This window comes from Mustela erminea, chromosome X (assembly GCF_009829155.1).
Source record: "Mustela erminea isolate mMusErm1 chromosome X, mMusErm1.Pri, whole genome shotgun sequence".
In the NCBI taxonomy this organism is placed as follows: Eukaryota; Metazoa; Chordata; class Mammalia; order Carnivora; family Mustelidae; genus Mustela; species Mustela erminea.
In genome coordinates, this window is record NC_045635.1 from 109,579,384 (window position 1) to 109,712,771 (window position 133,388).

The window sequence follows — 133,388 nt, forward strand, 5'->3', positions numbered from 1 at the left end:
CTGATAACAACACCTTACAAAGCTTGGCCATAGTACCGCATTTTGTTCTCCTGTTTTAGGCTACTAGGTACTAAGCTTTCCGGATTCTCTGGCTATATTCCACTTCCATTCTTTCCATGAGGTCCAAGCCAGAACACCTGGCTTTCCAGATTTGGAATGCACTTCCGTCTTTTGCAAATTACTGGCACTTTCCCACCCAGCCCCTTTTTCTAGAAGTAATCATTCCTTGCTTTCTTTCCCCGTACCGTTTTTATATTGTGCAATTCTATTCCTCGATGCTGTATCAGGGGATGCGGTACTTTCTTACTATTATGGCTTCTGTGCGTGAGAGCAAGGATGCTGGCAAATAGAATTTGTCCTTTGCAGAGAAATTCTAAGCAGGACTTTTGAGTTGTGGGAGGAGTAGGGTGAGGGGCTGAGTGTAAATAGGTGTTCTGACTCTTCCAAATGTAAGGTAAGTCGGAAATAATTTTTTTTACTCTTTTCAAAGCATAAACATAGGCCTTTTTCAAAGTTTGGGGTTACATATTCATTTAGCAGGTATTTAATGAGTTCTTGCCACTTGTACTATACTATGAAAGGGTCTTTGGGGCATGTGGAAAGTATAGGAAGTGGCTACTAGTTGGGGAGATGACACATATTAACATTTAAACAATACGGAGGGTTTCCTAAAGTGCCAGAGCAAGAGAAAGTGTATAGGATGGAGTAGCTAAGGAAAGACTTCATGCAAGTGTTGCTTGAGCTGTGTCTGGAGGGATGTATAGTAAAATTCAAATGGACAGTGGAGGAGGAGCAATGACATTTCAGATGGTGAATATATTGGGACCAAAGGTAATATTTTTAGTGGTTAAGCACCCCTTGACATTGGATCCAGTCTTGCCCAGGTTGAATCCTGGCTATTACCTGGGCAGGTCACTTAACTGTGCCTCACATTCCTCATCTACCAATCTCCTAGGGTTGTTATGAAAATTAAATGAGCTAATATTTGTCAAGTATTTTAGAGGAAGCACCATGCTGTTTAAAAGGCTTAGAGGTATAAAACAAAGAAGCCCCAGCACATTTTGGGGGGATAATGGCAGAGAATACATACTAGGAAGTAGTTAAGTACAAGTTAATATTCTGGGGCCAGAGCCGACCTGGCAAGAGAATTTGGTCCTAATCTTGTAGGTGATGAAGTTACTATTTTTTTTTCTAGTGGAATAGGGATAGAGAATGAAATCACAAGACCTCATTTTAGGAAGTTCAACTCAGGAAACAGTCTTATTTGGATGAAAAAGATCAGGGTTCTCTTAATGTTCACAAGTGCAGGTAATGGGTGACTTTTTACCTAGGGCTGCTTTGGGGGATAAATATTGAAAACATCAATTTCACAATAAGGTAAAATTATTAATATTAATATATTAAAGGCCTCATGGACATTGATATTTCTTGCTATTTCTAAAAGCAATAACAACAATAAACATGGAATACAAAATTAATCATATCTGTTGGTGAAAGAGGCTTTGGAAAACCCTGTCAAAATCATGATGATCAGGTGCCTATGAAAACGGCTGGGTATATTTGAAAGACAATTATTTAGTAATGCACAATTAACACAAAGAAAAGGTGCTGTATAGCACATTTATTTTTGCAATAGGTGCAATGAAGCACTTAAAAAATCTCTTTAAAAAAGCTCTTTAATGGGCGCCCGGGTGGCTCAGTGGGTTAAGCCGCTGCCTTCGGCTCAGGTCATGATCTCAGAGTCCTGGGATCGAGTCCCGCATCGGGCTCTCTGCTGCAGAGAGCCTGCTTCCCTCTCTCCCTCTCTGCCTGCCTCTCCATCTACTTGTGATTTCTCTCTGTCAAATAAATAAATAAAATCTTTAAAAAAAAAAGCTCTTTAATAAAAAACTATAGTTCCTCTCTTTTTTTGCAAGAACAATACACACACAACAAACTAACTCCAGAAATATAAGTGAAATGTCCCCAAAATCTCACCCCACAGAAGTAACAAGCTATTTTTATTATAAGGTCATGGTGTCATTTTGAGATACCATACTTCCAGAAATCAGTGTTTCTACCTTAGAGCTATAATATAAACTCTCAGACTCAGTAACAAGTTTTTGCTGGAAGTGCACATCTGATTCACATCAGATGAGATTCAATAATCTCATGTGGATGTAACATTTTTTGTATCTCTCAGAAAGTTAGCATTGATTCTGGCTATGAGTTGGCAAAGCTTCTTTCCATTCTGCCTAGTGGGTATGCCTAATTAATAGTTACCCCCCACCTTTTATAACTATTCTTCTGTAGATAATGATCACCAGGAGCATTACAAATACAGAGGAGAATGATGCAGCAAACTGTATTTAGATATCAGCCAATCAAAAAAATGAAATACTATACAATGAGATTGCTATTCACACTGTACAATAATAATTGGTGTTCATAATGATGACCTTGGATTACCCACTTAAGATTAAATCCTTCTTGAGATGGTTTTATTTTATTTTAAGATTTTATTTACTTATTTGACAGAGAGATCACAAGTAGGCAGAGAGAGAGAGGGAGAGGCAGGCTGCCAGCTGTGGGGCTCAATTCCAGGACGCTGAGATCATGACCTGAGCTGAAGGCAGCGGCTTAATCCACTGAGCCACCCAGGCGCCCCAAGATGGTTTTAATATTGAGTAGTATAATCTAGGGTTTTAGAAATGAGTGACTCACATATATTGGGAAAGATCTGTAAATATGTCTGCTAACTCAGCTAAACAGCTTATTAACTAGAAGACCCCAGGTTTTCTCAGCCATTCCGAGTAAGTTCAACTTGGCTGAGCAGTCACATTCCAATTTGCTTACAGATATATGACCGAGTCACTAAATGGCTTTTCTCATAGTGGGAAGGTACTTGGTCGCGTTTGTCTCTTTGGCCGCTCAGCCTCACACACAAATAAGATGGCAGCTCATGTGCACCGCTGGAATCCCTGACTTCTGCTGGCATTAGTAAATAACCCATATGTCGGTGCTACTGACATATGTCAATATTGCCTATGAAATGTGTGAGAGGAGGGATAAAGTCTTAAAAGCTAAAAATGGGTGCATTTTATTGTATGTTAATTGTACCTCAGTAAAGTTGATTTCAAACAAGTAAATTCTGAACCTGAATCACCCTCAAGAGAAGGAATGCAGGTCTGCACCAAGACGTGTGATGCTTAGTAAGCTTTGGGAAGCTGCCCCCTAATATCGTAAGAAAGTTCTGTTCATTTATCATCTTCCAAGCATAATCCAGGCTTCTGGCAAATTAGACCCAACCACTTTGCTCTACACTCAGTTGCAGAGGGGTGAACCCTCCTAGGGGTTTCCAATTCTTTTAGAAACTCCACCATTCTGGAAAGACTTATGATTATACGGACATTATATCCTATGGGAGACACTGTGAGGTTTATGCCATGTCCCAAGATCCCTCCACCTGGGTCTGTAACGGTTAGCCCCGGAAACAAGGTTCCCTTTGGCTGGCGCTGCCACCACCAGCTTCCCCCCTTCTCTTACCCCGCGTATGGCCGTCTCCGGCAGCGGGACTTCCCTATTGGCCAGCCAAACACAACCGACTGCGACAGCCAATGGAAGCCGCTCTCCTGAACATTCAGAGGATGGGTGCTCGTGGTGTGATGAGGGGAGGTTGGCGCCTGGCACGCGCCCCCCTACATCTGGCAAGTCGGTGACAGAGACAGTAACTCCCCCTACACACGCACACCCCGTGCCCCCAGCTCTGTCAGCTGGCGGGCCCCCACGGCCCACTGCGCGTCTTGGCAGCGCCCTCCCTGGCTCCTAGGGCGCGCGAGTGCACCTGCTTACTCAATAAGACAGAGCATCCCTTTATCCCAGGGCTTGGGAGGGGGCCGAGGAGGCGCGGGAGGTGAAAGAGGTATCTCTGCCCCTCCCCAGCCCGCGCCGAGTCGTGCCGCTTCGGGGCCGAAGTGCTCCAGAGATGCCTTAGGGTGCAGCTCTCTTTGTCTTCTCCAGCTGTGCTCCCTGCCCACTGACCCCGCGCGCTCCGAGACGTGGGGGCGGGGAGCCCGCAACCTATAAAATAAATGGGGGCAAGGAGAAAGGAAGACCTTCCCGGGGCGGCGTGTGCCGCTCTCCTCACCCCCTCCCTTCCCTCCTTAGGCTTCCTCCCTCCGGTGTGTCCCTGGGGTCCAGGCAGGGGAGGGTCTAGGCAAAGGCGCGGCGGCCGCGGCGGCGGGCGCTTGGGGAGCGCCAAAGGACCGCCCGCCCGAGCGTCCGGTCGAAGGGCGCAGGCAGGAGGAGGAGGCTCGCGGCCGGCCCACTCTCCTCCATCTCTCTCCCGCTCGCCGGCTTTTGTGAGCCGCAAGGAGGGTGCGCTGACGGAGGAGGGGGGCCTGGGGAGAGAGGCACCCCCTTCACGCGCGCGCGCGCACACGTTGCCGGCGCACGCACACACGCGCGGACATACAGTCACAGACACGCACACACACACGCACAAAGCTCGCTCGCCTCGAGCGCACTAACGTGGCCGTTTTCTTTGTGTGGAGCCCTCGAGGGGGGTTGGGGCCCGGGTCCGGTCCGGGGGAGATGGCGCAGCCCATCCTGGGCCATGGGAGCCTGCAGCCCGCCTCGTCCACTGGCCTGGCGTCCCTGGAGCTCGACTCGTCGCTGGACCAGTACGTGCAAATTCGCATCTTCAAAATCATCGTGATTGGGGACTCCAACGTGGGCAAGACCTGCCTGACCTTCCGCTTCTGCGGGGGGACCTTCCCGGACAAGACTGAGGCCACCATTGGTGTGGACTTCAGGGAGAAGACAGTGGAAATCGAGGGCGAGAAGATCAAGGTGATCCAGACGGTCAGGTCCGGGAAGGGAGGGATCTGGGAGGGGGCCTCGGCTGAGGCATCGCTCTGGTGGTTGTAAACGTCCAGCGCGTGGTTGTGTCGCGGCTGGCTGAGCCCAAGACCCTGGCAGCTCCTCAGATCCCCTTTCCCCTCTCTCAGTGGCCTGGTTCCCACCTCACCCGTTTTGGATTTTTTGTGGGTTTGTTGGGTTTGTTTGTTTTTGGTTTTTTTTTTAGGGCTGGCGGGAGTGGTTACACTCCTGCCCTTTGCCCCTGCCTGACATCTGCCACAGAAATATCTTGTCTGATACCATCCTCGACCCTGAGCCAGGAGCAGTGGCACCTGTGGGCAGAGGGAGACATGAGGCATCTCTTGGTTCTGGTCTGTGGGATGGATCCCAAAGCACTTTACACATCCTGAGGTCTCTTCTACCTCTTGGGTGCGAATGGGCTGTGAGAACCTACTTGGGCTTAGCCCTGAGGCATTAGAGAGGGGGAAAAGACAGAAATCCATAGTGAATGAGAACCCTTTATTTCAAAATAGAGCCCTGCGTAACACCACCAGCCCTGCATAACAAACTTGTTCTCTTGGAGCAGTCTCTCGCCAATGATATCTTCATTTGTCTGTGATACCTAATGAATGAACTGCTTCATTACTCATTCTGTTGGTATTGTCTTCAGCAGGCCTTTGTAAAAATGCAGAGCAACTTATCTGGAGGCCAAGGAAAAGTGTCTTGCTCCTCCCCCCTCATTAGTTTATTTATCAAGTAGGCTAAGTACATATATTCTTGTCTGACCATTTATGCTCACTTTAGTTCAGAAAAGGTAGAAACCCGATAGGACAGAAATAGTTCAATATGTAGAAATATTTCTATGTGCAGAAGGAGGACATGGCAAGGGCAGCTTCCTGTGACAGGAGAGCACAGGGGGCAGGATGATGGGCAGGAATGTACCTCAAAAGGCATTGGGTACTAAAGGCCAACTCCCCTAGGCCCACAGCTGGGCTTTTCTCAAGGCTATGGTCTGACCCTTTCAGGTGAAGTTCAGCATCCCTCCTGCTGGTCAAAGAGCCCAAATGACCCCAAGGCCCCTCTTCTGGGTGATGTGGAGAGAAGGGCTGAGTAGTATTAGGGAGAAGAATGAAGCCCTCTGAACTGTACATAGCTCTGGATTCCTTGATTATTAAAATGAATAATGTTTTATTTTATTATTATTATTTCTTGAATGAATGTGTTTTAAAATGGCTTCAGAGACTGGGCCAAGGCACTAGACGTCAAGAAGATGGGCAGCTCAGTCCTGGTAAGGGAGAGCTCTGGAGAACAAGTGAGTCCTAGGGTCAGGAAGATAGGGCACTGTTTTGAAATAGTGACCTTTTTGTCCCTTGCATTTTGAGGGGAATTGCTACATTTCCTAAGTCAAAAATAGCTATCTGTCTCTATCCTTTCCTAGGGCTCTTCTGTTGAGGTTTACTTCGTTTGGACTTTTTGTGGTGTGTCTAACTTCTTTCATGCAAGGTTGTGAGATTCTGGAATTTCTAAAACATGCCTTTTTAAAAAATCCAAAGTGGGAATATACTTACGGATGTGCTCTTAAACCCTCGAAGACCTTTACACTTAATGCTATTGCTTGCTTAAAATCAAGTGTCCCATTGAGGCAAAGAGTTTTCTGGATTTAAAAGAGAGGAAATAAAAAAAAAAAAGAGGGGAAATAAATCTACCTGAAATTCATATGGCAGAAAAAGGAAGTGTTCGGGAGTTTGGGGGAGGGAGGGAGGAGAGGAAATGGGAGGGAAAAACAAGTGGAAGAGGGCCACTGCCCAGTGGCCTTGGAGAGATTTTTAAGACTCCTTCCCTTCTAACACCCCAGTACTTAGCGAAACTGGATTTCACAGTCTTGGCCAAAGATCCCAGGCTTTTTCCCAGAGGGCAGAGCCTGTGACGGTGTGACTCACCAGAAACAGAGCTCAGCACAACACCATGTGCCGATAAGTGCTTAATACAGGCTTTTTTGGGAAGATGATATTTTCAAGAGGGCAGAGCCTTGTGACACTGCTCACAGAGGGGCCCTCCGAGTGCAGATTCTGAAGAAGCTCAGGGTACGGGTGGGGGCGGGGACGGGGTGACCCTGTCCCCTGTGAAGCTGTTGCAGCCGGGGCCCAAGGCAGCCGGGGAGAGCAGCATGTCCGTGGGAAGATGGCAGAGCGCAGCAGCTAGCACATGATCTAGAAAGGAGGAGATTTTGCCCCATACTCTGGCTGGCTTGGAGTTTTTCAGGGAACAAATGCTAAACCCCTGCTAGGAGGTGACTGTTAAAGCCTTTCCCATTTGGGGGGAGGGAGAGAAGTGCAGTGTGACAGGCTGACGTTGCCCGAGACCATAGCCAGAGATAGCCACAGGCCAAGGTGGAGAGGTCTCTGCTGGCTCTTCTTCGGCCCAGAGTGGGGTGTGGCCTCTACTGGGCTGCCTCCCCAGGTCCCAGCCTGTGCAGGGGGATGGGTGACTGAGTTATCGGATTAGGGGCTGCTCTCTTAATTACCAGAGCCATTTTTTAGGGCTTCAAATCCCCATTTGGTGTCTCCAGTCCATGGATCCCCACCCCCTTCTGATCACAATATTTATAATCCAGTGTTTCCTGGTTAACATGAACATCCAGGAAAGCTTCCAATGAGTACATAATAATACTACTAATAATAATAACAACAACTGCTATTTATTGACTAAACCAAGAGCCCCCGGCTAGGCGCTTTGCATGAACTGTCTAATTTGATCTTCACACCTGCCTTATGCAAATCAGACTTTTATTATCATTCCTATTTTATAGATGCGGAGACCAAAGGTAGGTTAAATACCTTGCCTAAAACGCACCTGGATCGGAGCTCCAGTCTTTGACCGCTGAGCCCAAGCACTTCTCTGTCTCACTACCGTGCTTTCCCTGGGACAGGGTCAGGATTTCTACATGGATTCAGAGCCCGTGCTCTTTACTGCTGCCCTCTGCTCTGGGGGGCGATCTCTGGCCCAGGGCGGTGTGCTCAGCTGGGGGTGGCAGGCGGGGCAACCAGCCTTGTGGGCTCCTGTAGGCCAGGGGCCCAGGGTTCTAGCCCTAGAACTGAGGAGCCTTCAAAACGTCTCCTTCAGCGCCACCCCAGATACCGAATTGAGTGCCTGGGTTTTACTTTCTGCACCTTGACTGTCTCCCTTTGTGGAGAATCAGAGAATGTCCAGAGATGGAAGAGACCTTAAAGAATCTCTAATCCGGGGCACCTGGGTGGCTCAGTGGGTTAAAGCCTCTACCTTCGGCTCAGGTCATGATCTCAGGGTCCTGGGATCGAGCCCCGCATCGGGCTCTCTGCTCAGCGGGGAGCCTGCTTCTCCCTTTCCCTCTGCCTTTCTGCCTGCTTGTGATCTCTCTCTCTGTCAAATAAATAAACAAAATCTTTAAAAAAAAAGAATTTCTAATCCAATGTCCTCAATTAACAGATAGGAAACGGAGGCTCAGAGAGGGAAAGTGACTTGCCCAAGATCACACAGGGACAGGCCTACTACTCAGGTCTCCCCATTCCCTGGCCAGTGCTCTTCTCTCGCAATGTGGGCTAGTCCCATGGTGTGCCCAACCCATGCAGTTACCTGTGACAGGAACACAGAGGGGCATGATGTAGGAAAGATCACAGCTCTTCCTGACATCAGCCTAGGAAGTGTGGAGGTGTTCCTCGACCCCTAAGGAAGAGTGGAGCTTCCTTTAATGACAGGATGTGTCCATCTCCTACAGGTTTAGCTCAATCATGCTGAGCTTGCCTCAGCTTAAAAGCACTGGAAAATGCCAAATAGGAGTGTGTGGGGGCTGGAATGGGGAGATAAGAGAGGGGAGGCTCACAACTAATTTTGGAGCCATTCTTTGTAAATTCTCATGGAATTTACCCATGCTTCTGGCTAGTTTGGTCTCCCCCCCCACTGCAACAGCTGGGCACCCCCTCTGCCCTAGCCCTCCAGATCAGGCAAACTGCAGGTAGCCATGGCCGTGGGCAGGTGCTGCCCAGGACTGCGGAGTCTCTTCCTCTGCTGAGCACTTGGACCAACACCTTCCCGTGTAACATTACTGAGTGGACGAAGGCTGAGCTAAGTGTTCCCTCCGAAGCTGCCTGCAGTCAGAATGACATCATGTCTTCCTTAGGGCTTCTGAACTTCCATCTTCTGCCAGTTCACTTAATGGCTAATTATCTATCAGTGTGTGTTTTTCTGTCTGCCTTGCTGCCTCTCCTGTGCGTGAGTTTCTCTTTGTCTCTCTCCTCCTTTGCCATTCTCTGCGGCACTCTCTTGTGTGAATGGGTGTGTATCTTAGATGCAGATGGGACAGTCCAGCTAGTTCAAAAAAGATTTGTTTTAGACTTTTCCCATCATCCACTCGGGCATCCTCCAAAGGTTACAGATGTATTTGTCTCCCTTTTTCTACTTCTACCCTCCCCCACTGGCCTCCAACAAAAGGACATTCATGCCTCATCTATAGAAAGATGCCAGATATGTTCCCCAGGGAAAAGAAATACCCATGTCAGCTACGAGAACGTGCAGGGGTGGGGGACTTGCTGAAACTTGCTCAGGCAGCGATAGCCCCAGGAAAATGGTTTAAAAGACTAGATTTATCTTTGGCAGCTCCCCACACTGCGCCCCTCGACCCTCCTCCAACACCGCTGTCACTTGGGGCCTGTCCCCAGCCACCCTTGGCATGTTGCTAGCATTACTCTCTTCTCCCCCTCCCAAGTGGCTGCCTTTGCTTTGGCTCTAGCCAGTCATCAAGAAACCAAACTTACTGTGCTTTCCAGGAGGAGAACAGTGGATCCAAGGACTGGTGCCACTAGGATGGCCAGTGGTCTTCTGAGACAATGGCAACAACTGGCACTTGCAGAACGCTTGTATTTTGCAAACGCTCTTTCTTGTGTGTTAATTTGCCTAGTCATTTACTCCACTACTAAGTAAAGGAGGTGGAAGCCAGGTCTCTCAATTCCAAGGCTACTGCTGCTGCATTTCCCATAGCACCTGCTCAATTAGTTGTCAGACCAGACTTGGTTTCGGGCCAGGGAGGAAGGGAGAATGTGTATCAGGCATTGTGTCTTGTACTTACAAGCAACACTAATCCTTACAGCATCTCCACAAGACTGCTGAGGTTATCCTTAGTTTGCAAGGGAGGACACTGAAGATAGAGTAACTTGGCTAAGGACACTTGACTAGTAATAGCATGTGACTGTGCTGAGGTTTGTACCCAAGTTGGTTTGCCTCCACTACGCCCCCACTAGACCTTGGAGAGGACAGAAGATGGGGAGCAGTGTGTGGCTAAGGGGCAGTCAGCACCCCTGGCTACTGTGCAGACACAGTGCCCACAGGAAAGGAAGAATGGACGAGAGGAGTACCCCCTGGGAAGCATAAGGAGATGCTTTCACTGTCTGGCAGGGATGGGAGGTTTGGGAGGATGCTAAGAATGGGGACACCAAATCCCCAAACAAAATGAGGTCATTTGTGTGCAGCCGTCCGGCTGCTGTGCTCTCTCTCTGTGATTGATGGTTCTGAGGCCACACCATCCATTCCGAATTTCTGCTGGGAGCAGCCTGCTAACTGGCTCACTGCTGGCCATAGACAGGGGTGCAGAGAACTTTAGGGTGGGGTTTACAAGGAGGTGGAGGGGGAGCAGTGCTCTAGTTTAAATTCTGAGCCTCCAAACGAAAGCTTCAGGGCTCCCCATGGCATTGGAAAGGTGAGGGAGGTCTATAGCAGAAAGGGTCTTCCCCGCAGCTCCGGCAGTTCGGATGGGGTATACAATTCTGGAGCCAAAGAAAAGCCAAACAGCCAACCTACTCAGCCCCAAACACCTCACACACGCCCACCCGTGTTCCTGCTAGTGGCAGGTATTTTTAGAGTTCTGAGCTCATGGTGTTAAAGCATCTGCCACATGCCTGAGGGCTGGTGGGGATTCAGCCTTACTCAGAGGCAGGAGTTAGGACTACTGGAGGGTGGGGGTGGGGCTCGGGAGCCAAGTGGTAATGATATTCTTGTGCTATACCCGCTCTCTTCCCACTGACCTCTAGTCCTTTCCTGGCCCGCTCTCCCTTTCTCCCTGCTCAGAGCACTGGCAAGGTGGAAGAAATGAAATCTTTTCTGTCTCTGCTTTCTGACGCAAATCAGTGTTCAAGGACCTGTTTTTCTGCTTAACCAAAGTCGAATGTTCTCTCTGAAATCACCTTGGCAGATATGTGGTTTTGGTGGCTCAGGCCAGTACTGCTTTTTGATGATGATTATGATGAGGACGACGATGATGATGATGGTGATGGCAACAATGGTGACAAGTGATCTGATGCAGAAAAACAAGTTTGGGTGCAGAAATGCCAAGAGCACTGATGAAATAACTAGAGAACAAATAATATATTCTAAGTGGTGTGTTACCGGGGTGCCAGGGTGGCTCAGTCGGTTAAGCATCAGCCTTTGGCTCAGGTTATGATCTTGGGGTCCTGGGACTGAGGCCTGTGTCAGGCTCCCTGTTCAGCAGAGAGCCTGCTTCTCCCCCCACCCCGCTGCTTGTTCTCTCCCCACCCCCAGTAAATAAATAAAATCTTTTAAAAAAATAAATGGTGTGGTACAGACTCAAAGTGCAATAGAAAGTTTTAAGAAAAGAAAATTAAAGTTGGAGAAAAGTGGAGTTTTAGGAAGAAGGCAGATGTGAGCTAAGCCTTGAAGGATGAGTGAGATGCAGGGCAATGAGGTGGTGCCCAGTTTCTGTTGGGGAAGGACAGACTAGCACGAGGGAATGAACTGGGTGTAGCCCAACAGTCCGAAACCAGGCTGGATGGGGCCAAATTATGATGGAGATTTTTCCAATTGATGCCTCGTGCAGAAGAGGGCTGTCATGGTTTCCTGAAGAGGGGGATGCCATGCTTATAGGAGCAGGGTTTTAGGAAGGCTAGTTTGGAAGCAGTATGTAAGCAGCACTGGAGTGGAGACTTCTAGACCCCAAAAGACTCTGCCGCAGACCAGCAGTGAGGAAAGGAGGGTCTGGCCTAGGGACATGAAAATCAAAATAAAATGAGAGAATTTGACAATCATGCCAAAGGAATGTGGCAGTCATGTCCCTAGAGATGAAGGGGAGCCTGGACAATGAAAACTGGTGTTCAAAATGATGAGGACTCTGGGGCCCTGCAAGATCTTCATTCAGCAAAGAGATTCAATTATATTTACCAGATACTGACTGACTGACTGCTAACTCCAAATAAAGGCTATCCTTGGTTTTAAGAGCTGTAGTAGTCAATTAGTGACCACAACCCAATTCTCTTTAATAACTGAGAATTATATAGGGCCTTGGGACCACCATTCTGAGTATGAAGTTCTCTTGTCCAAGACTTTGGATGTACAAGGGAAATAGATGGGGCTGAATGTGTGTCGATTCGAGGGTATCCCTTGGGAGCTGCATCTTTGGAAACTTCATTACTGATATAAGCATTTTTCCTTCATAATTTGGCCTTCATCCCAAAAGCTGAGAGGCAGAAGAAAAATCCAGTGAACTAAATTACCTTTTATATACCAAACAATAAGCTAAAATAAGCTAAGAGGTGAGATTTTTAACACTAACTTTAAAAAGTCATGCAAAAAATGCAAGACAAAGTGATATACGTTTTTAGTAGAAAATTTGGAAAATACAAAAAAAATACCATTTATCGCCGATGGCCCATAAATACCCATTAATCTCCTGGTAAGTACACTTCCAGTCTTTCCTAGGCATATGTCTATATTTAATATTTTTTCTGAAAAACTGGAACCATAGTAAATGGAAACTTCGTATCCTGCTTTTTTCATTCCTGATATTTTATGAGAATTTCCACCATTTATTCCTTGAAAACATAATTTTTAATGTCTGCATAATGGTCCATTGTATAGATATGTACATACACTTTAGCTATTCTCTTACTGAGCTTTTAGGTTATTTCCTGTTTTTTATTTTTTATTTTTATTTTTTTTTAAAGATTTTTTTTTTATTTATTTGACAGAGAGAGATCACAAGTAGGCAGAGAGGCAGGCAGAGAGAGAGAGGAGGAAGCAGGCTCCCTGCTGAGCAGAGAGCCCGATGCAGGACTCGATCCCAGGACCCTGAGATCATGATCTGAGCCGAAGGCAGCGGCTTTACCCACTGAGCCACCCAGGTGCCCCTATTTCCTGTTTTTTAAAAAGTATAAATAATACTGCAGTTAAGACTTTTGTACAGAATTTTGACCACATCTCTGCTATTTCATATAGATATCTGGAAGTGAGATTATAGGCTTGAAGAATTTTGAGTATTTTTAAGGTTCTGGATAATATGGCCAAGTTGCCCTCCAGAAAAGTTCACCAATTTACACTCATTTTTTCAAATAAAAGCCTTAAGATTTAACAAAAAAATTATTTATTTATTTATTTATTTGACACACACAGAGAGAATACAAGCTGGGGGAGAAGCAGGGTCCCACTGAGCAAGGAGCCTGACATGGGGCTCAATCCCAGGACCCTGGGATCATAACCTGAGTCAAAGACAGATGCTTAAACAACAGATACTTAACCGACTGAGCCACCCAGGTGCCCTAAGATTTTTTGACTCAAGATTTTCAACCAGAACTATTTATTTATTTATTTATTTATTTGATAGAAAGATCACAAGTAGGCAGAGAGGCAGGCAGAGAGGGGGGGGGGGAAGAAGACTCCCTGCTGAGCAGAGAACCTGATGTGGGGCTTGATCCCAGAATCCTGGGATCATGACCTGAGCTGAAGGCAGAGGCTTTAACCCACTGAGCCACCCAGGCGCCCCTCAACTAGAACTTTTTTTTTTTTTTAAAGATTTTATTTATTTATTTGACAGACAGAGATCACAAGTAGGTAGAGAGGCAGCCAGAGAGAGAGAGAGGAGGAAGCAGGCTTTCTGCAGAGCAGACAGCCCGACGTGGGGCTCGATCCCAGGACACTGGGATTCTGACCTGAGCCGAAGGCAGAGGCTTTAACCCACTGAGCCACCCAGGCGCCCCTCAACTAGAACTTTTAAGAAAAATTTTATAAACCCTGAGAGAAACTTCTCTCTACACTTTGATATGTCCACTCTGCCAGTCTGTGTCAGGGCTTCTCACCACATTTTTGTTTTTTAAAGATTTTTATTTGTCAGAGAGAGAGAGAGAACGAGCAAGTGCACCAAGCAGGGGAAGCAGCACGCAGAGGGAGAAGCAGACTCCCTCCTGAGCAAGAAGCCGAACTCCAGATTCATCCCAGGACTCTGGGATCATGACCCGAGCTGAAGGCAGACACTTAACTGACTGAGCCACCCAGGCGTCCCTCTTACCAGGTTTAAGATAACAGAATCGGGGGCACCTGGGTGGCTCAGTTGGTTAAAGCCTCTGCCTTCAGCTCAGGTCATGATCCTGGGGTCCTGGGATCGAGCCCCGCATCGGGCTCTCTGCTCTGCAAGCAGCCTGTTTCTTCCTCTCTCTCTGCCTGCCTCTCTGCCTACTTGGGATCTCTGTCTGTCAAATAAATAAATAAAATCTTAAAAAAATAAAAAGATAACAGAATCGAGTTTTCTTCTATGTATTCTTGTTTTCTTTACTGACTCCACATATGGGTTTTGTATCTTCCAGGTTCAGGTGTGGGACACAGCAGGTCAGGAACGCTTCCGCAAAAGCATGGTCGAGCATTACTACCGCAATGTGCATGCAGTGGTCTTCGTCTATGACGTCACCAAGATGACATCCTTCACCAACCTCAAGATGTGGATCCAAGAATGCAATGGGCATGCTGTGCCCCCACTAGTCCCCAAAGTGCTTGTGGGAAACAAGTGTGACTTGAGGGAACAGATCCAGGTGCCCTCCAACTTAGCCCTGAAATTTGCCGATGCCCACAACATGCTCTTGTTTGAGACTTCAGCCAAGGACCCCAAAGAGAGCCAGAATGTGGAGTCAATTTTCATGTGCCTGGCTTGCCGATTAAAGGCTCAGAAATCCCTGCTCTATCGTGATGCTGAGAGGCAGCAGGGGAAGGTGCAGAAACTGGAGTTCCCACAGGAAGCTAACAGTAAGACTTCCTGTCCCTGTTGAAACCAAATGGTGTAAATACAAGATCCATCATTACTGGAGATTTTTCTTTCCCTTTTTTTCCGTGCCCACATAACGCTGACACCTGCTTGTTTCCATACAAATTGATATTAAAATAAAATTTGTATAGATTATCACATGCCTTCATGTCTTGCTTTCCTCCAGGAAGACATTTTTGACTGTGCTGAGTAGAAGAGCAGCCCGCCCTCCTAGATAAATAAATATTTCCTAGGTTGCCTGGATGTCGAGAGTAGGTGGCTCTCTCCTTATCTCCCAAAGCTTAAAAATAAAAAGTATAGATTTCCCAAGGGGCTCAGTTGCTTCCAAAGTAGTTAAATCCTGCTTCTCATATTTTACCACACAGTCTCTGACACCCGGAGTGGTATTTCTTGAAGAGGGCAGGGCTCAAGCCAACAATCTGTTATGCCCCCAGATCCGTGCTGGGCGCTATGGAGGAAACAACAAGAAAAGGATTTGTCCCTATGTTCAAAAACCCTCTGATCTTGTGGGAAAAGACACGAACTACTTGTGAACAAAAATTAGACAATGACCTCACCAAGTTCGAGTCTGTGCTCTGGGAATTGAGAGCGTTATGTATTCAGCATTAGGAAGGAGTCACTGAAAAATAACTGACCTTATTTTGTATATTGAGTAAAATGTTGCATTTGGATTGGTAAAGAGGAGGGGACTGGGACAAAGTAGGGAGGCCAGAATGACCTTGGGGGTTGAGTGAAAGGACAAGAGCTGAGCACCCTTAGTGGGGAGCTAAGGGTGAGGAAGCCTACACAAGATTCAGGACAGTTTGTTGCTCTTTGAGTCACTGGGAGTTTTTGGTGGCTTTCCAGCAGGAGTCCTGTAGGTTATTTCCAGAATGTCGGGTCCTATGGATGTGAAAGCCCCTTGTCCAATTGTTAAAGCAACTAAGAGTGGCTATGAAGGCATAGCTACCATAGCCCCAGGTAGATTTTGTTGTTTCAGGGGTGCTCCGTAAGGCTCCTCTCTTGTCAGAAGCCCACAGAAAAGAGGGTCCGAGGCTGACAGCCCCCAAGCACTTTCCTCTGGTAGGTGAATTCAGATCTGTCTCCCGTCCGCCTTCCCGTCAGCCCAGTGAAAGTTAATACATACCAGATGCACTTCCCACCCAAATAAGTAGGCTGCCTCATCTTGCCTAGTTGTCGCTACAATGCTCTTCCTCCAGAGGTGGCTAAATCCCCACCCCATCTCCATCCCAGTCCCCACCTGGCCTGAGGCTAAGCCCCCAGTCTAGTTTTCATCACTTGGCTTCTGCCTGGATCCATCTTTGGAGCCTGCCTTGTACCCTGGTTAGGGCTGTGTTTTCTTACTAGTTGTCCCTACCCAATGCCCTACCCTGGAATCTCACCCAAGGGGCTGGGAGCCTGTTGTCTGTTGGCGAACTGCCTGCTGAAAACCCTGTTGCTATGCTTCTCCCCAACAGAATAGCCTTGGGTCTTGTCTCAGACTTCGGATACTGGCTCCTTACCCAGGACTGCTCTTGTGGTGTCTTTTGGCTCCTGACTTGGCTGCAGGGCTGGGCCATCTCTCAGTGGCCGCAGGTACACTTGTCCATTCTAGTGGGTTGACATTTCAGTCTGGGTCCTGACCTGTGTTGGTCAAGGACCTTCTTTGCTGTAACAGGGACAAATAACATTCCAAGTCCTCTAACCAGGATTGCCTCTTCTAGACCTGAATTGCCTCTGACACCTTTTAGGCATTCAACAAACATGTATTGAGCATCTACTATAAGCCAGCGTGCTAAGCCCTTGGGATATGTAGATGAACAATATAAAATCCTGCTCTCGGGCACCTGGGTGGCTCAGTGGGTTAAGCCTCTGCCTTTGGCTCTGGTCATGATCTCAGGGTCCTGGGATCGAGTCCCGCATCGGGCTCTCTGCTCAGCAGGGAGCCTGCTTCCCTTCCTCTCTCTCTGCCTACTTGTGATCTTTCTCTATCAAATAAATAAATAAAATCTTAAAAAAAAACCTGCTCTCATAAAGGAGGTAGATCCTAAAAAAGAAATGAGATCCATAATGAGAGAATTTGAGAGTAATAAGGAGTCTGAGGGCCATAAAATAGGGTAAGTGGACAGAAAGTGAGGAAGGGGGCGGGAGGGCAATGCATTAGACAAAGTGAACACAAAAGATACCTTTGCGGTGATAACGTTTGAGCGGAGACCCAAATGAAGAAAAGCAACCAGGAATGAGGTCAGAAAGAGAACCCTAAGCAGAGGAAAGAGCAAATGCCGAGGCCCTGAGGCAGAAGTGAGGTTGGCATGTTTGAGGAACAGCAAAGAGGCTAGTGTGAGCAAGGGGGAAAATACGGGAGGTGAGGTTGAGAAGTAGGTAAGGCCAGATCTATTGGCTGGGATTTTATTTCAGTGCAGTGGGAAGCCAGTGGAAAGTTTTAGCATAATCTAGACCCAGTAACCTTTGGAAAGATTCAGCAGGCTTGCTGGCCAGCAAGAAAGAGGGAAAAGCCTCTACTTTTCTGGGCCCCTCTGAGAGGAATAGACACCCTTCATAACTCCTGACTGTGCGCCTCAAGGGCTGTCATTTCCATGCTGGCTGGCCCCCCTCTTAAAAAACCAGACTCTGAACTTTCCCGAGACTATCATCTTTTGGTCCTGCCAAGGCTCTGGTAATTTAGCTGGAGGCACTCACTGATCCAACCTGGCTCTGTCCTCTGAGCCTCACCTACATGATCCTGCCCTTTCCTGCAGTAATGACTGTGCTCTCCCCCAGGTACCTGGGAACAGAGAATCCTGAGAATCTCCAGGCTTCACCCAGTCTCCTAGCCCTAGAATTTTCTGCTGGCATCAGCAGGGTGCACAATGGTGCTCAGGCCTCCATCAGATTGAGCAAAAGGATTTGGGGATGGGCTGTTCTCAGAATGCAACCAGAGGGAGGGGACTCAGGAGGCCAGAGAACCGTGACACCCTTGTTGTTGTGAGGGTGATGAGGAGCAGAGAGAATCAAGTAAAGTGAGGTGCTTCCAGGCCTCGCATCCAGCCTCATTATGTCTCTGGAATGATCCATGACGGCCAGGATGTCTCCTGTACAGCTCTTCTTTACTTTTCGGAGCTATGCCCTTGAGTCTTCACCTGTGTAACAGAGACAGGACCCAGAGTAATAACTACCAACATTTGAATGCCTATTGTATGCTGGGCCCTGTGCTAAAACACTACGTTCCTTCACTAGCTCATTTAATGCTCCCTCGACCCTATGAGGTGGGGATAATTATTTCCTTTTTACATATATGAATATAGATGTGCTGACAGATGTAGTGACTTGTCCAATATAGTAAGAGTGGCAAAGCGAGATCTGTCTTAAGTATAGGTTCTTTCTATGATATTATACTCTTTCTAGCCAGTTCCAAGCTCCAGAATCCTTGCAGAGATTGCGGGTTCACTCTAGCTGGTCCCACTGACCCATGGGGGTTTGGCAAGCAGGTCATTCAATATCTAAGAGGGAACATTCCTCCTTGAATGGGATGTGCCGACCAGGTCTCTGCAAGAAGCCCAAGTGGCTGGTGGAATTGTCAGCTCTGAGCCAAAGAAGTCCCAAGATAGCCCTGCCTTGGACAAGAGCTGGGAACCACACGGCAGCTGGATTCTGCTGCTCAGTCTTTGGGGCTGCAGGGTATTGTCACTGGTCCCCTACCCCCAGAACTATCCCTCTCCCAGTATCTGTGCATTTGCTCAGGCCCCCAGATTCAGCCTGATGACTTGCTTTGGCCAAGTTCAATGAAGTTGAGGACTATCTCAGTGGGATCCTTTAGTCAGGGGGCCCAAGAGAAGATGCTGCTCTGAGCACCACCACCTAGAGCAGTGGCCAGGAGGGATACCCAGCCCAGAATAGCTGGAGAAGCCCAACCTGCGTGTGGGGTGCGGATGGAGGGTACAGAGATGTGCTGAGAGCTCCCTGGATCACAAGGCTTAGCTTCTCTAGCAACTTCAAGTGGCAGGTGCAGAAAGAGGTCAGTGATTATCCTCTTTTAACACCTGAGGGGACAGTTACTGCTTTAACTTACAGGCTCTCCTCCACTCACCATCCCTCATGCCCACACTGGGAGAGGCCTTGTTTTCTCTGGAAGGTCTGGCCTAGACTGCACTAGTTTCAGATCTTCTTCTGACTCCAAGTCCCCTTGAATATCCATGACCCTAACAACTGGTGCTGGGGCAGCAGGACCGAGATAAGGGTCCCAGAAATTCCCTTACATTAGCAACTCCCAAATACAGGCTCATAGCTAACTGCATGAACACACTTGGCAAATTGTTAAAATGCAGATTCCCGGGATACTAGCTACAGACACTTTGATCTACTGGATCTCAGGGCAGGGCTCAGGAATGTCCATGATTGCTTCTCATGGGCCTCCTAGGTCTCTTCTTTCTGGCCCATATTCTCTCTCTGTGGGTATCTGGGTGTCCCCAAGGTTTCCTGATGAATTCTCAAATCAGAAACTGCCTTTCCCAAGCCAGAACTTCAAAACTAGTCATCTGGGCTACCACAGAACCCAGCCGCTCTGAGGACCACTCCATACAAGACACAGATTGATAATTCAATAGAAACTGCACGTCTGCTGTGTGCCCTCTGCTGGTTAAAATTCATGAAGCTTGAAAAGTGTATACCAGTAGGAGCTTTTCTGACTGGTACTGACCATTTCTTTGGTTGGAAGCCCATACAGAAGGAGCTAATCCTGGTCCCAGTCTGGGCACTTAGACACCTGAAACTAGAAGGGTTACTAATTAAAAAAAATAGCTTTATTGAGGTATAAGTGATATATAAAAAAACTGAACTTAATTTATACATTGTAATGAGTCTGAGCATAGGCATACCCATAAAATCATTACCACAACCAAGGTAATAAACATATCCATCACCTCCAAGTTTCTTTGTGCCCTTATTTTTTGTGTGTGTGGTAAGAATGCCTAAAATTTGTTAGGAGGGGAGATCTCATGTTAAGGGTTACTCTACAAAATAAGCTACCTCTACCGAAACTAGGGCTCACCTCTCCCAAGGGAAATCTGCAGACCCTGGTAGGAACTACTAGCATGGCAGCAAGGAGGAAGAAGAGACATTGCAAAGCACCTCACCTTCCCAGGGAGCTAGATTTTAAAGCTGGGTGGTTAAGGAACCCTGAGAGTCGTAGAAGATACCATTGAGGGCACAAGAATATTCCTCTACACCAGCTGAAATGCACCTCAGGACCTGAGCTGACTCTATAGCTGGTACTTAATCCCTTTCCTAGTGATAAAGTAAGTACTGTGACTCTTTGCATTTAATTTTAAAGTACTGGAGGAAGCTTCAGGTAAAAGAATGGATAAGAAATGTGGCCCACCTGATCCTTACCCACCAATCCCAGATGGAAATCCCAATGCTTCAGATAAAGAGGATGCACCCCAGGTATTGTGATTTTGCCTATCCTTCCAGGGAGGTCATTAGATGGGAAGAATATCAGACCTAGCCTAGTTTCCAACCTCTATTCCTCCAACTGAAATAACAGAATTATAAATGGCAGCTAATCTTTTTTAAAAAAGATTTTATTCATTTATTTGATGGAAAGAGAGATCACAAGTAGGCAGAGAGGCAGGCAGAGAGAGAGGAGGAAGCAGGCTCCCCGCTGAGCAGAGAGCCTGACACGGGGCACGATCCCAGGACCCTGAGATCATGACCTGAGCCAAAAGCAGGGGCTGAACCCACTGAGCCACCCAGGTGCCCCATGGCAACTAACTTTTTAAAAAAAGATTTTATTTGAGACTGTGAGAGAGACAGATCATGAGGAGAGGGGAGGGGCAGAGGGAGAAAGAAACTCCCCACTGAGCAGGGAACCCAATGTGGGACTCGATCCCAGGACCCTGGGATCATGACCTCAGCCAAAGACAGATGCTTAACTGACTGAGCCACCCTGGTGCCCAACATTGTTTACTATACACCAAGTACTCAGTTATGTGCTTAACATGGACTATCATATGTAATCCTCACAATAAGCTGTGAAGCATGGGATGATCAAAGTAGCTTGCCCAGGGTCACAATGCTGCCCATGGTTAGAGCAGGGTATGACCAAGATCTGTCTAACTGCAGAGCTAGTCACAATGCTAACTTCTCTTATTCTTTTCTATTTCTCTCAAGCTCAAGAGGAGGGTGTGTTCCTAAGCCTGGGACTAAGGGCTTCACCCCTGCTCCATTTAGGACTAAGTAGATGAGTTGGGAGTTGATGTTAGATGCCAGGTCTTGAACTGGTTTAATCACTATTTGCTCAGGTAAAGGCCCGGAACCTGGGGACAGGGACTAAGTAGGTAACCAAGGACCAAACTCTCCTCCTAGGATGGAAGGGCAGGATAGGGAGAAGAAAAGATTAGGAATGGGCTGGCTCTAACAATTGCAACTGTTTTCGTTCAAAAGAGGTATTTTAGAAGAGCTTCCTGCACCATTTGAAATGGGAAGAAACGACCCCTAAGATGCTTTCCAGTTTTCCATTCCTGTGAACAACAGTGTGATCACGCATTAACTTTTTTTCAACGTCCACATGTATCTTAAGCCACCTATGAAAATAATGCAGTTTTAGGCCTCCGAATAAGGATTGCCTATCTGTCCACAGATCAGAAGTCAGCTTTGAAATCGTGCATATCTTTTGTTAATGAAAATGCTCAGATTTGACTAAACTGGGGCAGGGAGGATCGTGTTTCTGTGATATGAACAAGTCAGTACTTCCTGATACTATTTTCAGAATGACAACTTTTAAAATCACTTCACACTGTGGTCTTTAGGACATTTGATTTAATCAATAAAACAACTGATTAAATAGCCTAGTTTTCTGAGCTTGAGACATTTACTGATTCACTCAAAAATTCTTATGCTACAGGGGTGCTTGGGTGGCTCAGTTGGCTGGGCATCCCACTCTTGGTTTCAGCTCAGGTCACGACCTGGGGGTTGTGGGACTGAGCCTGGCATCAGGCTTCATGCTCAGCAAGGAGTCGGCCTGTGCGTCTCCCTCTCCCTCCTCTGCCCCTCCCCTCCACTTGCATGTATGTGCACTCTCGCTCTCAAATAAATAAATAAACCTTAAAATAATTCGTATGCTCCAAGGCTCTGAAGATTTGCTAGATACAATTATCCCACTCTATTCTCAAAAATTTTATGAAGAAAAGAAGCCTGTACAACTTAAATGTTCCTTCTACATTATAATTAATTTAGTCAGGTAGATATACTGGAGAAGATGGAAAGTGGGAAGGAGATAAGGGGCAAACAGGGCAATTGCAAGACTGAGTAACAGTATCTTTAACCTCTGAAAAAAAGGAAACTTCTTAATCATTTCAAAGTCCTACCAAAAAAAAGGCCACTTTTCTGTTGGTATCTACAATTACACTTTCCCGCAGAATTAATAGTATTGGACAAGTAGCCGAGATTCCTGGAAATGAATTCCTGGTAATGATTACTAAAAAGCCTCCCATAAGGAAAGGATTCTCTAATCCCAAAAGAAAGCAGACTGGACTCTAAACTAGTTCTCAACAAGGCACTGTCACTTCATAGCCTTTATGCAGAACTACACTCATTTCCAAGGTTGGAGAATGATACCACTTGTAACTGAGGTGCTGTGATAGAACAGCCTCCACCCAGCAGCTCAGGGAAATGACTGCAAGACCTGGGTACAGAACACAAAGTTCCAGATAACCACAGTGCGGATGGACTGCCAGGAAAACGGTCAAGATTTCACTGACGAGTCGCTTCCAGGGTCTACTCTCAGCAGAGGTAATAGCAGTAACAGCAACGAAGGCAGGAAGAGCCGCAGGAAGAGCACGAACATGAGTGGAAGTGGTGGCAGCAGCAGCATTTATCAAATGCCTACTTTTTGTCAAGCCAGTGCCAAATCCTACGCACACATACACACACTCTAATTGTTATAGCAAACTTGTGAGGAAGTCGTCATTACAGACCTTTTGCTGATGAGAAAGCTGAGGCTCGAGGTTATTTGAGGCTACACGACTGGTTAGACATAAAATCGGGATTTAAACCCAAGACTGTCTTATTTCAAGGCTTAGCTCTATGTACACGAGAATACATCACAGCAGTATGGATAAATTGGCATTTTTAGTGTGAAGGATTACAAACAATAGAAGAGATACACCTTAGCCTCTCTCAGTTTGTTGAGGACAGCAAGCTTTTTGGGGGTGGGGGCAGGGAGTCAAAAAATAAAGTGACAGGAGGCTGCAGAAGGACCTCAAAATCAGAGAAGTGAGGTGTATGAGTGTGAGGCAAACCATGATGTGGTCAAGGAAAAGGCAGGATAATTTAGGGAAATTACCTTAATACTATTTAAAAAGGCAGTTATGACTCAAGCGAACCTAGGAGCATTCATAGACATTTCATAAAAATGGAATTCTGGTGAGCTTGAGACATGACAAATCTAATGGTATGCCGACCTGTAGTACGATGTGCTTCACCAATGACTCTCCAGAAAGACACCGTGGGTCAAGGAAAGGAAGATTACCAGAAATGACTGTAGAAATGTCATAATGAAAATCAGGGTGGCGGTGTCTGGGTGGCTCACTTGGTTAAACATCTGACTCTTGATTTCAGCTGGGGTTGTGGTCTCAGGGTTGTTAAGATTGAGCCCTGCCTCCAGCTCCATATTCGCAGTGTGTGTGCTTGGGATCCCCTCTCCTTCTCCCTCCCCCTGCTCTTGCACACTTGCTCTCTCTATAAATTAAATGAATGAATGAATGAATAAAAGAAAAATAGGGTGAATAGACCTATTCTATCTGAATAAAATGAAAACAAAAATAAAATCAGGAAGGGTGGTAATGAACTAACAGCAATAGTTTAACCACGGTGATGATTCCTACGTGCCAATCACCATTCCAACTGCTAAACACACACTATGAAATCATTTAATTCCCTCAGCCCTATGAGTAGGCGCTGTCATTTGCATTTTTACAAATGAGACACAGAGCTCAAAGTCACATGCATTTAGTCATTGGTAGGGTAGGAACCCCACGCACCTAGGCAGTCTGCTGCAGAGCCTGGACTCATAGCTCCCCCCAACCACACTGCCCCTTGAAGGTATAGGGAGGGTTTACTCTGAAGTCCAGTATTGAAGCTCAAAATCTTAGTATCAAGGAAGATCTTTTGAAGCAGTTTAAGCAGCAAGTAAACTTTACAGAGTAAGAAACTCCTTAATAATAGGCTGAAGATAGTAATGGTTTCAAGAAAAGTAGGCGAGTAGGTGGATAGATAAGCTAAACATAAGTTGTAGAGAGAAGCTAGACATTATTACGGTAAGAGTCTGAAGCTTCTGGAGTTTAAAATGATGTAAGATGACAATGCCCTCCAACACAAATTACTGGTCTGTTCCAGTTACGTATTTCTGAGGTCTTACAGACATAAAAATGAGCACATGATTTTTTTCCTGATATGATTTCTAAGACTATGAAAATGGATATTACTAGCCTCCAGCTACATATGCCACCTTACAAATGACTCATGAACATGAATGAAATGTCTAGAAGTTCATCTTAGTCAACGCCCTCATTCAACTATTTTTTGTTTTTCAATTCAGAAAATCAGACAATAATTAATCTAGGTCAGCATTCTCTACATTCTATCTTCTGGAGATGAAGGCTTAGAAGTTATTAAGTGACGGGGGTGGGGGTGGGAATTCCAGGATCCAGTAAGTGCTCACTAAATTCTCCTAGAGAACCAAAGACCACATGTAGCTTGAACAATCCCATAATAAAGAATCTATGCAACTGTAATCCAGTATTTCCTACATTTATTTGGCCATGGCACCTTTATACTGCAGACTATTTACAAATTATGGACATTCATTCCAGATCTAGATACTTTCTTTTGGACAAATAGAAGAGTGTTACTTTTATAAGAGTCCAGGAGGGGAGTTAACCATGGCTAGGAGTAATTGGGATATTTTGTTCTCTCAATGTTGAAAGAGTCCCTGTTTCTGCTCTTGGGGATAGTCGTATGTGGCACTCTGAATTCATTTTCTCCTAACAATTTATACCAGCCACTCCTTAGTCTCCTCTCCTGATTTCCTCTCATTTCTCTAACCTCTTATTGTTAGCATGACCTGGAGCTCGGTCTGTGAAGCTCGGTCTTTTGTCTATCCCTGTTCTATTCCTTGGTGATCTCATAGTCCTGTGACTCTTTAATAAATTTAAAGGTTACTGACAGCCTGGACTTCTCTAAACTCCAAACTCACACATCAGGATGTCTGGGACATTCCCACTAGGATATCTGTCAGGCAACCCAAATGCTAACGTGTCCCAAATCAAAGTCCTCGTTTTTCCTCCCAAATCTACTCTTCCTTTAGTCTTCTCCATTTCAGTTAATAACATCACCTTTCCAGTTGCTAAGGCTAATGACTGTGCCGTCCACAACACTTTTTCTCCAATACTTCATATCCAAACCATCAGCAAATTCTATTGGCTCAACCTTCAAGATATACCCTCAATTGAACCACTTATCACCTACACTTTCATCATCCTAATTAAACCTCTATTAACTCCCAAATGGATTATTACAATAGCTTCCCAGCTCATCTCCCTGGCTCTGCCCTTGGTCCCCTGTAGCTTGTTCTTAAGACAGCAGCTAGGGTGATCCTGTTAAGACTATAATAAAGAATTTTTGTGGGGACACCTCGTGGCTCAGTCAGTTAAATGTCCGACTCTTGCTCTCAGCTCAGGTTTTGATCACAGGGTCATGAGTTCAAGCCCTGCACCGGGGTCCACACTGGGCATGGAGCCTACTTTAAAAAAAAATAAAAAGGAGAGAATTTTTTTTGTTTTGTTTTTCACCAAGGTAGAAAAGACTTCTCCATTCAGAATCCACTAATGGCTTCTTATCTCTGAATGAAAGCCAAATCCTTACAATTGCCTAGGAGGCATTACCTCACAGGCGCCATCTCCTACGATACCCTCCCCTATCCAGCCCCCACTCTACTGTAGCTCCAACAGTCTTGTTGCTGTTCCTTGAGGTAGGCAAGATCCTACTTCAGGACTTGTTCTTTCTACCTTTCATCGTTATGTTAGCTGATTTTTATTACATTAAGTTAAAAAGGTTTTTTCATATTCCTAATTTGCTAAGCTTAAGGGTTTTTATTTTTTTGTTAGAGGTTAGATTCACATACCTTAAAATCAAAAATTAAAAAGTCAACCATCTTAAGGTGAACAATTCAGTGGCATTTAGTACATTCACAATGTTGTACAGCCATCTTATGTTTCGTTCCTAAACATTTTCATCACACCCCAAGGTCAACGTTGTACCCATTAAGTAGTCACTCCCCATTCCCCACTGCCCTTTCCACCCCTGGAAACCACCAAATTGCTCTCCATCTCTATGGATTTACCTATTCTGGATATTATGCATAAAAGAAATTATACAATATGTGATCTCTTACAACTGTTTTTTTTCACTTTGCATGTTTTTGATGTCCATCCACCTTGTAGCATGAATCAGTACTTCATTCCTTTTTATGGCTAAGTATCACTCCACTGTATGAATACACTACAATTTATTTATTCCTTCATCTGCTGGTGATACTTAGGCTCTTTCCATCTTTCAGCTACTGTGAATAGTCCTGCCATGAACATGCACGTATGAGTATCTGAGTCCCTGCTTTAGATTCTTTTGGATATATACCTGGAAGCAGGATGCCTGGGCCATATGGTAATTCTGTTTTAACGTCTTGAGGAACTGCTGAACTGTTTTCCGCAGTTGCTGAGCCATTTTACATTCCCCTCAGCCATGTGTGAGGGTTCCAGTTTTCCCTTCAGGACTTTTGCATTTGCTGTTCTCTCTCTTGAATGCTCTTCCAACAGATAAGCCAGTGGCCCACTTCCTCACTTCCTTCATGTCTTTACTCAATGTCCTCTTCTCGCAGAGGCCTATCCTGACCACCAAATTTAAAATGGCAACCTCCCAACCCCAGCCCATACTTACCATCCTCCTTGCCCACTTTATTTTTCTCCATAGCATTGATCATCATCTAACATACTACTTAATTTTCTTAATTTTTACGTCTTGTCTTCCACCACTGAAATGTAAGCTCCACCAGGGAAGAGATTTCAGTCTGTCTTTTCCAGCACCTAGAATAGTGTTAGGCACATAGTAAGTGCTTAATAAGTATTTACTGAACAAGTAAGTGAGGCCCAAGGAGATGTTTTGGCAAAGTGAGGCAAAAAGGAGCAAGAAACTGTCTCTGTAGTTCAGAAGTTAGTTTTCTAAGAATGGGGATGGATTGAAACTGAGCCAATCACAAATTTTATTCAGCTGTAACCTTTTAAAAAGCACAAATGCAAGAGATGGCTATTTCTGAATCAAGTGAAAGAACTAGTTAGAAAAGCCTGGGGATAATGGGATCAAAATGTCAAACTAAAACTCATTTGCACCAATGAGTCAACTAACTGCTTATAATAAGCAAAAGTCAACTAACTAGCTATAATAAGCAAGCTTAATATTTACTGTTTGAAATGTTTTATTTAAAGAAAGTAAAAAAAAATGGTGCTACAGGACACAGGACTTTAAGAGTATTTTACTTTAAGAAAATGAACCTAATACATACTGTCAGAAATAGAATTCTATGGAAGAACAAAAAGATGTACCCCCACCTAAAATACTGCTATGGCAACAATGTGGTTTATCATATTCTCAAAATATAACAGAGCCAGGGGAAATATCTGTATATAAAAAGAGAATCTATATTGAAACCACAAAGAATTTATATCTGGACCAAACTTGGTGTAATTAGTACTGAATTTTTCACTTGAGAATGATTAAGACGGCAAAAGTCATGTTATATATTTTCATTATGATTTTTGAAAAGTAAAAAAAACCAGAGAAATAGATGGTAGATGAAGAATCATTCTGGGGACTGACACAGAAATAAAGATTCGAACATTGCCAAGTCTACTACTAAGAAACAAGTAGTAGTAGAAACACTACTAAGAAACAACACTTTTGGAGATTTTGGAAAATCATTTACAGCAGAAATCAGTCTGGAAAATGAAAACTAATGGATTCAACTTTTTTGACTATGTATTATAAGAAGTAGACTACGTAAGAGCTGGTCACTGAAACTGGTTTTCAATATGTTTCTGCTATAGGCTGAATGTCTAAATTCATATGTTGAAACCTAATCCCCATTGTGATGGTATTAGGAGGTGTGGCCTTTGGGAGATGACTGCATCAAGAGGGCGGAACCCTCATGTGTGGGATTAGTATCCTCCTAAATTAGACCCCAGAGAACTCTCTCACCCCTTCTGCCAGGAGGATATAGCAATATCCTTCTACGAACCAGGAAGTGGGTCCTCATCAGACACTGAATCTGCCAGTGCCTCAATCATGGACTTTCCAGTATCTAAAACTGTGAGAAATAAATTTGTGTTGTTCATAAGATACCTAGTCTGTGATACTCTATTATAGCAGCCCAAAGGGACTGAGACAGTTTCAAAGTACAATTGTAAGTACAAAGCACAAGTTCTGATGTTAAGATGAAAAAACTACTCACAACTAAGTCAAACAACTTCAGAGCCTGACCACCTTAATGGTTATTAAAGATCACAAAGGTACTTTGCCAGTCTCTGAAGTTCAAGAAATTAGTAAAATATACATAGTGAGCTTATAACTGTGCTGGAGGAAAGACTGCAAGATGCACTTGGTAAAGCTCTCAGTCTGTAGGCCAAGTAATCAGGCTTCCATGTAAGAAGCAAAATAATGCTCCCACTAACATGATAAAATCTAACAGCTTTTACATGAATAACTCCTGAGGCACTTTACCAATACAAATTTTATTAAAAAAATAAGTAATAACATCAAACTGTTCAGCAAATCTATATTCAATGTAACCAAAATAAACAAACACCAAAATAAAAAAAATATACATCTATATATATATGGGCAAGAAACAAGTGCATTTTTTGGTCCCAATATTTTCTGAATATATTATCTTTATCCAAAGGAATTACATTAATGGCTAAGAAGATATGTATTAGATGTACAGAAACATAACTTTAAAATTTATTTTAAGGTCTGTAGGAAGTGTTTTTTTTTGCCAATTCTTTATGTCTTTAAACTCATAATCACTAAGATAATGATAGTCCCAAGACAGAGGATGTAGTAATGTCTAACGGTCTGAATAATTACCCAAATCTAGAAGCTATCAATAGGCAGCTACATGAAATTTGTAGAGAATTCTAAAGAATTTCTTGAGGTTCTTAAAAACAAAACAAAACAAACACAAAACAAAAGTTTTAAAAAGAGGAGAGATAAAAGTGGACATAACAAAACACACATTAATAAATTTGGTGAAGGACAACATAAAACCAAGATAAAATTAAACTTTAAAAAATCTGAATATTAGTATTGCTGAAAACTCCTAGGGTTAATACTGGATAAAATTTCAAATGACGGTACAAATAACTATAACTTTGGAACTGTAATTTTAGAAACTTGTTTTCCAAGAACATGAAAGTAACCTTGGTTCCCTACACAACCAGTTTTTATATTCCTTGGACTGCATGCATACTAGACAAATATTAAAGGGCAGCAGCCAAAATGATTAAACTTCAACTTGGATGTTGAAGCACAGATTTGATGGGTCTTTCTTAGTTAGAATGAACCCATAAATATAAGTTCAAGAACCAAAGCCTCCAGTGGGAAGTTGTGCTCAATTTGGCGGGCCTTGAGGTCATCTCTGGCCAAATTAGCATCAGCCTTATGGGAGGCCAGTCATGAAGGAAGGGACTCTCCCCAAGGTCTGATTTCTTAAGGCCACAATCTAGAGGAGGTCTCACAGTCAAATAATTCACATTCCTTGGAAAGAGAGAACAGGCATCAGTTGTGTCCATCGAAGGGGGACACTGACCAGGAGTATCCTGGACATTTTTTGAAATTTCTGTGTTGCTTCTGCATCTGAAAAATACGAAAAATAGAACAATGACAGACAAGGAAAGAGGAAAAAGACAGCTATCTGACCTAAAAGTGAAATTAAGAAACCAGACAAAACAGACAAAGAAAATGAATAGCCATGTCATTTGGAATGCAATATTCTGAAGGCAAGTACAGCAGAGAAAAACACAAATTATTTTAAGCAAAGCAAAAAAAGACCATAGCAACAAAAGTTATTTTTGGAGAAAGCCAACTGGAGAAAAAAGCATATGTTAAGATATGTTAACCTGACACAAAGATAAGGTGGAATAAGAATCTAGTGCCATCTGAAAGCTGAAAAGAGCTGAATCAGAGCTAGTGTCATGAACTTGGCTGTTTAACCGCCTTCGTGTGAGAAAACACTTCAGAAGTTTGAACTTAGGAAACTGCCTTTGTGTAAGAAAACACTTCAGAACTTTGAACTTAGGAAATTCCAACTTGTCTTGCACCAGGTTGCACGAGCTCCATAGAGCAGGAATCTATTTCAACAAGCGGCTTTAAAAACAAAAACAAAAACAAAATACTTTAATATTTTTCATTTCTATTAATGATACATTTAAAAATGCAACAGTGCTAAAATCCATCAAAGAAAAATGCACCAAATGAAAATTAAACTTACTCAGAAGTGGGTTCAGAATTGGGTTCAGAATTGGGTTCAGAAGTTGAGGTACTTTCGGGAACTGAAATTAGAAGTGTTTTACGTTTAAAATGGTATAGATAATGAGTAAGACTATTAACTTAATACAGAAGAGCCCATATTGTGGCTGATCAAGAATACTGGAATAAATATCAGAAATTCCCAGAGAGGAAGACAAACCATAAGAAACTCTTAATCTCAGGAAACAAACTGAGGGTTGCCGGCGGGGAAGGGGGTGGGAGAGATGGGGTGGCTGGGCGATGGACACTGGGGAGAGAATGTGCTATGGTGAATGCTGTGAATTGTGTAAGATTGATGAATTACAGACCTGTACCCTGAAACAAATAATACAACTTATGTTACTAAAAAAAAAGAAATTCAAAGTAACACAATTATATATACATACCATTCTCTATTATAACTTGGCAAGTATGAGTTTTGCGTTGACACAAGTGTTTAGCCATACGGTCTAAAGCAGAAGAATCAGTTAGGAAGTCACATTTAAGGCACACTAGAGTAATGCCCCTATGAAGATAAAAAGAAAGCAAAGATTTTTTATCTTTTATGAAAGTCCATCTAGAAGTTCAATTATTATTTTTCCATGTAACAACTCTTGATTTGGTTTTTATGTGTCATGACCATCTATTTCCAATTTTGTTATATAAACCTGATTTACCTGAAATGGGACTCTAGAAAATGACAGAGCCATGTTTAAGTTATGCTAACAGTCAGTGCTTTGTAAACTGTTTCCTCTCATATTGGTTGCTAAAAGACAGGAGTTAAGAGACCTAAAACCCAGCTGTGGCTCCACTAACAATTTGTATAGCTTGTGCAAGTCACATTCTTTCTGTGCCTTTGTCCATCTGGAAAGCAAGGATATAATATTCATTCAATATACTTTTTTAAAAAAGATTTTATTTATTTATTTGACAGAGAGAGATTACAAATAGGCAGAGAGGCAGGCAGAGAGAGAGGGGGAAGCAGGCTCCCCGCTAAGCATAGACGCTGACGCGGGGCTCAATCCCAGGACCCTGAGACCATGACCTGAGCTGAAGGCAGAGGCCTAACCCACTGAGCCACCCAGGTGCCTCTCAATATACATTTTTTAAAAGATTTTATTTATTTGACAGAGAGAGTGAGTAAGGGAGAGAACAAGCAGAGGGAGAAGCAGAGGGAGAGAGAAAAGCAGGCTCTCCGCTGAGCAGAGCGCCTGATGTGGGGCTCAATCTCAGGACCCTGGGATCATGACCTGAGCCTAAGACAGACGCTTTGCCTAGCTGACTGAGCCACCCAGGAGCCCCTCAATATACATTTTCTGAGGACCTTCTTTACACACTCCATACTACTTGGTGTTGTGAATACAACAGTGAACAAAAAAGAGGGTAAACTCTGTGGAGCCTATAACCTGGTATCTTATTTTAGTGGTGATAAAATTAGAAAAAAATGGGAAGGTTTTAAAAATTAATCATGTACTTTAATTATTATTATCTGTCAGTTAACAAGCATAACCATGCTTTTACAGTCACTGGATACTTGGATAGGAATAAAAACCAGTAGCCTACTTTAGATTGACTTCCCCACTGTGGATTTATTCTTTTTCTTTTTTAAGATTTATTTACTTTAAGAGAGATTAGGGGTAGGGGTAGAGGGAGAGAATCTTTCAAGCAGACTGCCCCGCTGAGCCACCCGCTGAGGAGGACTCAATCCCAAGATCCATGAGATCATGACCTAAGCTGAAACCAAGGGTTGGATGTTTAACTGACTGAGCCACCCAGGTGCTCCTACTGCAGCTCCAGTCTTAACAGCCCGTTGTATATTTATACCTGGCTGTCATGCTGGCACAACAAAAATGATCTTCATAAGCTAAAATTGTACTTTCCTCCCCACCCCTGAAAACCATTCTTCCTAACTAATCTCTCTGATGATGTCATGCTCCCAACCAAAGGCTCAAACTTATCTTTTTAAAAAAGTATTTCAAATATTTTATCATATTAACAATTTACTGAGCACTTAACTCTGTGCTGGGCTGAGGGTTTTAGACATATCATCTAAATCTTACAACAAACCAAAGAGGTAGATATTAAAATTATTCCTTTTTTATAAAGGACTGGATTGGGTTTAATAACCTACCAAGGCCAAAATTAGATTGAAGTGAGTCCTTTGATTCCAGAGTCCATTTTCTTCTTCTTTTTTTTTTAAAGATTTTATTTATTTATTTGACAGAGAGAGATCACAAGTAGGCAGAGAGGCAGACAGAGAGGGGGAAGCAGGCTCCCCGATGAGCAGAGAGTCTAATACGGGGCTTGATCCCAGGACGCTGAGATCATGACCTTAGCCGAAGGCAGAGGCTTAACTCACTGAGCCACCCAGGCGCCCCAGAGTCCATGTTCTTAAACAGTGTGATAAACTTCATCACCTTAACCCAGATTCTTAATAAATCAATCTTGGGGCGCCTGGGTGGCTCAGTGGGTTAAGCCGCTGCCTTCGGCTCAGGTCATGATCTCAGGGTCCTGGGATCGAGTCCCGCATCGGGCTCTCTGCTCAGCAGGGAGCCTGCTTCCCTCTCTCTCTCTCTGCCTGCCTCTCCATCTACTTGTGATTTCTCTCTGTCAAATAAATAAATAAAATCTTTAAAAAAAATCAATCTTAACTACCATAATAGTCTTAAACAGTCCATGTGTCTCAGGTAGCTACATTTTACCTCCTATATCCTTCACATTGATCTTCCTTGATTCTACACAAAACACCAAGAATTTCCCCAAAGGGTCTAAACTCCCTAGCTTAGTTTTCAAGGATTCCACAATCCAGATCTGAGCTCAAAACTATTCCCCCAGACTTTGATCTTAATACTACGTTACATAAACTTCATGCTCCATCTAAACTGCACTACTGGTCATTCACTGCATATGGCTTTTGCTCTTTCCTTTCTGTACTTTTACTTACACTATTTCCTCCAACTAGAATGCCCTTGTGCTTCTTCTAGTAGAAGTCTCTCCTCCCTGTGACATCAGTAACTAACACAGCACTTATTATGAGTCTTCTTATATGACTGTAGTTACTTATATTCACACCTTATCATAAATTGTACATTCCTTGAAGGTTGGTACCAAGCCTTCTTCATCACTGTCAACTTAAAGGGAACTGCTACATTGTGTTGCAAGTAATAAGTGCATGATAAATAAAAAATGAACATTGTATTTTAACAAAACAGTAATTGCAAAATTTACTGTTTTATAGAATTATAAATATGCTAAGCCCCATACACAGAAATTAATCAACTTTCTATTTAAATATGAGGCCCACCCAAGTTAAGAAAAAAGCATCTCTGCTCTTTAAAGTCATAGAATCAATTCAAGAATCAAGCACCAAGCACACAACTGAGCTTGACAACAGTGAGGTAAAAATCAAATTAAATTCTCTAATCTTTATAATTAATAAATCCTTTTCATTCTTATAAAATTTTTCAGTAAAATTCTACTTCCTCGAATTTAGTAATATTTAAAAAAAAGCACAAATATTTTTACAATAGAATCAAACTTTCCTTTGCCTATGAGCTGTTGGTCCAACACCATCCACATATGTAATTTTCAACATATATACTAATTTACTCAAAATATTTACAGAAAGCCTACCATGTGTCAGGCACTATTCAATGCTCAGTAAAACATCTGGCATAGACAAATATCCAAACCATACATATTCTAGTGAAAAGACACAGATGATAAACAAAACAGTGAAGTATATACAACATGCTGGAAAGTAAAAAGTGAAGAAAAATAAACCAATAAAGGGAGATAGGGACTGGTGGGAATGGGGCCCTGGGGAAAGAATGCTATTTTATTTTATTTTTTAAAGATTTATTTATTTATTTGACAGACAGAAATCACAAGGAGGCAGAGAGGCAGGTAGAGAGAGAAGAGGAAGCCGGCTCCCTGCTGAGCAGAGAGCCCGATGTGGGGCTCGATCCCAGGACCACAGGATCATGACCTGAGCCGAAGGCAGAGGCTTTAACCCACTGAGCCACCCAGGTGCCCCAAGAATGCTATTTTAAATGGAGTGGTCAAAGAAAGCCTCATTCACTGGACTAGAGACTTGAAGGAGGTGAGAGAGCTAGCCATGCAGGTATCTAGGGAAAAGTCAATAAAGCAGAAAGAATAATAGACACAAAGATCCTGAGATCTATCATCCCTTCCTCCACTTTCCCACTAAGCCAAAGCATCAAAATAAGTACTGGCTAAATTTAAGTCTTTGTCTTAGCCTGGTGCTACCAAGATCTTGGCACTGCAATTTCAAATAGCAATGACAATGTGAGCAAAATAATTAAAACAAAGGAATATGAAGTCAAAAGAAATTAAAAAAAAAAAAGAAATCAGAAGAATGTGGGAAAAAATGATGCTTAGTGGGTTCTGAGCCAATGGTGTGTAGTATAATCAAAAGTTAACTATCAATGCCTAGAAATGTTCATCAGCAATTCCTTTTGTAAACAGGTTGTGCACTCTTATTTCAAAATTTTAAAAACCCTAAGAATTATGAAGGCTATATATTGATCAAAACCAGTGTTATTCAACTTACTAGATATCTTAAACATCTTTTTAATCTTCAAATATTGTTGGAGAGCCTTATTTTTTTATTTTATAATGCAAATCCATGAAAGTTTCATCTTAATGCCTAATACCACTGAAACAAAGTTAGCCAGAAAACATAGGTTTACTTCCTCTTTGATCTATGATATAATTAATAGAACTGTCTTATGTCTGGTAGTAACCATTCATTTTCCAAACTACGTACTTAAGCATCAGGTTAAAAAGAAGTTACTGTAATTTTTCAAAAGAGAGAATGGAAAAGATCAACTAGTTACCTGAGAGTTCCAGAATGCTTCTTAAAAATATAAAACCGTTTAGTCGGATGGTTGCTATGAGAGCTGGAGAGACAACAGACAAATGAGATTTTATTATACAATAAATCATAATAATTTTATGACCATATTTCCAAGTCCATATTTAGTTTATTAGTTTTGATTAAAAGGTCATGATCTAAATTATTAAATTCTATTCTTCTGTTTTAATTCAAGTTTTTTATCTTACTTTTCATTTTATCTATATATTTTCTAACAACATATTTCCCTGAGAATATTCTTTTTTTTTTTCCCTGAGAATATTCTTAAGTGATTGGTACCCTCACCATTATAAAAAAAAACCAAAAACTTTTCAAAGTTAAATAAGCAAAGAGCATCAACTTAAATCTTTACAACTATTAAGAGTTGAAAACAATTTAAAAGGTATTTGCTAATAATGCATATTGCTCTAATATAAATTGTTATGAATAACTATCACTTTCTTATCTTTTTTTATCACTTTCTTATCTTAATATACTTAGCAAGTGGGGAGATCTGAATGATCCTTGAAGTAAATGCTACTTGGGCTAAATTACATTACCTTTACCTACCATCAGTAAAAGGAAACATTTAAAGAACCTTTTGCAATTATTAGGAGAGCCTTTAGGGAAAGCAAAGCAGAACTCATGAGTTAAAACAACACTTCTTCTATGCACAAAACATCAACAACACAAAAACACTAACCAAATTTTGCAGCCAATGGCAATAGCTTTTATACCCCCATCTATTTTTATATTTTCAAAAGACTTATTTATTTGAGAGAGTGTGTGTGTGTGTGTGTGCATGAGCAGGGGGAGGAGCAGAGGAAGAGGGAGAGAGGATCCTCAGGCAGACTCCCTGCTGAGTGTGAAGCCTGGCATGAGGTTTGATCCCAGGACCCTGAGATCATAGCCTGAGCTAAAATCAAGAGTCGACCACTTAACTTACTGAGCCACCCAGGTATCCCTATACTACTCCCTTTTAAATTGATAAGGAAAGCTTTCCTATATTAGAAAGTCAGGCAGGATTAGCCAGGACTGGCATAGCACAGTATTACTCAAAAGTGTGGTTCAAAACAGCATCCATATCAGCGGGGAACTCATCAGAAATACAAAGTCTCAGGTCCCACTCTAGACCTGCTGAATTAATTGCTGGCAGTGAGACCCAGAAATCAGTTTCAACAAGTTTTTGTGGTGATTCATATGCAAGCTAAAGTTTGAGAAACACTAGCTGCCCTAGCTTGCACCGACAGACCCAATCCAGCCAACACACCAGGTCAATGATTATCATTAGACAAAAGGTAACTATCACCAGCATACCATGGATGCATCGGAAAAAAATGATACTGGCTAGCAATAATCCCATGAAAATAGCTGCAGAATAGGTACCATGCCGAGTATAAAGAACTGCTCTCTCAAGTAGATAAGACAGACACATTTAATATAAGGCAGAAGAGCTGAATGGTATAGAACTCGAAGGAATGATTCCTATGAGTGGCTGTGGTGATCAGATTCTTCACAGAAGAAGGTAAACTGAGAGGGAGGGAGAGGGGCAGTCCAAGGAATAACAAAGAATAAGGAAAACCACTTTAGAGACTGAATATGAAACAAACGATATGAATATGAAACAAACTATATGTTTGGGGAAATTAATTTGGGGGGCCTGACTTGTTACAGAGTTGGTGTGGACTGGGAATAAAGGTACTCAGCCTCTGAGAAAGTAAGACTCTGTAGGTACAGAGCTCAAGTCTACAACAAAAGTCCACACTGGGTCAGGGTGTATCATTCAGGGGGAGGTACCTGAGGCAACAAAGTAAGCAAGACGCCACTGAATTAGAGGGAAGGCAAAGGCCCTTAGAAAAGTAGAAGAAGATACTTCCAGTTCTTTATGAGGCTAATAATAAATAAGTGCTCCATGTGTGTGATGACAATGCAGTAGAAGGTTGGGCCTCACTGGAAATTAGGAAAAGGTTATAAAGGAAGTCTGAGGCCAATGGGAATATTTTGGGATAGTATGGTATTGAAGGCCTAGAAGACAGTTGAAGAAGCTATGGAAAATGTGAAGCAGGAGGACAGAATGACCATGGGTTTAAGAATCATAAAAATATTTTCCAATTTAATGTCCTATAATTTAGGGGCAGAATTAAAGCTCCATTGGAGCAGCCATGTGTTTGGCACAGAATAGAAGACCAGCATTTGTGATTGTTGTCAAAATGCCAACATTTTTCACAGAACTAGAAAAAAATTATCCAAAAGTTTGTATGGAACCGCAAAATATATCCAATAGCCAAAGCAATCTTCAAGTTATGAGACTGATGCACTCACTACCTACTGCGCTAAGGAGGCACCTCAGCCAAAGCAATCTTAAAAAAGAACAAAGCACAGGCATCACAATTATAGATTTCAAGATATACTAGAAAGCTGGAGTGATCAACACAGTATGGTATTAGCACAAAACAGATACATAGATCAATGAACAAAACTGAGAGTCCAGAAATAAACCCATACTTACATGGTCAATTAATCTATGACAAAGGACACAAGAATATACAATGGGGGAAAAGACAGTGTCTTTGAAAAATGGTACTATAAAAACTGGACAGCTACATACAAAAGAATGAAACTGGACCAATTTCCTACACCATACACAAAAATAAACTCAAAGTGGATTAAAGACCTAACGTGAGGCCTGAAACCATAAAACTCCTTGAAGAAAATATAGGCAATAATTTCTTTGACAACAGCTGTAGAAATATTTTTCTAGATATGGCTCCTCAGGTAAGGGAAACAAAAGCAAAATTAAACTACTGGGACTACACCAAAATAGAAAAGTTTTTTTTGTTTTGTTTTTTTTTTTTTTTTAAGTAGGCTCCACGCCCAGTGTGGAAACCAGCACAGGGCCTGAATTCACCACCCTGAGATCAAGACCTGAGCTGACACCAAGAGTCTGAAGCCCAGCTGACAGAGCCACCAGCTGCCCTCAAAATAAAAAGCCTTTGCACAGCCAAGGAAACCATCAGCAAAACAAAAAGGCATCCTACTAAATGGGGGAAGAAATTTGCAAATATTATCTCTGCTTCTCCCTCTGCCCCTCCCCTGCCCAACCTGTGCTCTGTCTCGGCTGTATCTCAAATAAGTAAATAAAATCTTTAAAAAGAGTACGCTTATCTTGATGAACACTGAACAATGTACAGAATTGTTGAATCATTATATTGTACACCTGAAGCTAATGTAACTGTATGTTAATTATACTTCAATTTGCAAAATATGAGCATTCTTCCCAGCAGTATACTGAGAGAAAGATTTGCTGGGGCCTGGTTTAGAGCAACCAAGGTAGAGAAAGAACTGCAGTAGCTGGGAGGCAGAGTGGTAAATTGTAGAATGTGGACATTCAGGAAGCCGTTATGAATGGTGGCACATCAAGAGAGCACCAAAATCTTCAGAAACTTAAGGACAGAAGACATGTACAGACATTTCTCCAAAGAATACATCCAGATGGCTAATAGGCACATGAAAAGATGCTCAGCATCACTCATTATCAGGAAAATGCAAATCAAAACTGCAATGAGATATCACCTCACACCTGTCGGAATGGCTAAGATCAAAAACTCAAGAAACAACAAGTATTGATAAGATTATGTAGAAAAAGGAACCCTCATCACTGTTGGTGGGATGCAAACTGGTGCAGCCACTGTGGAAAACAATACGGAGGTTCCTCAAAAGTTAAAAACTGAACTACACTAGGACCCAATAATTGCATTACTGGGGTTTTACCCAAAACATGCAAAACATTAAATCAAAGGGATACATGCACTGCTATGTTATTATAGCATTATTTATAATATTCAAACTATGGAAGCAACCCAAGTGTCCAGAATGGATAAAGATGTGGGGTGTGTGTATGTGTGTTTGTATGTATCAGCCATAAAAAGAATGAAATCTTGCCATTTGCAATTAAGTGGATGGGCTAGAGGTGATATACATAATACTAGGTGAAGTAAGAGAAAGACAAACACCGTATGATCTCACTCATGTGGAATTTAAGAAAAAAGCAAATGCTTTTTTTCTTAAGGACAGAGAACAAACCGATGGTTATCAGAGGGGGAGCTGGGTGGAGGAATAGGTGATGGGGAGTAAGAGCACACTTATCATGCTGAGTGCTGAGTCATGCATGGAACTGCTGAATCACTATACTGTACACCCGAAACTAATGTAACCCTGTATGTCAACTATACTGGAATTTAAATGAAAAACTTAAAAGGAAAAAAAATGTCTGAGGCAAAAAAAGAAAAGGTAATGAAATAGAGGAGTAGCCAAAAGGGAAGGAAAAAATGATGGTAACATAGTAAGAGAAGTTGAGGAGAAGATTTTCAAAAGTGAGTGATCGAAAGTATCAAATATTCTAAAGAAGTCACAGAAAAGTAAGAATGAAAACTAGTGAGTACATTTAGTGATTAGGATATGACTGACTGATAATTTTTAAAGGGGCAGCTTTAACTAATAGGTGGGGGTGATACTCAAATCACAAAGGGTAAAGAAGTAGCAAATAAGACATTAAAAAAAAAACTCTTAAAAAATGTTGACAGTAAAAGGAAGACAAGAAAATATGCAAAGTGAAGGCAAATCTCGTTCATCCTAAAAAAATGTCTGAAAGTATGTGCAGGCAGAAGGAATGTGGTAGAAAGAAAGAGATGAAATGAAGATACAAAATAACTGAGTAAGGCTATAGAGAAAATGGAAGACACAAGGGGCAGGATTTGCTTTCAGAAAGTGAGAAATGTCTTTTTCTGAGATTAATGTCTGGATAAAGGGAGAAAAACTTGAGGTAGAAAAAAGTTAATCTTGGTAAAAATGAGAAGGATGACCTCTGAGTAATTAGTAGGAACAAGACTAAAAACCAAGAGACCAGAATAAAATCCAAGGGTATTGAAAACGATTTAAAAAGATGCTGTAGATTAAAAAAACAACAACAAAGAGGTATTTTTAAAAACAAAGAACTAAATTAAAGTTAAAAATCACAAATTCAGAGCTAATTAAACCAAGTGCAGTTGGTAGTTTGGAAAGGAACACAGCGAAAGATCGAAAAGGATAAGAGATTCATGGATAGCAAGGTTAAACATGTCTGAAGATGTAAAGGATTCTAGGATAAAGAACAAACAACATTCAAAACAGATGACCTTAAGGGTGAGGTTGATATGAAGTCAGACTGGTGCTGCTGGACTGGAAAGAAGGGTCAAGACTCTAAAAATCATTAGAATTCAAAATGAATGAATATTGGATATGAAGAGCGGAGTTGGGACCGTGATAAGGAAGGGGGTAGAACAAGTAACAGAGGTCTTGTTACGATCTGCAAGATAAACCACTTTTATTGGTTATATCTTATTTCTGACTGAAAATAAATGGAACTACCTCAGTTTGAATAATCAACTTAGCATATTTATATCTGAACAATTTTATGTATTAAAAAAGTATCCTCCTTGGGACGCCTGGGTGGCTCAGTTGGTTAAGCAGCTGCCTTAGGCTCAGGTCATGATCCCAGTGTCCTGGGATCGAGTCCCACAATGGGCTCCTTGCTCGGCAGGGAGCCTGTTTCTCCCTCTGCCTCCGCCTGCCATTCTGTCTGCCTGTGCTCGTTCTTTCTCCCTCTCTCTCTCTGACAAATAAATAAATAAAATCTTAAAAAAAAAAGTATCCTTCTTGAAAGAATAAAGCAAGCTGCTACTAATGAGGTCCAAATGAAAGTAATGTGGTCTCAGAAGTCCTTCTCAAGCCTACAGTACATGGTAGGCACTCAAATAATACAAATTGAATTGAGGTATGAAAAGGAATTCTAATAGTAGCATCATGACTAGAATATCCCTATAGTCTCTCATTTCACATTTCATTGATTGAATGTAAAGATAAATGGCTTGAAAGACTAAAGAACAGAAAGACGGTTGAAAGGAAGGGGGAGAAGGGAGGGAGTGGTAGGGGAGAGTGCACTCATGTGAGCGCCAGTAATATTCTTAGCATCTTTGATAAACGGGGAATCTCTCAAAGTGACTGCTTTGAAGAGGATAACACTTACGTGGTTACATGTATTTATTTGATAAATATTTTGAAAACATTAAAAATTTTATGTTTGAGAATAATCACATTTTAAAGGACTTAGAAAAACAAACTCAAAAAACAAATTCACCAAACAAACCTATTCTAATTTCATTGGTCTAACTGCTCTTAAAAATTTCTGTCCCCCTAATTTCATGATTTATTACACTGGAAAAAATGTTAAATAATATCCTAGAAGTTCTCTATTAGTCAATCCTTTTAGCTCCTTGATGTGACAACTAATAGGACAACTTAAGATTTAAAAAAGTCATGGGGATAAAAGGCACAGCACAGGGAATATAGTCAGCGGTACTGTAATAGCGTCCTGTGGTGACAGACGGCGGGGACACTAGCGGCAACACAACTCTAGACTTGTCCTACCTGAAACTCAGGGAACATTATGTGTCAATCAGTCTTCCGTAGAGACAAAGCAAAGCAAATTACACGGCAATAAACAAATGAAACAAACAAACAAAAAAAGATTTAAAAAAACAAACATCTTAAATGGAATGTTGATTGGTGGTACACGTATTTAACTTACCTCACCATATGATTTATAAAGGCTTTGTTACAGTTAGTGTTGTATTTGCAAAAATTACAGTGGATATATATTGAAAAGTGGCTTGCAAAATCTTTTATTTTGGAATGACACTCAATGCACTTGTGAACTCCCCGACGACACCTTATAGAGACAGGAAAAAAAAGATGAAAACATATCATGAAACAAAAATAATAAAGCAAACCCTTATTAATGTTTTATTAACTGAAGCTAAGATGTTTAAATTAACATCTTTAAGTACAGACATAATTTGAAGTTGCTCAAATTTGATTTGAAACAATAAGCTAGAATAAGTGTCGAAAATTAAACAGTTAATGTTTCCCTGGAATAAAAGGGATCACATTAATCAATTCAACTATCACAAGATATAAGCACAAAATAGAATTAGTGGAATTGATAATTATACAATGAACACCAATTCCAGTTCCACTCAGCGGTTGTAAAGAGTACCTTTTTATTATCTGCTTAGCCTTTATGTCAGACAAGTGATCAGAAGTAACCACGTAAAGGACCTTTGTGATATGATAAATTATATTAAAACAAACCTTTAATATTTCATATTCAATTAGTATTACATATCAGGAATAGAAGATATTACCTTAGGTTCTTCAAAGCTATGCTGATTTTATTCTTTCTGTTGCGCTGTTTCTTTTGCTTGTAAGAGGTTTTAGTCTTGCATTTAGATGCACCTCTACCTCGCTTACTGGCATTAGGTTTAGTTGCATGAGGCTTACTTGCCTTAGATTTACTTGCATTAGATTTTGTGGGATTCTTAGCAGTTGTACTTTTAGACTTTGCAGGTGAGAGCTGAAAAGAAGAAGTGCTTGGAACGCTACTACTGGGAGATGAAGTAACTGGTTTTGAATGAAGCGGTCCAATTGAGGCTCGAATAGTAACCTATAAAAAAGAAGGCAAAATATATATACACATTTTAGAAAATTAATCCTCGCATTAATATTAAAAAGTTCACTGTGTGCCTCGACATTATAGTCCACTGTTTCTTTTTAAGATTTTATTTATTTATTTGAAAGAGAGAGAGATCACAAGTAGGCAGAGAGCTAGGCAGAGAGAGAGAGGGGAAGCAGGTTCCCTGCTAAGCAGAGAGCCCAATGCGGGGCTCAATTCCAGGACCCTGAGATCATGACCTGAGCTGAAGGCAGAGGCTTGACCCACTGAGTCACCCAGGCACCCTTAGTCCATTGGTTTTTGACAAGGGTACCAAAACAACTCAGCGGAGGAAACATTACTCTAATCAAACAAATGGTGCCAGCACAACTGGATATCTAGATGCAAAAGAATGAATTTGGACCCCTACCTCATACTAGATACAAAAATTAACTCAAAATGTATCAACTGTAAGAGCTAAAACTACAACTCTTAGAAGAAAACAGGAGTAAATCTCCATGATTTGGGGTTGGGCAATGACTCCTTACATACGATAGCAAAAGCACAACAACCAAAGAAAAACATAGATTAAATGGACGTCATAAAAATTTTAGACATTTGTATTTCAAAGGACAATGTTAAGAAATTGACAAGACAACCCACAGAATGAGAGAAAGTATTTGCAAACCGTATTTCTTTTTTTAAAAAAGATTTTATTTGTCTGAGAGAAAGCGCGCAAGAGAGAGCATACAAGGAGCTGGATGCAGGACTCAATCCTAGGACCCTGGGATGATGACCTGAGCTAAAGGCAGGCACTTACCAACTGAGCCAGCCAGGCATCTGGCAAGTCGTATTTCTAATAAGGGACCTGTATACAGAATATATAAGGAATGGAAAGTAGACTCAATAATACCAGCTTCAACAAAGGATGACATTCAAGGCACTATGATAGATGCTAGGGACACAAAGACAACTCACTGACTTAGTCTACAGTTAATCTAGCTGCACTCACTACAAAGGATGTGCTCCAATGTAGCATGTGTCAATTAACTCAAAAAACAATGGGTACTAGTTTTTCTTTCCAAACATAAGAATGACAAAACCTAAGGGATACCCGGGTGGCTCAGTCGGCTAAGTGTCTACTTTTGGCTCAGGTCATGATCACAGGGTCCTGGGATCGAGTCCCGCATTGAACTCCTTGCTCAGCAGGGAGCCTGCTTCTCCCTCTGCCTGCCACTCCCCCTGCTTGTTTTCTCTTTCTCTGACAAATAAAATAATAAAAAAAAGAATGACAAAACCTAAAATTAAATCTTAATGACAAGCAGAAGTTAATTTTTAATATTATAGAAAAAGCCAGGCAGGAATTTACTTGTATTATCACACAAAATGTTAAAATACAACATATTTTTTAAAAATTTTTTAAAAAGATCTTATTTATTTATTTGACAGAGAGAGCTCACAAGTAGGCAGAGAGGCAGGCAGAGAGAGGGAGGGAAGCAGGCTCCCTGCCGAGCAGAGGGCTCCATCCCAGGACCCTGAGACCATGACCCAAACCGAAGGCAGAGGCTTAACCCACTGAGCCACTCAGACGCCCCAAAATACAGCATATTTAAAACTCACTTTTGTACCAGGAGGCAATCCTTCTAGCTCTTTAGGCTTTATAAAGGTCCGATGCTGGGTCTTGTGATCCAGTTTCTCTTTGCAGGTCAAAAACTGTAGTCTGCATTTTGTACAACGATGAACTCCTTTTTTCTGTTTACAAAAAAAAAAAAATTAAAAATACTATCAGAAATAATAACTTCTACCACCACAAATCCTGGAACCTGAAGTTGCTCTAAATTGTAACGGCTAAATAATTTTTAAAAACCAGTATTTTACCATATCCCATCATAAATAATGCCAAAATATTATTTCATTTTTAAAAACACTGCTTGCATTAGTATTTGTGTTTCAAAAGTATTTGTGGGGTGCTTGGATGGCTCAGTCAGTAGAGCATACAACTCTTGGTCTCAGGGTTTTAAGTCTGAATCCCACATTGGGTGTAGACATTTACTAAAAAAAGAAAAAAGATCTTAAAAAAAAGTATTTCTTACCACATAGGCAATCAAAATGAAAACTGTATCAGTTACGTTAAAATGTGATGAGTCCTATACCTTTGTAGCATGAAAGTTTTCTTAATTATAAATTTGAAGTATAAACCATTCATTTCAATGTTCAAATGTATTCATTTGAATACATTTGAAGTATAAACACATGATTCCATGAAAATGAGTTATACTGTATTTTTATCCTAGAAAAGACCAAGTTATTTTTAATTTTTAAAACTTCTATTTGCTTCATAAAAAGTTGAAATTCTTATAACCAAAAAATTTAATTAATTTAATTAATTTAAATTTAAATAGACACAGGTGGCTAGTGGCTGTGATATTGAACAGCACACGTGTAGAAGTACAAATCAGAACAACTGATCCCAATTACTGTCAGAGAACCCCTTGACTAGGTCTTCTCAGGCCTATTATTATGTTATCGGTGGGAATTGGGACCCAAGAGAGCTCTAAGTCATTGGCTCACAACTAGTGGGTCTTCTAATATATATTAACAATTACAGTCTTTATGTATATGCTCTAATTAAAAATATATTTTATATTTATATGTAAATTTAGAACATACAAATGCAAAAGAACGTTTTCTCCAAAGCTACATCTCCACAGGCCTGTCACTATTTCTATGTTAAGCACAAAACAGTCATTTAGAAGAAGCGAATGAGTTAAAATAAACGAAAGTAGCTAGCAGTTACTGGTGCACAGCAGGCATTTGATAAATAAAATTTCTTTAAAAATTTCAAAGCAGGGGCGCCTGGGTGGCTCAGTCAGTTAAAGCATCTGCCTTCGGCTCAGGTCATGATCCCAGGGTCCGGGGATCCCTGCTCGGCAGGAAGCCTGCTTCCCCTTCTCCCTCTGCCTGCCGCTCCCCCTGCTTGTGTGTGCTCTGTCAAATAAATAAATAAAATCTTTTTAAAAAATTTCAAAGCAATATGGAAATATGTTTCTATATTACTGTTTTAGGTTCATTTTTAAGACAATTTTAAAGTATGGTACATTAGATCATATCATAGGTACAGGCAATGTAAACAGATTATTCACCTAATACATGCTTAAAAGAGAGGAGAAAGGGAAAAAGATCTCAGTCAAGAAACAGACAGCAAGGTAACAGGACAGAAAGAAAAGTCCCCAGAGTACAGTCTGGAAGTCTTTTCTCTGCTGGTACCTATACCTCACCTAGTTTCACGATTTTAAATAGTATCCATCCAGTTGCCTACTCCACATCACTACTTGATATCTAATAGGTATTTCAAGTCTACGTGGACAAAATTGAACTCTAAATTTTCCCCTGTTCACCCTGAAAAAAAAAAATCTGTTCCTTGCTTAGTCTTCCCAATATCTCAATAATGGGAACACCATTCTTGGTAGTGGCTCAGGACAAAAGAACTCGGTTACTCTTAACTCTTGTCTTTCACACCCCACATCCAGCAACCCATTAATAAAATCTGTCAGCTCTACCTTCACGATCACCTGTTCAGCCACAGTATCAGTCCAAACCACTCACCTGGACTCTAACAATAGCCTCCTGCCTTCTTGTTTCCACTCTTTCCTCCTAACAGTGTATTCTCTCCATAGTTTCCAGAGTCATCTCTCACATGCTTAAAGCTGCCAATGGCTTTCCATACCACACCAAAATCCTAACTCTGGCTCACAAGACCCTACGCCATCTGCTCTGCTCTCTACTGGTATGATCTTCTTTCCTACTACTCTTCCTCCCACTTGTTTGCCATGCTCCGGCCACACTGGCCTTCTTGCTGCTCCTTGAACATCTAGATATATGCTCACCTCACTGCCTACTTACTGTTCCCTCTCCTTGGAATGTTCTCTCCCAGATACCCACATAGCTAACCCCTTATTTACTCTGGAGAGGCTCTCTTTGCCCATCTAAAAAACAGAAATGGCTCCTTTACCTCCTAAGTCATGGCACTCACAGCCCTCACGTGTTTTCTTCCCATGGTACTTATCACCAGCTGGCATACATAAACATTCAGACATAATACACATACTTTTTTTCACTACAATGCAAATTCCAGAGAGCACAAACTTTGCTTTGCTCACTTCTGTGAAACAGTCCCTGGCATAATTAAGCACTCAATAAGTATTTGTTAAATAAGTAGTGAGGCAGACAGCAAGAGACTGACAGAGCGTGCGCAAGAGAAGCAGGCACAATTTAACTAGTTGAAAATGTCTGCCATTTCATTGAATGAGCATTTACGCAGCACCCTGGGATGGGAGACATTAAGCTACTATTCCCTTAGTTGGACTCAAGTCTTGCATATCTTAATGCATGTATGCTTGAGATGTGGTAAGGAGAATAATATAGTACATCTTTAAATAATACGACATTCAACCAAAAAATTGGTGATCTGTTTCAAGGATAGAGAATAACTTGTTTCATTTGAACTTCCTGACAAACACACTGTATTGTTTGGGTGATCTGAAGAATTCTGAAGGCTAATTCTGACTATCTGTAACATCTGATTTGAGACTTAGCTTCAGTAAAGGATATGACTCTAGTAAAACCTTGGGCTTTAAGTCTATTTTTGGCTTTGCGCTTTATTAGAGAATATGACACCGGGCAAGTAAAATATTCTCTCTAAATCTTTGTTTCCTCATCGATGAAATGAAAATGACCACATACCTATTTTATAGGGTGGCTGAGAGGACTAAAACAAAATAATGGAAGTAAAAACACTGTGACTGTCATACTGCATGTGATTAGTATATATTTACTTTTGATTTTTTTAAAGATCTAGTAAGAATACTCGACATATCTAAGGTCCCTCACCCTTTCTTAAAAGTTGGGCGAACTGTATTTGTTAGCTCTAAAATCACTTCAGACATGATAATATATTCCTTTCAGGAAAAGGTTACAACTAAAGTCTTTAAAAAGAATAAAATGAGCCATATATTCAATAATTCCTAATATTTAAAATCATACTTACATTATCTCAGTTACAAGTATAATCTTGCTCAGTGACAGTTTTTGAGTCTTCTGTGAACAACTATGTAAACTGCAAGTGCTTTGAAAAATGCTTAATGATCCTTCTGATTCAGAGAGTCTTTCCTTGGGGCACCTGGGTGGCTCAGTGGTTAAGCCTCTGCCTTTGGTTCAGGTCATGATCTCAGGGTCCTAGGATTGAGCCCCACATCGGGCTCTCTGCTCAGCGAGGAGCCTGCTTCCCCCCTCTCTCACTGTCTGCCTCTCTGCCTACTTGTGATCTCTCTGTCGAATAAATAAAATCTTTAAAAAAAAAATAGAGTCTTTCCTCTGTTGTCCTCTGTTGACTGCTGACCGCCTAACTCTTAGGTACTCCAAACTCAAAAACTGGGCACCAATGTTGTGTCAGTAGTCCTCAAGACTACTCCCAGAACTTATAGGACTTAGAAGTTGTTAAACTCATAGATAACGATTTATTATAGTGAAAGGATACAGAGCAGGATTAAAGGGCATTGGGTGGAGTCTGGAGGATACTAGCACCAGTTTCCAAGCACCCTTTCCCAGTGGAGTTGCCCAGTACATGACTACATGACTCAGTCAATCCCCCAGCAACTAACTGCAGCAACATGTATCAAGTGCTTTTTACCAGGAAAGCTCTCTTGAGTCTAAGAGGCCAGAGGTTTGTTTTGTTTTGTTTTGTTTTGTTAACAAGGTTTAGTCACCAAATCTTCAGTCTCCCAGAGGAAAAGCAGGTGTTCACCATAATCGTACTTTTAGCACAAATGATCCAGAAAAGCTGGTAAAATTTGGCTTAGTTTCCAGACATGAAAAACCCTCATCAATTAATAACAAAGGCTCGGTTTCCAGGAGTTAGCCAAGGGCCAATTATGGAAGTATGCAAGTACTTATAAAAATGTACAGGATTTGAACAACTCACACCTGCTGGGTTAACTCTTCCTTATACACCTGGCAAGTGAAGACATACAATTCAGTGTATGAAGAGTGACTACAGATCAGGTAAACCACTTTTAAGAGACACAGTCCCCATACCAGGTCCACCCATCTCTTTCTGACCTTTCTAAGGATACTATTACTCTGTTACATCTATACCTCACTCTGGAGCTTAGGAAAGCACAGCAGAAAGCACTATGTTAAAAGCTTCATAATGAAGTAGTTAGAGCTGTTTTATATCTCATTCTTTCTTTCAAAATCAAAGGTCAAAAGATGGAATAAAGAACCGAGACCAGCATTTTCCAAACTATTTCTCAAGAAATGTTAATAGGTATTGTGCAAATAAATGGTTAAATAAGTATTGGGGACAGTCTATACAATATCCCTTCCTTGGAGATTTATGAGGTTTTCCAGCATTTTAAAAGCTCTAATCTTAAAATTAAAAAAAAACCTGTTAATTTTATAAATCTATTCATTTACTGAATTTCTTTTCCCAGGAGCAATTTTAGAGTGGGACATCTATTAACATCTGATGGAAAACCGTGGGGGAAACTCCAGAATAGAAAGATTTTACCTGAGGTTCTTTAAGGGTGAGATGTCATGCCAGCATGTTGGAACCATCCCAGTCATAACATAGGTGATTCTGAACATACTTGGATATTCTAATTTTGTAAATTTTTTTCAATTAACAAGTTGATTTCATGATCATCTAATGACTAGAACTGAAAACCATGTTAGCACCAATGCTGAGTAAATTGGCCATGACAATGCAATCAATAATAAGAAAATGTAATGAGCTGATCAGTGAGGAGACAAAACTTGATTACATAATCATATTTAGTAAACTCACTGACTTCTAATTTTGGCAAAGGTACTGCTGCTCTTTCAAACACTCAAGAATAGGCTTACTGTTTCATCATAGTTTTCATCCTAACTAAAGGATGGTCTAATTGTGTCAGGAAAAGACCCAGCAAGGATAAAATGAGAATTCAAGAGAAAGGGGCAAGCACTACCACTGGTATTCCAGAAACTACATAGCAGAACTGGCAAAAATCAACCAGAAACAAGTTATAACCTAAATGTAGCTCTTTGGCATAGTTCACATATTTAGAAATAAGTGTCATTGCTGTTTTCTTTGTCACTTGCTGCTACAAAAGACCATTCTGGGTTGCTAATAACAACCACAAGTCTTTTCATAATGAAAAGTAAGTTATAAAGTGGAAATGAAGTTTGAAGAGGAGGAAAAAAGAAGAATGAGTCCTCAGTGTTAATCTCTAGTTCCAACACCTCCTCTTTCTTGCTCTTGATTAACTACCGTCAAAATCATTCCCATTTTCACCACTCTTAGATCCCTGAAATAGTCAACTTAAATATTTCATCCATCTTTCCTCTTCCCTTCCACTCCAGGGTTCCTATTTCTACCTAAGCTTCTGAATCTTCACTAGTCAAGAGCCTCATCACCACTGGGAGGCAGACAAAGAAAAGAAGTGGAAGTTTCACAAGTCATTCAGCATAAATTGTAAATTAATTGTGTCATTTGGAATCACTTAACTTTCCTTTTAGAACAAATCTAACCAATGCTCAAAGTTTTATATATCTACCTTTTTACTAAGACAAAATGAGCAAATAACTGCTAAATCTCACCTGATGCTTCATGTAATGATTCATGTAGGGAGTTGCCATTCTACTAACTTTGAGGCAAAATGGACATAGCAAGTTCTTAGTGTTTTCATGAGATGCTCTAAAATGACTTTCTACATCAGAAAATGATGATGATCTAAACTGGCACACCTGGAAATACAAAGAGGATTTAGTTTAACTTCAAAGTTCATAACTGAAACACGATTACATCAAAGTAGCAATGTCAAGTCATTCGTTTAAGAGGAATATCATGCACTACTAATTCAGCTCTGTTGCCTCTACAACCAAGAATTCTAGCACTGGAAATAATAAGTATAATCCTTGAAACAGAAAAGTTATCTTTTGAAGTTTAGGGATATATTCCTAAATATAACCAGATTTCCTTCTTTTCAGGTCTACTATCCCCCCTAACTTGCTTGAATTTTCAAACTCTGACATCTCTTGTCTGAGAAAGTTTTTCCTGCTACATAAAATAGAATATTCTTTTCTTTGGATTTTAGACAGCATCCAGGCTATGGCAAGAGGCAATTTTTCTTATCTTGCTATCTAATTGGGGACCACTTCAAATTCTGGAAAAATACAAGTTCCAAAGCATTTAGCTAAGTTCCCCATAACTAACAGCATTTCCTATTTCTCTGCCATGTCTATGTTCTTCTGTACATGGTAAGAAAATCCACATATTTGTCTTCTCCAGCAGGGTATTCTGTTTGTCTAGTACAGGGGTCAGTAAACCATAGCCTCTAGTCCAAGTCCAAACCATCAACACGTATATGAGTTATATCAAGGGAGCTTCCACTATTGAAGATTTTAGTAATTCATTTTATTCTAACAGTTATTAAAAAGATCAATAGAATAATACTATTTTGTAGCACATGAAACTAAAACAAGTACCTAAGTACATGATAAAATGTATGTGTACCTGGCAAATATATGGCATTTCACCGGGTTTATGAGTATCCTTCATATGTTGCAAAAGAGCATGCTCTGTTTCAAATGATAATTCACAGATTTTGCAAATCGCTGAAAGTAGGAAAAAAAAACCACATTACCATTTTACAGATGTATAATAAATGAAAGATTAATTTTGTACATCCACAACAATAGCAATAAGTAGTAATAGTAACAGTGGTGATGGCTCCAATAGTTCCATAGTTGTTAACTCTGTAATGTTGTTCCACGGACTCTACTTATATTACTTACCTCTCATGCCATCATTGACAGAATACTGCTATTTTACCCCCATTTTTCAGATGAGGAACCTGAGGCACAGAAAGATTAAGTAACTTGCCTAAAATCTCACAGCTATATTAAGATGCAGAACTGGAATTTAAATCCTAGCTAACCCCAGAGTCTGTGATTTTTAATTATCATTGTGGTTACTTTTCTTATGAGAGTATAAATCAAGACTAACGATTTCATACTTGCAAACCAGAGAACCCCAACTTAGCCCCCTATACATAATGAATGCATGAGTTATGCAAAGGAAGTTTCTATGTACAAGAGGGACTTCAGTTTTAAAAAGCAACTCTATCGAAAAGTTTATATAAGTGAAAACTTGTCTTTAAACTGTGCCCTCAAATCCGAAGTCCATTTCTCATTTTTAGGTTTCTAATCAGAATTCTTAAGGATTCCTCATAGTTTAGATGACCAAAAAAAAATTACTGTTCAAGACTTCAATAAAATTGTGACTTACTAGAAAACTCATGGGGAGTGTGTGTACTCTCAATGTGACACTGCAGCTGGAATGGTGTGGGATACTGACGGTAACAATGCTGGCAGGTAGTGTGGTTTTCCCAGCTCTCACTGTTCTGCTTCTCAAGTTCCAAATGGTGCTTCATGTGGTTCATAAACCTGTAAGTGATTGTCAACAGGTACAAATATTCAGATTTATAATCAAGGGAAAAAACCTCTTAAATAAAGATTTGAACCTAAATGGTAAAAATGCAGTTGTAGTACTCAAAATAGTATCTCCAAAGTCTTAGAGTCCTCTAGAAAAGTGTGCACTTGAAATAACCACATTTAGGGGCGCCTGGGTGGCTCAGTGGGTTGGGCTGCTGCCTTCGGCTCAGGTCATGATCTCAGGGTCCTGGGATCGAGCTCCGCGTCGGGCTCTCTGCTCTGCAGGGAGCCTGCTTCCCTCTCTCTCTCTCTCTCTCTCTCTCTCTCTCTCTGCCTGCCTCTCCGCCTACTTGTGATCTCTGTCTGTCAAATAAATAAATAAAATCTTTTTAAAAAAAAAAAAGAAATAACCACATTTATTTGTTTGTCAGTCAGAGAGCAAGCAAGCAGAAGTAGGGGGAGGGGCAGGCAGAGCAAGATCGATGCGGCACTCGATCCCAGAACCCAGGGATCATGACCTGAGCTGAAGGCAGACTCTTAACCGACTGAGCCATCCACTAGTCCCAATAATCACTTTCATTAAGTGGCTCAGTAAACAACTTTCTTTGCATCTTTTATTTTTTTTATTTAAAGATTTTATTTATTTATTTGACAGAGAGAAATCACAAGTAGATGGAGAGGCAGGCAGAGAGAGAGAGAGGGAAGCAAGCTCCCTGCTGAGCAGAGAGCCCAACGCGGGGCTCGATCCCAGGACCCTGAGATCATGACCTGAGCCGAAGGCAGCGGCTTAACCCACTGAGCCACCCAGGCGCCCCTTTGCATCTTTGTTTTAAAACAATCCATTTCTACAGTTCATATGAAATACCACTAATTTGCTAGAACTCTTCATTACTTCAGATTTTAAAAAATTTTGTAAAAAGGGGCTCCTGGGTGGCTCAGTCAGTTAAGTATCTGCTTTCAGCTCAGGTCATGATCCCAGGGTCCTGGGATTAAGTCTCGAGTCAGGCTCCCTGCTCAGAGGGAGGCCTGCTTCTCCCTCTTCTCCCCGCTCCTTCTCTCTGTCTGTCTCTCTCTCTCGCTATCTCTCTCTCAAATAAATAAATAAATAAAACCTTTAAAAAATTTTGTAAAGGACAACAGGCTTCTTTTCCATACATGAAGTACTATTTACATTTGAAAATAAAATCCCTACAGAAAGAAAATCTTATCACCAAAAGCACCTGCACAGTCCCGAGAGAAATCTTTCAAAGATATACAATAGGTTGTCGGCTGCCTAATGACAAATTAATATTTTTATTTGTGCTTTGGTTTCTAAAGGCAAGTAGTAGAAATTTTAATACCTTTAATTATGAGGATTTTTCTTGATTACAAGAACCTTTTTGTTTTATTTAATAGTGGTGGTTTACTGTGAGCACAAACACTTCATTTTTCACAGACCATGCCCTCTGAAGCACAGTCCACTTTTTAGCTCTACATTCCACTATCATTCCACTATCAGATTCCCTAATAGGTTTCTTTTTTTTCTCAAGGTTTTATATATTTATTTGACAGAAAGAGATCACAAGTAGGCAGAGAGGCAGGCAGAGAGGAGGAAGCAGGCTCCCTGACAAGCAGAGAGTCCGATGCAGGGCTTGATTCCAGGACCCTGAGATCATGACCTGAGTTGAAGGCAGAGGCTTAAGCCACTGAACCACCCAGGCTCCCCCTAAGAGGTTTCTTATAAGAAGGAATTGTGACCTTCGGTGGCAGAGAGTAAAATATAAAAAGGCAGATCTATTGCAGAGCGCTTATTAAAACTTTTTACTAAATTTCAAAGTTATTCAAAGTAACAATTTTAATACTGAGTCAAATATTAACAGTTACTCATTATGAGTTCCAAAAGGATATAATCTTGAAGTGATAGTGTCATCAACCTAGGTAGCAATCATAATACACAGGCTTTAACACTTACCTTTTTACATCTCCTGCTCATGGCACACTCTGAAATATTTTTTTCTCCTTTAATTTTTTTAAGTAGGCTCCACGCCCAATGTGAGGCTTGAACTCACGACCCTCAGATGAAGAATCACATGCTCTGCCAACTGAACCAGCCAGGTAACCACCCCCTTTAATTTTAACATCATCTCTATTAAAATCTGTTTTGTAAAAAAGTCCTAGTTTTGGCTAAATATTTACATATAAAGGTCATAAGCCATTAACCTTTCAGCTCATAACTTTAAGTAATAAATAAAATCTATCTGTATAAAGTGATCTGTTAACTAACTAGCTATCTCTCAATTATTACACTGCCCCCATCGGCAGTGCACGTTTCTCAAACCAGCAGATGGAGATGTGGGAAAAAGCAAGCCCCTCACAAAACAATTCTCAGAATAAAATATCCCTAACTGGTTTTAGTGACACTTAATGCAGGAAAAAATAATCCTACAATATCTTGACAGGGCAGAGAGTAGAAATCTTGAACTATCAGCTTCTATCATCCTCTAAAACCATCAATTTGCCATCCCAGATTTTACCATTAAGGTAAAATATTATTTAACACACATTAACCTCTTTGGTTACCCAGAGTCTACTGTTCAGGTTTTACTTACTAAAAATATGTCAAAAATGCTACAAAATTTCTAAATATCCTAATAATGTGTAACCAGTCCTTTGGAATGAAAACAAAAAAAAAAAGGGAAACTTCATGTTAAATAGTAAATGGACTAATCTTACAGGAGAAAACAAAATGCTATTGCTGAAAGAACCTCGAATATCATATAACATTTAAGTATAATAAGGAACTTAAACAGAGACCCACTTTTCTATGTATTTTACTAAATTTACTAATTTTCTTTTCTGATTATTTTACTGTAAAAAGGTAAAGATATGGAAGCAGGTCACAGAGTTCTATCCCACTCTTTCAGTGTCACATATCAAAGCACAATTCTCTTCTCTTAAGCTACCGGACCATAAGCAACTAATGGCTATTAGGGCTTGATAAAAGGAGGTAGAGAAGTATGAAAACTCATATAAATATATGTGAAAGGTCTTTGAAAACTCTAAGGCACTACCACAAATGTAACATTCACAATTGTTTTAGGTTTATATTACAATGCGTTTCGGGGGTTTTCTATGTACTTCATTTTGGACTCAAGAGTTCATCAGACAATGAAATAAATGCTAGGCTTAGAAATGACCTATAGGATACCTAAGAATGCTAGTTGCAAAGGATAGTTATCAATGGTAAATATCTTTAAAAGTTTACACATGCATGTGTGTATATGTGTGTGGCACAATATACATACATATGACTATCTCGTCTAAGGGAAGTATACTGATGTCTGTAATTTACTCCAAAATGTAAAACAAATCAGATAGAGTCTATTGGTGAACAGGTGTGTGGTACATCTGAGGTAAAATGTTAATGGTAGGATCAAGGTAGTAATTATACAGATGTTTACTGTAAAATTTTTTCAACTTTGAGGAATATTGGAAAATTTTTATGATAAAATGTTGAAAAGACAATGTCAGGCTACATAACCAATGAAAAATACCAATCAGTATATCTTGTTACTTTGTTTTGGTTGCTATCTTACTTAGGATTGTAGATACATAATATGCCATATTCCTCAAAGACTGCAAAGTGAAAGTTCCTAAAATTTAAAGCATAACATATAAATCTTCAAAATCTTTAAAACTAAAAATTAAATCTCTACTTTTAAAATGTGTTAAATTAAAAACTCAAAGTAGATGTGTTTCATAAACTGGCACTTCTCTAAAGAAGATCATCAAAAGTGTCACTTTCTCTGCAAGGTTAATGTGATAAAGATGATAATATGAAGTGAAAAACTAGAGTGAGTATTAAGTAAGAATAACATGGAAGAGGTCAAAATGGATAAAGTAGTTCTTCCTGTGATAGGCAAAGCAGATTCAAAAGAAGCTTAATAATAAAAACACCTCATTGAAAATTATGAATTCGATGATAAATATAGACAAGTGATTTTTCTCTAAGTTAAAATAAATTTTGCCCTTAAGTTGTATTAAAGAAATACAATGAAGGGGATCCACGTGTCAAACTCCTAAAATAGCTTATCTAGGATAGCACAGAAAAATAAAGATATGATATTTATATCAGTAGCATTCCAATTTTCAGACAGAAAGAGAAATAAATATTTACATACCTAATATTGTTTTTAAGAACTTTCAAGCAACTGAAGCATTTAAAGGTTGTGTAAGTCTTCTGTTCATCATCAATAGCTCCTTCATGTCTTCCATAGTAAAAGTCACTAACTAACATGATCAATTTTCCTTTCTCTGCACCGTTTTTTTTATTTTCAGTAATAGCAAGTTCTGCTTTAATCATTTCCAAAAATTTATTTACCATGTCTGGACAACAACGCTGAAAGAGAAAAAAAAAATATATGTAAGGTTTACTTAGGTCTCTTCAAAAAATTAGATACCAAAAAAATGATTCTCTGTTTATAACTAGGGCCAGCTTCTGTAAAACTATGCTTAGCAATATATCTGGAGAGACAGTCACCAAAATGTTGGCTTCTTTCTTTATAAAGTCTAAAAAATTCAAACAATAAAAAATTCAAACATCTCTTACCTTAATAACGAAATAACTTCAAAAACAAATTAAAAACCTGATGCCAGGGATGGCTATATACCTAACACCACTTGTAATTTCAATTTTCAGATGTAAATATTTTAATAATTTGATCCTTGGCCCAAAACCATTCACTTCATATATCAAGATATAGCTTAAAAGGAAAGGTATTTTATTTTATTTATTTTATGTTTTTAAAAGATTTTCATTTATTTTTTTGACAGAGAGAGAGAAAGCACAAGCAGGGGGAGATATAGGCAGAGAGACAGGTAGAAACAGGCTTCCCACTGAGCAAGGAGTCCAATGCACAGCCAGATCCCTGAAGCCTAGGATCATGACCTGAGCCGAAAGATGACACTTAAATGACTAAGCCACTCAGGTGTCCCGGAAAGGTAGTTTTATATGCCATTATGTACACGTTAAATTATCAAATAATACAGTAGTATTTTGGTAAAGCCTGGCTGGAACTTGACTATAAGCACAGGTAACTTGCCATTCTCCAGACTCAAGGTACTGGCAAATGTACCGGACACAAAATGATAAGTGTAAGTTATAATTTAAAAACCTCAACACATTCTATCTAGAATGCTGAAATATGTGAAGGGGAAATCAACCTCATGAATAAAATCAAGACCTCATAAAAACTGACCCTAATATGGATACTTTCATATATAAACTTTTAATTCTCAATGAGATAAAACTAGTTCATTTATTATATACAATTTTCAGTTGTGGAATTTCACTAAAGAATTCTTTAAGAATAGCTAGAGAGCAAAAATATAAACTTTTCTTTTTTTAAAAAAAAGATTTTATTTATTTATTTGACAGACAGAGATCACAAGTAGGCAGAGAGGCAGGCAGAGAGAGAGAGAGAGAGAGAGAGAGAGAGGAAGCAGGCTCCCCGCTGAGCAGAGAGCCCAATGCGGGGCTCGATCTCAGTACCCTGGGATCATGACCTGAGCCGAAGGCAGAGGCTTTAACCCACTGAGCCACCCAGGCGCCCTTAAAAATATAAACTTTTCTGGGCGCCTGGGTGGCTCAGTGGGTTAAGCCGCTGCCTTCGGCTCAGGTCATGATCTCAGGGTCCTGGGATCGAGTCCCGCATCGGGTTCTCTGCTCCGCGGGGAGCCTGCTTCCTCCTCTCTCTCTCTGCCTGCCTCTCTGCCTACTTGTGATCTCTCTGTGTCAAATGAATAAATAAAATCTTTAAAAAAAAAAATAAAAAAAAATAAACTTTTCTAAAAACCCAAACTACATACTCACAAAGCAACCACAAAGTGAAAAACCTAGAAAAATAAAAACAAAAAATTGTGACAGAATCAAGACCAATCAAACCTATCAGATCAATTAAATCTATCCTATCAATGAATACAGATGGGTGGGTTTAACTCAGCTACTGAAAAAAGAAATTTCACACAGGATCACAAAAGAAAAAAGGACTCTATGAAATTAAGAAATATACCCAAAACAAAGTGATTTGGAAGGCTTGAAAATAAAAAGTTAAACAAAGAATATAACAACAAATGGTAATAATGAGAAAACAAGGGTTGTGAAACTATGTCAAACAAAACAGAATCCAGGCCAAAAAGGGAACACTTAATAAAAATGCTAAAGGATACATTTACAATGAAGTTAAAAGAGATAAATCCATCTATATCCTAAATAGTAATGGCCATAGAACAGAATTAGAAGGTATCAAAGAAAATAGTGTTAATTTCAGACTTTGAGACCTACTCAAAAAATGACAGAACAAACAGATGAACATAAATGAAGACACAGGAACCTCATAACATAGTAGTATGTTAGATTTGATTGATAACTATCAATTCCATACTCCAAAAAGAAATCATATCCCTTATTTTCAAGTTTCTATGTAACATTCAAGAAAGCAGCCCATATAATTTTCAAAATGGAGAGAAAAGGACCTGGGCTTTGCCATCAAAGAGACTGAGGTTTCAACTTCAGCTATGCCAATTAACTGGCTATAAAACAATGAGAAAAAGATCCAGCCTAAAGAATTTTCTAAGGATTAAATGAAATAATACCTTAAAGCTTAGAACAGTGTCTTAGATCAACACAATGTTTAACTAACACTAAAAATTCTTCCTCTGGAAGAAAAGATTTTTTTCAAAATGGAAATCCTTACTGTACTATTATGTAAATTTAACTGATATATAAAAACGCGTAGTGGAATGCCTGGATGGTTTGGGTGGTTGGGCCTTTGCCTTTGGCTCGGGTCATGATCCCAGGTTCCTGGGAATTAGTCCCATATTGGGCTCCTTCCTCAGCTGGGCGCCTGCTTCTCCCTCTGTGTGTTGCTCTCCTGTTTGTGTGCACACACTCTTCCTTTCTGACAAATAAATGCAAAACCTTTAAAAACAAAGCATAAGCTAAAATGTACAAGTCTCACTTATGTTTTTAATGACAATGCTACAAGAAATAAAAGCTACATTTTAGAGTATTTTTGCTACTTTTTTCAGGTACAGAAGTATATATAATGTGCTATGATTTGTGTATAAAATGGAAAATAAGAACACTCATGTGTGCTTATACATTCAGAAATTAAGTCAAAGAGGATATAAAACAAATTAGTAAAAAATGATTTCCTTTGCAAGTCCTACTGGGAACTACGCAAATAGATGAAGTGGAATTCTTCACTGTGTACCTTCTTTTTTCTTCTTTTTTTAAAGTTTTTACTTTCATTAAAGTTAATTAACATACAGTGTTATATTAGTTTCAGGTATACAATATAGTGATTCGACACTTCCACACAACAACTGGTACTCATCACAAGTGCAGTCCTTAATCACCTATTTCAGCTATTTCTGCCCCCTTTGGTAACCATTAGTTTGTTCTCTATAAGTCTGCTTCTTGGTTTGTCTCTCTCTTTCTCTTTTTTCCTTTGCTCAATTTGTTTTTTAAATTCCACATATAAGTGAAATCACATGGTATTTGTCTTTCTCTGACTGACATTTCTCTTGGCATACTCTCTAGCTCCATCCAAGTCACTGTAAATGGCAAGATTTCACTTTCTATGGCTGATTCATATTCCATTGTGTATATATTCCACATCTTTATTCATTCATCAGTGGATATCTGGGCTGCTTCTATATCTTGGCTATTGTAAATAATGGTGCTATGAATACGGGGGTGCAAGGTATCTCTCAGAATTAATGTTTCTTTATTCTTTGGGTAAATACCCAATAGTTCAATTCTGGTGGTAGGGTAGTTCTATTTTTAACTTTTTGAGGAACCTCCATTCTGTTTCCTGCATCAGTTCACATTCCCACCAACACTGCATGAGGGTTCCTTTTTCTACACATCCTTGCCAACACCTTTTGTTTCTTGTGCTGTTTATTTTAGCCATTCTGACATGTGTTAGGTGATATTTTAGTGTAGTTTTAATTTGCATTTCCTTTATGGTAAAGAATGATGAACACCCACCTTCTTACACTTTTTGAATCACATGACTTCATTACCCTTCAAATTAAATAAACTAAAGGTAACTAAACTACTCAGCCTTTTCTCTTTCCATCTATGATGCAAAACATGATGGACACTGGGGAGGGTACGTGCTATGGTGAGTGCTGTGAATTGTGTAAAACTGATGAATCACAGACCTGTACCCCTGAAACAAATAATACATTATAAGTTAATTTTAAAAGGTCAATTATCATATGGTTTCACTTACTTGTGAAGCATAAGGAATAACATGGAGGACATTAGGAGAAGGAAAGGAAAAGTGAATTGGGGGAAATCGGAGGGGGAGAGGAAGCTTGAGAGACTGTGGACTCTGAGAAACAAACTGAGGGTTTTAGAGGGGAGGGGGCTGGGGAGATGGGTGAGCCTGGTGGTGGGTATTAAGGACATTTAATGTCCTTAAAACATGGAGCACTAAGTGTGGTGTATAAACAATGACTCCTGGAACACTGAAAAAATAACATAAAATTTTTAAAAATAATAAAACAGATAACTCTATTTTTTATATTTATAAATAGAATACTGTAGTGAGTATATTAATGAAGGATCATTGCTACACTCTATTTTTTATAAATATAAAAAATACTGTAGTAACTGTATTAATGAAGGAACACTGTTACATGCAACAGAATGGATAAATTTCACAGGCATGATGTTGAAGAAACAAGAAAAAGTGGACATATTTAAAGCTAAAGACTAGGCAAAACTAGAAGTCACAATCAAGGACAATTTGGGGAAGTGACTTTTTCTTGTACACTCGAGTGTTCTATTTCTGGAGCTGCAGTCTTGTAATGGAAGTGCTCACTTTGTAAATAGTGATTATTTTACTGGTGACTTGTTCAATTTTCTGTGCCCTTCAACAATTTAAAAGTGGTGTCTGATTCTCGACCTTCATTAATAAAGAGTTAAATCTGTTAATGAAAAATCATATATGTTTATAACATGTAAAATATTTTATATATTATTAGATTATAGTTAGGTTATATTATTATATATTATAACATATTAAAATTTTAAAAAGATAAAAAACATCAAGTATCTGTACATAATATCACAAAGATAGGAAGATTGAAAACACTGGCAAAAGTTAATTTTTATATAAAACCAAATCCCAAAGTCCAGTTCACAGGAATCACACTCAGGGAAGTAGAAAAAGTGATAGATCAAACACAGTTTTGCCCAAGAATAAAGAAATTGTGTTTGGAATTTTACAATTCTTTTCTTTCTACATTTTTTGTAAAATGCTGAATTTCAATGAAAAATCTGCCAATCTTTGAAATAGCAAGCAATGAACTTTTCCTAAGTTGCTTCTTTGCTTTGCAGTCTTCTCATCCCTTCTTTTTTTTTTTTTTTAAAGATTTTATTTATTTATTTGACAGACAGAGATCACAAGCAGGCAGAGAGGCAGGCAGAGAGAGAGAGAGAGAGAGAGAGAGAGGGAAGCAGGTTTCCTGCGGAGCAGAGAGCCCGATGCGGGGCTCGATCCCAGGACCCTGAGATCATGACCCGAGCCGAAGGCAGCAGCCCAACCACTGAGCCACACAGGCGCCCCTCATCCCCTCTTTCTTGAATATAATCTGCACTGCCTTTTTTCTTGCCTCCTTTCTCCCTTCTTGCCATTTATATTTGGGCATGCAAGAAGAATACAGATTATCTTTCCACAGACAAACAGAACGCTGCAATATCTACCAAAATATTTTAAGCGGAATAATACTTAGACCTCGTATTTCATTAGTACTTCAAAAATTACCCAAAACCGAATTTCAAGAGCTTCCTATGCCAACATAAAGCTAAAATTTATAACAATTACACAAACTATATTCTGGTTTGAGTTAACACTATCATTTCTTGTGAAATGCTCTACCATTATGAGTTTACGTCCAAGTGTTGAACATTAAAATGCAAGACTGGGACGCCTGGGTGGCTCAGTTGGTTAAGCAGCTGCCTTCGGCTCAGGTCATGATCCCAGCGTCCTGGGATCGAGTCCCACATCGGGCTCCTTGCTCCGCAGGGAGCCTGCTTCTCCCTCTGACTCTGCCTTCCACTCTGTCTGCCTGTGCTCGCTCTCGCTCGCTCTCTGACAAAAAAAAAAAAAAAAAAAAAAAATCTTAAAATGCAAGACTGAGATTTTGAGTAATGTGACATGCATATGTCACCAGACAAAAAATCATGTTAAAAAAGGAATTTTTAAGTTACAGGAAAGATTAAGCACCAAACAAAATGCCTGCTTTATAAGAGGTTTGAATGGCATTACCTAGTCAATAAAATATCCTGAAAAATATATTATTTTCATTAAAAGTTAAAATACAATATGCATAGATTCTTTTTTTTTTAAAGTAGGTTCCACATCCAGTGTGGAGCCCAATGCAGGGCTTGAACTCACCACGGTGAGATCAGATCAAGACCTGAGTGGAGATCAAGTTAGATACTCAAGTGACCCACCCAGATGCTGTACAATATGCACAGAGATTCAAGCGCCAAGGGTGAGTGCCAGCGGCCTGGGGACCCTATAGGACAAAGGCTGCAGCCCCTGCACAACTTGGTGGCTGTAATGCATGGGACTCACTTATCTGGGAATCATTTGGGATTGAATAGAGCAATGTAATTACCGGCAGCCCCAGAGAGGGATCCCCTACTGCTGAACTGTTTTTGCTGGTTGGGGCAAATGATTTTACAAATGAGATTTGCCAGTGACATCTGCTCTACAGGTGGCAAAATGTCAGAAATGAAGAGAAATGTTAAGATCCAAGAAAGAAATGACTTATCTGGGAAAACTCCAACACCCACAAATACTCTTAGGGCTGTCACTAAGAGAAACACCAGACTTTCTACAAAGTCTTCTAGATATAATACTTTAAAGAGCTTGGAGGTAGGTCTATTTATTCCATTTCTTAAAATACAACATATTGTGTTTAATGTATTCTCTCAAGCCTCAGAAATCAATTCAATGACAGTCACATCTCTTAGACAAAGCAACAACTAAAGCTTTGATCTAGCAACCTTAGCTGTAAAGCAACTCCCACACATTGTCACTTTCACCTTACTTCAGCATCCAGCTCCAGAAAACAGATACTTTTACCAATAATTTTATGGTTGATAAAGCCATTATCACATCTAATAAAATTATCAAAGATTACTTGGTGTTCTCTAATACCCCCCCCAAAATACAATATGCATATACTACAGAACATATAAGCCTATTTTTTTAAGATTTCATGATTGGGAAAGATTTTAAAATCTTGTATAAAGATAATCATCATAAATATAAATTTTTGCTTAGGTTATATATAGAAATACCAATGAGAAGATTTCTTATCTAAATACCTGGACAAACTGGCATTTACCACATATCAATCCTTAATGTTTTCAGAGAGTTGTCAATATTTTTAAAAATCAAAACTTTTTTAAACTTTTTTTAAAAGATTTTATTTATTTTTTTGTCTGAGAGAGAGGAAGAGAGAGAGAGAAAGAAAGCGCACAAACAGTGGGAGCATCAGGAAGAAGAAGAAACAGGCTCCTTGCTGAGCAAGGAGATGGATGTGGGACTTGATCCCAGGATCCTGGGATCATGACCTGAGCTGAAGGCAGATGCTTAACTGACTTAGCCACCCAGAGTCCCTAAAAGACAAATTTTGAAAAAGTTTTACCTTCATGTGATATTTCAAAGGATCCAGAAGATTAAACTTTACATTGCACTTTGGACAGGATCTTAAAAAAGATGTTCCAGTTTTATAGTGAGCTGATGAGGTATTTGTACCTAAAATAGATTAAAAATTTTCAGGACTCAAATTCTTTTTTAAACATTAAACAACCAGTAATAAAAGTTTAAAAATTCCTATCAATTTCTAAAATTAATATATAAATAATATAATTTCTATTTTATATGCTAGATTCATATTTACCTTTTGATATCATAACATGGGAAGATGTCACTGGAGGAGAGTTACTTAGAGACAATGAAGCAGAAGGACTTATATCAGAAACACTTTCGCTGGTCTTTGGCTTTTTTGGAGTAACACTGTTTACTTTAGAAGCAGAAGAACGTTTTAATATAGGCAGAGTTTCATTTATACCTAAAATAATAGAGGGAAAAATATTTGTGAATACTTTAGTATAGAACACTGCCTACAAATGCTACTAAAATGGCTTTATATTTGAATTTAAGTAACCACCTTGAAGCTAAATTAAAGATAATATAATTGAATTATATCATATAAATGACAAAGAATGATCAAAATTTGTATGATCACAAAAGAAAAATTTATATGATCAATAGAAAAATTATACAAATAGCTATTATGAACTACACATATTTGAACTCACAGAATAAACTTTTTATACAAGAAAATTCTAAAAATACTTTTAAATAATATATAAATAGGTATAAAAGAAGTCAGACCAAAAGAATCTGAAGCAAAAGAAGAAAAAAAATGAAAACACAGAGAATGTTCAAAGCTCAGTTCGCACAAATGAATTTACCTTTAGATGCTTAAATACATTTAGGCTTGGAAACAAAACAACCTTTGTTCTAAAAATTCAGAGAAACCCTTTAAGATACTTAAAAAACAAAGATGCCTAATGGAAAACTCTGAGTTGGTTCTTTTTCCACTTACTAACAATCTGATGGGTTTAAATTATCCGTTTATTTCCTACGAACCAAGTACAAACAACTAATCTTGAATAATACCTTGCTCGTTCATATGAAAAGTCTTGTTAGTATAATGGTATTCAAACTATATTCCCCTGAGGCTAATGGTTTTGCCTTAGGGAATTTACTAAGCATGTCAGATAGAAAAACTCTCCTTTTACCATTTTTTAAAAAATTAGATTTTTACATAAAATTTTGTTTGAAGAGATTTCATTACCAAAGATAGTTCTGAGTTTGAAAACCATCACCTCAAAGGCTAAGGTATCATGTAATTCAGGGCATTTGCAAAACAAGTGGGGTTATTTAGGCTAAAACCAGACACAACAAAACTCCTTTTGAAAATAACATACAATTGTACTTTGTGATAAAGATTCCAAAACTGCACACCATATTTTCAATGCTCCCAACTATACACTAATAGGAGAAGCTGTAGAATAGAGAAATACATAGAAAAGGAAAGCATTGCATTAGTGGACTCCTCTACCAAATTTGTAGATCATTCTTTGGCTTAACAGAAATGATTTTTTTCCATCTTCTAGCACATGGTTACTGACAGCTATACTACAGGCACTTGGGACTAATATCTGTATCATCACTAACATTTTTCTCAGATGCTTAGGTTACTTAAATAACCAGTAAGTGCTGGTATTTTGGCAACTAGTTCCCTAGCAGGCTGTATCATAAAATAGACTGTTTTGTATACATTTTTTTTAAGTAGGAGTAAATCTCCAAGTTAAATAAAATCACTCTAAGCTCAATAGTTTTAAATTCTAATACTTTAACTTGTTTATTTCTATTGCTCTGGCTTGTGCTGTTCACTATCTTCAACAGTGCCAATAAAAATCTTATTCTCATTCCTCAAAATCAAGTTCCGATCCAAACTTCTCCAAGAACCTTCTGTCATCATCTTTGACAGGAGTCTATTAATCATGCTTCTGAACACATAATACATATTATCATTCATAATTATCATTCTAAGAACTGTTTATTGTCAAGTCCTTTAAAGGTTTAAGGCATTTTTCATTTCTCACTTATCTCATTTGAGCCTCAAAAAAGGCCTGAGGTAAGTAGAGCAAGAATTAAAATTATATCTCCAAAAGGTGACTTCAGGTCTGGAGAATGAATGTATTATCTGAGAAAGATAAAAGTCTGTATTTCAATAAAATGAGAAAATTGAAGTGTAAAGAGTGACTCGATAAAGGCCACAAACATCTTTAGGATACAGGCTCAAACCCACACCTTCCTAATTGACTATAACGCTATTTCCCATCAGGGCAAAGTTCTCCTTCCTGCAATACAACTTACAGAGAGAAGAGGCATCACTGTCTTTACCCCCTAGAATCTTTAAGAATTCAGACTTTTTCTCTGAATAAAGACCATGTACATTATAAAATCAGATTTCAGACAACTATTTTGCCTCATTTATTCGGGCTCTTGGCTATTTTACTAATTAGATAAATGACAATTAGGTGATTAACAAACCACATGTTATCAAAATGGGAAAAATATTTTTGGCAAACATATTACTATAATTTTTTTCTATTTTGGTTTGGTAAATGTACGTAAATTTGTTAGTAAACAATTTAAACATTAAAAAGGCTTAGGTACCTCTGTCTAATTATTGAAATATAACAAATTTACTCATATACAAACAGCAATTGCTTTGATTATGGGGAATATTTCAACTAAATAAAATTCTTTCATGGTATACTAATTTATTTCAAGTTAATGAAGAACTTTGTTATTATATACAAAGAACTGTAGTTCTTCAATTGAAAACTCACATTATTCCTTCAATGGGTATTTACTAAGTACTTACTGTGCACAAATCACCATTTTTGTAATAATCCCTCTCTTTTTAAATTCCCTCTTTTTATAATAATACTCTATAATCATATTTAACTATCATATCAACATCATTTATTTGGAAAGAAAGACACCAGCTTATTAAAAAAAAATCAACTATAACCATGTACTTTTTCTCATACTAATGGCCTTCTAAATGATTAATACTTTTTTTATATGATAGTATTAGGTCATTAGGAGCCTTCCTGGACTCACAGAAATTACATGAAGATTTTTCAGCCATGACTGGTTCCAAGTGAGAAGGAGCTAAAAAAATACATGTTAGCTAACTTAATAGAAATATAATATTCTATTATTAAATACAAATTTATAAAAAAGAAATCACACAAGAAATGCATTCAGGGAGTGTTAGCTTCTATTTTATGGTACATGAAAAACTTAATATGAAGGTATGGGTTTCAAAACAGAAATTCATTCCATATCTATATTCATCAAGTTTCTTTTCAGTATTTTCAAAAAAAGTGCTAAGCCAAACCTTCGATATAAATTGTTGATCCCTCTTGGGACAGTGGAATTGTATCCTGGGTCAAGTCAAATAGTAACTCTGAAGAATCATCCGATTCAACTTGTGATGAATTCTTTGTAAAATCCTGTAAAAAGTTATAATTACTTTGTTTCATAAGCTTGTAAAAAGGTAAATTAAATGTATGACAATACTATAAACATCTTAATAATTCAATTACTGATAAGCTATAAAACACTAAAATAATTATTACTCTGTTTAAGTTGGCATGTAGTGGGTAAGGGTTATATGGGAACTCTCTGGATTTCTTCTGCAATTTTTCTATAAATCTGAAATTAGTTTGAAATTAAAAATTACAATTACAAAATAATGACATTATTATTGGCAAAGTAGACACGTTTTGGTACAACTTTTCCACAAGAAAATTTTGGAAATATCTATCAAGGGATTTAAAAAGTTCATATCCTTTGGCCCAAATATTCCACTCACATGAATTTACACTAAGGAAATGAAGATATTTAATGAGAATTATTTATAACAAAAAATAACAACCTGTATGCCCAACAATGGAGGAATGATTAAGTAAATGATAGGCTATAATGCAACATCATGCTTTTGAAAAGTAACCAAAAAGAAAGAAAACTGTTTCCAATATGAAGTTCAGTGAAAAAAGAGGAGCTCATATCTGTGTACAAAATGTAATCCTGATTGATATATTCTATATACCACACTAGTCACCTGTAAAAAACGAAATCAAAGTACAGTATGTATTGTCTTCTGTTTCCTTTCTAACTACCACCCCTATACACAGCACCTTTATAATAGGAATATAAGAGTCTTGCTTGCATGTTCTGTGCTTACAAGTTGAAAAAAAATCAGGTTTTAAGAATTTTACTTTGTTATTAATTTTTCTGTTTACATGAGCTTAGTAAGAAGTTATGGAGGCAGATATTTAACTGAACCAAACCATTCCACTCCTAGAATTTGAGCATTACAGGCAGATTTCTGCATTCGAGTCTTAACATGTATTATATAAAATGGCTATATGACTCAATGATGACTTTATGACTTAACTGTAACCAAGCATAATCTTCTGCAAGGTAAGTATTTTCTCCAAATATTTGCACTTACAAATGAAAAAATTCACTAGCAATTCTCCAAATAGTTCTTTCACAGAAGTTCCTCCAAATAAAGTTGATATTTATTTTTTTCTAAAGATTTTATTTATTTGAGAGAGACAGAATGAGAGAGAGAGAATGGGAGGGGGGAGGGTCAGAAGGAGAAGCAGACTCCCTGCTGAGCAGGGAGACTGATAAAGGACTCCATCCTGAGACTCCAGGGTCATGACCGAGCCACAGGCAGTTGCTTAACCAACTGAACCACCCAGGCACCCCTAAAATTAATACTTTAAGCCTCTTCCTAGGTAATAACTCTGGCCAATTAAGTACCATCATTTCATAGAGTAGACATATTAGTCAACAAATAAATTATTAAAATAAGTTTCCAATTGGGAATTTTTTATATCTCATAAAATAGTTCAGAAAGATACAAAATACAACAGTGAGGTGTGAGAGGCAATAGAATGGGATTTATTTATTTAACTTTGGAACCTTGGGCCAGTCACTTCTGAGATTCAAGTTTTCGCCTTTCCAACCGAAATAATAACTGCCAATCATTGTCTATTTAAAATGTAGTTGACTCTTTTACAGTCCATGTATCATATCAGGTAGTTATAACAACAGTACTAATAAAGGCCTAATACTATCTCCCACTTTATAAATAGGTAAACTAAAGTTCAGTATAGTTAAGTAAGACTCCCAATACAACCCAGCTTGTTATGAAGCTGGAATTAGAACCGAGGTTGCCATGATAATAAATCCTGTGCCCTTGGGGCACCTGGGTGGTGGCATCAGTTAAGCATCCAACTCTTCTTTTTTTTTTCCCTAAGTAGGCTCCACACTGGGTAGGGAGATCATGTCCAGAGCCAAAACCAAGAGCTGGAAGCTTAACTGACTGAGTCACTCAGGCAACCCAGGTGTCCACCTGACTCTTGATCTCAGCTCAGATATTGATCTCAGGGTCCTGAGTTTAAGCCCTGTGGGTATGGAGCCTACTTAAAAACAAAACAAAACAAAAAAACCCCTATGCCCTTAATCTATAACACACTGATATTAAAAGGAATAATAATTATCTTCTAGACTGCCCCAAAGAGTCGTGGTAAAGAGAAGAAAACACTTAAATTTTTCAGAGAAAATTCACTTATGTAGGATTCTCAATTTATTTGAAAATATAGATCCATCATTCTCCGCCCTGGCTCATATGAGAATCACCTGGAGAGTTAAAAAACAAAAAAAAAAACAAAAAAAAAACAAAACTACCATGCCCAGGCCTCAACCCAGATCAAATAACAAAAACTATTTTTTAAAGCTTCCTAGGATTGGCGGGGGGGGGGGGGGGGGGGGGGGGGGGGGGGGGGGGGCGCCTGGGTGGCTCAGTGGGTTAAAGCCTCTGCCTTCAGCTCAGGTCATGATCCCAGAGTCCTGGGATCGAGCCCCGCATCGGGCTCTCTGCTCAGCAGGGAGCCTGCTTCTTCTCTCTGCCTGCCTCTCTGCCTACTTGTGATCTCTGTCTGTCAAATAAATAAACAAAATTAAAAAGAAAAGATAAAAAAAAGCTTCCTAGGATTGGGAAACTAATTGAGGAGCTTTGATTAAACAATCATGCCCAGAAAAACAAAACATTCTGAGTTTGAATGAGCTCTAGTTCCTAAATTTTTTAAAATGAAAGGTACCACCCCCTCCATTATTCTCCTTTTCTAGTTCCAAGGTAGGAATAATTTTCATCTATCTCCATGTAAATAATCATGTTCCCCCTTTTTTTGTTTTTGCTTTTCTTAAATGCCAAACAGCTTATGATAGCATGAGAAACCACTGAATCAGTCTGATTCCAGTTGGAATAAAATAATTTTAGTATTTCTGGCAGCCTGCCATTATCAGGTACACCTATAAAGTTTTTATTAAAAACAGTCCATGGTTGCTTAGAGGATCTGAGTTTGAGATCCAGTGGTTTGGATAAAGATCCTCATTTTAAAAAATGCAGAAAGTGAGGCCCACTGAGGTTATAACAATGCTTTGGCTAGGAATAGATGGAATCAACACTCAAGTCTTTCATCTTCAATCTAGATTTCTTGGACTACTACTCCAGGGCTCAAATTATTATTAATTCTTTCAGAATGTAGATACAAGTTTTCCAAATATCTGATTTTTTTTATAGGTGTCATAACATTTAATTCCCCTAATACTTCAGCATGCCCCGAAATATTTCCTCACATAACTGTAATACTACTACCACTGCTAACAAAATTAACAATAATTCCTTAATAAGATTTGGAATAATATAGGTCCTATAATAACCTAGGTCCACATTTGGACCTATGTAATTGTTCAAAATATGGATTTTTTTTAAAATTTTTTATTTTTTATAAACATATGTTTTTATCCCCAGGGGTACAGGTCTGTGAATCACCAGGTTTACACACTTCACAGCACTCACCAAAGCACATACCCTCCCCAATGTCCATAATCCCACCCCCTTCTCCCAAACCCCCTCCCCCCAGCAACCCTCAGTTTGTTTTGTGAGATTAAGAGTCACTTATGGTTTGTCTCCCTCCCAATCCCATCTTGTTTCATTTATTCTTCTCCTACCCACTTAAGCCCAAATATCTGATTTTTAAAAGAGTTTTTATTTTATTTTTTCAAAGATTTTATTCATTTGGCAGAGAGACATAGCACAAGCAGACAGAGCAGCAGGCAGAGGGAGAGAGAGAAGTAGGCTCCCGCAGAGCAGGGAGCTGGATGCGGGGCTTGATCCCAGGACACTGGGATCATGACCTTAGCTGAAAGCAGAAGCTCAACTGACTGAGCCACCCAGGCACCCCCATTTTTTTTTTCTATGACAGGCATGCTTTGTACATTTTTAAGCATGAAAAACTGCATGGTAGATTCTAAAGGTGGCCCCCATGACTCCCTCCCGATATTTATACCCTTGTGTAATCTGTCCTTGGGTGTGGGTGGAACCTGCAATTGCTTTTGACCAACAGAATATGGCAAATGGGACAGAATGTACATGATTATGTTATATAGCCCATTTTGCTGAGGATTCACTTTCCCTTGCTGGCTTTGAAGCTGCAACCAGTCATGTTAGGAAGACTTATGTGGCAAAGAACTAAGAGCAGTCTCTGGCTGACAGCAGCAAGAAACTCATGCCCTCACTCTGACAACCCATAGAGAACTGGGTGTTGCCAACGACCATGATACGGTAGCTCTGGCTGACACCCTGATTGCAGCCTTGTAAGATCTTGAAGCAGAGGACCCAGTAAAGCCATGACCTGACTCCTAACAGGAACCACGAGATAAGTGTATATTGCTTCAAGCTGCTAAGTTTTTGATACTATTGTTATGCAGCAATGATCGTTTGAAAAGATTTTATTTATTTACTTGAGAGAGAGAGAGAGAGAGAGAGAGAGAGAGAGAATGGCGCGGGACACGAGAGAGAAGAGCAGGAGCTGGAAGGAGAGGGAGAAGCAGGCTCCCAGCTGAGCAAGGAGCCCAGTGCGGGACTCCATCCTGGGACCCTGGGATCGTGACCTGAGCAGAAGGCAGATGCTCAACTGACTGAGCCACTCAGGTGCCCTGATTGTTTAGCAATAATTAACACATGGTGCTCTGTCGACCATCCGTTCAAGCAAAAATAGCATTCTGTTAAAAAAAGCAGCTAGGGGACGCCTGGGTGGCTCAGTTGGTTAAGCAGCTGCCTTCGGCTCAGGTCATGATCCCAGCGTCCTGGGATCGAGTCCCACATCGGGCTCCTTGCTCCGCAGGGAGCCTGCTTCTCCCTCTGACTCTGCCTTCCACTCTGTCTGTGCTCGCTCCCGCTCGCTCTCTCTCTGACAAATAAATAAATAAAATCTTTAAAAAAAAAAAAAAAGCAGCTAGTTCAGTTTGCAATTCAAGTGGTTTTCCTCAAGAAAACCTTCATACTATACATACAGAACTCTTTTATGCATATTATCCACTTCATCACACAGATTATTTCAAAAAAAGTGTATTTGCCAAGGATTGAGAGTTAATAAAATTAGTAACAATTTATTACTTTTTCAAGGTTATTCTCAAGTGAAAGTGCAATTTTTCTACTGTGAGTGCTTGATGGTCACTAATACAAAAACTACCAGTACCGTTTGGTGACACTGCCTTCATTCATATTAAGGGACCAGCAGTTTTACCCTCGACTGCTTTTGAATCATCAGTGCTAATGCTGACAGAGTGAAGAGAGGAAATGTATCAGTTTAATTACCACAAGTTTTAACTTCAGGAATCCCTGAAAGGGTCTCAGGGAACCCCAATGATCTGTAACTATAATGTTGCTCTAAGGCAGTGTTTCTATGCTTAAATTAAATTATGAACAGATGCATGTATGCATACATAAAAACCTCTGGGCTGGGGCACCTGGGTGGCTCAGTTGGTTAGGCATCTGACTTTGGCCCAGGTCATGACCTCAGGTCTTTGGATCGAGCCCTGCATCATCTGCTTTTCTCTCTCCTTTGCCCCTCCCCCTGATTATGTTGTCTCTCTCAAATAAATAAATAAAAACTTAAAAAAAAATAAAACCTCCAGACTAACCTGGATTGAAATACCAGGTCCAACTTTTATTTACCAGTTATATGGCCTTGAGTGAATTATCTAGCCTGAGTTTCAGTTTCCTTAACTATAACATGGGGATAATAATTGTGCCTACCTCATAGAGAAATATTACAAATGAAATGATACTAATTTACATATAACATTTAGAATAAAGACTTACCCACAATAATAGACTAACAAATGTTAAATATTATCATTAACTATTACTGCTGTTAAAACTTTTAAAGCTGGGGCGCCGGGGTGGTTCAGTGGGTTAAAGCCTCTTTGCCTTCGGCTCAGGTCCTAATACCAGGGTCCTGGGATCGAGCCCTGCATCAGGGCTCTCTGCTCAGCAGGGAGCCTGCTTCCCTTCCTCTCTCTCTGCCTGCCTCTGACTACTTGTGATCCCTGTCTGTCAAATAAATAAATAAAACCTTTAAAAAAAAGTTTTAAAAGCTAAGCCATGAAACTATGTTTTCAGAGTAAACAGCAACACAATGACCTCAAAACAATCTTCCCCAATAAGAATACCTGGTTCTGTTTACTCTCTTAAGAATTTTGCCATTATGCAACACTCATTACTGATCATGTTTTTACTCACCTTTAGAGAGTCTAGTTTTCAATATTATACTATTTAAGCATATTACCTGATACATTGAAAAGCTGGTTAGTTCCTACAGTTACTACTTTGGGTTTGGGTTGAGTTGTCAAAAAGATAGTGACATTTTCAGACTGTGATTCTAACAGAATGCTGAATAGTCCACAATTCTAACTGGGTGTTGTAATATCCAATGCATCTCTGAGCTGATTGCGTAGTTTCAGAAACACTTACAGGTTTAGACACGTTCTGAACAATAACAGAGTTCTGTGAAGACTTAGATTCGGGATGAAATCTAGGCAAGGCAGCCACTGGATTTGATGTTGGATCTTTGTAGTGTTGACTTGTAGGCTTGAACGGATCAGTAACACCTGCATTTTAAAATGACAGAACATATTGAGTATTTTTCTATACAACCAATTTTGTTAAAATCTTTCACTTTAAAATTAAAATGGTATAATACTATACCTTGAGTGACTGTCTCATTCTTTATTCCCTTTGAAGATGAGCTGGGGTTACCTCTGTTCAAAATATCTATAAAAAAATGTTTATTTTAAAACTCATTATTTTAGTTAAGTGTAAATTAAAATAAAAAACTTTCGAAAAATATATCCACATACATCTAATAATTTAAGTATATTTCTTTCTCTTAATGGTGACCCCAGATCAAACCCTTCCCTAATTCCCATGCTACAGTCATACCCCTAAAAGTCTAGAAGTTTCATTATGGATGAGCTGGTCACATTATCTGTACCACTCCTCTTGAGTTCTGAGAGGAACACTATTGAAGACTGCAGACTACATTTAATCTAGAGTTTACTAGAGTATCTCAAATCTACTACTATACCAAAAGTCAATCTGAGTCTGACATGACCCTATGAATCAGTGTTCACTCCTGTAGCCATGTCAACCCATAACTTCTGGATTATTGAGAAATAAAATAAAAATTTGGAAGAGTAGAGATTCGCCTAAAATTGCTAATCAGGAAAAGGTACAAACATTTTAAAAATCCCATAAAACCTCAAAAACTTTTCCTTTAACCCCTCCTGGTAGAAAAGAAACAGATCTCATAGAATAATTCTATAAAGTAAAGGGTCACACAAAAGTAGGGTTGTTTTATGATAATGGAAATTCAGTTCTCTAAGACGAGGCACTACAGAAGTTTTCTAGGAGAAAAATCTGCTCAAACAACTTGATGTTTTCATTCAGAATTTAAAGTATTTACTCAAGCCATTAAAGAGTTAAACCTATAGTACTTTTTGGTGACTGTAGTCTATCAAACACAACTTTTTACCATCCCCCAACTTGATATGGTTCTATATAAATATTTAGCTCATGTTCCATATGACAGAAGAATTTTATGGCTCACACATAAAACAGCAATAAAATCACATAGATTTTGAGTTAATTTAGAAATTTCACTGGGGTCAACTTTCTTTTTATAGAATCACTTAAAACTAATACACATTATTCTAGTTGAGTACTATTAACCATTATCTGCAGTTGATATAAACCCAACTTGAATTGCCATGCTTTCAGTAAGATGATCTGAATAATAATTTTCAAATATCATAATATTTTGAGATAAAAATAATCACAGTAAATAAGAAACAATAATTATAATATTCTATTCCACTATCAGCAACAAACATGCCAACATATTTACCTCATTTTATAACTGAAGTGACATTCCACTTAGCACCTCTCAATTTGCCATAGGAAATGATATTGAGAATTAAATTATTCTAGCTCTGATAAAACTGAACAGAAGTGCTATCGTAAGTCTAGAGTTAAGAGATGCAAGAACAGGGCTTTCAAGAAATTAAAAACTCATCTCTTAACCACAATATAATGCACTGCCATGGTAGGTAAGAAAACACTGGTATGCTGGGTACATTCTTTGCTAAATTCTCCTGGCTTAAAAGAAGTAAATATAATGAAAAGGAATCTATTTCCTCTTTCTCTGCTGAAATTCAGTATGTTGTTCCTTTGCAGAAGAATCTAACAATCTACACAATTACTGGACATGTTCTGCTAGAAAGGTAGTATAGTGTAAAACACTACATGTAGTGTAAGACACTACATTTACATCAAGTGTAAAATGTGCACTTTGCACATTTTTATTAGACATTTTAACAAGTGTCATCAGTATCATCAATATTATCACAATGGCAATTCTAACTCTAACTGAAATCTAACAATCTACAAAATTACTGGACATGTTCTGCCTGAAAGCCATGAGGATTTAGTGTGCTAACTGCCTGTGTTGTACAAGCGTAGTGGCTCAAGACCAGACCCTCCTTGCTTCATGAATATAATCAGGAGTCGTTGGAAGATGGGTGTGGCCAGAAACTATACCCCATGTTGGTATACTAGAGACTGTATAATCATGCAGTGCCTGTTCATTTTGTAGCCACGATTCAAGATGACACTGTGATGAGGCAGTTGCCTAGATGTGAGAACCCCCATCAGAGACTAACACAAGCCAATTTACTATTCTAATATTTTAAGCAAAGCATTCCAAACATTTCCTTTTCTAGGTGTGTTTGGACTTAAGGAAGAAAGACAAAAATTAACAAACAGGTGAATAGGCTACTTAGCCCTCCTAAAACTTAAGATTTCCAATTTCAGAAGGCCTATAATGCTGATATGGTAATCTTAACCTTTAGTTAACTTAGTTAACATTTCCCTTTTCTCTCAAATGATATTTTAACCTCTCACTTTCCTCAAGTCCCCAACCACATCCTCCCTGTGAGTCTCACAAATTCTTACTGACCTATATGCTCCAGCTCCTTGCAGAATAACAAGGACATATAAGATGGCCCACAGGTTTTTCTATTAGAAACAGCAACTTATAAAACTTTACTTGGCTGAAATAAATGCTTACTTGAAATGGCTGGTTTTGAACTTGATATCTCTCCAACAAAAATCAGCTCATCATCATCATCATCTTCATCCAGAATTTCTTCTACTTTTTTCTGCCATGGTTCCAGCTCTTCTTCCTCACATTCCATAAAGAGTTCTGCCATTTTTGAGTTATCTAATTTCCGAAAGAAAAGAAACCCACCTTATTTTTTTTAAATAACTTCTTTGCAATGCATAGTACGATATTTAAGGTATACTTTAATATCTTAATTTTAATTACTGAATTGATATTTGCAGTCAGCACATGGTAGCAAAAGTAAGAAACTCAACTCAATCTCTAAGATCTAAACTAGTACAACTAAGCTAGCTGGCTAAGTAAGAGAAAACAGTAGTTATTAGGAGTTTCCAATAAATTTTAAGAATAACCAAATCGAATAAAAACTTGAAACATAAAAAAAGAATAATCAAGCCAAGGAAAGAATACTCAATGGGAAAAAGACAGACTCCTCAACAAATGGTGTTGGGAAAACTGGACAGCAATATGCCAAAGAATGAAACTGGACCACTTTCTTTTTTAAAAAAAATCGTATTTATTGATATGACAGAGAGAGAGAGAGCGCGTGCACGCACAGACAGAGAGAATAAGAGGAGAAGGAGGCTCCCTGCTGAGCAGGAAGACAATGCAGGGTTCGATCCCAGGTCCCTGGGATAACAACTTGAGCTGAAAGCAGCGGCTTAGCTGACTGAGCCACCCAGGCACCCCAGAACCTGCACCACTTTCTTACACCACACACAAAAATAAATTCAAAATGGATGAAAGATGCGAGACAGGAGGCCATTAAAATTCTAGAGGAGAGCACAGTAATATCTTTGACATCATTTTGTAGCAATTTCTTACTACATATATCTCCTGAGGCAAGGGAAACAAAAGCAAAAATAAACTACTGGGATGTCATCAAATTAAAAGCTTCTACAGGGTAAAGGAAACAACAAAACTAAAAGGCAACTATGGAACGGGAGAAGATATTTGCAAATGAAATATTGATAAAGGGTTAGTACGCAAAATCTATATAAAAAACCGGTAAGACCCAAAAAACGATCCAATTAAAAAATGGACAAAAGATATGAATAGAGGGGTGCCTGGGTGGCTCAGTCGGTTAAGTGTCTGCCATCAGCGCAGGTCATGTTCCCAGGGTCCTGGAATTGAGCTCTACACTGGGCTCTCTGCTCAGCAGGAAGCCCGCTTCTCCCTCTTCCTCTGCCTGCCGCTTTGCCTACTTGTGTTCCCTATCAAATAAATAAAATCTTTAAAAAAGACATAAATAGATATTTTTCCAAAGAAGACATACACAGAAGGCCAACAGACACACAAAACATGCTCAACATTACTGATCATTTAAGAAATACAAATGAAAACTACAATGAGATTATCATCTCACGTCTGTCAGAGGGCTAAAATCAAGAACACAAGAAACAACAGGTGTTGGTGAGGATGTTGAGAAAGGGTAACCTTCCTGTACTGTTGGTGGGAATGCAAACTGGCGTGGCCACTCTGGAAAACAGTATGGAGTTTCCTCAAAAGTTAAAAATAGAACTACTCCATGATCCAGCAGTTGCACTACTAGGTATTTACCCAAAGGATATAAAAATACTAATTCAAAAGAATACACGCACCCATGTGTTTATAGCAGCTTATCTACAAGAGCCAAATTATGGAGGCAGCCCAGATGTCCATCGACGGATGAATGGATGAAGAAAAGGTGGTATGTGTATACAATGGAATATTACTCAGCCATAAAAAGAATTGAATCTTGCCATTTGCAACAATGTGGATGGAGCTAGAGAGTATTATGCTAAGTGAAATAAGTCAGAGAAAGACAAACACCATATGATTTCACTTACATGTAGAATTTAAGAAGCAAAACAAATGAGCACAGGGGAAAAAAGAGAGAGAGAGGCAAACCAAGAAAGAGACTCCTAACTATCGAGAACAAATTGAGGGCTCCCAGAGCTGGGGGCAAGAAATGATGGTTGAAATAGGTGATGGGGATTAAGGAGTACACTTGTGATGAGCCCCAGGTGTTTTGTTGAAGTGCTGAATCCCTATATTATAAACCTGAAACTAATATTACATTGTATATTAACTGGAATTCAAATAAAAACTTAAAAAAGAATAAATACATCCAATCAAAAGGAGTTTCAATTTTATGAGCAGCATATGATTATATCTATTAAAGGATTGTACCTAACTGTAACTGAAAAACCCATAAACTTTTACATTAACAAAAAGGAGATAAGCTAAGAATAAGAGGCAACAGGTTGGAGATACATTAGAAAAACTGAACTAGATCATAAACACCAGGCACAGAGCAAAGCAGGGATGAAGTGCAAGAATGAAAATAGAGGACTGAAGGGAGGCTTTTTCCATCCCAGGAAGATTAGGCATTTCTTACCTGAAGAAACTAAGCAAAGAACATACTGTGAATACCACCAGCCTATTAGTGCTGACCAAGCACTCAGAGTTCCGAGGAAGCATTTCAGTGCTTCCTAAATATGGATAGACAACCACTGAATACCAGAAATAGGACTAAACCTCCAATGTTTAAGACCAAAACAATAAAACAAATATAGCACAGAATGCAAAAGTTATTAGAATGTAACTAGCACTTTTAGAGAAATGAATGTTAAGTTATAAAAAGCATAAATGTTATAAAAAGTAACATTCAGAAAATAAAAAGTTTAAAAATAAGACAAAAGTCAGTAAAAGAAAAACCCAAAAACCCAAATGCCAAAGTTGAGTAACTGTCCCATAAGTGGAACTAAAAGACAAAAAATATACAAACACGAAACAGATGAGATTAGAAATCAATTTCAAAGGTACAGTTCAGGGGCGCCTGGGTGGCTCAGTTGGTTAAGCCTCTGCCTTCGGCTCAGGTCATGATCTCAGGGTCCTGGGATGGAGCCCCGAGTCAGGCTCTCTGCTCAGCAGGGAGCCTGCTTCCCTCCCCTCTCTGCCTGCCTCTCTGCCTACTTGTGATCTCCGTCAAATAAATAAATAAAATCTTAAAAAAAAAAAAAAGGTACAGGGACATTTGGGTGGCTCAGTTTGTTAAGCAGCTGCCTTTGGCTCAGGTCATAATCCCAGAGTCCTGGGATGGAGTCCCACATCTGGCTCCTGGCTCAGCAGGGAGCCTGCTTCTCCCTCTCACTCTGCCTGCTGCTCTCCCTGCTTATACTCTCCCTCTCTGTTAAATGAATAAATAAAATCTTTAAAAAAAAAAAGAAAGGTACAATACACCTAATAAAAGCTCCAGAATAATTATAAAGAAAAAGGAAAGGGAATGTAATCAAAGGAAAAATACAAAAGAAATTTCTAGTTCTAAAGGACATAAATGTCCAGATTGAAAAGTTCTTCCAGGACCCAGCACAAAAATCAAGAAAAAAATCTACAGTAGAGGAATATTTCATGAGACTTGAGAATGTTGGGAGAGGAAAACTAACCTAAAATCAGCAAAAGAGACAGAGATAGAGAGATAGAAAGAGTCAGAATAATGCTTTCAAAAGTATTAGTGAAAATAATTTTCATTTTAGAATTCTATACCCCCTAGCCAAGGTTTTTTTTCTTTTTTTTTTTTTTAAGAATTTATTTATTTATTTGACAGAGAGAGAGAGAGAGAGAGAGATATCACAAGTAGGTGGAGAGGTAGGCAGAGAGAGAGAGAGGAGGAAGCAGGCTCCCTGCTAAGCAGAGAGCCCGATGTGGGGCTAGATTGCAGGACCCTGACATCATGACCTGAGCCGTAGGCAGAGACTTTAACCCACTGAGCCACCCTGACGCCCCCAGCCAAGGTTTTCATCAAGCATGAAGTACATATTCTTTCATCAAAAATAAAGATCACCAACATCATGCAAAATCTACCCCATTCACTCTTTCATTCTTAGGAAGAATCCACCAAAATATGGGACTTAAGAAGGAGGAAGATACAGAATGCAGAAAACATGACATTCAATACAATAAAAAGACCAAGGAAGGTCCCAGGATAATAGCTGTTCAGTAGGTCTAGATAACCAGCCAGAGCAGAGCAAGAGAACATTACTCCCAGGAGAAATGTCTCCAGGAGATCACAGACAGACACACACACACAGACACACACACATTCAAAAATTAAAATGTTAGATTATCTGACAAGTTTTACCATGTAGAAAAATTGAGTAAAGAGGCTACAGAAGGGTGTAAGAAGACTTGGCTATAGGCTTTAATAAAATTTAGCAAATTTAGTCAACATAAAATAAAATTTTTTAGTCAATAAAAAATAAAATAAAATTTAGCAAATTTTTAAAAAATTAAAAGTCTAAATATCTGGGTATACACAAAAAAGAGAAAAAGGGAATGTATTCATATTAACAACATAGTACTATACTCATCAGTGAACAATACTTATTATGGTCATTATAATAAAAACACTTAATATGATTTAAAACTGAGAAATAAATGCAGTGGGAGATGCGTGGAGGGAGGCGTAAGCGTAAGAGAACGAAAATCATCATTTTCTGTTGATAGAAAAATTGTTAGATAATGGCGAAAAAATGATGACTTACAGCAGTATGTGTATATGTCTTAAAAAAAGATATATGGAGGGGTACCTGGGTGGCTCAATTGGTTGAGCATCTGCCCCTGGCACAGGTTGTGATCCCAGGGTCCTGGAATTGAGCCCCACATCAGGCCTCCCTGTTGAGTGGGTAGTCTGCTTCTCCCTCTGCCTCTCCCCCTCTCCCCGCTTGTGCTCACTCTCTCAAATAAATAAAATCTTTTTTATAAGATTTAATTTATTTATTTGACAGAGATCACAAGTAGGCAGAGAGGCAGGCAGAGACAGAGAGAGGGAAGCAGGCTCCCTGCCAAGCAGAGAACCTGACATGGGGCTTGATTCCAGGACCCTGAGAAGATGACCTGAGTCGAAGGCAGAGGCTCAACCCACTGAGCCACCCAGATGCCCCTCAAATAAATAAAATCTTAAAAAAAATTTTTTTAAATTAGAAATATGAAAATAATTATTAGAAAAGAAAACTAAACTATCAAAAGTGAATTCCTTGCAAAAACAGGGGGTAACAGGCCCAGAACACATGCATACCACTCTCTCTCACTCTTATCCTTCAAATAACTGTGGTTATGCAACTTTATAACTTTCAGATTATTTTTTTAAACTATGCATGTATTGTTCTGCTTTTAAAAAAGCATTGCGGGGGGGGCTTGTGCCTGAGTGGCTAGTTGGTTAGGCACCTGCCTTCAGCTCAGGTCATGATCCCAGGGTCCTGGGATTGAACCCGAGGTCAGATTCCCTGCTCACTGGGGAGTCTGTTTCTCCCTCTTCCTTTGCCCCTTTCCCACTTGTGCTCACACATTCTCTCTCTCTCTACAATAAATAGAATCTTAAAAAAAGTATTAAGGTAGCCCCTAAATTAATATAGTAGCAATGGGAATGGATACAAGTGGTACTCGATACGTGGAGTGAGATGTGGATGGAGGAAAAACTAAAACAAAACAAAACAAAATAATAATTCCAGGATTCTGGCTTAGACAATAATCATCTGTTTTTTTTTTTTAGACAAAAGCATCTTTATTTTTTAAATGCAATCATTTCTAAAGGTAATTTTACTAGATTAAATGTCATTTAACAATGATTTGGGGATGGCTTACAAAAGAAACACCATAACAAATAGGCAACTCTTCTTTAAAATTATTTAAATTTAATTTTGTCTATATAGGGATGCCAAAATAATTTCTTGCCATAATGCTGTTTAGTGGTCTACTGATAAGTAGACATAAAACAAAACAAAACAAAAAACTTTTCACCCTTCCAAATGTAACCAGTTTATGAACTTTCTTTTCTAACTTTGCTTCAAAAACACATATACAGAATGGTCTAAGTCAAATAATTAAGAGAGTAACTCACAGTTATCATTTGCATATTCTGAATACCTGAAGACACCATCCTCATTGTATCCCCTTTCTTTGTAGTGTTTACTCTATCTAAAATATTCTTCCCCCTTACAGTATACTGTCCACGTTATTCAAGTATGGTAGGAGCATGGACTTGGCATCAAATTGAATAGTTCAAATCTTTATTGCACCGTTTCTCATCATGTGACTCTAGAGAAATTACTTGGATCTTGTTTTCTCACCTCTAATCTAGGTACAATATTTACCTAATAGAAGTGGCAACGTAGAATGAGAAAAATGTCATATAAGGTACCTAACCTAACCTCCAGCAAATACTCAACAAAATCTTAATTCCCAACTTGGTTCAGTTACAACTTCCTCAATAAACCAGTAGACCATATTTTTCTTCCTCCTTTTACTACTTTGGTATTCTATGCAACTCAGTTCAAGATTTACTATATATGATTTCAAACTGCTCACTATTTCTTAATATGTATTTTTTTAAGTCAGCTCCACACCTAATGTGGAGTTTGAGCTCATGACCCTGAGACTGAGTCAGATGCTCTACCCACTGAGCTACCCAGGCACCCCTCTTAATGTTTATTTCTTTACTGTACATGTCTAACTCCAAAGTAAGATCCAAAGTCAGAGTGAAGAACTTATTTTCTTCTTCTTTTGTATCTCCTCCTATACAGAGTAGTCTACTGGATAAGCATCAGCACTTAACATGATAAACCATGAATTAAGAAACAAGGCAGTGAGGCAATGCCAAATTTTATAAAAAATGAGGGACACTCATGTATACAGATAATAAAAAAATAATTTGTATCCCTGTTGATACCATATCTGACCCATAGATCTTCCTCATTCTTTTTAACAAGGTACTATCATTGTCAATATATTCAAGTAAGATTGTTGAGTAAAAAAATTTTTAAAGGCACATAATAGCATATATAGTATGGTCTTACTTAGAAATTTTTTGACTATGCATAGAAAAAAGTTTGTTGGTGGGGGTATAGATAACTGGGTGATGGGCATTAAGAATCACATGATGTGATGAGCACTGGGTGTTACACTGAACCGATGAATCACTGAACACTATATCAAAAACCAATGACGTACTCTACCTTGACTAATTAAATTTAAATTTTAAAAAAAGAATAAAAAGAAAAAAAATTTGTGATTATATACACCAAACCAGTAACAGTAGTTATCTCTGGAGATCAGGAAGAAACACTTCATTCTACATTACTGAGATTTTTATTGTATATTCTTCTTTTTTACTACAAGCAAGTATTAACTTAATTTGTTTTTTTTAATTAAGTGTTATTTTTAAATATACATACTTCTGTTTCTTTTACCTTTTCTCATGAGGCAAGGTCATCAGTACAAAAGTCATGCATACTAGTACCATTTGCAGCAGCAGTACTTACTTTTTGATTGAAAAGGGCTGTCGTCATCCATCAAGTTGCAGAGTCACCTAGGCACTAACAAATGACAGCAATCAATTTTATGAGTTACTTTAACACCAAATATTGAAATGTGAAACTTGGGATTCAGAAATCTTCTGGTTCTAATTTTGATCTCAGCAAACTCACCATATGACTCCAGAGAAGAGCAAATTAAGTCTTAATTTTCTGCCCTATAAAATAAAGATACTACTATTAGGGTGGATTTGTTAAAAGTATTCATATTTAATCATTTTCTCCTACAAAAAGCTTATCTTTTGAGTTTGATATGTTTGATACACATATGCTAATAACTTTACCTAATTGTAAATGAAAATGTAGTAAATAAAATGCTGAATGTATTAAGCATTTATTATTTGAAGAAGTCTGATGGATTATTAAATTACAAATAAGTTTTGAAAAGCACCTCTGTGTAAATATGAGTAATCACCCTGTACTACATGTTTTAGTCAATCTCAATTTTGACATGCTAAATGACATTACTCTTTAACCATGACTTATTATCCATATTTCAGAAATAAATGTAATTATTACAAGAAAAACACATATAAAACACTTCTGGTTTATGTATTTTTATTTCTTATTAACACTAACTGTAAGGAATAGAAAATTAATTGGATAAACTTCATCATAGATTAATTCATTAAAAAATAGTTACTCATTGAAGTGATATGCTCAGTTTTAGAAGGAAAAATTAAGATGAATAATTCACAGTCTTTGCATTCAGATGGTTACAGTCTAATATATCTACAGTTTTTGGGCTTTTAAAAAAAAGCTGTTGTATTAAACATTATCAAAAATTGTGTTTTGAATTGCTTTCTTTAAAGCAGGAATTTGTGTTCTGAATTCTCATACATGCATATTATTTACATTCAAAATAAATGTGCTTTAAAAAATTATTTCAGTTATAAAACAAAAATGTAAAAAATTAGTCATCAGAAATCTAAAGTATTAGGATGAACAGAGCTGAGTATTCACATTTGTCTTTATTTTCAGACTGATAAAAGCAAGCTTTCTTGCTTTTTTCTATTCCAAATTATTTGGGCTGAATTAGACCAAAGGAAAAAACCTATTTTAACTCCAGAAGATGTTATTGGTATGAATGCTTGAATTACTATCATAAGGGTCTCAAGTGAATTCTGTACTTAAGTAAATTTCCCCAGTTCTGTCTGAGGTTTGACTATTCAAATCTCTTTTTACTCAATTATTTGAATAGAAATCTAAACCAAATTAAGGTAATGCATATGTCAAGTAGATAAATACATGTCAATTCCTGCTTAGCATTAAAGACCTACTGCTACCAGGAACACAATTTTTTTAAAGAGTCACAACTACATAGCCTATGGAGACTCAGGTATAACACTTTTATTAAATGCTCATAAAAATATCTACTAGCACAAATAGTCTAAAATCATTATGAAACATAAAAGCAGTTTACATAAACAACTCATATTCACTGTCTATGACTGCAGAGATGGATTTTGAGGCCTGTAACAGCCACCAAGGAACTGCAATTGGTACATTTACAAACACTCCAAAAAGTCAGAAATCCCCAGATGCCATTAGAACCATAACTTCATCTAAACCTGCACTATCCAATAAAGTATTCAAGCCCTCCAAAACTATCACCACACATACAAAAAAATCTCTCAAGTCATAATTTCAGAGTTTTGGTAACAGTGCAAGGAATTATATGGGAGATTTAAGTCGTCTCTCAAAGAAATGGAATACACAGCAAAAGGTGCAGTGAGGATCTTAGAGCTTCCGTAATATCAGCTCCAGAGGGTCTCTAGGTTCTGCAACTCAGAGCTGGCACCAAGATAGGCATATTTGCAAAAGAGGCAAAGAACTCTCCACACTTCAGCTGTTGACTCAGGTAGGAATACTACGTCCATATTTAATACACTGTTCCTATGGGGGAAAAAATGAATTCTAAGTAACTAACAAAAGACCTCTTGGAATACAATCGAGTTTTTGGAGACTGCCTGTATAAATGGTTATAATTACTATTTAGATATTTTTGGCTTCAGTTTCTATATACTTAAAATTCACCTACCTTTTAAGAGTTCAAATCTACAAAATTTTCAAAAAACGTTAATAGATTAAAATAGTTAAGTGGTAAATTGTATATTATGTGCATTTCATGCCTACTAGGATGGCTGTGATCAAAAAGGCAGATAATAACAAGTGTTGGCAAGGATATGGAGAAATTGGAACCCTCATACAACTGCTGGTGGGAATATGAAATGGTGCAGACACTGTGGAAAATACTTTGGCAGTCACTCACAAAGTTAAACATAGTTACCATATGACACAGCAATTCCACTCCAAGTAAGAGAGAATTGAAAACATATGCCCATACAAAAACTTGTACACCGGAATGTGTGTAGCAGCATTATTTATAATAGCCAAAAAGTGGAAACAACCCACACACCCAACTGATGAATGGATAAACAAAATATGATATACTTATACAATGGAATAATATTCAGTCATAAAAGGAGTAAAATACTCATATATAGCATAGGTGAACCTTGAAACATACTAAGTGAAAAGAAGCCAGTCAAAAAGACCATGTATTGCATGACTGCATTTACATGAAATGTCAAGAAATGGCAAATTCATAAAGACAGAAAGTACAGTAGTGGTTGCTTAGGGCTGGGACTGTTGGGGGGGAAGTGGGGAGTGACTCCTAGTGGATATGGGGTTTCTTTTGGGAATTGACCATGGTGATGGTTACATGCCACTGTGAATATACTAAAACCATTAAACTGTATACTTCATATGGCTGAATTAGAGGTTATGTGAATTTTTAAAGATTTACTTATTTATTTTAGAGAGGGAGTGTGGGAGCTGGGGGGAGAGGGGCAGAGAGAGAGGGAGAGAGAGATAATCTCAATCAGACTCCCCACTGAGCATGGAGCCCAATGCTGGGCTCGATCCCAGGACCCTGAGATCATAACCTGAGCTGAAATCAAGTCAGAAGCCTAACCAACTGAGCCACCCAGGGGCCCCTATTACATGAATTTTATCTTAATAAAGTTAATAAACTTAATAAAGTTAAGAAAATAATACGCTGGTAGGATATAAGCCTGTCAGTGATGGAGTCACTATGTGGAGAAAGAAATGTCCAAGAGAGAAACCAACAAAGAAAATAGAAAAGCTGTAAGATTCTGGAGTAGAGAAAGAGAGGGCAAGGTAGGGAGATATTCAAATTCTGATAATACCATTTAAATACCTGAAGCTAGCCATTCTTGAAGTAAATTAACTATTAGACTTTTCAGTTAACAGGAGAAATAACTGGCACCTGGGTGGCTCAGTTGGTTAAGCGTCTGCTTTTGGCTCAGGTCATGATCCCAGGGTCCTGGGATGGAGCCCCACATTGGGCTCCGTGGTCAGCAGAAGCCTGCTTCTCCCTCTCCCACTCCCCCTGCTTGTGTTCCTTCTCTCTGTGTCTCTCTCTGTCAAATAAATAAATAAAATCTTTAAAAAAAAGATTTTATTTATTTATTTGACAGAGAGAAATCACAAGTAGATGGAGAGGCAGGCAGAGAGAGAGAGAGGGAAGCAGGCTCCCTGCCGAGCAGAGAGCCCGATGCGGGACTCGATCCCAGGACCCCGAGGTCATGACCTGAGCCGAAGGCAGCGGCTTAACCCACTGAGCCACCCAGGCGCCCCAATAAATAAAATCTTTAAAAAATTTTTTAAAAAGAGAAGGAATAATTGTTCATTTTTTGGTTTTATCTACCTTGAGCAAGGTTTCTAGTACTTGCATTTGAGAGTAATAACACACTTACCAGTGGCTTATTACCCCCATATTTTTCAAACTAATAGACCTCTGGGGAAAAGATATATTGTAGATGGTGCAAGAGAGCTCTATCTAAAGCAATATATTGTTTTGCTATCTAAAAACTTCCAAATATACAATACAATCTTATTAACTGTAATCACCATGATACACATTACATCTCCAGGGCTTATATTGCTGGAAGTTTGTAACTTTTGGCCATCTTCACCAAATTCGCCCATCCCTAATCCCCAGCTCTGGCAAGCACAAATGTGTTCTCTGTATCTGTAAGTTCCTTTTTTTTTTTCTTAAAGATTCCATATATGAGATCCTACAGTATTTGTCTTTGTATGATTTATTTCACTTAGCATAAAGCCCTCAAGGTCCATGCATGTCATGAATGGCAGGATTTCCTTCCTCTTTATGGCTGAATAAGAGTCCCTTTTATATTTATACACCAAATTTTCTTTATTCATTCATCCAATGATGGACACTTTGATTGTTTCCATATCTTGGCTATTGTAAAAAAAAATGCTGCAATGAACATGAGGATGCAAACATAATTTTGAGTTAGTGTTTTCATTTCCTTCAGATAAACAGGCAGAAGAGGAAACTGTTGGATCACATCAGTACTGCTGTTTTTGTCTGTCTTTACTACTGCATTTTCATCAAGTACTATCACTTTTACTGCTGCTGGTTATTAACAAACTAAAGAACATAGGAAGACAATATCTAAATGATGCATCTTCACTAAATTGACAAATGATAGTATGGCTAGCTATAAAAATGATGGTATTTAAAAGATTCAAATAGAAAAATCTTGCCATTGTTTAGATAGGTATGAAAATGCAATAAAAGTAGGCAGTGACTTTGTTTCATCAAAAGGTATTATTCACTCAATATATTAGAAAGTTGATTCAAATAGCATCGATTTGATTATATTTTTATGATTGAGTAAGAGCTCTAGAAATACTTTAAACATTTTAAGTAGGAAGATGTTTATGAAAATGTTTTCTTATAACAGAAATTAATTGCTACAGTACTCAAATGCAAGAAACACTGCATTACACCTTGAATCCTTAGACAATTACATTGACATCTAAATAATTCAAACTCTCAAAACAGGTTTTGGGAACAAATCACATATAATTTAGAAGGAAAACCTAGGCTCACCATTTCGTTTCTTTGTTTATTGTGGGAATTACTTTTTTGAAAGTCTGAACACATGAAGTCCTGGCATATTTTGAGAAGATATTTCTTTAATAACTCTATTTTCCCCTTATTTTATTTAGGTTTTCAATTTTTTTCTCTGTCGACGTCCAGATTTCATCTATTTGTGGAAAGTAGCTAGTTGGCACTATGACTAACGTTCATTAGAATAATACTTTGCAAAGACTGCTTATATTTTAAAACATTTTCTATTATGTTAGTTTTTTGGGTGGGGTGCTATAAAATTTACTTTCTGCAAAGTAATTTTTATATCATAGTCAAGGTAAAGAATTTACCTACAAGAATATGTTTTGTTGCACATCATATATAAAAGGCATAATCTGCAGAAAAGACAAATTGGCTTTTCAAAGCCAAATTAACTATAAATATTTTATATAAGTTTCATAAGATACTCATAAACACTAATAACTAAAGTAACCTCAGGAAGTATTATTAATTACTTCACATTTTATAGGAATAAAACTTATCCAATACGGAAAATGTCAAGTAAGAGTAGAGTACGATGATGAAAACACATGACATAGCGGCTGAATAACTGGGAATTTTGAATCTACCATTTTCTGATTGCCAAACCTATAGGATGTTTAATCAACCTTTCTGAGCTTAGTTTTACTACCTATAAAGTAAAAACAGCAGTATCTTCCTTGCAGCACTATTAGGAAGATTAAATAAAGCACAAGAAAAATTATTTACATTATTTTATTCAACTTTTCCTTCTTTACTGGAACTCGTATTACAAGTTGATGAATATAAACATTAAAAGAAAACGAAATTCTAGTTCATATAAAGAACTGTTAAAGGGTCCCTGGTGGCTCAGTTGATTGAGCGACTGCCTTCAGCTCAGATCATGATCCCTGAATCCTGGGATCAAGTCCCATATCAGGCTTCTAGCTCCTCTGGAAGTCTTCTTCTCCCTCGGACCTCCCCTCTCATGCGCTCCCACTCTGTCTCTCTCTCTCTCAAATAAATAAATAAAATCTTTAAAAAACCCAACGAACTGTTAAGATACTGTCACCAATAACGTATACTAGATCAGTAGTTCTCAAGTTTTTTGGTCTCAGGATGTCTCAGGACCTCTTTGCATTCTTAAAACTTGAAGACACCCCCCCCAAAAAAACCAACCAACCAACCAACCAAACAAACAAAAAAACCTTGAAGACTCAAATGAGCTTGCTTATATAGATTATATCTATTGATACTTACCGTATTAGAAATTGAAAATGAGAAAAAATTAAATATGTATTAATTTATCTAAAGTAGTAATAAGCCCATTACATGTTCATATAAATATTTTTAATGAAAATAACTATTCTAAAATAAAAAATTTAATGAAAAAAGTGGCACTGATATACATTTTGTAAATGTCTTTAATATCTGTTTAATAAAAGATAGCTGAATTCTTTTATCAGCTTCCAAAATGTATCTTTTCCAAATATACACAAAGATGTACACCATGTTTCAATCCTTATTAAATTTTTAGTAAAGTTGATTTCACTTTTTTTATGTAAATTATTTGTAAAAGGACTTAAAATATAAAAAATAAAATAAAAATGGTCCACTTTATCTAGATGATAGTGATCACTATTTTCCTTGACATATTGTGGGTTAATAAAACCACTCCTTAAAAGAAAACTGCTTTGCAGAGAATGAATCAAAAACACATTTTTGATACAAATTACGGAGTAAACCACGTCTTCCTGAGTCATTATTTAAAACCTTATGAAAACCAAACATTTTCAAGTCCCTCTCTGAAGCGGGAGGACAGAAAAAATATTCAGGGTAATATATTTAATTAGTGAATATATCATAAATATCTCTGTTCTTTGAAAAGTTACTTTTGAAATAACAAACTGTTTTCAATATGTTTCCTATATCCAGTCACTAAAACTATGGATTACTTTCTATTCACAAAACACACTTTTCATCTAAATATTTTTCCTGTGCAATCAGTGTAACAGCAGCAACAACAATTTTTTTTTTGGTATGGTTCTAAATGTCCTCTTGAATAAAGAAAACAAAGAGAAGCAAGAATACTTAATTATATACTCTTTCCACTTAACTCTTCTTTTTTACTAAGAAAGCTGGTGCTGGGTAGTAAAACACTGGGCTGAAGAAATCAGACTGGTGTAGAAAACTTAAGTGAGGAAAATGGGTTAACAGGGAAGCTGAAATTTGGAGCCCTTCAACATCACAACTTTTTCTGATGGAAAACTGGGCTATTGGAAGAATGGGCTATTCTTCAACATTTCAACCTGGCTGGAAATAATAATGATATCATTTAAACACTAAAAAGTTGAAAAGATGTGAAGATCTTAAAATGAAAATATAAAGGAAAGGGGAATTGAAGAATATCTTTTTTTTAAGGTAAAGTGTCATTGCTTATTCTCTCTGACCACCTCATTCCCATGAGAATTGGGGCATGATACAGTGAACTGAGCATTGGAGAAGTCAGAAGATCTAGGTTCAAGAACTGGTTCTATCACTTCCTAACCAAGTGGCCTCAGGGAAAGTCTTCTCCTCGAGGCTGTGTTCTCACCTTCTAAACAGTTCTACCAACACTCCACAGCTCACCTCAAAAGGAACGATTATCAATGAATATACAAATGAAAAACGCAATTACAGTGGAATTTGTACCGATGTTAAAGCACCATGGCACACAGCCCTAACTTAATTTTATATGCAAACCAGTTCCCTCATAAACCCAAGTGAAGTTTCTGCTTAAGTAGACAGATTGAGTTTTTACAGTAACCCCCCAAACAGGACATCTCACAAATGCTAAGAGACTTCTGTAGTTTGAAACTCTATTTCTTGGTTTCAATTTTATTTTTAATGGCACAAAACCACATTAAAATTCAGTCCACACTTGAAAACAATAAAGGCAAAATTTAAGTTCACAGATTAAAAAAAAAAAACAAACTAAAAAATCTTTGCAAACAAAGACAATCCTTTGGATGAAGATCTCCTGTGCTTGAAGAAGCTGGCTCACTTGACATTTTCTTCTATGATTTCTCCTTTAAAAAACACTTATACTGAGATAACAAGAGGAACTCCCTGTGTCTAGAAAAGGATAAAACCCCCAAATGAAATAATTTTTCCATCTCAGAAAAACACGCAAAGCTCACTGTTAAAAATTTGTGCATCTAACTCCATGTTTCTCCTTAGAGCTCCTCTCTCCTAGACAATAACTGAATGGAGCACGATTTCTACAACGAGCAGCACAGTCCCTTTGGCAAGAACAAGGGTATCAGCACTGAATGACCAGTAATCTGGATGGGGGAACCGGGACTGAAAGGAGGGGCCCAAGGGGCCCAGAAGCCAGAAAGTTCGGAACCTTCTCTGGTCTCTTAAGACCGAAGAGACTTGAGGGTGGGCGGGTCTCTCCAAACATTGGTATCAAATATACAAAAGACCAAAGGGAGTTGCCTCCAGAAAGAAAAGCCAAAACCAGGCTAAGGACTGACAGACACGCAGGCCCTGAGTGGTGAGGAGGCAGCGGCGGCGGCCCGCCCGGCCAACGGCCTGAGAAGGCCCCCAAATCCTGAGAGGGCCGCCAAACCCTGCCGCCGAGCAGCTACCTTCCGAGATTCTCCTCCCCCCCGCCCCCGCCCCGCCGGGGCTGGCTCAAGATGGTGGCCCACCCGCCACCGCGCCAAGTTCGTCCCCTCCCCCGCTCCCTGGGCGATCCTAGCAACACACGCCGGCATCCGGACCCTCAACCTGCCCCCCTCAGAGCCAAGCCGGCGCCGCCACCCTCAGAGCTATGCCGCCACAGCCTTGTGGCAGAGCCGCTGCCGGCTTCAGCGAGAATCAGGCGGGGGCGGGGGGATCACTTACCGTGAGCAGAGCAGGTCGCCGTGACTGGGACTCGAAGGAGGAGGAGAAAGAGGAGGAGGAAAGGGAGGAGCGCGAAGACGCTAGGCGGCGGCCACAGAAATAGTGGCGGCTGCGGCGACTCCCAGCGCGGAATGAGCGCCTCAGACCAAGGCAAAAGTATATAACTACGCGCACTGCCTCATGGGTAGACGCCAACTCCTCCCCGCCCCTGCACATCCGGGTTTCTTTTCTAACCGACGACGGAGGGCGGTGCGGCCATGTGCATGGTCTTACACTTTCTCGAAGGCAGAGGCACTCTGGCTGTGCGCTCTAGGCCACCAGCCGTAGGGGGAGGGCTAGGGTAAGGGTCTCACGCTGATGCGGATCTCCTTAGTGAATTCATTGTTCAACCTGAGTTGCAATCTTGAAATTTGGCCTGCATACCATGAAAATGTGAATTCCAGGTCTTCCTTGTGTGTAGGAGATAGGAACACCAATAAAAAGAAGTACTGTACCTGAGAGGCAAAGACATAAACTTGATGAGTAAAAGGGAACAAAAGTCAGATTATTTAAATTATTGGTTAATTTCACCAAATTTCTTTTAAATAATATAGCTTTGCATCTCTTTGTTATTCTTGTCATATAAAAGTCTAGAATAGTTATTAAAATGTTAAGAAAATATACATCAACAAGAAAAACATCCGTCAAGATACCACTTGCACATTTTCTAAACATGTATATTCTGAAGAGTAAAAAAGTTTCTTCTCCCAATAGACCTTCAAAAGTTCTATGGCACCAGTAGTCCCGCTCTCAAGTTACCCAGACTTCAAATCTTCCTTCAGTAGTTCCTTAACACACACAAGTTCAGTCAGTCACTGAATCCTACCAATTCTTCTATTTGGGTTAGTTTCTTCTTCCTCATCTATACTGCCCTTTGCTACCGGTCCTGAAAATAATCTTTACAGGAAAAGACAGAGTAATCAAAATAACAAGTATGGAAAGTTAAAAATTCTTGTCAAAAATCAGTTGACTGTAAATGCAAAGATTTATTTCTGGGATCCCAATTCTATTCCAATGACATTTATGCTTGTCTTTATAACAGTACTGTACTATCTTGATTACTGTAGCTATTTTTTAAAAAGATTTCATTTATTTATTTGACAGAGAGAGAGGGAGATCAGAAGTAGGCAGAGAGGCAGGCAGAGAGAGAGGGGGAAGCAGGCTCCCTGCTGAGCAGAGAGCCTGATGCGGGTCTCGATTCCAGGACCCTGGGATCATGACCTGAGCTGAAGGCAGAAGCTTAACCCACTGAGCCACCCAGGCATCCCGTTTACTGTAGCTTTTTTAAAATATATTTTTTTTATTTATTTATTTATTTATTTATTTATATGAGAGAGAGAGAGAGTGAGAGCATGTGCAAGTGGGGGAAAGGGCAGAGAGAGAGGGAGAGAAAGAATTTTAAGCAGACTCCATGCTGCTGAGTGCAGAGCCCATCTCAAAGCTTGATCCCTCAACCCTCAGATCATGACCTGAGCCAAAATCAAGCATTGGATGCTCAACCGACTGAGTCATCCATACACTCTGATTACTGCAGAATCCTTCAACTATTCTTTTTTTTTTTTTTTAGATTTTTATTTATTTATTTGACAGAGAGATCACAAGTAGGCAGAGACAGGCAGAGAGAGAGGGGAAGCAGGCTCCCAGCCAAGCAGAGAGCCCGATGTGGGACTCGATCCCAGGACCCTGAGATCATGACCTGAGCCAAAGGCAGAGGCTTAGCCCACTGAGCCACCCAGGTGCCCCAACTGTTCTTTTTTTTTTTTCCAAGATTTTTTTTTTTGTCATTTTAAGGTTCCTTGTATTTCTACATGAATTTTAGAGTCAACTTGTCCATTCCTAGGGGGAGAAAAGCCAGTTAGAATTTTGATAAAGTTGTATTTAATGTATAGATCATTTGAATAGCATTGCCATCTTAACAATACTAAGTGTTTTAACCCATGAATCCAGGATGTCTTTCCATTTATTTAAGTTTTATTGAGGATTTTTTGAGTCTATATCCATTGGGACTTTGGTCTGAAATTTCCTTTTATTTTTCTTCTTTTTTTATATGATGTCTCTCTCTGGTCTTGGTATTAGGGTAACACTGACCTCATAGAATGAGTTGGGAAGCATCACATCCTCTTCTATTTCTTAGAAGCATTTGTGAAGTACTGTTATTAATTCTTTAAATGTTTGGTAGAATTCTACAGTTAATCCTTTTGGTCCTGGACTTCTCTGTGTGGGAAATTTTGACCTACTAGATAAACTTCTTTCCTTATTATAGGCCTATTCAAATTTTCTATTTCTTCTTGCATTCATTTTCATAACTTGTGTCTTTCTAGGAATTTGCCCATTTCATCCAGGTTATCTAACTTGTTCACATAAAATTGTGCATAGGAGCATCTTGGTGGCTCAGTCCATTAAGTGTCTGACTCTTGAGTTTGGCTTAGGTCATGATCTCTTGGTTAGGAGATTGAACCCCATGTGGGGCTCCACCCTCAGCATGGAAGCATGGAATCTGCTTCACATTTTCTCTCCCTCTCCTTCCCCTTCCTCTTCTGTCCCTCTCCCTACTTGCACTGCTTTTTCTCTCTTGCACTTAAATAAGTAAGTAAGTAAATAAATAAATAAATAAATTATGCATAGTATTCCCTTCCGTATAGGGTGATAACTGAAATTTGAACCATGTTGTCTTGGACTGGTGTTTCCTAAGTCAAATTCTGTTAAGTGAAGTGTGTGAGAATTTAAAAAATCATTTATTAATTTGTTTTAACAATAATAAATCCATTACATATTAACATACATGATAATATATGTATATTAATTATTATGATTATGGCTAAGGGTTGTCAGCATAGATCCTGTAGACATTGAAGAATAAGAAGTAAACATTATGAATAACATTATGTCAAGAATTCAACAACATAGATGGAAAGGACAAATTTCTTGAAAAAATACAACTTATCAAAATAGACTTAAGGTGCAGAAATTCTGAATATCACTTTATCTGTTTAACAAATTGAATTTGTTAGGGAAAAAAAAGCCAGATGGCTTCACTACTGAATAACACCAATCTTACAAACATTTTCCAGGAAAACAGAAAAAAGAGGGAACACAGTTCAGATCATTTTATGAGGCGGTCATAGCCTTCATATCAAAACATAAAAAAATATTTTAAGGGGTGTCTGGGTGGTTCAGTCGGTTAAGTATCTGCCTTTGGCTCAGGTCATGATCCCAGGGTCCTGGGATCAAGGCCCGCATTGGACTCCCTGCTCAGTGGGGAGTCCGTTTCTCCCTCCACCCCTTCCCTTTGCTTGTACTTGCTTTCTCTCTCAAATAAATAAATAAAATATCTTAAAAAAGAAAAACATTTTTTAAAAATTGCAGATCAATATCCTTCATGAATGTAGAGGCAAATTTTCTTAGCAAAACATTAACAAATAAAAGAGACAGCATATAAAACTATACTTCAAGACTCAGCAGGGTTTATCCCAGAATGTAATGTTAATTTAACATCTAAAAATCAATCAGTGTAATTCACCATATTAACAGGATAGAGAAAACCCATATGATGATTCCAATAGATGCAGAGAGTACACAACAAAATCCAGTATCTATTCCTGACAAACATTTTTAGAAAGTTAGAAATGGTAAGGAACTTCCTCAAATGAATGAAGGGCATCTATGAAACACCAACACATAACATCATAATTAATGGTGGAAGATTGAATTACTCTTTTTTAGGATAGGAACAAGGATACCATTATCACCACTTCTATTCAACATGTTACTTAAACCAAAATGAGATATTGTCTTATACTTGTCAGAATGGTTAAAATCAAAAAGACCAAAAATAACAAGTGTTGGCAATAATGTGGAGGGAGAGGAACCCTTATACACTGTTGGAGGAAATGCCAACTGGCATAGTCACTGTAGAAGACAGTATGGAGTTTCCTCAAAAAAATTAAAAGTGGAGGGACGCCTGGGTGGCTCAGTGGGTTAAGCCTCTGCCTTCCGCTCAGGTCGTGATCTCAGGGTCCTGGGATCGAGTCTCGCATCGGGCTCTCTGCTCAGCAGGGAGCCTGCTTCCCCTTCTCTCTCTGCCTGCCTCTCTGCCTACTTGCGATCTGTCTGTCAAATAAATAAATAAAATCTTTAAAAAAAATTAAAAGTGGAAATACCATATAATCCAACAATTACACTACTGGGTATTTGCCCCCCAGAAATGAAAACATTAATTCAAAAAGATATATGCATCTGTATGTTTATTGTGATAGCCAAGATATGAAGTGTTCAATGATAGACAAATGGATAAGGAAGATGTGGTATATATAAATATATACATATATACTATATATGTACGATGTGCTATTTATAGATGTGGTGCACACACACACACACACACACACACACACATACACAACACTAAAATATAATGCAGTCAAAAAAAGGGATGAGATAATGCCATTCGTTGCAACATGGATGGACCTAGAGGGAATTAATGCTAAGTGAAATAAGTCATACTGAGAAAAACAAATACCACATGATGTCACTCATCTGTGGAATCAAAAAAACAAATGAATAAACAAAAAGCAGAATCAGAATTATAAATTCAGAGAACAAATGGATAGTTGAGAGGAGGGAGGTGGAAGATGGGCAAAATGGGTGAAAGGGAGTAGAAAACACAAGCTTCCGGTTAGAGAATGAATAAGTCAGAGGCCTAAAAGGCACAGCAAAAGGAATACAGTCACTGATATTGTAATGGCATTGTGCGGTAACAGATGGTAGCTACACCTGTGGTGAGCACAGCATAATGTATAAATATGTCAAGTCACTATGTTGTACACCTGAAAGTAATGTAATGTTGTATGCAAACTATACTCAAATAAAAAAGTTTAAAATAAACCTATCATAAATTAAAAAAACAAACAAACATATACCTACCACATGAATCAGGCATTCCACTTCTAGGTATTCACGATGAGAAATGAAAACGTATGTGTCTATTAAGATTTGTACACAAATGTTCATGGAAGTTTTATTCATAATAACCCAAGCTAGGAACAACCCAAATGTCTATAAACAAATGAATGGATAAACAAATTGCGGTATACAATGGAAATTGGGTCATATCCATACAATGGAATACATCAATAAAAAGGAATAAAAAATAAATACATGGAAAAATATAGATGCATCTTAAAATCATCCCTCTGAGTTAAAGAAGCCAGAAAAGAGAGTACATAGTGTGTGATAGCGTTTTTCTAAAATCCTAGAAATGCAAATTAACCTATAGTGACCATGTGCAAAATCGGTGGTTGCTTGGAGCTGGGGATGAAGGGAGAAATGCACAAGACTGAGGCATGAGGAAACTTTGGGAGTGATGGAAATGTTTTATATCTTTCTTTTTTCCTGTTTACCTTATATTTTCATTATGCTTGTCGACAGAATTTTATACTTATGACCTATATTTCTATATTTGGAAGTCTTTAATTAACCATCCTCAAGTACTTCTATGCAATAAAATCATAGGTGCATCCTCAAGCAGATAAATTTTAGGGAAGAATTCATAATGAAACAGAGAATCTGGAAATTCTGGTTTGAAGATGATGAACTATAACATTCATTTAGTACTTACTACCCTAAATTGCTAAATAACTTATGTATACATGTTTTGTTTGATTAGATTTATTGGTTCCTTGAAGGCAGGGATGCATCTTAGATCTTCTATAGAACAGGACCTGGCACTCAGTAAATGGCTCATTCATTCATTTTCTTATTCATCCATGCAACAAAGATTTCTTGAGTATTTATACATAAGGTATGTACTAAGCTTTGGGTATATAATGGTGAGTGCACCCAAGGCTCAGTAAATTCCTCTTGATAATTGATTGATAATTATCAAGTACCTTTCAGAAATGGTGTAATTAATTCTCTTTTCTCCTGTAAGTGCAGTTGCACTGTTGGTCCTATTAACCTCATTGTAAAAGCAGGGACATCAGGAAAAAGAGATAAATTAAGTGACTTGCTTGGGGTCATACACTTCATTGTGAGTGAAGTAAGACCCTTACAGTTTCTTTCCTGAACCAAGGTGCTGGGGAATTCATTCAGATTGCCTGGGGTTCATATTTCATTTAAATGTTCTCATTTCATTTCCATCTCCTCGGCTCATATTTCTGAACTGGTTTAGTTCCACTTTGGACACTGTCAGAATAAATTCAAAACCGGGGTCCATGATACTATCTGAAGCAAAACTACTGTAAGTAGAAAATATAAAGCAGCAGTATTGTATCTCCATATAGTGTAGCACTTTTTGTGAAACACTTTTTTTTTCTGAGCAAAAATGGGAATGACAAGCTTGGGTGAATTTTGCAACATTAAAATAGAAAATAAAATTCTATTTTACCATATGTTCTCCGGTAAGGGTAGCCAAAAGGGGGTAGGTAACAGTAAATACTTTATCTTCTAAAAAACCATCTACAAACTGTTCTGTTACATAATCAGATCAATTCCCGACCAGGAGCAGAGAGAGGGTAACAACTTTGATGGCACATAAACTTGGATCAGATAACAAGGTCCTTTTTTTGCTGTAATCATCTTTCCTTGGCCTAACCTACTCAGATGACAAAGTATGCTGTTAATAAAGCATATTGTACCACAAGTACATTGCCCTACAGTGTTTATCTTGTTAGAAACTGTAATTGACTGAAACAACGCCCTCAGTGAAAAATGCGATATGTTATGAGTTGTACAAAGATCAAAATACTTTAGACTAACAATAGGAGTTGTTTGTGAAGGATTAAAATATGAGTTATACTATATTGGGTTAATAACTCAGCATTGGTGTTAGGTTTTGTTTCCATTCTGGTCCCTGCCAGAGAGCCATGAATTTCAAGCCAAGTCCTGTGAGAGAAACAATTTCCTCCACCAGAATGTAAGCTCCATGAAGGTTGGGAACGCTGATTCATTTACCAGTGTCTCCCCAGCACATAGTTTTTGAAACAGAGTTAACATTTGTTGAATGAATAAACACATCAATGGAGTGTAAGAATATGAAACAAGTTTCAAGTTCAAGCCCAGTCATTCTCCATCATTTTTGGATCTCCAGGATGGGACACAGAAAATTAGAGTGAAACTCAATTTCCAATGGATTGTGGTTGTGGGGAAAGGAGGGAGCCCTAAAACAGACCCCAGTCATGTGGCTGTGGACACCACATGACACTCCTACATACTAGAGTGGGACAGAGAATCCTTGGGTATAGAATCTTAGTAGGAAACAATAAAGCATGTTCTTGGTCCTCGCCTCTCTACCCTCATTCCTGGCCCACCTCATAAGGTTTGAATGTGTTCTTGAATATTTATTATTTTTATTATTTTTTTAAAAATTATTTATCACACAGAGAGAGAGAGAGAGAGAGCGCACAAGCAGGCAGAGGCGGAGAGAGAAGCAGGCTCCCGGCCGAGCAGGGAGCTGGATGCGGGACTCGATCCCAGGACCCTGGAATCATGACCCTAGCCGAAGGCAGTGGCTCAACAGTCTGAGCCACCCAGGCATCCTTATGTTCTTGAATATTTCAATCTGTATTCATCCGGTACCAAAAAAAGGTCTTCAGATCTCTGATTTTCAGTTACGGAGCGCCAGGTGGAGCAGCCTGTAGGTGTGGTTCAGGAATCACTGTGAGGGGCTAGGACAAGAGCAAGGTTGAGGAGCTATCAGGTACACAGAGGGTCAGGTCTTGAAACAGAGGGGTGTTACCTCTCAGATTGAGATAGTACAGAATCTGGGTGAAGACAGAAAAATATGCAGGTGATGAAGAGAGTTAGATCCACAAACATTGTACAGTAGAAGGGAGTATGTATAAACCTTTGAAGTGGAGGAGAGGGAAGGTGAACGAACTTGAGGCTTAAGCCACAGTTACCTTTCCTTATCCCCGGAGAAGTTTGATGTTTTTGGAGCCTTCTCTATCGCATGTTTTGGGAAGGTGATTTTCCTCCTTGGTATGAGGAACTGATTATGATTAGTCTCGTTCCATTGACAAGGAATTAGTTTCGGATGCGTGTATGACACAATTTTGCCCAACAGGACCCAAGGGGAATTCTGCTAGAGGACTCCTGAAAGGCCTGTCTGTCCTTTGTTGATAGAGAGGGCGTAGGGAATGAATCACAGATCTCCTTGCTGGATGTCTCCCTTTGCATCTGATGCCCAGGAATGCTGAAGCCATGGTGTAGCACTGACAGGAGGTATTACCATTATTCTGAGGGTGGCAGAGTAGAAAGAAGAAGTCCACTTGGATCTTTGATTGTGTACTTGAACTACTCAACTAACCAACTTGGAATCATCTTCCCACAAACTTATTTTGTGAGATAATACATTTCTTCTTTTGAAAAAAGTCACTTCTAGTCAGGTATTCTATTGTTTGCAGCTGTGTTGATGCCTCGCTCCTTCAAACAAAGTAAGAAATGAGAGCATATGTGATAAATATAAAGTTTGGGATTTAAAAGCTTGAAACAGATACTTCAGCTTTTACTTATAGCCCCCCTCCCACTTCTTTCTCTTCACAGCATCCCACCCCAAGGCCCTCTGGACTCAGACAAGGGCCAGGAGATAGTACTGGGCTCAGAGGATCTCTCCCTTCTGATGACCTAGTCTTTGTTTTTGGCTCAAGCTTATTGTGTTTGGCTTCTTCTTCCTTGAGGACATGTGCTCTCTCAGAAGGTTCCTCAGTCACTGGATTAATCAGACAAGTCTGAATCTCAACCCACAACTTAGGCTCAAGTGGGGGGCCCCAACTTCCACACCATTTTGTGCCTGTGTCTAGAATGCTCCGCAGCCTTTGAAAGAGAATGAAAATGGGCCAGACTCAGGGCTGTGAACTGGCAGAGGCATAAGTGAAGGTCAGAGCATCCAGGTGTTAGTATGGCACCTTTGGTTTATAACTCCTATGAAAATCACATAGCACACGACCCCAAATGCTGCATATATGGAGTTATTGCTTAATAGATGCATATTGAATTTAATTAAATGAATGGCTTGTAAACTGAAAATCAAATGGCTTTCTTCTACTGAATCCTCCATTCAGACAGCTCCTTTCACACACCATTCCTTTCCCTTGCCTAACAAAACCATGAAATTGTCACTTCAATTATGTAAGTTTATTTTTATAACATACTAGTGAGATAAAGAATGGTAAGAAGAGTTTAATTTAATTTAATTAATCAAGAAGAAGCGAAGATACATCCAGTTGATCTAACTTGGCCAAGGTCCCAGAGGGTGTCTGTGCAGAGTTAGAGTGGTCCACCAAGTCCTCAGGCTCTGAAGCCATTGTTCTAATGTCCCTGTATGTACTTGTTTGATATCACTTTCCTTGTTCTTTCTCACTAGCTTGATTACCCATGGCAATCAAGTTCAGGCACACCACAGGCTACAGGGCAGCCACAGTCTCAGGAGGATGTAATGCAAGTGAGAAAACAAGGCACAATATAGCATTTTCCTCTTTCAAACGGACACATCAGTTGTGGCTCATAAGCCTGAAAATGTGTGTAGGAGGGAGTGGTGATGCTCTCCCCTCTCCCAGATATAAAAAGTAAAAGATGTATCAAATGCTCTGAATGGACCACAGCTGAAAACCAAGTGAGGAATCCACCAGTTTAAGATTCTCTTAATAGAGAACACTCAAGAATGTTGAAAGGGTTCATCACAGAGTCGCTAAAGAATCAGGAGAGACGCATTCCTTCCCCCTTCTCACTGAGAAGTCTCCATGGCATCGCTTTAAATGCAATCTGTTAAGAAAGCCTGGACAGCAGTGGAACGTTTAGTATAAACCTTGACAGAAATGCTAACTACTCTTCTAACAAACACCCTCTTTGTTCATTCATTTTCGCTGTAGAGAGAAATATCAAGGTGTTGAGACGACCGGGTACAGAACTGGAGGAGGTTCAAAAGAGAAACGCTGTGGAAGAAAGGATGCCGAGTGGGAAGGGGAACAAGTGTGGGGCGGATCAAGAGATTTTGCATTAGCCCTAGGCTAATCTCCTGCCACTCATCCTGCCTGACAAGCAGACGAGGGCTCTGGGACCCCAGAGCCTTGGACCCCCGCTGCAAAAGGACAGATGTTTCTCTCGTGCTGCTATACTGCCCAGAGGCTGGGCCAGAGGGAGGTGAGTGGACTGGTTTGATGATCCTCTCTTGGGGCCACATGGGCGCACTGTGTTTCCCTGGGCAAAGCACTCAGTTTCTACAGTTAAGTATGATGCTCTATCATTGTTGAGTATAATATTAGCTGTAGGTTTCTGTATATGTACTTTATAATCTAAGGAAGTTCCCTCTATTCCTAGTTTACTGAGAGATTTTATTCTGAATGGAGTTTGGATTTTGACAAATACTTTTCATTGTCAATTGATACGGTCAGAGGATTTTTCTTCTTTAGACTCTTGATATGGTTGGTTACGTTGAATGATTTTTAAATGTTGAAACAGCTTTTTGTACATGGAATAAATCCCGCAGGGTTGTGGTGTAAACTTCTTCTGATAAACTGTTAGATTTTGTTTGCTAGTATTTTATTGATAGTTTTTGTGTCTAAGCTCATGGCAGATATTATTCTGAAGTTCTTTTTTTTGTATTGTTTTGCCTCCTATTCTATTTTCTGGAAGAGGCTGGGTAGAATGGGTATTATTTCTATTTAAATGTTTGGTATAATTATTCAGTAAAACCATCTGAGACTGGAGATTTCTTTTTGAGGAGATTTTAAATTATGAATTATTACTACTTATTAGTTACAGGAGCATTTAGAGTAACTCTTTTGTCTTTAGTGACTTTTGGTAGTTTGTGATCTTCAAGCAACTGGTCTACTTCATCTAAATTCTAAAATACAGGTTTGGGGGCACCTGGGTGGCTCAGTGGGTTGGGCCGCTGCCTTCGGCTTGGGTCATGGTCTCGGGGTCCTGGGATAGAGTCCCACATTGGGATCTCCGCTCGGTGGGGAGCCTGCTTCCCTCTCTCTCTCTGCCTACTTGTGGTCTTTCTCTGTCAAATAAATAAATAAAATCTTTAAAAAAAAATAAATAAAATAAAATACAGGTTTGTAGATTTTGGGGTAATATTTCCTTTCTATCCTTTTGATGTCTGCAGATCTGTAGTGGTATTGCCTGTTTCATTCCTGATATTGGTAATTGTCCCTTTTTTTCCTTTGTCAGACTTGCTAGAAATTTGTCAATTTTACTGATCTTTTCGAAGCTCCAGCTCTTTGTTTCATCGATTATTGTCTTTCTGTTTTCAGTTTTGTTGATTTCTTCTCTCAGACACAGGCCTTTCGGGAACTCATATATAGCCGGAAAAAACCTATGTAGCAAATAATTATGATTGAATGGTTCTATTTATTTGAAATGGCCAGAAAAAGCAAAGCTATAGACACAGAAAGTAAATTAGTGGTTGCCCAGGCCTGAGGGTGGATATGGGGATTAACTAATTGTAAATGGGCCTCAGGGATCTTACTGGGATGATGGAATGTTCTAAAGCTGGATTATGGTGATGGTTGGACAACTTGCTAAATTTACTAAAAGTCATTAAATTGTATACTTGAAATGGGTTAATTTTATGATGTGTATCTTGTATCTCAATAAGGTTGCAGAAAAACAAAAATTAGGCAATAATGTGAATAAGGCATCAGTATAATCATGCAGGCTTGTCCCCCTTTAACAGCTAAAGAAACAGTTTAAGTGGTTTGTCCAAATCACATAACCGGTTAGTGAAAGGTTGGTATATGAACCTTGTTTTATTAAGCCAAGACTAATCCTCACCAGAATATAAAAGAAGAGACATAGAAATGTTATGCCAAGAAATAGATAAACTTCCCATGGGTGGAGGTTGCCTCTCTCTTGGAATGAAGCTCACCCTGTGAGGCAAAGATGACTTGGAGTAGTGACCTGATAGTATCTCACACATACACTGCCGACTGACAGGGCCATACAAACCAGCTAGCCTTTGGCAGATCTTTTGGCTTGATCAGACAGAGGTCTTTGTTTCAAGCCACAAAGATCAATTCTGAGTGACTGAGGTAGGAAAGGAATCCAGCAGCTCACAGACTCATTATAAGGACTAGGAACCAAGTTCAGAGCTATGCAGTCAGGTACAATGCCTAGAATCATGCTGCACATTCAGCTCTGCAAGAAGACTGCTGTTACTGATGCTTCTGCTCATCCTAGACTCTGCCCCTTCCTCCACCATCCCTACTGCTCTGGGAACTCATTTTGGCCACAACTATGGCTCTTGCAAGAGAGAGAACTTACTGCTGTCATAGTTTTTATGTGACACTAATTCTTGATTCAGATCACATTGTAGGGGCTTCTGATTGATCCAGTGTAAATCATACAACTAAATCCAGGCTGCAAGGCAGGCTGGTAAAATAAATATTTGACAGCTTCTATCAGCTTCCATAGTGGAAATCAGGCTCTACTTTCCTCCAAGAATCATATACCGGTGATTTCCCTATGAGCAGAAAGTAAGTTCAGATGCTGGGCAGCCAAAACATTTGCACAAACATGCACACACACACACTCAATTTTCCACCACAATCTGCTCAAATGGTGATCTGCAAACCAGCATTATTATCAGCGGCTATTAAAAATGCAAATCCTCTGGTCCTGGGCAGATTCTCAGAATCAGAATCTTGTTTTTAACAAGCACCCCCAGATAGTTTATATGTACATTAAAGTCTAGAAGTGCCGCTTTAGGGGTGCGTGGGTGGCTCATTCAATTAGATATCCAACTCCATTTCTGCTTGGGGTGTGATCTGGGGGTTGAGGGATCAGCTGATGTTGGGCTCTGTACTTGGCAAAGTGGATGCTTTTGAGTCTCTCTCTCCCTCTATCCTTCCCACCCCCATCCCCACTTGAGTGGTCTCTCTCTCTAAATAAAAATAAAAAATAAAAAAGAAGTGCCGCTTTAGGGGCGCCTGGGTGACTCAGTGGGTTAAACCCTCTGCCTTTAGCTCAGGTCATGATCCCAGGATCCTGGGATCGAGTCCCACGTTGGGCACTCTGCCTGCTCTCTGCCGGTTTCCCTTCCTCTCTCTCTGCCTGCCTCTCTGCCTACTTGTGATCTCTGTCTGTCCAATGAATGAACAAATAAAATCTTAAAAAAAAAGAAGTGCCACTTTTTAATTTCTGGAGATGATGAGTCACTACTCATAAGTAGGGCTGTCAGATTTAGCAAACAAAAATATAAGACTCCCAGTTAAATTTGAATTTCAAGATAAACAATAAATAATTTTTAGTATAAGCATGTTCTCTATTTTATCTGGCAACTGCCCTCATCCATATACCCTTCTCCCTGTAATTAACAAAATGAACAAAAGGAAAAATTAACATAGCCTACAGAAATGCGTGCAAACCAGTTTTCTGTTTTGGTATGGTAGGTTATAGACAGCGTGAGAGCAGAACATGTAAGCTCTACATAGATTCAAGCACACTGAGTTCTGTTTTAAGCAGTCCATGCCTGGGATCTCTGTAATCTGAAGGGCGAGTGGCTTCCCCCATCAACTGTTCCATAGAATGAAGTCTTCCCTCACTCCAAATACACTATGAATTGCAATTACTTTTACTTAATGGAATTTGATCAAAAACACCTTTATTTCATAGAACCTGACTTACATTTCTTTCAAAATATGGATGAAATGAGTCTTAAAGTAAATAAAACACGTGGTAAATTTAAAAAATTTGAAAATACATGCTAGTGTTTCTCTGGAGAATGCTTTGTTTTCCTCCTAAACAGTTGTTGCCTGTGTCTAGGAGTCTTAGAAAAATAGCTTTCAAACATTCTGTCTGAGAAAGAGAGAGATTCTATAATGTATCAGTAGGAATTAGAAGCATCATATTCAAAAGTTAGGGGTGCCTGGGTGGCTCAGTGGGTTAAAGCCTCTGCCTTCAGCTCAGGTCATGATCTCAGGGTCCTGGGATCGAGCCCCGCATCGGGCTCTCTGCTCAGTGGGGAGCCTGCTTCTCCCTCTCTCTGTGCCTGCCTCTCTGCCTACTTATGATCTCTGTCAAATAAATAAATAAAATCTTTTAAAAAATAACAAAAGGGACGCCTGGGTGGCTCAGTTGGTTAAGCAGCTGCCTTCGGCTCAGGTTATGATCCCAGCGTCCTGGGATCGAGTACCACATCGGGCTCCTTGCTCCGCAGGGAGCCTGCTTCTCCCTCTGACTCTGCCTGCCACTCTGCCTGTGCTCGCTCTTGCTCTCTCTCTCTGACAAATAAATAAATAAAATCTTTAAAAATAAATAAATAAATAAATAAATAAAAAATAACAGAAAACACCCCAAAAAACCCCAAAATTAAAGAAAACTTTTGTACTTCAAAATATATATCAATTGCCTTGATATGTATGAGATGGCTTAATTCACTCCAACATTTCAGCCAATACAAATATCACCAACCAACCAAACAGGGAATTTTGGGTGGTTGGGAGAGAAGGACTTTCTGTTTATAATTCTTAGGAGTAAGGGAGTAGTTTTATAAATAAAAGCTTCTTGCAGAGATAAATAAGAAGTAAGCTACCTCCAGTGAAGCTTAACAACAAAAAGCTTTCAGTTATCTTATTCCTACCAAGTCTTACCTTGCTTTCTGGTGATGACCTGTCCAGGGACTGTCAACAGATTATTGTTCCAGGAAGCAGAACATTCTTAAGGACTAAAGAGTATTAGGGACTAAATATACATATTTTTCCTTAAGAGATTTTATTTCATGTTTATTATCACCTTTTATTCTTTTTTTTCTGCCACGTTTTAGTTCATTATTTGCAAGCCTCACTCTAGAGGCAGATGTTTCTTTCTTTTTTTTTTTTAAGATTTAATTAATTTATTTATTTGTCAGAGAGTGGGGAAGACAAAGAGCACAACAGGGGAAGTGGAAGGCAGAGGGAGAAGCAGGCTCCCCACTCAGCAAGGAGCCCTTTGTGGGGCTTAATCCTAGGACCCTGGGATTGTGGCCTGAGCAAAAGACAGCTGCTTAACCAACTGAGCCACCCAGGCATCCGGAGGCAGATGTTTCTAATAGGTTAATGATGCACACTAATATATGAGTCAAGCCATAAATAAGTCAAGTAACTAGATTTTCGTTAAATATTAAAAAATAAAGAAAACATTTGTTTGGCTTGTTTGTACTTTTAAAATCCATTTATTTCAATCTCAGTCCTGACCACATGTAAAATTCTTTTCCAAAGATTTCCCTTCACAAACCCTCTACAACTTTCTTTTTCCTTCAACAAAATGTGTTCTCATTTCTTATGCCTACCTTACACATTTCCTACTTCCCTACATATGGAGTTTCTTTTCTTATCATTTCTGGCAGTCTTAATTACATTTAGCAGAATTTTAACTCTTAGAAACAGTCTCCAGTGAAAATTAAGTAGTAACCAATTGTGAACTGTTACACTGAAATTGTTTAGATTGGCAAATTTATAAATACACTTCATAATTTCTGTATCAAATCTATTTCAGTGCATTAGGTCAGACTGATACTCTAAAATAATGCTAGGGAACCAACTCATAATTTTAAAACCCGTAAAATAAAAAAGAATAAAGTGTCTTTCTTTTCTTTTCTTTTTTTTTTTTTTTGGTTAGGATTTTATTTATTTATTTGACAGAGAGAGAAAGCGTGAGCACAAGCAGGGGGAGCAGCAGACAGAGGGAGAAGCAGTCTCCCTGTTGAGCAGAGAGCTCAAAAATTATTTTTATTAACATATAATGTATTATTTGCTTCAGGGGTACAGGTCTGTGAATCATCAGTCTTACACATTCCACAGCACACACCATACATAGCACATACCCTCCCCAGTGTCCATAACCCAACCACCCTATCCCTACCCCTCACCCCCCAGCAACTCTTAGTTTATTTTGTGAGATTAAGAGTCTCTTATGGTTTGTCTCCCTCCCGATCCCATCTTGTTTGATTTTTTCCTTCCCTGCCCCCCAAACCTCCCGCCCTGCCTCTCAAATTCCTCATGTCAGAAAGATCATATGATAGTTGTCTTTCTCGGATTGACTTATTTTGCTCAGCATAATACCCTCTAGTTCCATCCACGTTGTTGCAAATGGCAAGATTTCATTTCTTTTTCTTTCTTTCTTTTTTTTTAAATTTATTTGTTTGTCAGAGAGAGAGAGAGAGAGCACACAGGCAGGCAGAGAGGCAGGCAGAGGCAGTGGGAGAAGCAGGCTCCCTGCCGAACAAGGAGCCCGATGTGGGGCTCGATCCCAGGACCCTGAGATCATGACCTGAGCCGAAGGCAGAGGCTTAACCCACTGAGCCACCCAGGCACCCCAAGATTTCATTTCTTTTGATGGCTGCATAGTATTCCATCTTATGTGTATATATATTCTTACCAACACTTGTTATTTTCTCTTTTTTTGAGTACTTATAATGGTGGATGTGAAATGGTATCTCGTTGTAGTTTTTATTTGCCTTGGAATGATGCTGAACATCTTTTTGTGTGTTTGTTAGCCATTTTGAGAGAAATGTTTGCTCAAGTCCTTTGAATTTGATTGTTTTTAAGTTGATTGTTTTTCTTTTTGTTGTTGAGTTTGGAAAGTTATTTCTGTACTCTGAACTAGCCCTGTATGAGATATAGGATTTGCAAATATTTTCTTGAATTCTGTGGGTTGTCTTCTCACTTATTAGTTTCCTTGGAGGTACAAACATTTTTAATTCTGATGAAGTGCAATTTATCTACTTTTTTCCTTTGTTAGTTGTGTGTTTGGTGTCATATTTAAGAAATCTGAATAATCTGGGACAACTGGGTGGCTCAGTCTGTTAAGCAGCTACCTTTGGCTCAGGTCATGATCTCAGGGCCTGGGATCTAGCCCCACATCAGGCTCTCTGCTCAGTGGAAAGTCTGCTTCTCCCTCTCCCTCTTCCCATCCACATTGCTTGTGCACTCTCTCACTCTCTCCCTCTAAAATAAATAAATAATCTTTAAAAAAAGAAACCGGAATAATCCAACATCAAGATTTATGCATATATTTCACTCTAAGAAAATCATGGTTTTAGGTCTTTGACTTGTTTTAATTTTTGTATATACTATGAGACAGGGGACTAAATCATCTTTTTGTATGTGGGTATCACTCGTCCCAACAGCATTCATTGAAAAGACTAATTTTCTTCACTAAATGGTTGTGGCACCCCTGTAAAAAATCAATTGACCATAATTGTGTGGGCTTACTTCTGGGCTCTAATTCTATTCCACTTGTATGTATGTTCTTATGTCAAGACCATGCTCTTTTGATTATTGTAACTTTGTATAATGTTTTGGAATGGAGACATGGGACACCAACATTGTTCTTTTTCAAATTTGTTTTGGCTATTTGGGGTCCTTTGTGATTTCATACGAATTTTATGACCGGCTCATCCCTTTCTGAAAAAAAAAAAAAAAAGAAAAGAAAAGAAGCAGGTGGTGTTTTGACTGGTCTTACATTCAATCTAGAGGTTAATTTGGGGAGTATTGCAGTAATAACACTAACATCCCTCAGCACTAATAAACTCCTAATCTCCTTGCTGTCTCTCTTTATCTGCTTATGCTTGACATTTCATAAAATTTAACCACACAAAATGTGGCTTTTGTGCCTGGCATCTTCACATAATATTTTTAAGGTTCATCTATGTGGCAGCATTTATCAGTATTTTATCCTCTTTTAGGCTATATAGTATTCCACAGTATGGCTATACCATATTTTGTTAATGTGTTTATCAATTGATGGATATTTAGGTGTTTCCATTTTGGAACTGTTGGTAATGCTAAAGCTGGCTAATGATAGAATAGATCTCAATCTTGGATTTTAGTTTAGTGGTGATTGGTATGCCGTGAACTAAAAGCATGAACTTCATTGTTATTAATTTTTATACCATATTGTTCCCTCTAGTCCCAAGTGGACAGAGCTATTATAGGAAATCCATTGGTGGGAGTAATAAAATATGTCAATAAAAACATTAACAATGACACATGCAAAGACTGTATTACAGCATAAAAATTATTTCTGTTATAATGTCATGTGATTGATAGTTATCATTCCAGCCCCAATTTCTGAAGTGTCTACTGTGTTGTATCTTTTAGAATGAGGCCTGGCAGCTCAAACCTGGATGGAATTTGCAGTCTAATAAGGAAAAGAAAGTATAAAATAAAATATTATGGGCCATAATAGATATGAAAAACCTCCACTATTCAGAGGATCAAAAATGGCACAAAAGTCAGATTTCTTTCTGCCTGTTTTCTTGAGGTCTGCTTTATTTTAGCTTGGCTCTTTGTTATGTTGAGATACGGTTGCCCACAATATCAGGGGCTTCCTGTTTATTTGAGCACATGTTGTAGAGGCGATTGCCTCTGAAACTCCTCCAGAACATGAAAGAAAAACTTTTCCCAAATCCCCCAGGAAATTGCTACATTCACTGGCCCCAGCTGGGTCAAGCTCATAGCCAATCAATGGCAGGGAATGGGATTATGCTGATTACTTTGGATTTGAATTGTGCTAATTCCCTAGGATTGAAGTTACACTTATCAGAAGGGAGTCAGGCAAGGATGTAATATTCAAGAGCAGGAGGTGGTTACCAACAAGGAGAAGAGGATATTGGGGAAGTTACCACAGGGTCTGTCTCAGGGTCTTGGTTTAGCCATTGATATCTTGGAAATCCCCATCCCCAAGCTACAATTGCCTTTCCTTCCAGACACTTTCCTTTGTAAGGAATATATCCATATATTTTCCATTGAATCTACCTCCCTATTTTCAGCTAGTTCAGAGTACCAATGGCTCCTTCTTGCTATGGTATTGCCCTCAGCTATGACTGTTTCCTTGAATTTATTACTCTGGTGTGTCTTCTTTTTCTGCACTGTTTCTTCTGCTTGAGCCTTAGTAGTTCTATTGCATTCACTGACCAAAAAAGTGACTGGCTGTCAGTGGAGAAGTCTTTACTTCCAACCCCGAATTGAACATAATATAGAGGCTTAGTAATGTTTTCTTTCTCCGTTTGAGGCTTCTTCCTAAAGCCAAGTTCAAAACTTGTGCCAGATAGTGGCTTTGTGACAAGACCTGTCTTATTCACCTCTGTGACATGAAAAGGGTTGGCCTGATCCATTTCCACAGACTGGTTCCACTGCTCAGTCTTGTGGCCCTGAGCAGGATTCGGATGGGAGGACATGGTTTGTGGACACGGAAGAGGTTGAGTGATTGTAGCGTTTGGAAGCATGAACCCCTCACTGCTTTGTGGAGTTCACGGGTGGTTTTGCCCTTTATTGTGCGTTGGGTTCTGCAGCGAATTTGACCAACCAAAACTTACTCCAAGAGTGGGCCGAGATGGGCCGACAGCTCCTGGTTTCCCATCCTCCATGCACGCATCTTCAGCGCTGAGCGCTGCGCAACCTCCCGGGGCGTGAATCTCCAGCATCCAGCGCAGCTTGCTGGGGGACAACAGCCGGCCGTGCCACGGGCAACGGATCCAGATGCGTCCACAGCTGCTTCTCCTTCGCTCCGTGTCGGGGCGGAGTAAGGAGTGAGAAGAGCGGGAGGCAGGCTGTGCCCACGCCCGCCGCTTTGCGTTCCGCAGGGGCCTGCGAGCCTCTCCCTCCAGCCCGCCTCCCAGCACTGAGGGCTTTGTCCCGGCGCGCACAGCGGTTCCTCCGGGTTCAGGTCCGCTCTTCCCGCGTCTCCCCACCGACCCTACTTCCTTAGCGCAGGTGATGCCAGCGAGCTGGGGACTAATGGGTTAACTAGCCCCCCGCCACCCCCCTTTTTTTTCCAGCCATAGAGGGCGCCGGAGCTGGAGCCGAGGCCAATCCCTGGCTAAGAACACCCCAGGGAACAATTGCCCGCCCGAGACCCACCGGTTCAGTTCCCGGGGGAGGGGCACTTCTGCCGGCCCTCCCTCGGACCCAGAGCCCTTTGGCGCGAAGTAGATCCCAGCCAAAAGGAACTTTAATCCCGGTGGTTGGATGCGGCCTGCGGGTGGCAGGCAACTTCAGGCGCGGGGGGTGGGGGCAGGCCCTGCCACCTCTGCAGGGTGCCGAACTCGGAGTTGTCTCCACGTTGGCGACAACGCGGCTGAGCGGGGCGGCGACACTCGGTCCCGAGCCTCTGGCGGCTGGACTCGGCTGGGGCGGGTGTTGGGGCTCTGGGGCAAGTGGGAGAGCACGTGGCTTTGGCGCGCTGCGAGCTTCGTGGGCTCTGCAGGTCCAGGGCTGGTCGCTCGGGGACAGGGCAGCAAAAGCAGGAGGCCAGGCGAGAGTGACACTAGTGGTCGGTGGCTCTTTTTTTAACAGCGCGCCTTGGACCTGCAGAGGGAAGCTATCCGACTGCAGACCTGCCTGGGGATGTGAGCAGGCAACTCAGACCCAGGGCTGCGGGAAACATGTTCCCTGAAACTTGTCAATTCTTTCATTGTGCGGCGGGCGGGTCACTTCTCGTCTGTCCTCGCCGTCCAGCTGGCAGGACGCCGAATTGAGCCTTCACCCATCCAGGGCTCTCCCGCCTCCTGCTCACGCTGCGTTGGGAAAGAGTAGGGGACATGGGAAGTCAGCCCGGCGCCCCGAAATTTCTTCCTCTTTCCTGACGCCCTGTCTTATCTCCCCACTCTCTACTTTGGGCTTTGGTGGTCTCCTACTGAGCCCCTCTTCTCAGCTATTCTCGAAGGGGCCAAAGATGAACCACGGCAGCAGCGCATGGCCGCTCATAAAGATCAATAAGCAGCTCAGCGACCTGCTGGACTTCAGCGCCCTACGAGAATTTTCCACGGCATCTTGGAGTTCTGCTGAAGTTTACGAAAAGAAAAATAAAGAAAAAGGCAAAAAGGGCGATGTGGAGACTAGGTAGCGTGAACTCCCATCTGCTTTGGGTGGTAGTTCTTGGGGCCAGAGTCCAGCTTCCCCAAGTTGGACATCAAAATTTTGATGTAATGTCTAGACTTGCAGATTTTAAATGTGAATGCCAGATGGGTCATTTGATTTAACCAGTTAAAAAGGATAACTGTGTAATTATGAGTCACCCTCTGATCCTGCTGTTTATTAGGAATTTAGGGATAGGGTCTCATATGCAAAAGGAATATTAATTTTTTTCAACATCCCTTTCCATTCTCCTCCTAAGATCAGAGTAATATAGTTTATGATACCTGAAATGTCAGTTATGGGAAAGCCAGTACAGGGCTGGAATTTCCAGCCGTTTGAGCTGGGCACTTTAATTTTAAGACTGCTTCGAAATTTGGGGCAGTTGCGGGGGGGGGTAATTTAATGACTTAAAAAACTATATCATCTCAAACCAGAGGGCCTGCCCTTACTTTTAATGGGTTGAATTTTGTTGTTAAGTGTTGAGTAGGAGGCAGGACCAACACCTGCTCTATATAGAACTGTGTTAAAATGAATCTTTCCTGAGATAGAGTTCTTGAACACGGCTTTGTCTGCATCTATGTAAATATAAATGTAATGAAATTTACTTTGTTCCAAAGCGAAGATCATAGGGTAAACTTCACCATTTAAACTTGATCTTAAGATCTCTCATCTAGGGTGCCTGGGTGGCTCAGTGGGTTAAGCTGCTGCCTTCGGCTCGGGTCATGATCTCAGGGTCCTGGGATCGAGTCCCGCATCGGGCTCTCTGCTCAGCAGGGAGTCTGCTTCCTCCTCTCTCTCTCTCTCTGCCTGCCTCTCTGCCTACTTGTGATCTCTCTCTGTCAAATAAATAAATAAAATCTTAAAAAAAAAAAAAGATCTCTCATCTAAGTGACAGGTTTTCTAGAATAGAACATACCTAATATTTCCAAGTGGTGTTAGCAAATAGTATCAGTATATTTGCCTTATATTTGTGGACTATTATTTAAAATGTTAATGAATGATATAAGTGAACAGAAATTTATATTTAAAGCTAAATTAGATTTTATTCCTGTAGTAGTGCTGTCTTTAAGTTTGCTTTATGTATGACTAATTTCCATCCTTAAACATTTATCTTGTTTGTGTCCTTTTTTTTTAACTTTTAAAACTCATAATTTTTTATAAACATTCCAGAAGCAAGGTCCATTTTATCTCAAAAGGAGGATATGGGAATTATATCCAGGAAGCTTTATAAAGTGTTTATCATAATATCTGGAATTTATTAGGTACTCTATAGGCATTCATTCCTCTTTTTCTTCTCTTCCTGTGAAAAGTTACAAATTGATTTTGATATAAAACCCATATTAGGAACTCTTTTTTAAAAAAGATTTTATTTATTTATTTGACAGACAAAGATCACAAGTAGACAGAGAAGCAGGCAGAGAGATCGGGGAAGCAGGCTCCCTGCCTGATGTGGGGCTCGATGTGGGGCTCGATGTGGGGCTCGATCCCAGGACCCTGAGATCATGACCTGAACTGAAGGCAGAGGCTTTAACTCACTGAGCCAGCCAGGCACCCCATATTAGGAACTCTTAAAAGTCTTGGATGTTCCTTAGAGAGGCAGCTGTTTTGAATTCCTACAGTTTGTTCTGAACAAGATGATGCACCAGTTATCATTTTTAAATGCTCAACAAGAGGCTATGTGAGTTAGGAAAATTAAACTCTCTTTATAAAATTAAGGTCACTGGAGAAATTCAACACATTAGAACAACTTTGGTTTTGGAAATTATTGGGGGGGGGGATTTGGGCAACCCGGATTCTTATGACAATGCAGATTCTTGGAAGAGAAGATTTAGTTCCTCAAATCTTTTTATTTTTTAAATTATTTTTCAAAAAGATTTTATTTCTTTATTTGAGAGAGAGACAGAGAATGAGAGAGCACAAGCAGGGGAGATAGGCAGAGTGAGAGGAAGAAACAGGCTCCCTGCTGATCAAGGAGCCCAGTGCAGGACTGATCCCAGGATCCTGGGATCCTGACCTGAGCTGAAGGCAGACACTTAACCGACTAAGCCATGTAGGCACCCCTCTTCAAATCTTTTTAAAATGAACAGGGAAATTTTACATATTTGTAAAATGTAGTGGAAGTTTACATTACATGTTTACAGGGTAGTTATTTGACCTAAATGAGCTTATGTATGCTAAGAACTTGTGATCAATAATGTTCTTTTTGTGATGTAATTTTGTTTTCATATATTTAATTTTTATTTTGAGAATAACAAGCTTGAAATGATTTCCCTCAACATGTTGAACTGATACTTATGATAGATATTCAGTGCTATCCAACAGAAATGATTACTTATCTGTTTCTTAAGGCACGCTCCATCCCAACGTGGGGCTTGAATTCAGTACCCTGAGACTAAGAATTCCATGTTCTATTGACTGAGCCAGCCAGATGCCCCTGAAATAATTATTTTAATGTGGTTATGTCATAATGTGTTTTTCTTTTGGCACGGAGCAGAGCATTTTCTTGGCATTTAGTACAGCTAATTATTTAGAGATTATGCAATAACACACCAGCTGTCCTGAACCAAATATCTTCTGTGCATTGGTGACACCATTATATCTCATTGGGTCTACTTTCCTGATTCCTTGTAGTAAGAATACTGTTCTTAATTTTTCTCCAATCCTGTCTCCCTCCCCTATATGACTGTTCCTCCGTATCTTTTTCCCCCCAGCTTGGAGTCTTGTACTCTTCTCTTAGATATCTGTACTTTTGTTATTGGGCTGTTCACATGGAAGTCCTTCCCCAACCCCAAGTCCTTTTGTTCATGAAACATTTACTGAGATTCTGCTCTATTCTAGTCATGGAACTAACTGGGCAAAACAAAAATGATCAGTCCACATTCCCTGGGCAGAGGGAGTGCTCAGTCTAATGGGGAAGACAGATGACTGTACTATGTGATGGTAAGTGCTATAATAGGGACAGGCACTGGAGTAGTGGAAGGACAGAAGTAGAAGCAATACTTGCTTATGAAACCTTCAAGACATAACCCATACCTAATGAAAATGATAATCTGTTGCATAATATAAGGAGCAGAGCATTTGTGCCTGGACACATCATTAGACAAGTGGTCTTGGTTAAGTGAGTTACTGTCTCTGGGTATCAGATTCCTCACAAGTAAAGCAAAAGTGATTAACAAAATCATGGTTTCCAAAGTGTGTTTCATAGACTATTACTAATTTGCAAATAAAGAGCTCCATTATCAAATACATTTGTGTATTACTGGATTTAACAAAATTAAAGAGATTTGTTTATTGCTGGATTTCTCTGTTCTTTTTAAGGATTTATTTGTTAGAGATAGAGAGAGAGCATGCACCATTTTTCAGATTAAGGAAGATTCCTTTTTATTCCTAGTTTGCTAAGAGATTTTATTTAAGATATTTTATGCTAAGATGTTGCCTTTCATCAAGTGATTTCTTGGTGTCTAATGAGATGATGATATGTTTTTTTCTTTTTTCTTTTGTTAATGTGGTGAATTACAGTGATTTTGATTGTTCAACCTCCTCTGCATTCCTCAGATAAACCTTCATTTGGTTATGATGAAGTATCCTTTGTATATATAGTTAGATTCAATTTGCTAAAATTTCACAAAGAATTTTTGCATCTAAGTTTTTGAGCAGTATTGGTCTTTGTTTTCTTTCTTATAATGTCTTTAATTTTGGTATCACAGTAATGTTTATCTCATTGAATGGGTTGGGAAGTACTCTATTATCTTCTATTTTCTGGAAGAGTTTGTATAGAATTATAATTATTTCTTAAATGCTTGAAGAATTCACCAGTGAAGTCATTTGGGCCCAAAGTTTTCTTTGTGACAAAGTTTTTAACTGAAAATTGCTTTTTAAAAAGATTTATTTATTAATTTGAGAGAAAGAGAGAGAGTGCAGGTGCATGAGCAGGGAGGTGGGGGGGGGGCAGAGGGAAAGAATCTTAAGCAGACTCTCTGCTGATCAGGGAGCCCAACCAATGCCTGGATTCATCTCACAACCCTGAGATCATGACCTGAGCTGACATCAAGAGTCTGACGCTTAACAAGATGCCCCTATAAATTAATTTTTATAATATTAATGGGAATATTCAGGTTATTGATTTCTTCTTGAATGAGTTTTGATAGTTTGTGTATTTTAAGAAGTTTGTCCATTTTTCCTTTTCATCAAAGTTCACAAATTTATTAGCATGAAGTTGTTGATACTATTTCTTTATCTTAACACTTGTATTAGTTATCTATTTCTGCATAACAAATTACTGCAAACTTAGCTTCTTAAAACAACAGGCATTTATTATTTCACAGATTCTGCAGACCCAGAATCCAGGCATAACTTAGTTGGGTCCTCTGTTTAGGGTCTCTCATAAGGCTATAACCCAGGGCCAGAGCCTCATCTAAAGACTTGACTGGGGGGAAGGATTCACTTCCAAACTTACATGGTTGTTGGCAGGATTAAGTTCTTTGTGGGTTGTTGGACTGAGGGCCTTGATTTTCTGTTGGCTGTGGGAAAAAGATTGCCCTCAGTTCCTTGCCATGCTGCCTTTCCAACATGGCAGCTTGCTTTATTAAAGTCAGCAACAGAGAGACTATAATAAGATGGTAGTCATAGTCTGGTCATGGAAGTGATATCACACTACCTTTATTGTATTTTTGTTGATGAGAAGCAAATCACTACTTCAGATCACACTCAACAGGAGAGGATCACACAGGAGCATGAATACCAGGAGACAAGCATAAATAAGGACTCTTAGAGTCTACCTGCTATGATATTTGTAGGATGTATAATTTATGTTCTTTCTCTTAATCCATTCTAATATTGGTTAATTGGTTCCTTTTTTTTTCCTGGTCAGTCTGTCTATAGAGGTTTATCTATTTTATTGACATTCTCAAAGAACCAGCTTTTCTTTCTTTCTTTTTTTTCCTTCTAATTTTCAGTGTGTTTGATTTCTGTCATCTTTACTTTGGATTTAAGTTTTCTTAGATTTAATTTGCTCTTTGTCTTCTAGTTTCTTAAGGTGAAAGTTGAGGTCATTGTTTCAAGATCCTTAATGTTTTCTAATACAAGTATTTACTATTATAAAATTTCTTTTAACTATGGGTTTTACTGCATCCCACAATTTTTACTGTTTTCCTTTACTCTTTAAAAAAGATTTTATTTATTTGACAAGGAGCACAAGCAGGGAGTAGGGGAGCAGCAGGCAGAGGGAGAAGGAGAAGCAGGCTCCCTCTGGAGCACGGAGCCTGATCCCAGGACGCTGGGATCATGACCTGAGCCTAAGGCAGCCACTTAATGACTGAGCCACCCAGTAGCCCCTTTTGCTGTTTTCATATTCATTCAAGATGCTTTATAATTTCCCTTTTTGATTTCTTCCTTGACCCGCGTGTTATTTAAAACAGTGGCAGTATCGTAGCCAATGAGGTTTATCCGAGGCGCGATTATTGCTAATTGAAAATTTGTTATTCAGGGCACCTGGGTGGCTCAGTCAGTTAAGCATCTACCTTCAGCTCAGGTCATGATTCCATGGTCCTGGGATGGAGCCCAGCGACAAGGCTCCCTGATCAGGGGGGCGTCACCTCCTTCCCCTTCCCGCTGCCCACCCCCCCCCCCACATGCTCTCTCTCCTATCTCTCTCCCTCTCTCCCAAATAAATAAAATCTTTTTTAAAAAGTTCCGGGTAGGGACGCCTGGGTGGCTCAGTTGGTTAAGCAGCTGCCTTCGGCTCAGGTCATGATCCCAGCGTCCTGGGATCGAGTCCCACATCGGGCTCCTTGCTCAGCAGGGAGCCTGCTTCTCCCTCTGCCTCTGCCTGCCATTCTGTCTGCCTGTGCTCGCTCTCTCCCCCTCTCTCTCTCTGATAAATAAATAAAACCTTAAAAAAAAAAAAAGTTCAGGGTACCTGGGTGGCTCAGTGCGTTAAAGCCTCTGCCTTCAGCTCAGGTCATGGTCCCAGGGTTCTGGGATCGAGCCCCTGCATCGGGCTCTCTGCTCAGCGGGGAGCCTGCTTCCTCCTCTCTCTCTGCTTGCCTCTCTGCCTGCTTGTAATCTCTGTCTGTCAAATAAATAAATAAAATCTTTTAAAAAAAAGTTCGCTATTTAGGTTCAAATATTTGGGGATTTTCCAGAAATCTTTGGTATACTGATTTGATTTAATTTAATCCAATAAAATCTAATTTAATTTCATTGGATTCAGAGAACATAAGTTTTATAATTCTAATACTATTTAAATGTGTTGTAAATTGTTTTGTGGCCCAGAATATGGTCTATTTGGGTAAACCTTATCTGGACTTGTGAAAATAATGTATGTTCTGTTGTTCATTGAGTGTTCTATAAATTTCTATTAGGTCAAGTTGGTAGATAGCGGGTTTTTTTGTTGTTGTTTATTTGACAGAGAGAGCATAAGTAGGCAGACCTGCAGGCCAAGGGAGTGGGAGAAGCAGGCTCCCTGCTGAGCAAAGAGCTTGAGGTGGGGCTCTATTTTAGGACCTTGGGATCATGACTTGAGCCTGGGATCATGACCTAATCGAAGGCAGATGTTTAACCAAGTGAGCCACCCAGGCACCCCAAATTGGTAGACAGTATCAAGTCTTATATATCCTTAAAGATTTTCTGTCTACTTTACTATCAATTTTTGAAAGGTGTATTAAAATCTCTAAGTGTGTATATGTTTATTTTTCATTTATATTCTATCAGTTTTTGTTTCATGTATTTTGAAGCTTTCTTATTAGGTATGTAAAAGTTTAGAATTGTACGTCTTCTTGCAAAATTTACCTCTCTCCCTTTCATAATCACAGTATATCCATCTCTGCCTGTAATACTCACTTGTATTTATTTATTCTTTTTAAAAAAGATTTATTTAGGGGTGCCTGGGTGGCTCAGTCAGTTAAACATCTAATTTTGGCTCAGGTCATGATCCCAGGGTCCTGGGATCGAGCCCTGCATTGGGCTCCCTGCTCAACGGGAAGCCTGCGTCTCCCTCTCCCACTCTTCCTGCTTGTGCTCCCTCTCTCACTGTGTCTCTCTCTGTCAAATAATAAATAAAATCTTTTTAAAAATATTTATTTATCTGGGGGGGATGGCTGAATTTCAAGTGAAAATCTCAAGCAGATTCTGTGCTGAGCACAGAGCTCAATGTGGGGCTGGATCTCAGAACTCTGAGATCAGAACCTGAGTGGAAACCAAGAGTGGGTTGCTCAACTACCTGTGCCACCCAGGTGTCCCTGTAGTACTCCCTTTTAATTGGATTAAGTTTTTGTTGAATTATGAAAGTTTTTCATTTTAGATACTAAACTATAATTAGATACATGATTTGCACATATCTTCTCCCTTTCCGTGGGTTCTTTTACCACTTTCTTGGTAGTGTCCATTAAGGTACAAAAAGTGTATTTATTTATTTATTTATTTATTTATTTATGTTAGTTGCCATACAGTACATCATTAGTTTTTGATGTAGTGTTCCATGATTCATTATTTGTGTATAACATCCAGTATTCATTACAACACATGCCCTCCCTAATCACTGGGCTCACCCATCCCCACACACTGCATCCCCTCTGAAACCTTCAGATTGTTTCCTGGAGTCCATAGTCTCTCTGGTTCGTCTCCCCCTCTGCTTTCCCCCCTTTCGGTTTTCCCTTCCTTCCCCTAATGTCCTCCATGCTGTTCATTATGTTCCACATATGAGTGAAACCATATGATAATTGTCTTTCAATGTTTGACTTATTTCAGTTAGTATAATCCCCTCCAGTTCCATCTATTTTGATGCAAATGGTGGGTATTAATCATTTCTGATGGCTGAGTAATATTCCATTATATATATGAACCACATCTTAAAATTTTTTAAATTTTTATTTATTTATTTTTAATTTTTTAGATGTTTATTTATTTGTCAGAGAGAGAAACTAGATATAACTAGATGTAAGTTTTTAAATTTTGTTGACCTTTTGAAATCACCTGTTTTGGGGTTCATTGATTTTCTCTATTTTTTCATGTTTTCTATTTCATTGATTTCTGCCCTTATCTTAATAATTCCTTTCTTCTGCTTACTTTTAGTTTAATTTCTTCTAATGTTTCTAGCTCATGAGGATCAAAGCTAGAGTCACTGATCTGAAGCCCTTCTTCTTTTCTTATATAGGAATTTAGTGCTATAAATTCTCTTCTAAATACAGCTTGGGCAGCATTCCACTGCTTTTGTTATGTTGTTATGTTTTCATTTTCATTGAATTTCTAGTTTCCCTTTTAATGGTTTATAGCAGTGAAATCCAAGGATGTATATAGAATATCTATGCCCAGTAAAGCCCATTTTGAGTCTCAGGGGTTGGGTCACAGATGGGAGGGCTGGTCACGTATGTACATCTTATTGATAACTGGCCAAGAGCAGGAGACTCAGGACCTCAACAGTGTTGACCCCAACAACGAAACCAGGTTTGCATCATCTATCTTTGTGTTTGTGCAAATGTAATCCTAACAAGATGGCATGGCATGGCTTATTACTCTAGGTGCACACAAAGGAATCATCAGTCCATTGGTATTATATCTTTGGGATGCAGCAAAGGTGGTCCTAAGAGGAAAGTATATAGCAATATAAGCCTTTCTCAAGAAATAAGAAAAGTCCCAAATATACAACCTAACCCTACACCTAAAGGAGTTGGAGAAAGAACAGCAAAGAGAGCCTAATCCCAGCAGTAGAAGAGAAATAATAAAGAGATCAGAGCAGAAATCAATGAAATAGAAACCAAAAGGATTGTAGACCAGATCAAAAAAAACAAGGAGCTGGTTCTTTGAAAGAATTAATAAGATTGATAAATCCCTGGCCAGACTTATTAAAAAGAAAAGAGAAGGGACTCAAATTAATAAAATCATAAATGAAGGAGGAGAGATCACAACCAACACCAAAGAAATACAAACAATTATAAGAACATATTATGAGCAACTATATGCCATCAAATGAGACAATCTGGAAGAAATGGATGCATTCCTAGAGATGTTTAAACTACCAAAACTGAATCAGGAAGAAATAGAAAACTTGAACAGACCCATAACCAGCAAGGTTGAAGCAGTAATCAAAAATCTCCCAACAAACAAGAGCCCAGGGCCAGATAGTTTCCCAGGGAAATTCCACCAAACATTTACAGAAGAATTAATACCTATTCTCCTGAAACTGTTCTGGAAAACAGAAATGGAAGGAAAACTTCCAAACTCATTTTATGAGACCAGCATTACCTTGATCCCAAAACCAGACAAAACCTCATCAAAAAGGAGAGTTACAGACCAATATCCCTGATGAACATGGATACAAAAATTCTCACCAAAATCCTAGCCAATAGGATCCAACAGTACATTAAAATAATTATTCAACATGACCAAGTGGGATTTATTCCTGAGCTGCAAAGTTGTTTCGACATCTGCAAATCAATTAACGTGATACATAACATTAGTAAAAGAAAGGACAAGAACCATATAACACTCTCAATAGATGCAGAAAAAGCATTTGACAAAGTATAGCATCCTTTTTTGGTTAAAACTTTTCACAGTGTAGGGACAGAGGGTACATACCTCTATATCATAAAAGCCATCTATGAAAAACCCATAGCGAATATCATTCTCAGTGGGGAAAAACTGAGGGTTTTTCCCCTACGGTCAGGAACATGGCAGGGATGTCCACTATCATCATTGCTATTCAACATAGTACTGGAAGTCCTGGCCTCAGCAATCAGACAATGAAAAGAAATAAAGGGCATCTGAATTGGCAAAGAAGAAGTCAAACTATCACTCTTTGCAGATGATATGATACTTTATGTGGAAAACCCAAAAGACTCCACCCCAAAGCTGCTAGAACTCATACAGGAGCTCAGTAAAGTGGCAGGATATAAAATCAATGCACAGAAATCAGTTGCATTTATATACACCAACAAGACAGAAGGAAGAGAAATTAAGGAGTTGATCCCATTTACAATTACACCCAAAACCACAAGATACCTAGGAATGAATCCAACCAGAGAGGCAAAGAATCTGTACTCAGAAAACGATAAAGTACTCATGAAAGAAATTGAGGAAGACACAGAGAAATGGAAAAACTTTCCTTGCTCATGCATTGGAAGAACAAATATTGTGAAAATGTCTATGCTACTTAGAGCAATCTACACATTTCATACAATCCCTATCATAATACCATCAACTTTTTTCACAGAGCTGGAACAAATAATCCTAAAATTTGTATGGAACCAGAAAAGACCCTGAATAGTCAGAGGAATGTTGAAAAAGTAAAGCAAATCTGGTGGCATCAGAATTCCAGACTTCAAGCTCTATTACAAAGCTGTAATCAACAAAAGAGTATGGTACTGGCACAAAAACAGACACATAGATCAATGGAACAGAATAGAGAACCCAGAAATGGACCCTCAACTCTATGGTCAACGAATCTTCAACAAAGCAGGAAAGAATGTCCAATGGAGAAAAGACAGTCTCTTCAACAAATGGTGTTGGAGGAATTGGACGGCCACATGCAGAAGAATGAAACTGGACCATTTCCTTACACCACACACAAAAATAGACGCAAAATGGATGAAAGACCTAAATGTGAGACAGGAATCCTTTGTTATTATACAGAACACTTTGACACATACATTCTCATGGCTTGCCTAAGGGTCTCTGCTGGTCCTCTTGGAGACACGCAAGGAGAAAACCACCAAACTTGCTATGTTAACTTTTTCCTCCTTTTTCTTAACTTTTTCTTCCTAACCCAAATTCCCTATTGCTAACCCTGCCCATTTGAGGTAAAGGTCTCAGTGATGGGGAAGTGAATGATGATTAGGGATTGGGCACCATTTGGTCTATAATCACATATAAATAGGAATCATTTGTTTTAATGGAAATTACTCTCTTTTTTGTTATAAAATATAAAGGATAGACACCTCTGCTTTTTGTAGGCTTGCTTTCTCCTTATTATGTCAACCTCCCCAGGTTCTTAAAATAAATTCCAAAGTTTTTACTGTAATATACACAGCTCCATCTGATCTCTCTTAACCTATGACCTCTCTGCCCTCATCTCCTACTGCTCTTTCCTTTTATCCTTTTGCTCTAGTCACCCTGGTGACCTCAAGCTTCATCAAACATACCTCCTGCTTCAGGGCCTTTCCTGTTGTTCTCTTTACCTGGAATGTTCAGAAATCCTCATAGCTTACTCCCTCACTTCTTTCATGCCTCTCCTCAAATACTACCACATTTGAGAAGGCCTTCCTGACCATTTGAATAAATTTATATGAATAAATTGCATCTATCTATCTATCTGTCTATTGACATTGAGTGGAGGGGAAGAAGGAAGGTATTTGGAACATGTAAGATTCCTTATTCTCAGCTCCAGAATGTCAGAATGTAGAGGAAATGCTCAATGAAATTCTCAACTTTTCTCTCAGGATTTGAGTATGCAAACATTATATTTAATATCATAAAACTTCTCTTGGGGCACCTGGTGGCTCAGTCGCTAAACATCTGCCTTCGGCTCAGGTCATGATTCCAGGGTGCTGGGATGGAGCCCACATTGGGCTCCCTGCTCAGTGGGAGCCTGCTTCTCCCTCTCCCACTCTCCCTGCTTTTGTTCCCTCTCTCACCGTGTCTTTCTTTTTCAAATAAATAAATAAAATATTTTTTAAAAACCTAAAAAACTTCTCTTAGAAAGATGATTTTAGTTTCCTCTTGGAGGTTAGCCCTGTCTAATATTTTTTCTTTTTTCTTTTTTATTAGAAATAACAGTTTGTGGAAGAACAGGCACATAAGGCAGAAAGAACTAAACTACAAAGTGAGAGTTCTCTGGACTGGAGATAGAGTAGAGAGGGAGGGTGAGAAGTACGCCGTGACAGCGACAGTGAAACCGGTGGCTGTGTCAGCTGTCAGGGCAGCCGTGCCAGGAGGGCTCATCAAAATGTCCCCAGGCATAAATTGGCCACATTGGACTGTCTTGCTTGACTATTTCTATCCTTTATCTACTTTTCCAGGAAAATACCATTGCTTGTATGTTTTTTTTTTAGTTGTGAAGCTTGTTGTATATTAAAGACCTTTTTAATCGTCACATTAATTAAAATTTTCCCCCTAATTATTGCTTATCTTCTAGCTTTTTGGTGTTTTCTGTCTCTCAGCCATGATTTGTATTATGTGTTCAGTTCTAATAATCCTTTGCTTTGATTACCTCTGCCTCTGATAATGTGCTTAGAAGGTCTTGCCCACCCTCCAGATTATAAAAGTGCTCACCTGCACTTTCTTCTACTACTGTCATGGTTCAATTTTATTTCGCATGTTTAAATTGTCAGGGAACCTGAAATTTAATTGGTGAACATTTCTTGGGTGCTGATAAGGAGCCCTCTGTTCCAAGCGCCTTATGTAGATCCCCTCGTTTGAATGCGCAGTAACTCCAGAGGCAGGTGCTAGAAGGTTCTCTGTTTTCACAAATGAGGCAAGGTAGGGACAGGGAGGTTGGGTACTTATTCAAGACCACACAACTGGCAAAACCTGGCCCATCCAGTGGTAAAGCTTACACTGGGTTGTGGTGAGAATTATAGTCAGCATGTGTGAAGTTTCTGGAATATCGTAGACATTCACTAGAAGATAAAGCTTATAATTATGATTGCATAGTCCTCACAAACATAATTTCTGATGGCTGCATATTGAAAAATGGTATATATATATATTTTTTACATGATTTTTAATTTAATTTAATTTATAAAGGAGAGTGTATACATGATTTTTAAAGCAAAATTTAAAACTATTTTCTTTCACTTTTTTGTGGTATTGAAAGGTATTTTTTTTAATTTTTTATTTTTTATAAACATATATTTTTATCCCTAGGGGTACAGGTCCGTGAATTGCCAGGTCCACACACCCCACAGCACTCAGCAAAGCACACCCCCCACCAATGTCTATAACCCTACCCCCCTTCTCCCAACCCCCCTCCCCCCAGCAACCCTCAGTTTGTTTTGTGAGTTTAAGAGTCACTTATGGTTTGTCTCCCTCCCAATCCCATCTTGGAGAAAAATGGTATATTTTTAAGGCAAGTACATTTCTAAAATATTGTTCCTTCAAAAGTATGTTTAGAATTTCATGGCAACAAAGAAAACCTTTATTTATTCATTTATTTATTTTTAAAGATTTTATTTATTTACTCTAGAGTGAGAGAGAACATGTGAGCAGTGGGGAGGAGGAGAGGGAGAGGGAGAGAGAGAAGCAGACTCCCTGATGAGGAAGGAGCCCCATCGCAGAGCTCCCTCCCAACACCATGGGTCATGACCTGAACCTAAGACAGATTCTTAACCAACTGAGGCACCCAGGTGCCCCATACAACTTTTATATTAAGGAACAATTGTCATAAAAAGAAATTCTGGAAGAATCTGTATGAACATGTGAAGACTTTCATTGAATAATGAGATTATAATTTTTTAAAAAAAAACTTTTTTCTCTCTTCTTTAAGAAGTCCAGTTTTCTTAAAACAGCAATAAAAAATTTTCTGATGAGAAAAATTACCACAATGACTCCTATTTTTAAATTTTATTTATTTGTTCGTTATTTACTTTAAATTCACTTAGTTAACATATATAGCACATCATTAGTTTCAGATACAGTGTTCAACGACTCAGTAGTTGTGTATAGCACCCAGTGCTTATCACATCAAGTGCCCTCCTTAATGTCCATCCCCCAGCTACCCCATCCCCCATCCACCTCCCCTTTAGCAACCCTCAGTTTATTTCCCAGAAACAAAAGTCTCTCATGGTTTGTCTCCCTCTCTGATTTCTTCCCATTCAGTTTTCCCTCCCTTCCCCTATGATCCTCTGCACTATTTCTTATATTCCACATATGATCACTCCTATTTTTTAAAGGCTATGATAAAATGATACAGCTGCTGTGGAAAACAGGATGGTGGTTCCTTCAGTTAAATATATAGCATTACCATACGATCCCAGATTCCACTCCTAGGTATTTACCCTGAAGAATTCAGAGCAAGGATTCAAAAGATTCTTGTATACCACTGTTCATAGCAACCTTATTCACAATAGCCTAAAGGTGGGAACAATCCAAATGTCCATCAGTAGATGAATGGATAAACAAAATGTGGTGCATACATACAATGGAATAATTACTGTAAAAAGGAAGAAGATTCTGATACAGTGTACAGCATGGGTGAATGTTGAAAACATGCTAAGTGAAATAAATCAGACACAAAAAGACAAATATTGTATGATTTCACTTATATGAGGTATGTGGTGAAGGTTGCACAAATTTACGAATGTAGTTAATGCCACTGAATGGTACACCTAAAATGGTTAACTGGCAGATTTTTATGTTTTGTATATTTTATTGCAATAAATGGTGACAACAACAAAAGGAGTTAAGATTGGCAACCATCTCATAGAGTGTTGGGCTTAAATGAGGTAACTGATGTGAAGTTCTTTTTTTTTTTTAAGATTTTATTTATTTGACAGAGAGAGATCACAAGTAGGCAGAGAGGCAGGCAGAGAGAGAAGGAAGCAGGCTCCCTGCCAAGCAGAGAGCCCGGTGCGGGACTCGATCCCAGGACTCTGAGATCATGACCTGAGCCGAAGGCAGCGGCCTAACCCACTGAGCCACCCAGGCGCCCTGATGTGAAGTTCTTAATGCAATGCCAGGCTTACAGAGAACCCTCAATAAAGGAAGAACAAATGTTTTCCTAATAATTAGAACAATTTAAAGAAGGGAACTAATTTAAAAATTAGGGATGGGATGGGGAGTTTCTTGCTACTGGAAGCCAGAAAGACTTAAGTTTCATGTGTAAACAGTTCACCTGGACATAGTGTGAAAATGCAGATTCAAATTTAGGTAAGTCCTATGTGGGACCTAAGAGTCTGCATTTCTAACAAGCTCCAGATGATGCTGATGCTAACAATTCGCCACATTTGAGTAGCGGGTGCTAGATGATTCTTGGTGGGTGTGGGGGATTGGGCAGAGAGGATGCTGGAGAATGGAGCAATGAATTAGATCTCTGCTGCCCAGTATGGTGGCCAACTCACCACATGTGGCTGTTGAGCACTTGAAATGTTAGTCTGCTGAGGGTTGCTGGGGGGAGGGGGGTTGGGAGAAGGGGGGTGGGGTTATGGATATTGGGGAGGGTATGTGCTTTGGTGAGTGCTGTGAAGTGTGTAAACCTGGCGATTCACAGACCTGTACCCCTGGGGATAAAAATATATGTTTATAAAAAATAAAAAAAATTAAAAAAAAGAAGAAAAATAAATAAATAAATAGAATGAATAAGTCATGAAAAAAAATTATAAATTACCATTAAAGATAATTTACAGGGGAAAAAAAAAGAAATGTTGGTCTGAACTGAGTTGGGCTGTGCATGTAAAATACACAAAAATTTATTCTCTAAATAAACTGTGAAATATCTTCGTACTTCTTTACTGATTACATTCCAAAATGATATTATTTTGGATATACTGGGTGGGTTAAGTAGAATACTGTTAAACAAATTTTAAAGGAAAAAAAATTAAGGGCTATGAACGGAAGATGATCTGGCGGAATCTGAAGGGTGTCACAGGGTTAGAAGATTTTCTCCCTTCCGCTGTACCCTGGGGAGAACATGAAGCTGATAGGAAGGATAAATGGAGGGAGAGGTTGGCTCTCCTGGATGGGACAGGGGGAATGAGTAGAGAAGTGAGATTTTGAGAAGCCAGGAGGGAAGGCCAGGTTTATGAGGTATATATACAGTTATGTAAAAGATGGAAAGACAGGAAGGAAACACATAGAAATGTTAATGGTGTTATCCGAGTAGTGGAGATGACTAGAAGGAAACATATAGAGATGTTAATGCTGTTATCTGGGTAGCGGGCTGATGTTTCCTTTTACTTTTTTTTTTTTGCATTTTAGCCTCTTGTTTATGGTTTTCATATTTTCTTTTTCCTTCTATAAAGATAAATAATTTTTTTAAAATTGGGGAAATGTAGGAGGACCATAAGAGGTAGCAGGGGACACTGACTTCAGCATAGAGGCCACCCTGTAAGAACATGTGACAGAAACATGTACATCCCAAGAATGATAGTATAAGTTTATGGGTATGCACTGAGGAAGGACTAGAAGGAGGTTCTCCACACTGTTAAGAGTATTAGCCTTTGTTTGGGTTTTGGGTGATTTTTACCTTCTTTTTTTCTACTTCTGTGTACAGTTTAAATGAATTATAATGATTATGTACTTTTTTAAATCAGAAAAAGAAACCATTCTAATTTTGAAAAGTAAGTGTAGACTTCATCACAGAAAAATAATAGTCCCACTATAGTCCATGTTGGTAAAACCACATCTTGGGCTCTCATTCTCCTGCTGGCGTGGAAGAATCAAGTAAGTGGCAGTATTGTGAACTGCCCACGAAGAGGGCCATGTTGTAGGAAAGCAGGACAGCTTCGAGTGGCCTCTGGCCAACAACCAGCAAGAAACTGAAGCCCTTAGTGCTACAGCTGCAAGGAAGTGAATTTCACAACAACCGGGGTGTGCTTAGAAGCGAATTCTTCCCTAATCGTCTTGAGATAAACACACCTTGATTGGGTCTCCTGAGACCCAGAGCCCAGGACCCTGTTAAGTCCTGTCTGGATTCCTGATCTGCAGAAACTGGAAGACAATAAATGTGTGGTGTTTTCAGCTGCTAGCTTTGTGGCAAAGTTTTTTATGCAGCAATAGAAAACATAAATCCTTCCACCAGTGGTGTATGAGAATTTGAGATGCTTTCCGCCAAACCCCTTGTACTGTCAGTCCTTTTAACTTTGGCCATGTTGGTGGGTGTGTATTGTGATTTTAATTTTAGTTTTCTAGATGACTAATAATGTTGAACACTTGCTCATATGCTTATATGTCATTTGGATATACTCTTTTATGAAGTGCCTCTCAAGTATTTTCCCCATTAAACAAATTGAGTTGTCTTTTTTTTAACATGTATGCAGACTTAAGAAAAATTTGTTCATTATTGGAGTAGAATTGACATACAATGTTATATTAGTTTCAGGTGTACAACATAGGGATTCAACAATTCTGTATGTTATGCAATGCTCACCATGGTAAGTGTATTTACCATCTGTCACCATACAACGTTATGACAAAGTGATTGACTATATTTCCTATGCTGTACTTTTCATCTCCGTGACTTATTCATATCATAACAGGAAGCTTGTACCTCTTAACATCCTTCACCTATTTCTCCCATTCCCCTCTCCCCTCTCCTCTGGTAACCACCAGTTTTGTTCTCTATATTTATGAGTCTTTGGGTTTTTTTTTTAACATCCACATATAAGTGAAATCATATGTTAGTTGTCTTTCTCGGATTGTTTCACTTAGCATAAAACACTTTAGAGCCATCCATATTGTCACAAATGGCAAGATCTCATTCTTTTTTATGGCTGAATAATATTTTACTGTGTGTATATGTGTATGTATGTGCACACAGACATACATACTGAGTTGCCTATCTTTTTATTGCAAATTTAGGAGTTCCTTATTTATACAAGATATGAGATTTTGTAGGTTACGTGGATTAGAAGTCTGTTTTCCCAACCTGTAGCTTGCCTTTTCACTGTCTTAATTATGTCTTTTACAATAAATAAAAATGTCCTCAATTTTATTTATTTTTTTGCTCTTTTTTACTTTATTGAGATAAAATTGACATAATATTGTATCAGTGATGTAAACTTCACCTTAATAAAAAAGAATTCTTCTGGCTCCAAATACAACACGCTTTTCTTTCTTTCTTTTTAAGATTTTATTTATTTATTTGACAGATAGAGATCACAAGTAGGCAGAGAGGCTGGAGGGGTGGGGAGTGGGGGTGGGGAGCAGGCTCCCTTCTGAGCAGAGATCCCGATGCAGGGCTCAATGGCACGATCCTGGGATCAGGACCTGAGCCAAAGGCAGAGGCTTTAACCCACTGAGCCACCCAGCGGCCCCACAACACTCTTTTCTTTCTTTAAGATTAAGTGTTTCTCTTGGGAGAGTAGAAAGAGGAAAACATGTTTTGGTTCAACATAAATGAGAGCTTCCTAACAGTTATCCAGTAGCTTAATGGGCTGACTTGTAATGTTTCCTTGTGCTGGAAGTATTCTAGCAGAGCCTGGGTAACTGTACATAATGAATATTATAGAAGATACCTCTAAGTATCTCTCCAACTTGACGATTCCAGGATTCTGTCCTCTTGAATATCTCCTGGAAAGATCAGAATTCAGGCATAACACAAGACAGAGTATAATCAAGTACTGGTCTGTGAGACAGAGACTACAAATAGAAGGTAATTAAAAAGGAAAATGGCCAACTTTGATAATGAGGATTAGATCTTTTTTATTTTTTTTTGTTTTGTTTTAGAAAAATGTTGAAAACAAACTAAGCAAGCAAATAGAAAATGTGCTAAGTAAAAGTATGGTATGTGTTTATGTTTCTACTAATACTCCTTTTAATACATCTATTGTACAACTTTAAAAATAAGTCATCTGGGTGCCTGGGTGGCTCAGTTGGTTAAGCGACTGCCTTCGGTCCCGGTCAGGATCCGTGAGTCCCAGGATTGAGTCCTGCATCGGGCTCCCAGCTCCATGGGGAGTCTGCTTCTCCCTCTGACCTTCTCCCGTCTCATGCTCTCTCTCACTCTCTCACTCTCAAATAAATAAAGAAAATCTTAAAAAAAATAAGTCATCTTAAAATGAAGTTGCTTTTAACAAAGTTTTCGTGGGTGGTCAGTGAGATTAGCTGGTGGTGGCAATGGCTGAGGAGGCAAAAGTGCAGTCTTGTACAAAAGTTAAGACAGTGATTTGCTCACAGAGAAAGCCTTAATTCTATAAAGTTCAGTGACTTGGATGTGAGGGACAGGACCAGGACACAGCTGGAGGCATAAAATTCACATGGAGAATACAGTTCTTCCAAGTAAGAAGGACTCTAAGCTACAGCCCTTTTTGGCTGGAAGGGAGTGCTTTGCTGAGATGTAAACTGAAGGGAACTTGCATGTCAGAAGGCATGCACATGTTTTTTATATTATCTATTTTTAGTAAGAAAGTTTCTGAAGGTAACGAGGGTACTATTAAAGTTGAGAGCCTAAGCTCTGAAGTGAGACCTAAATTTGAGTCCCAGCCCTGCCAATACTAATTTACTCTTTTAAGACCTCAGTTTTCTTATCTATCAAAGGGGAAAAAATAGTACCTATCTCATGGAGTAGTTGTCTGCACACGAAGCTCTCGACACTGTCCTTGGTAAGCATTCCACATCAGGTAATATGTGTGCCGCCTGAAGAAATTTTTTAATGGAAGGAAAAACCTAAGTGTTAACTAAGACGAGAAAAATCTTTTCGGAACAAAGTACTCCAAATATTTATTAATTCAACAATAATTTAGGGTCATTGCCTTGCATTGACCCACTTTTACTTACACTCAGTACGCGTACTGTGTTATTTCATATTCTCGCGTGATTATGGAACCTTCGCGTCTCACGTGATTATGGAACCTTCACGTGAGCGGCTTAAAAATCAAATGTAGCCCATTGGTCAGCAGAATTACCCAGAGTGCTTTGCAAACATTCCTTCCGGTCCCCAGGTGCTGGAGCCAGAAAGTGGACGTCGGGCTTGCTCGTCATTTTCTGGCTGATTGTGAGGTATGGATTTATTTGGACTCCCCCGTTAGCTTTTCTACTCT

General features: G+C 39.3%; 2 protein-coding genes and 1 pseudogene across 6 annotated transcripts; 2 read left to right on the forward strand and 1 right to left on the reverse strand.

Annotated features, from left to right (window-relative positions):
* The first annotated feature begins 3,737 nt into the window (after positions 1-3,737).
* On the forward strand, positions 3,738-15,001 carry RAB33A (RAB33A, member RAS oncogene family). Of its 2 annotated transcripts, none has more exons than XM_032331511.1 (2): positions 3,738-4,842; positions 14,457-15,001. In XM_032331511.1, exons 1-2 carry the CDS (start codon positions 4,573-4,575, stop codon positions 14,910-14,912), a joined length of 726 nt encoding a protein of 241 aa, XP_032187402.1. In that variant the 5' UTR covers positions 3,738-4,572; the 3' UTR covers positions 14,913-15,001. The 2 variants fall into 2 exon arrangements, with proteins under 2 accessions (XP_032187402.1, XP_032187403.1); XM_032331512.1 differs by having other exon boundaries at positions 3,750-4,830.
* Positions 15,002-28,709: 13,708 nt separating this feature from the next.
* On the reverse strand, positions 28,710-92,982 carry ZNF280C (zinc finger protein 280C). Of its 4 annotated transcripts, none has more exons than XM_032330655.1 (20): positions 92,825-92,981; positions 84,103-84,146; positions 83,938-83,984; positions 76,586-76,738; positions 74,167-74,232; positions 73,933-74,069; positions 67,435-67,549; positions 64,348-64,518; positions 64,093-64,202; positions 56,538-56,755; positions 52,232-52,389; positions 51,458-51,558; positions 50,542-50,688; positions 44,524-44,655; positions 42,617-42,915; positions 42,001-42,141; positions 35,359-35,421; positions 30,907-31,025; positions 30,483-30,543; positions 28,710-30,358 (listed from the first exon to the last, which is right to left on the reverse strand). In XM_032330655.1, exons 3-20 carry the CDS (start codon positions 83,966-83,968, stop codon positions 30,343-30,345), a joined length of 2,238 nt encoding a protein of 745 aa, XP_032186546.1. In that variant the 5' UTR covers positions 83,969-83,984; positions 84,103-84,146; positions 92,825-92,981; the 3' UTR covers positions 28,710-30,342. The 4 variants fall into 4 exon arrangements, 3 of the variants coding, with proteins under 3 accessions (XP_032186546.1, XP_032186544.1, XP_032186545.1); XM_032330653.1 differs by having other exon boundaries at positions 83,938-83,991; XM_032330654.1 differs by lacking the exon at positions 92,825-92,981 and adding an exon at positions 89,796-89,835 and having other exon boundaries at positions 83,938-83,991.
* A 26,123-nt stretch (positions 92,983-119,105) lies between these two features.
* On the forward strand, positions 119,106-119,254 carry LOC116583739 (annotated as a pseudogene).
* The last annotated feature ends 14,134 nt before the right edge of the window (positions 119,255-133,388 follow it).

Coding starts and splice junctions, on each gene's coding strand:
- RAB33A (XM_032331511.1), top strand. CDS start 4,573: ATGGCGCAGCCCATCCTGGGCCATGGGAGCCTGCAGCCCGCCTCGTCC. Junction 4,843..14,456: donor AGATCAAGGTGATCCAGACG/GTCAGGTCCGGG, acceptor TGTATCTTCCAG/GTTCAGGTGTGGGACACAGC.
- ZNF280C (XM_032330655.1), bottom strand. CDS start 83,968: ATGGATGACGACAGCCCTTTTCAATCAAAAA. Junction 67,550..73,932: donor TTCAGAACGTGTCTAAACCT/GTAAGTGTTTCT, acceptor AACTTTTTACAG/GATTTTACAAAGAATTCATC. Junction 44,656..50,541: donor ATCATTACATGAAGCATCAG/GTGAGATTTAGC, acceptor TTTTGTAAACAG/AAAAAAGGAGTTCATCGTTG.